Consider the following 144,179-nt stretch of genomic DNA (forward strand, 5'->3'; position numbering starts at 1 on the left):
TCTTTGTGCGTCTGATGTCAGCGGCTAAACCGATCACGCGCAGAAAAAGTGCACGATGAAAAAGTGGACATAAGCGTGTGTGGTTTAGTCCAACATTACTAAAACACTCAGTTGGGAAAGTCACCCTCGAAACCCGAACCGCTCACGTCCACAGAGACCAAACTAAATACGAAAACAGCGCCACCCTTTAGCGACGAGTCAAAACATGAAAATTTATTTATATAGCTACTGCTAAATTTCACTGCGAGATGGCGCCACCGGCCCTTCCGAGACCTGCGCAACTTGACCTGCAACCCTGCGGTTCCGGGGTTGGCCGCTGCGGGAGAAATGGTGGCGTTGCGATCGCCTTTAGTTCCGTTCTCGAGCACTGATCGGAGACACTTTTTTAAAGCAGGCTCTATGGCAGGTTCCCATGTGAGTTGTTCTAGTAACGTTGTTTTAGTCGGTGATCATTTTTGCCTCGTGGAATGACCAGTTTCTCCTCGACCTCTCAGTTCTCGATGAGCCGATCTAACTTCCCCGGTGACGGGTAGCTTTTGGAAAGACGTTTCTTAAATACCGAGATTTTTGTTATCAACGCACCGACGAAACGAGCGCTCATCGTCGCACCGACCTCACGCGTTTCCGGTGCTTGGCGGCATTGGGAAATAATTTACCTATCTCGAGATACGCATGAATGACAAAACTGTTGTAAACTATTTGTAGAGATAAGCGTGAATGATAAGTTGGTTGCAAGCACGGCGCCCAATAGATTTATATATTGGTGGGGGAACGGTTTCAGCGCGATGATACGCCATGGCGATCCTGGCGCGACTATTTCGGAATGACCCTTTCGTAGTTTCAAAGATTTTATTGTACCGAAATGGCGATCGTCGTGGCAACTAAGGCACATGAGCCTAGAGCCTTGCAAGATTTTGGTCGTCTGTATGTTAGTATCTTTTTGTGTCCGGCTAGCAGGAGAGGAAATCAATGGCTCTACTTTCCCCGGAGCCAGTGATTTTAGTCGGACTTAAAGGGAAACGAAGTAGGATGTCGTGAACTTATCGCGGCACGAGGTCGACCTGGTTCGACTTCTGCCAACTCCTAGCACAAAGCTTGCAAAAAATTCGCAAAACTAGTTCGCAACAAAATCGACTGTTATGCGCATGAGCAAAAATCTTAAACGAACCGACGCCACCTGACGGAGGAAAGATGCGAAGTTTATCCGGTGTATGGTTTCATTGTTTCGCATAATATAATTATTTTTTGTTTTTACCCTAAGACGAAGATTTCGTGGAGAAGTAGAGCAACACTATTTGTAAGTCGAACTTTGTCAAATTTTACTAAAAGGTGGAAAATTCGCCGACCGAGTCGAACCTCCGTTTCGATAAATATTTCCGACATCCCTAATGAGCACAGTCCGCTGTTCGCGCGTAAGATGGCAAGCTGCAATAAACGCCGGATCGAAGAGAAAACATGTCTATAAAGAGAAGGTTGCCACTAACGAGATTTACTACGACCGCCAAAAAGCAAAGTAAAAACAAAAAAAAAAAAAAACGTAAAGCGCGCACTTCCAATTGACAACAATTTTCTAGAAAATTATTCAACTTAAGACTTTTCACTTTTTTTTTATTTTTTAACGATTTTTTTTTTGCGAGTGTATACACCATTGGGTCTTCTCGAGCGCGTGTGTCTTGAGTCCACGATGAGAGTACTTGACCAGCTACTTTTGTTGCTACAACCCAAGAAAAAGTTCACTTTTTTTTTCTTTTTCTTTTTTTTTTTTTGGGGGGGGGGGGGGGGTGAAGTACCTTTGGCTGATACCACAACCAAAAAAAAAAAAAAAACACGTTTTTGCGTCAATATTACCAATGCATCGTTTTATGTCTGCCGTGAACTAGCTGGTCACGTGGCATAACAAAGTGCTCAATTGCGTTAGTTGCTTCATGACTGTATATAGACGCGCCAAAGGACAGGGACAAAGTGAAGAAGCTAACAACACGGAGCGCCTCCGTGTTGTCGTTACCTTCTTCACCTAGTCCCTGTACTTCGGCGCTTCTATCTTGACACGTACTATAAATCGCCGAGGATGGGAGATCACCTAAAGCTTGCCTGTGTTCAGCAACCATGACAGTAAGCACGCAACCCAAGGGGAGTAAGCGTGGCCAAGATAACGTTTGTCGAATGCGTTGATCAAGCGGTCGAATTCAAAGGTTTCCTATTTTACCAGGGCTCTGAGAGATGGCGCCACCTTCTTTTCAAGGGGTGTGCAAAAATACTTGAAAGCGCCTAGATCGAGCTGTACCTATAATAATGCTACAAAAACCACAAAATGTTCAAATGTATTATATATTCCGTTGTTTTTTTATTTTTTTATTTATGTTTTAACCTGCTTGTCTACAACCGCGTTCCCGTAGACAGACCTTCGAGAAGAAAAATAAATACACGAAAAAAGCCTTCGAGACCGCGACGTGCCCTTACCTTACAATAGAGTGATCCACGTATTCGAGAGATTCTATGGAACTCGGCAGGATCCGAATTAATTTCACGCAAGCGGGATTTCAAATAAAGACATACCACTGGGAGAAAGGAAACGCAGCCGAGCTCTGCCTGTCGGGACAAGGCTACACGAGTCGTTGAAAGGAGCGTAATGAAAAAGTAAGAATTCGGAATTTCAATAAAGCTACGTTTTGTTGTTGCTGATCCTTTTGTGTGTGTGTCTGTGTGTGTGTGCGGATTGTTGTCAGCGGATAGCAATCTAAGCTGGTTTTTCAACCTGCTTAGATTACTACTTTAGAAATATAAAAGCAAGGTATCTTAAAAGCATAAAGTACTTTTCGACAGAACCCCCTGATCCTAAAACTGTGTTCGTTCGCTCGTCCATGCATTTCCCCGCTAAATTTAGAGGAGAATTTGACGTCACGTGACATTATGATAGCACATGACGCCGCGATGTGACAACATTATGTCAATTTTGGCGCTCACGTTACCATACCCTGACGATTCTTCAAAGGTGAAAAAGTACAGCATGTCTGCTTGCACTCCAGAAGCAAACACCGTGTCAAGGGTCAGGGGATGGTTGCGGAACAGAGTCTGTAGCATGTGGCAGGGCTCGGTATAAATAAAGACTGTGCCAACGAAAGACAACAAATCAAGCAAATATATCTTGACGCCGTTTATTCACAGTGCGGGCGTTTTCTGGTCGTGGAGCTGGGTTTCAAACTCAGTAGCACTTCTATGCTTCAACGCATAGAATCTGGCAACGCTGTACAGTGTTTATTCACAACGCCTACGGGCTTGTTTTGGCTCAAATGATAGGAGTGGGCGGCACCAATATGTCTGCCCTGGCAGTCGCTTCCGATACAATAAATAAATTATTCCCCTGCTACATAGTAAACATTCGGACGACAAAAATGTACTCTCTTGCGGAAACTCTGATACGTATTCCGCCGACCCGCACACGTGATGGTCCTTTCAGAAAGTTCATGGAGCCATCTGTTGTGGATATCTTCTGTCTGCAGCTGACCGTTGCAACATCTTCGTAACCATTCGGTACATTTCCACACTGGCTTCAGTGCCTGTTCTCTTGAGCTCTTTGGAGACTCGTACTTGCGTCGGCGTTTTATCCGAGTTTCTTGGTTTGTATCTGGCGGTATGCCTGCTTGGTTTCGATACAAAGTCTCATCCCTAAGCCGGGGATATCCATTGTCCCTGTCACAGGACAAGATCACGAGCGGAGAGCTCGAAAGTGAATAATAAAACAAAGTCCTTCGCAATTAGATGAAGAGTATCATCACTCTCCCTTGAAGTACGCGGACTGCCAAATATCCGCAAGGCAAACAGCGGAATGAAACCTGTAAAAGAGCATGACTGGAATAGTGGCATGCCCAATGAAGGCCCACAGGTCACCGTAGACGACCTTGGCAGCGATAAGATCGTCAATGTGTTTTTGCTGAACCGTGAAGACAACCCACTGAGTTACGTTCAAGATGAGCAGGAAAGTGATGATTTCGCGACCAGGCTTCTGGTACCGGAGTACGTGGCTGTTGCTGCAACGCCGCAGTCCGTCAACAAGCAGGGGCGTCTGGATGATGATCTGGAGGAGCGAAGCCACCCGAAGAACAATCCTGGTGGTTTCGAACATGTCGAGCTCCGCCATGATGCAGAGGATGGCGTTGATGAAGTAGAAAGGGAGAGGGATGAAGAGCAAGAAGTTGTCTAGGAAAGTTACAGGATGGGCGTTCTGGTCGAGCTGAACGACCTTGAAGTAAGCCACGATGCTCGCGGCCAGTCCGAGGGCGGTCAGGATGCCCTCTTGGCAGTTGTAGATGGTGCTCCCTACTACTAGGAAACTGCTGCTGTGGAGGACCACGAAGAAGATGATGACCGTTATGATTGACGTCAGAAGAACCAAAATTCCCGCAAACAGGCCCTTGTTCGCGGCGTGGCAGTCGGCGCTGATGACCAGGTTGCTTTCGTAGGTGATTTCGTGGCTGCCCTCAGGCCCATCGATCTTTTGCTCCAGATGGTGGGACTTGGAGTGGAGGTGGATGTTCCCGATGTTCTGCCAAACGACGAACCACACACCGGCCAGGATAATGTTGAATTCGATGGTGCATGGATAGAGGTATGCTGCTGAGCTGAACATTGGGCTTTGTTGTCCGACGCACCCCGTCTCCATGGTGTCTGCGTAGAAGAGCATCGGCAGCGTTAGGTATTCTTAAATTTGAAAAAAAGTATTAATTGTGTTTTCAACAGCATAAAAATACTCATCTATTAAAAAGAAACAGTGATATTGTTATCAGCAATATTTACGTTTAAAAAATAGATCCATTACAATATGTAATTAAGAATGAAGGTTATACCCGTTCTACCTTGGATGTTTACACCTCGATCTAGATTTCAATTGTCATGTCAGGGTTCACGGAACAGACCTGTAGTGCGCAGCTGCTTAGTCTTAGCTTACTTAGCGATTTTACAAATATGTACTGCGGCATGGTTTTAAATTACGATTTTGCTAAAGGCTCCTTATTTTTAATACATAATATAAAGAAAAAAAGAGGGTATTGGCTAGTAGTTTCATTCTAAAGGAGTAAAACAAAATAATATATACATTTTTTAGCTCGCGGCTGATATTTTTTTAGTTTTTATTTCATTTGTTAAAGATTAATCAATATAACTGGACAATCTAAACGTCGACAACAATAATCGGGAATATAACTCACGGTTTGAGAGATTGCTTGAGTGGTGGTTATCATGGTCCGAGTGATGACCGTGGCCGCTCACTGCGTCGTCTACAATTGTGCTGAACCAGGCATGGAGAGACGTCGCTATAAGGTGCATCACTCCGAACCTGGCCACTTCTTTGAACCGGTTTATCACGATCTGCGAGGCACAAGAAAATTTTTGCGTCAAAACTCAGAGTAATCAGCACAATGACTTTATAAAATCATGTGTGTATTTGTAAGAGAGAATCAAACTAAAACATAACAAAAAAGGTGCAGCGGCTGCATAGAAGGATTTGCAATAAATTAGCGTGTAGCGCGATACCCGCAACGTCGCCTTTCTAGAGCGCAGCTCTTAGGTGCCCGTTTCCGTGTTTTGCAGCGTCGGCGTAACCGCGCTAAATTTAGCGGAAAAATTGACGTCACGTGACATCAGCAGCAATTCAGTTCTCCGCAAAATTTAGCGGGGAAACTAAATTGGTGTTGAGGTCACGTGACGTCACTTTTTCAGCTAAATTTAGCGGGGAGACAGTGGGAGGAGGGGAGGGTATAGAGGAGGAGGAGGGGAGGATACGGAGGAGGACAATTGGAGGGTAGGCAGGAGGAGGAGGGGAAGAGGAGGAGGGGAGAATGAGGAGGAAGAAGGCAGAGGAGGGTAGAAGGAGAGAGTATGGAAAAGGAGCATACCCGCCCCTCCGTATCTTCCCCTCCTCCTCCTCCTCCTCAAGAAGTGCGCTCTAATTTCGCGTTACAGAGATTTGTAAACGTCTTTCTTTTTTTTATTTAGATAAACGTGGATGTAGTGAAAACGATTGTAGGGGGGGGGGGGGGGGGGCGGAGAGTGCTCCCCCGTGATCGGTCGGTTTATTAGAGCAGCGGCGGCCTACGGGGGGAAAAGGGGGGAGAGGAGCGAGAGAGAGCCTTGTCGTAGGTTGGCCGTAGTTGGCGTGTACGTGTGAAGAACGACAGGGGGAGGGAGATCAGTGCCCTTTGCTATGGAGTAGGGTTGTGCGTTCGTACATGGGATTTTTTTTTTCGGGAAAGGGCATTAACAATATCCGCTGTGGAAAAGAATAATAGAGCAAGGGGAATCGACACTTCTGCAAAATAGTGAACACATCAGAGCAGCGTATCAGTATTAAGATGGCACCGGCCAAAATATTTGTCTGAATTTGCCCAGTTTTTGCGGAGTTTGGTGAGCTACCTACACTTTATCGACCTTTCCAGCGGCAGTCTCGAACGAAGCGAGCGGGCAAAAAAATGCTGAGTCACTGAGCTGTGGACGCATGCGCAGCGTCCGATATACCGCACAGCAGATCAACAGCGCATGCTTGGAAGGCGTTCCACAGCCCAGTAGACAAAGATGGCAGCGCGCAGGAGGCGATTTCTGCAAAGGTCTTATAGACCTTTGCAGAAATCGCCTCCTGCGGACTAGTATAAGTAGACAGCTAGATGCCTTTGTAGTTTTCACGTTACTGGTGCTTTTTTTTGCGACCTTGTTTAACACTTCCTCTTTCCCTTTTCCCTCTCTTTTTCTTTTTTTAATTCTGATGCGAAATACAGGGCAATAAATAGTTGTATCCAGACACTATGAGTGGCAGTATTTACTGTTGCTATACTTTTCAAAGCTTCAATTTTCTACTATTTTTCGATCGAAAGTTGTCCTTTGGTCAATACTGTCATATAATAGCTCTGAGGTTTACGTTTAAAATGCTTCAGGTGCGTCAATAGATGTGTACGGAAATATCATGAAGTATTACGTCAACGGGAGTTTGTCAGCGTAAGCCACCGGCTCGCGTCTCTCAATTCTTGCTTTGCATTCTATGTGGCGCACTTACGTTAGAGTACTTGAAAACAATGAAGAGCTGGTAGAAGGAAAAGACGGGCCTCAAGGTGTGAAGAAGGACGTTGGTTACGTCTCTGCAGTTTTCCGGGTCGTTATTCCAGTCGATGATTCCCTTGGACAGCATCAGGCCTTCGTGGATGATGTGTCCAGAGCAGAACACTGGCGAACAAGCGAACAAAAAATTCAAATTAGAGCGTGCAAGCAAGGCTTATCTACAAAAATTGACTGTCTTTAACTAGCCGAGAACCTTTTGATCTTAGAAAAGTCTTCGGCCACTCTACCACCTAGAAGACAAAACCTGCAAATGATCAGTCATCGTTAGCGGATCCTTGACCGGCCCCAATAGGCAGGAACGCTGAAGGCCGACGAGAGCTCGCCGGAAAGCTAAAGTTTGCCGCGTGCTAGACGCGGCAATCTTCAGCAATCTAGTATAGTAAGACGTGGCAATCTTCAGCAATCTAGTCAGCGATCTAGTGAGACATGGGGGTTGCAGTGACGTCAGAACACCGTGCTCTGATTGGCTCCGATTGGAAGGATAGCGGGTCGATCACGAGGCAGTTATAGCATTGAGGTCTACCCACTTTTTTGGCAAGAGAACTAATCAGAGCTCGGCGTTCTGACGTCACATGTAACCCGTGTTCAAGGAGCAGACGAACTTGCGCTCCGCGTAGGCGGCACTGCGTGGAACCCCTTGCGATGACGTTTGGGGAAAAAAGCGCAGGCCTTAATGGTCTCCAGGGTGGTATTGCTTCGGCAAGATTTTTAAAGGCTGCTTCACACGCTTGCGCTTGGCTACAAACCGAGTGCGTTGTGCAGCCTTGGGCTCCCCTTGTAGAGGCTTACACGACGAGAAAGCACACTGGCGCCATCTATCGGGCAGCCCCGGAACACTTGCAATTTGCGTATTATGCCCTTCCATTTCTGCGCATCGTTCTTTTAATCTGGACATGGAAAAAAAACTATTGACAACGTTTCAAACGACTGTCCATCATCAATAGCACGTATATTCGATCGCGCAAGTACCGCAAAACCTTCAATCTACTAATCAAAGGGAAGCTGAAGAGGTCCACGAGTTCGAACAAACAGTAAAAGTTGTAATCTAGACACTTTAAAAATTATGTATCTTAAGTTTTATCTTGATCTTTTTTTATAGGAGCGTCGTAATAACCACTTAAAAGTTCGACGTAGAACGCCCGTTACGGCGCGCTGACGGTAGGAAAGTGCGAGCGCGAAAAGAAAAACTAGATAAAGTGACGTCATCAGGGGGGGTCAGAGGACACTTGCTCGCCACTAAGCTGCCTCGGGGATGCCGTCAATGACGTCACGACGCTCTGGACAGCTAACAGGCGGCAGAGGGGATCGCCGCATGCCCAGACGTCATCGCTGCACCAACGTTTTTTTTTTTTTTTTTTTTTTTTTTTTTTTTTTTTTTTTTTAAATGCGGTTTACGTTTATTTTTGCTCAAGAAAAGTGCGATAACCGAATTCACGGGACAAAAAAGTCATAGAAGTATATTCCTAACTCGGATCTCTCGGAAAGTACTTCAGCTTCTGTTCAAAAGTAGTTCCAGGGCTTACTCATAGATGGCGTCAGCGTGCCAGTGTGTTCTCTCGTCGTAAGCGCAAACCAGAGAGCACAAGGCTGTACGACGCAATCGGTTGCTACCAAACGAAAATGTGTGAATCAGCACTGAGCCGTGAATGGTCACGCTGCTAATGCATCGTACACAAGACAACCTGAATACACTGCCTGAGGCGCGTTTTTTCCTTGTATGACGGTCATTTTCGGCATACAAAAACTGTCTGCAGACACGTACGAAGCAAACAAGCTTCCAAGATGCTTGGGGCGTGTCCGCAGATACTTCTGTCCTCATGTTTACGGTGAAACACCCTGTCTTTTGAACGATGTACGAGGTAATGTGACAGCGGCTTTAAGAGGGCATTCCCATGCACTCGTGTCGTGTGTTATGAATTTAACTTCGACGAATGACCTGGAAGTTCTTACCCGCCATGCCGGTCTTGAGGAAGAAGCTTCCGCTGTGTCGTCCCTTGAGGAATCTGTAGTGGGGCACGAGGTCCTCGGTGTTTTCGTCCTCGGGCGCTTTGGGGGACCAGGCGTACTGGCCGTTGATGACGCACTCGGTGGTCAGGGAGATCCTGTCGGCCAGGTCCTCGTACTCCTTGAGCGTCTTTTTGATGCGCTCCAGGATGAGCAGCTTGTACCGGGTCAGATCGACGTGAAGGAACACCAGCCAGGCGACGCCGATCACGCACACCACGCAGCCGAAGATCTGTTCAGAATGCAAAATAACGTTCATAAAGCCGGGTGGATTCATGATCAAAAACGTCCACTCTGGCTTAACACAACGATGGCAACAAAAATGTTTAGGTGTTTCGCCGACTATACAGGTAAGCATCCCATATGTTCGGGACGTGTCGGACGCAGTAAGAAAAGCCCTACGTCTGTTGTATATACAAACTGTGTTTAAACCTCATTACACTCCGGCGAACATGTTCCCGAAGCCAAATGACCGCACCCCTGCGGACGTCCAGAGTAGGGTAGTATACAAAGTGCAGTGCGGTGATCGTGATGCTACGTACATTGGCGAGACAGGAGTGAACAGTGCACCGATACGGAAGGAACACAAAAGAGACGTGGTCAAGGCCTCAACGTGATTCATCGCGTTGAGGCCTTGACCACGCGACAAGATTAAAGACGGAACTTGTCGATCGCTGCTGGACGACAGGGCACAAGCTTGACCTAGACACAATAAACAGCAACAACAACAATGCAGCGACGCTGGGACGAGAACAGCTGTGGGGCCCTAGGAACCTGCATGAGTCGTGGTTCATTCGTCGTGACTCATTCGTGTGCAGCACTAACCGTGGTCCCCTGCCGGACATTTACGAGAACGTTTGTGATAAACATAATAACTGGTTGACCCCTCGCCTTAGTTGTGTCAGTATGTAATGAAGATGTCACCTGTGAAGGCTGCGAAACGTCTGAACATTTTCGTTACCACTCTTGTGTTAAACCAGAGTAAACGGTCTTAATTATCTGTTCAAAAGAAAAGAGACTGCCTTAACTCGGTCTGTCGCTGATGGGCTTTCTGTTCATAGGTGTCAGAAAAAGGTGCAATGCAAAAAGGGGGGGGGGGGGGGGGGGAGGGGGGCGGAGGACTTGCACCCGTGGTTGGGACACTAGGGTCTTGGGCAGAAGATCCAACCGTCGCCCCCTTAAGTTAAAAACTAAAGCCATGGGCACAACGACAACATAAACGACAGCGCTCGGCTGACGTAGCCGAACGCTCAGTCAGTGTTTGACTGGTGCCTGTGTTCATTCGGTGAACCACCAGTTAAACATGACCCTCAGACAAACGCTAGCGCAGCACTCTATTCTAATCTTTAACCACAATCGATCGAGGAAAATGACGTCAAGAATCGGGTCCACAGGTCTTATGTAAACATCGAGCTTTGTGGAAAACAAGTTGGACAAGAAGCGCTCCCTGTAATTCGATCTTCTCGTCAGTAGGGTCCAGCCCTATGCTCCGCAATCTTAAAGCATCCCGCCCCCGCCCCCGCATCCCTTCGGTAGCCCACGTTCATGTCTGCTAACAGGGTGCATTCCGAGCGACCATTTCTGATAAGGTCTAAACAGGGTCAAGTGACAAAACCAGTGAAGTTTCAGTTGATAGAGACAGAAGTACCTCATTGTATTCCTTCATGTTGAACAGCTTCCCGTGGTATGTCGAGGTAAAGATGCATCCCAGTGTGACGAGAAAGATGGCGTAGATGAGACTCAGCAGCGTTGTCAAATTTCTCCTGCGTTCACGAAAAAACCGGTAACGCTGTCATACTTCTATGTTCCATCGTATAGTTGTAGGGCAGGGCAGGGCAGGCTTAAAGCAAATTTGCCTATGCTTACTGGCTTGTCAATTCTTTTCAGGCTTAATGCTCTCTTGTGCAAGAAACTTTAAGTTAAGCTCAATTTTTCTGAGATTTTCACTGCATACTTATTTATAGCTACATCGCTATTTTTCAAGTTGTATAAAAAACGCCAACTAAGTTGGAAGGCCATGACAGACACAAAATGTCAAGCAACGATGCCATTTATCTTAATACCCTCAGAAACAATCGTCTCTGTTTTCTCGGTGCATATAACATCAATATACATAGAGGTTTTCTAGTTTTACATAGCTATCGAAAACTTTAAAAAATCTGCTGTAAATGTTATTTGACGAAAGTGGGTTGCGTTGCACCCTTTTGAAATCTTTGCGTGTTTGTTTTATATGATCTTTACTGCAAGATTCATTCATTCATTCATTTATTTGTTTATTTTCTGTGCTCATGAACAGCTTGACGCCTTGGTAATGATACAAAACAAAAAGTTCACAGATTAGTAACAAAAGTATTAAAAGCTACAAAATTTGGGTTAAAATCATCAATATCTGCTCCCCTGAGGGAGCAGATATTGATGTTTTACTAATATCTGCTCCCTCAGGAGATATATACTTATATATACTGATATCGATATATACTGATATATACTGATGTCGAAAAGATATATACTGATGTCGCGCTGAGAATAAAAAATTAGAAATCGATAATTACCAACTACGTCCTGTTCCAATAAATGCCGCTATATTACGGTCAGTCCTGTCCATAATGAACCCCAAAAACAAAAACAAAAAACGCTTTTCCCATCATCTATACGAAGGGGGACCCAAAAGAAGCTGGCCTTAATATTTACAAGACCGTGTATTCTCTTAACGTTCAAATATTAACAAAGTGGAGCTGGGCTACTTGGTGAAACTTAAACGTGGTGTAGGACTAGCAGCACGTAACAACGAGGACTAAGAAAAGAAACACAACACAGGACGAGCGCTCGTCCTGTGTTGTGTTTCTTTTCTTAGTCCTCGTTGTTACGCACTGGTACAACTACACCATGTTCAAATTTAAGTTACTTTCAAAACAATCTCCGCCCAGTCTAATGCACTTGTTGATACGTTTCTTCCAAGGCTCAAAATTTAAACTCGTCAATTCGGATGTCTTTCAGTGCTTCCTCCGTTCTTTGTTTCACTTCTTCTACGCCGGCAAACCATTTTCCTTTAATAACTTTCTTCATCCGGTGAAACAAAAAAAGTCACGGGGCGGGGTTGAGTGAATAGAGAGGGAGCGGTACGAGGGTCGTGCCGTTTTTGGTTAAAAACTGCTCAACACTCCGCGCAGTGTAAGCAGAATGACAACCCGAGTTGTGGCGAGACTGGTACGTCCACAATAACCACGCGCCTGCCAACACCACGCTGAATGTTCAGTAGTTCTTGACCAAAAACGCCATGACCTCCCGTATCCCAACCTTCCTATTCACCCGACCTCGCACCATGTGACTTCTCTTTTTGTTTCCCCGGATGAAAAAAAAAAAAGATGTTGTCAAAGAGAAAAAGTTTGCCGATGAAAAAATGAAAAACAAAAATTTTAAAAAGGCAGAAGCATTGAAGGGCCTTCAAATCGGCCAGTTTAAAGGTTGTCTTGATCTTTTAAAGGAACATCTCGACAAGTGTACTTACTGCACCAGGCAGAGAGTACTTTGAAGGTGATTACAATTTGAAAATGTAAAGCCCTATACACCCGATTTTGTAAAAATAAATTCCGTTCCCTTTTGCCCCCTCCCCCCCCCCCCTCCCCCCCCGCCCCCCGAAATCTAGCCAACCAGAAACATACACGTGCATTTGACACCCATCCCCTCCCCGCACCTTAAGGAAACCCCAGGCAACAACACCCCCCCCCCCCCCCCCGCCCCCGCCCCCCCCCCCCCCCCCCCCCATAGAAGGTTCCTGAATACGCCACTAGTTTCCCCTCCTAAAAATAAACGTTGCACGGCTAGTTTTCAACTTCTTCGCTGTTCTAAAACGCACTTATTACTATAAGTAAAGTCGCAAAAGCTGAAAATCACTCGGCGTACCACCCAAGACAAAAACAGCTTACCGTACGGCGGCTCCGTTGGACTCTAAGCTCTCTTCCGACGATCCTGGCCTTACATTGTCCCTGGATATGCTGTCTGGCTGGAGGTTCTTCATTCGGAAACTCATGTTGGTCGGAGAGTTCCTACCGCTGGATACCGGTTGAGTGATGGTAAACACGTTTCCGTTGGGCCTATCGTCAGACGTCAGGTTCTCTGTACCGACGCGTATGTCCGGCAGCGAGTTGAGGTTTTCGTCCATCGTCGTAGTCGGCGAAGCTGGAGGCTTTGCCTGCACACGCCGAAAAAGCGCACCGTGAAACATTCGGGATGAACTTAGCAAACATTTACAGCAGACCACGGAAGAAAGCAATCTCAGCACGGCTTCTTCGTCAAGGACGAGCAATCCACACGAAAAGCCTGGCTGTCCAATAGCGCTTCCTTACCAATATAATTTCTATGGTGGGACTCTAGACTGTGTACATATTTTCCTGCCATCACTTTTTCTGACCAGAACACCCCACATACGCCGAGCCGCAAGAGTGTTCAACATTCGACGAAGCAGATGAAATAGTTAAAAGCGTGAAATAGTCTCAAACCCTAACAAATGGATGAACACGAAAGAACACGTGATCTGTGCAGGTTAAACAGCACCGAAAGTTACACGGACGCCAAATACGATGCGAAAAAGAAAAAAGTCGTGACCTCCTCCAGGTATCGCTCTAGCAGATGCATGAATCTCGTTCGAAAAGTCGAGAGTAGACGCATTGAGCCAAACGCGCAACGAAACAGCAACACTCCAGAGAAACGAGGGCAGTAGCTATAAACGAGGCACACTAGCGTACCATCAGCTTACCTAACCCGGGTGGGGGCGGGGGAGGGAGGGAGGAGGGTAACTGCCGGAGGCGTGGACGTGGTAAACATCGGGGGTAACAACGCGTCGCCCTCTACATCGACCTTGTCAGGACCTCCCAGAAGACAATCCCCCACGTGCGGACGTGACTTTGAGCGAGCGCACTTGCGACGAGTGCAGCGGTATACAGGCCGTGGCAGTCAGCCTTTCCGGTTTGCGGAGTTGACAGCTAGCGCAGGACGTGCTCTGTCCAAAAGATCGCGCGGAATTCTTCTTTCCTTTTTTTTTTTTTTTTCGGCAGAGAGTTTCCGTTCTGGTATACGGGACAGCGAACTACCGCGCACTCAATCCTCGGCAAGAGCAATGGCTAACGGTTACCTGTCCCAGAAACTGACGGTGTACAAGAGGAGAAAGCTTAACACAGGATTCCTCACTTCCCTTAATTCTACTTGAAATCCCTCCATTGTAACTTTTTTTAACATTTTTAACATCTGTAATTTGATGATTTTTACCGCACACTGCGTACAAATGGAATGATATTTATTATGGTCTCTACCTAGCTGGATTCCAGTTATCTTCAAGATGCCATCGTGTATATATAAACTTAGCTAAACTTGCTAGGACTTTGTCCCTTCCTCTTGGTGACTGAACATCTTTACACAAACATCCCGCTCATTCTGAGAACAAATCGAGCACTGTTCGTTTTGTAAGCTAAGTAACTTCTCAGGCTCGAATGAAAAGATAATTATCGGCATCAACATCGACCCTGCGGAGAAAAAAGAACTTGTTCATTCGACCATGTCTTGTGAAAGATTAAGCTACATACGTTTTTTTAATAGAGCAACAAAAAAAATTGTCACCTGGGATGGATAGTTGCATTGTACGTAATCCACCTTTCTGGAAAATTCTGCAATATGTCTCATTGAAACCACCTGCAGCGCACTGAGCGAGGAATTTTGGGGCCGCTCCTATATATGTACGCTCGTGTCGGTTCGTATGCTCCATGCATTCTAGAAAATCCGCATTCCCTTCTTGTAGCCACAGAGCGAACACATCACAAATTCGATAAATACCCTGTTTTGTTATTGACCTGCTTTCTTTGCGTTCTGAATTCACAAAGTGCTAAACCAACATGAGCCGCTTCTTCTATTCGTAAATGTGCGCCGTACATCGGATTGCCGTAGTAAGTCGAAAAGGTGATAGGATGCACTGCGTGTATTTAGAATTGTCCGTTTGTCTTCTGCAAGAGAACAAATTAAAGATAACGTACCGATGATAACCTATCTCGACACCCCTTATGGCCTAGTGAAGATTAATCACGTGTGATATAATCAGAAGTAGCACCACATTGGGAAAACCTGAATGGTGGACATTGAGGTCGATTAATATCTTGTTCCTGGTTCAGCGCTCTCTAAAAAGCGATTTACTGTTTATTGGTCGTTATCTTTCTCGTAAGATTAATTCTTGGACTAGCAATCTTTATTTGAATGGACGTTGCACTCGATTCTTTCTATCAAACCACTTCTCGTATATTGAAACAACTGAGCATGTGGCTTGGCTAATCGCACCAAACTAGCCAAGCTGAAGGCTTCGGTAGCCTGTCGAAGACATCGTAGGAACTGTAATAGTGGGCGTACATGGCCACATTAGTCCTGATAGCAAAACGGTAAAAAAGATATCATCAGATAAAAAACGTTTAGGGCTCGCCGATTTTGAAGCCTGCTGTCCACATACAGGATCGCTTTCCCTGGCTTCCAGTATGTCACATTTCTGTGCTTCAGCATGGTTCTTATATGTAAGCTCAGAAGTCACAGCCTGGTCACCAATGGGAGAAGAGAACGCAGATTGCAAATTTTCCGTCAATGACCACTGGTAAGACTAGCTGATTCAACAAAAGGTTTACTGCTTTATGTATAATTGTACATAGAGTACGGCTCCGCGTCTCAAGAGAAACTGACGTAGTTTTCAGGATATATCTACTTCATATTTCAATTTTGAAGCATGTGTGAAATTACAAGTGAAATTATATGCCTCTGTCTTTCATTTGGTCTGGGGTACTTTGACGTCTGCTCTCTCATGAGCCGGGCGACAATGCTTCTGACTCTCCGCAAAAAAAAAGGAAAAAACCTATGGCAGCGACTTTTACTTTTAATGTCCTATAATGGACGAAATGCAAAACTTAAGAAGTGATCATTTTAATTTGTTCAGTAGACTTTATACAGTCTTGTATCGTATCGGTCATGTGGCACCAATATATACATATATATATATATATACAAGTAAAGGTAAAGTGACGTGGGGTCACGTGACGTCAATTTTCCCGCTAAATGTAGTCGGGAAATTACAATGGCGTATAGTTCATTCACGCGTCGTCAGGTTACATGACATCGAATTCCTCGCCACATTCAGCTGGGAAACTAAATCGGTGTATATGTCATATCATGTTAAATTTCCCGCTAAATTTAACGGGGAACTCGATTCGTGTATAGGTCACGTGACATCGATTTTCCCGCTAAATTTAGCGGGAAATGCAAGGACAGACGGACGGATGGACGTACAGACGAACGGACAAAATTTGAAGAATGGGCGAATCGTTAAAAAGCATCTCTTGCTTTACAAATAAGTTTCAAAAGGGCCCGGTGTTACAAGGGTCCTTCAAGGTTCAAGGCGAGAAATCGCCGGGCAAGTATAGCCTGTTGAAACTTGCGAAGAACGCTGACTTAATCCTTACATACCCTGCGCCCGAAATGACGTATTTCTCGAATGCGCAGCGGTTCCAGCTATTATGGCGGCGAGCAATGCGTTCCCAGCTTTGGAGCAGAGTTCAAAAGCAAAATTTTTGGTGAAAGATAAAATGAAATTAGCTGAAAGTTTGAAAATACAAGCACAAGCGTACATCAATGGTCTCAACTGTTTGGCGAAGAGCGACAGCTCGTGACAAATGAACCGCACGAATACGTTCGTTCGACGGCAAACACAGCCCAATTTATATATACATATATTGGGCTGTGTGTTTGCTGTTGTCCGCGGACAGTTTGTGTTTAACCAATGACCGTCATACAAAAAAAAAAAGTACGTCTCAGACAGTGTCTGTATTTTGTATGATGTATTAGCAGTGTGGTGGTGAGTCAGGCCAGTTGGTATAGTCGTCGTTCATGATGGGGATACTTCCCTATCATATACAACATGATGAAAAATCACGTGTAAAGTCGATGCACATAATGGGCGCATACATTATGGCGAACACTGAAACACTCTGGACAAACTCACAGGATCGCACAGTGGTGATCGTACCCTCGGGCAACGTCGTTCGGGCGTCCTCCGACTTTTGTCCTGAGCGAGAGCAAAGAGCAGTGCGGGTAGCGTCCACTCGGCGCCGCAGCGAGGACACGCGAGGGGCATCGCCTTGCGCCACGGTCCTCACCCATGTCACCGATGGGTTCTTCTAAGAAGCGGTCTCAAGACACGAGTCGCGGCAGCGGAAAAGCATCCGGGCGAAAAGCCTTACAATTCAGACAAGGTCGCACACTCCCCGCAAGACCATTGGCGTGGGCTGTGATGCGAACCTATAGAGAGGCATCGTTGGCTCTTTTTTGTCTTTCCTTTTTTCTGTTTACAAACAAGTTGGAAGTCACGAGCCATCTCACGCACACCGCCATCATCCTTTGCACTAAACTAAAGTCACTAGGCGGTGTCACGCATGCGCCGAACGCTTAGTGAAATTCGTTTATTGTGTAATTCACGTGTTCGTAAAGAACGCTACCTCTTTGCCCCCCGACCGTAATTGAGACCTCTTTGCAAAGCGCAGACGTCAATTATCGAGACAATGGCTCAGATGATTACGTCTTCGGTTTCAGCTTGCCGCACTTCCGGCGAAAGCAACTCCCGTATTCGGTCCGGTTGGATAGCCCGGACAAGATTACACCGCTGGCGATATCTAAAGTCGCTAGAAAACAATGGTAAGGGGAGCGCTTGATAGAGAGATTGCAAAGTGAAGTGGTTAATTGTTGTGTTCGCAAGAGTGCGGAGTGTGGCGCGTCTCAACTACCGCTGAACTGAAAACTGACGTAAACAACGATAGCGGGTCCCTTATGCTGGTCGATTGGGGACCAACATTTTTGGAATTTCTGGCTGCCCGTCTTGACCGATAAAAGCGGAGCTATCTCTGTCGAGGCATCATGCTCCTTGTCTACACCCGCCACTAAAGTTTCGTATTCTAGTCATCCTCCTGCTCATTTTCTTCACAAATAAGTACTAGAAAACAAACGTTCACCGAGCGTCACAATTGCAACTCAAGTATCGCAAGAAGACCTACGTTTTTTTTTTAACTTACTAGAGGATATAGCCTCGGCTAAGGCGCGTACTAATGCGCTGTGCAAGTGATGACGGGAATTTTTTTTTTTTATTTTATTTTGCATTAGGTTTTTCCGCTAAGGGCTCTAGCTTCAGCTGAGGAACTTTGAGCGAACATGATTTTTTGCAGAAGGCCCAAATACAACTTGTTGTCTAAATTTCTTACAATTGATCATCGTCAACCTAGAACAACTGCTGGTATACAGGAACTGCACTACTGCTTGTTCACAAACATGTAGCGACCCAATTGTTGACAAACGATTCGTGTGTCATCAATCGGGTCGCTTCATGTTTGTGAACGAAAACGAATGTTTGTGAACAAAAGGGTAGCGAAAAAGTCGAGTTTGTTCTCTCTGTGGGAAAGCTGTGCTGGACAGCCGTTCAGCCTGTAAGACTAGAACGCAGAGTGAAACCTTTAATCACTGCCATGATTCATATTTCATAATTCCGTTAGTTCAGTGAACCGCATAAATTGGTTTTCATGACACCAAAAGTCAACATTCTATGCAAAAAAAGAAAAAAAAAGGCTTGTTATACAATTTGCTAAATACAAATTGATCTTGTTTTTGCTTTTCTAACTTGAGCTAAGGCCAGCAAGGCGCTTGTCTATTACTAGTTGAAAAAGCAGCTTCAAGTATATCCATAAAAAACCAAAAAAAAAAACACCGTTTACAATCAAACCCGTGTCTGCCCAAACCGAGAGATTCGCGTGAAGCGAAGCGTCCCTTTACAGAAAGAAAGCACTCATGATTTTCAACTGAGCTTCTAATGAATTCCTATAGAGTACATTAAAAACTCTATTGAAACTCGCTGATAATTTGTGTAAGAGTCTGCGCATGCGCAGTGCCGATAGCAGTGCCACCGCAGTGGTGTGACGTCAGAAAGCCCAGTCGGTCTATATCGGTGCTTCAGCGAAGAACATGCCGAATTTTCCCCGCGAAAAGTACACATCGCAGATAAGCAACAATGTGTGCCGCATTTAAGCCTGAGTCTCAGCGTTCGTGCACCATACACACAAAAAAACACGGAGTTTTGCCGCAGACATGATAAGAGAACGTATCTGCGGACGCGACTTAAGCGTGTTCGTCGAAACATCTTTGCTACGTACGTGCGCAGGCTTCAAAAAGTGTATGCTGATGGCGTCTGCAAAGTATTTGTGTTTTTTTTTTTTTTTTTTTTTTTTGTATGACGTATTAGCAGTGCGACTCCGGCGACACCTATAGAGTCTGCCAAGAGGGGCCATCCTGCGGAGGTTTACTGTGTGTATGATAATTAAGTCTTCAATTAAAGTTTGCATACTTAACTTTCGGATTAGTAAAAATAAACGTGTGATTCCGGCTAGGAACTTGTTGACGTAGTTAGCATCTACTAGAGCGGGGAAATATTTTTTTTTAATTGGAGCGTGTACGAATCGAGCGGTGGTACGCGCATGTTACCGCTTGCGATACAGGAATGAGGCTGTCGGAGCCAGAATGCGGATGATAAGTTACGGAAAAATCTGCGTCGAAGCTGAATGCGTTTTCGAAACCCCGAAAACCATAATGTACTCCTTCCAAATATATATATATATATATATATATATATATATATATATATATATATATATATATATATATATAACCTAAAACAAAGCATCGTATTTATAACTAACTAAAGGGCAAAATAAACAGAACTAGGCTAATATCTCAAATATTTTAAATGGACGTTAGGCCAGTGCTCTATTAAAGACCCTGCTTAATCATTGACATCCGCATAACCACAATCGACTACATATTGCAGGCTCACCCAGGGCCAAGGTTCAGAACCGCAACATTCCAAGAAAAGCTCGTATCATAGCACCGTATTTGTGTGCCAGACGACGTTGATTTCCCCTTGTATAGTTACAAAAATATTCGTTTAGTTAACAGCTATCCCTGACACTTAATGTCCAAGTCAAGGTACTGGGCATAGCCTATTAGGCGAGCAACTGTTCTAAAATGCGTATTTGACGCATCGGAACGCATGGAGTGGCACGCCAATCAAAAGGCAACGTAGTGAACGTGCGATGACGAGGCGGCCAAGCTTGTGCCATCATTGGTAAAGGTTGGGGGTCAACATACGCATGGGGGCGCATTTGAGAGGGAAAAAACGTTCGAGGTGTGCAAGAAGCAGACGAACTTGCACGCTGTATAGTCGTTTGCAAGCACTCACGCTCTTAGACCAATAGTTTGGCCACCATGGATAGAAACCGCTTTGTTTAGGTGCCAGTCTGGAAACCGTGAGTACGCCTCATCAATGCTTGACTATAAGACGATCTACCCACAGCAGCAGCAAGATGGTCGCGCCCAGACGCCGTACTTGCAAACGTCGATAGTCGCCGACAGTTTCACAAACGCAGGGCGTGCCGAGTTCCGTGCATCTCATTATCGCTCCAGAGCCAATCAGAATCAGGCATTCTTCGACCGCCGAAGGACGAATCACAAAGCAAGGACCGTGAACGTAATAGGAGGCCCCCTCCATTTCTTAGGCTGGCGGAGACCATGGATGCAACTGGCGTGCACGTCTTTATGCGAAGCGAAAGTTCGTCTGCTTCTTGCCCAAGGGTTCCAGTGACGTCAGAACGCCGAGCTCTGATTGGATCTGATTGAAGGATAGTGGGTAGACCTCAATGCTAGCTGCCTTGAGGTCTGCCCGCTCTCCTTTCAATCGGAGCCAATCAGAGCACTGCGTCCTGACGTCACCGCCACCCCTGTGCAAGAAGCAGACGAACTTGCTTGAACTTGAACAGAATCTTGCTGAAACTTGGCCTTCGGTACGTGCACGCTGCCCTCAAACGTGCGTTGACTGCGCGTGCCAGGGAGAGCCATCAAAGCTAGAAAGCTGGCGTTCGAGGTTGAGTATCTGCCGGGTCCTTCCCCGTCACCGAGCATAGGCATTTTCGATAGATTAGATCATCTTAACGCAAAGGTTTGCACCAAAGTCTATCGACGTTCTCAGTTGTGTCATTGTGTTGATGCGCCTCGCGAGCTCGAACCAGATTCGTCGGTTCACTTAAAAATTCCGAATGAACCGTACACCGGAGATACAGGGATATGCGTTTCCATGTAGTGTTGGGGACGATACAGGTTTTTGTTTTCTTTTTGATTGCTTCCGCGCATTTTTTATTTATTTATTTATTCTTTTTTTTTTTTTAAGAGGTATATTTTGGGGATGCCGCTTTTTTTTTTTTTTTTTTTTTTGCCCGATTCCCGAGAGCACTGCACTGTTGTAACATTCTGCGCACTACTACAGTAGAGCTAGTGTTCATAGTTAATGTCAAGCGTTTTTTTTTTTCTTTTTTTTTTTTTTGTCTTTGGCATTTGGTGCGGTTGTGCGCAACGGAAAGTTTCGCATTCCACGTATCGCGGCTCGCGTGTCAACGCCACACAGACACGAGCGATAGCTCAAGGCTGTGTATCTCTGTGAATGGTTTCGAACAAAGAAATGGGACATTATATTTTTTGAAGGCACACGAACTTTTCGCTTCAACAATAGTTTCTGCTTAGGTCACGTTGACGAGAGCGCTGGAAAGCGGTTGGGTTTAATATTGCTTAACTACGATTTTGTTTGCCCTATTTGCATGCTGTAAACGCATGAAAGTTATATTTTAGTCCCGTTATCCTCCCATCTCGGTGTTAACTTTCGCCTGGGTCATAATTTTGATGGTATTCAGAACAGACTCAAACACTGTAAAGCAACTTTGGTGTAATCAATGTTTACCGAGTGTGGGGTCCCTCGGTGGTATAACTGTTATTTCCGACTTACAGAACTCTGGAACGTGCTTTACTTTGTCGAGAAGTACAACATTCAACGTGCTAAATACAACATTTTGTTCAAAATACAACATCCAACCACTTTTATAATAACAAATGCATCAGGGAGAGACGAACCGAACCCTTTAGCGGTTCGGTCTCCACTCTCCACCAGAGGCTGCACCACAGTTAACTTATGCGATAGTGCGAACTATTCAATACAAAGTTCGCTGCTCTGATGTCATAAGATGTCCCACTTTCTGGTTCTTGTTATATATGATCGGTTTTATGCAAGCCGTTCTAAGATCTGAGAGATTGCAAAATACTATAAACCAATTTACGGTTATCACGGATTGTATCGACCAACTCGTTAATTATACACAATAGAACATTTTTTTTAAAGAAAGCGATGTCCACTACCTAGGTGTAGGAACCCGTTCCTCAGAGGGCGCCACCAACTTCACGTGACGTCAAACACATGACGTGATTGTAACAAAACAGCAGTCACACGTAGTTTACACCTCCGCCTTGTTACAGAGTTACCGCGTCCCTGTTCAAACTCACAATACAAGGCCCATGTCTAAACTCGCGAATCTCGAGCACTGTCGTGGACACAGCTGGCTATTCTGTATACTCTCAGGGCCACGTATGCGTCGCACTGGGAATGCACAATGCATGCGCGGGGTGGCGTTCTCGCTCTTCCAGTCTGCGCCTAGCAGACGACCTTCACTTGGTTGTCTGCTAGGCACGAAGCAGACGACGTCACTGTGCTTGTCGTGTAATAAGTTATAACACGACAAACACGGCGTCGTCTGTTATAACTTATAACCAGTTGTGTCCGCATCAGAGGCTCATCTGGCCGACGGTTCCCTCTCAAGATTCCCGTACCTGTCCAACTGCAGAAAGGCTTCCCGAACGCTTGCTTCCCAGCAGGTTTTTCCTGGGTCGGTCTGCTTCTCCGAGCCTCCCTGAACAACTGGAGCTGTGTGGTCGGAACTCCGTGTTCCTGGTCGGGCTCTTGTCCAGGTCGGTCATGGGGATAGAGCACGCGCTGAAGGTGATGGTCTTGTTCACCCCCGCCTTGGACATGGCGTTGCTGAGGCTTGGTTTTCGTCTTGTCAAGGGGTTTCACTTCTGCGACACAACCGATGTCAATATTAGGTCATTCGAAGCATATTTCAATGGTTCATACAGAGATTCTGTCTGCTTTTAGTTGCTGAGAGTAACACATCATGAGCACTTATTCGTAGGCGCTTAGGACCACCGTGACCAAGTTCAGCTTAAAAGGTACAGTCTAGAAGCCTCAGAGTTGCAGCAGAGGTTTCTTTAAGTGACTTTTTGCCGAAACGTCTACAAGGCTTTCAAAAGGTTCCTTAAAGTATTCATACCAGATTCGTCAACCTTCGTTTTTTGTTTTTGTTTTTTGGACTTGACCAAGTTAAACACGATCTAATACCCCTGTTACACGGGCACACTTAACCGCGGTTAACTCAGCTTTAACTGCGGTTACGTGACAGCACAGATGCCGCACTATACCCTCGGACAGCTATTTCAAAAGAAGTGAAGAGAGCGCGTGCACTGCTTTGATGGGTGCTCAAGATGCTCAAGCGCACGTTCGCCCATAGCTCTGACTGCATCGCCGCAGAATGTTGTCGGCAAGTATTGTGCGCTAATTGTCGTTTAGCGTAACTGCAGTTAAGTGTGCCCGTGTAACAAGGGTATAAGTGTCCACAATACGTAAAGACGAGAGATTGACGACATGCCATCACAGGTGATGGTAACTGGCAGCATAGCGTCGATTCTGACGAGTTTTCAGTTTTCCGTTTATCCTGTGTCAAACAAAAGCGCCCCCTTCCCCTCCCCCGCAAACCAGACGATGTGACGTTCATTAAAACGCACTAATCAGCTTGCCGGCATCGATTGTGTGGTCTTACTCCACAAGCATTTCCGAATACACTACCCGGTTGTGCCAGGGCCGGTTTGCTGGTTTTGCTGGTGACTGCGGTTCTCTCTCCCGGCGGTTAATGTAGCCGCGAGACGGATTTTCAAGTCACGTTGCCGGCTCCGTAAAAAGAAAGTACCTAGCGTTTCAGCCGATTCTGCTCAGCAGACATACAACCCTTACCTGTCGTTTTCTTTAACTCTCGCTTAACACGACCTTTCCCAGAAATACGTTTGCAAGTTTTCTTGTCCCCTTGGAACCGGTCACGTGATATCAAAACTGCTCTTGCAGCTATCTTAACCACCAGGGAGAGACAGCCGCTTTCATCAGCAAACCGGCCCAGGCACTTGAGCTGTATGGACGCAACGCCTTCCCCTGCTCGGCTACACATCCAGCGGCACCGAGATCTAGGAGGTGCTATAAATGCTATGAATTTCACTACCGCTTTGTAATATGACTTTCCGAAGTTGCACGACAGGGAAAAAAAGTAAAACATACTAAATGGTTGTGTAGCATGATTTTCTTAAGATACGGGCTAATCTTCAGGAAGAATATTAGGAGACAAGCTAGTACGAAAAAAAAAACTTCGATAAAACGAATAAATTAGTTATATGTAAGCGGACACAAAATTCGCAATACACGAACCAAACCAAAGCTCCACAGAAACGATTGCAAAAGCCTCGCTCTTGAAAATTGTGTGTACTACATAAAGAAGCTTATTCTACACTTAATCCTCTAGCCATGAGGCTGACTTGTTTGATTTTTAGTTTGTGTTGTTTTCTAGCGCTCACGAAGACATATTATTATCATTATCTAATTTCTTTTTTTTGGTCAATATTGTAATTATCTAATTTATCAGTACCTAATCTTTTCATTATTTATTCATCATTATCTAAACAACTATTGCCGAACATCAACTAATATAGTTACCAAAGGCGTACTTGATGTATCAATCGCAGAAGGCATATTGGCCATGCACTAGTTGTCTGCGATCTCTTTGCTCCGCGGTACGTGTATCTAGAAACCGAACGGAAGCGTTATCGTAATTTCACTCGGACAAATGATATCGATATTCTTGATTTCTTGGAAATGGCCTTTGAGATATTTCTTGGGTTTTTCCTAGAAGAATGGGGCGTCGGTAGATATTCTTTTTTCAAAGAAGTTTCTTTATATGTGTCGACTAGTTCGTTCATGCGAGATCAATCAAAAGAAAGAAAGAGTCCATCGGTGAAGCGTGAACTTTTACTTTTAAAATGAAATATAAATCGAGTAGAAAGATACCAAACAAGTTCAAATGTTTTGCTTTCTTCTCTCTGACAATAATTATGCGCCCTAGTGCGCATATCCAAATACAATTACTGCAATATCAAAAGGCACAACTTCCTCAAAGAAAATCCAAGAATGATTTGGGCGCTTTTGACAATCAAAAAAAGTGTAGCAATTGAGTAGTTTACTCATAACGGGCAGACACTTGCCAATGAGCAGTGCATCACTAGATCATTTAATCAATTGTTTTCTTCATTAGTGTACACTATGGAGAACAGTGTTGCCATCATTTTCTTATGACAATCATGGCATCAGTGACTTGGCAGTCTCGACAAAAAGGATCCTTGACAGCCTTGAATCGACATTAGAAACTCGTCCGGCCAGGATGGAAAATCCTAACGCTTTCCTACAAAAGTATGCCGAAGTGTGTTCAAAGTTTTTTGTTTTTTTTCACGTGGTTTACTCTTTCAGTTTAAAAACGGGCAAGGCGCCACAAGATTGTAAAGTGGCCAAAGTAGTCACTTTATAAACGAGTGGACAGAAAAACAAAATGTCTGCAATTGTAGACCAGTGTTCCTGTTGAGTACATGTAGTAAGGCCCTTGAATATTTCATTTTCAAGCACATCATACCTTTTCTAGAATCTCCAACGTTTCGAATAGATTAACGACATGGGTTCCGTACATGGGGCTCGATAATAGATAGTTTTAAGGGAATCGTTTTTACACATCTGATATGGTACGATGGGCCCTCCGATTTAAACTGCGCATGTGCGATTCTTCTGTGCTAGCGCATGCGCAGTTGGTACCGGAGGGCCCATATCGTTCCACATGGGATGTGCAAACACGATCCCCTAAAACTCTGTAACGACACAACCTCTTCACACGGTCGATAATTTTGCAACAGTAATAGATAATGATGGTCAAGTCTATGCTGTTTTTTTAGATTTCGCAAAGGCGTTCGAAAGAGTTTCGCATCGCTAGTTATTGCACAAATTGAATCATCAACTAGATAATGATTGCCCCTTTAAATGGTTCTCTTCCCTTACGAACCGTGAACGGTTTGTGTTTGTGAGCAAAGCAGAATCCATTGATTTACCCGTTCTATATGGAGTGCACCAGGGCTTAACACTCGGATTGCTTTTTTTTAAAGTTTTTTTATCAATGATTTGATGGTAGATAACCTCTCGATACAGTGTAGATTTTTCGCAGATGACATTATACTGCTTTCCAAAATAGCTTGCGTTTCTTATAAGAAATGTTTAGATGATAACTTAGAATATGCTGAAATCTTATGGGACCCTCATTCACAATCGTATGTAAACCAGTTGAAAAGAGTTCAAAAATAGTTCTTAACTTCATTTATAATTCATATGGCTAAGAATCACATATTTCATCGTTGTAGGGTGCGTTCGGACTGCCTGAGTTGTGATGTCCAAAGCAAGTAAGCGCTTAAATTTTTCACCATAGTTTAATACCTAACAAAACTTGTTTTAAAGTCTGATGACAATCTTAATACTCTGTTTCACCTCATGATGTACCGCAGAGAAGGCTACAAGCGCGAGCTCCTTGCTGTGGGGCACATCTCGGCGGTACGAGCTCTCGTGACTTAACAGCGGCTGCCAACGTTATGAGCTCGCGCTTCTAGCCTTTGCTGCGGTACAACATAAGGTGAAACGAAGTATAGTATAAAGTGAGCAGCGACACAAGACAGAAGCATAAGAAACTGATTCGTGAATTTTGTTGCAGTAAAAAACGTAAAATATTTTTTCCGCGTACCGTTTGCGAATAGAACGAGTAGCCCCACTGCATGACGGGTATTGTCTTTTGTGCTGCATTTTCGAGCGCAATTGATTCACTCTCCTTCGTTAGAGTGGACTGAACTACTTACTCGTTTTACTGATTGTTCGTGTATAACTATCTGCCTTACTGACCTTTTGTTTTCTTTAATTTTTCTTTCTACATCGTTTTTTGGCCTTCAAAAGTTGGCTGGTAGCATCTCCTAAATAAATAAATATTTTACACTGCGTTTTGTTCTGCTTTAACATTTTTATTATACAAAATTCTCTATCAAAAAGCGTGAGTACCTGTAAATAAATAAATAGTGTACGAGCTAATTTTTACGATGACCCAAGTTATCTTGAAATATATACTTTAAAGATATAGAAAGTTAATCCCGCGATTACAACATTCCTGCGGATAAAATGAATATATCACTTCCAGTTGCTACGCTTTCAGTACGCGAAATAGTTTCCAAACCCACACCTCGCAAAAATAAGAGAGCTATCCCACAAGAATACAGTTTTTTTTTTTCAAGTAAACAAATAATTGTATTGTATAACAAACTGCCATCGGTTCCTCGAGATAAATATTACTTCAACGAAGTTTTTTTTAAGCTTTATAATATCTTTTTTTAATATTACGTAACCCAACCAGCCCAACCTAACAAAAAAAAAACATTAACCATCACCGCGGTACAGGATAGTTTGACGGTGTCAAACAGGCCAATTATAATGCTTTTTTTTTCTATACATTGATAAAATAATTTTATTCAGGGACAACCTATAAAATACCAAACGTGTTAGGGTCGCGCCATGAATGTACTGCTGAAGCGAGCGCTGCAACCACACCCGAAACAACCGTTACTCAAACCCTACATTTCTAAACTTCCGTAGTCGCTCCATCATCCTTTCCACACAGAGCATGGCAGTCAGAAAGCACAACACTTGTACTCTACAAATGCCTTCGCGATTGCTTCCTTTCACCAAGAATAATTCGTTAGCATTTTGATTGGTAAAAGCAAAACGCTCGCGAAGGCATTTTATCTAATAATGTTACCAAATGCTGAACAAAAAACACTGTAAACTGCACCAAAGCGCGGAATCCATGTATGAATTAACAGAGTTGACGCTTCTTAACTTGTGCATCTATTCTACCATTCCATCCCGTTCAGTCGCCGGTGGAACGGGAGAATAGGAGTGGTAGAAAACGAGCTCTCCAGATATTACGTCGGAAATTTCGGGGATTAAAATATCGACGTTTATTAAGGACACACTAGCTTGCAAGTTTTGTAATGTTACAGTTAGTATTGCAAAGTGCAAGGGCGCAAATTCCCAAGCCAGCTGAAGAAATATCATTCGACACAGGTGAGTTGTTATGAATTTAGAAAAGCTTTGTTACCGGATAATATTTGTTTCTATATTTAATTTTGAAAAAAATTGGGCACGCAAGAAGAAGATTAAGCTTTCAATTTTGGAAAACTTGGAATCTATCATAAATAAACTCCGATAAATATTAAATTTTTGGCAAAGAATGAACTCTTAAAACCCTTTGAATTTAACGAGAAAACAATCTTCGAAAACACGGGACCTGCAGGTAACGTATTTATACATTTGCCTTACCAATCTAAAATTTGTGCTCCATAATTGAAAAAAATGACCGCATCTCCACGTGGTGAATGATGTTGATTGGGGCGAAGCTCTGGTGGCGCTGATGATGATGATTTTGTTCAAAGGTAGTGCTATAGACGTTGAGCGGCTACATGCAACGTTTCATCCATGACATCCCCAGCTCTTCAGTTACAACCACATCTCAGAGCCCCCTAATCGACCCGCAACCGTGGCCGAGTGGTTAAGGCGATGGACGGGGAGACCCCAATGGGGAATCCCATTGGGGTCTCCCCGCGCAGGTTCAAATCCTGTCGACTGCGCGAACATTTTTTTTTTCTTTTTTTAAGCAGACAAGCGGGATGGCAATCGATGTGAGCACGGACGCCGGACGGACAAGGCTAGACCCTAAGGAGCTTTGCCCCTAAAACATAACGAAAAAACAAATAGCTATATTTCGCCCATTTTGAACTCCGTCGTGCAATATCCTGCACCGCTCAATGTTTGGACGCAAAAAGGTCGCGTCGCGTTATTCCCGCCGTTCTCTAAGTGTCCCCCGATCCCCTAGGTGATCTAGCGTGTCGCGGTTTATCGATGTGTTTCGATGGCTGCCTGTGAACTTCAACACGAATCGTTCGAAATCGCACCCGTGGTACAGCGGATCAGTAACAACAGGCCGCGGTCCTCATACCACACGGGACACGAAGGCCGAGTATGCAAAAACGGTACATGCAGCCAGGCAGACACAACTTTCACTCCACGAGACCGCCGCGATTTCCGAACTTAATCAGCATACAGATAAAGCGGGGACACGCTTGAGTGCCGCCTCAGATACAAAGCGACAATAATGAAGCGAAAGACAACAAACGCTACTCTCAATATCCAAGACATGGCTATAGCATTGACGTCGCAACAGATACCATTGTGGCGGCCTTGTTGCTGTGGGCGTATTCACTCCACCAAATTTGTGTTTTCTCGGCAACAACAAGTGGGAAGGACCACCGGCAATGACGTTATCTGAAAGCAGACTTGTGCTTTTCTCATTACAAGTAATCAAATTATTTGTAATCGATTACTTTTCGGCGTAATTTAGTATTCATTTGATTACATTTATTAGGAAGTATTCACGATAGTAATCTTATTACTTTTGGTACGAGTAACATTGCTTGCAGCCGTAACTATGTTTTTCTCCCTTTGCCCTTTGTTTGTACAAATTCCCCACCAAGGAATCCTATAATCACATCCCCGACAGGAAGGTGCCGTTAAACAAAATCGTGGATTGAGATGATAAGTAGTTTATAATTCGGTAATTTTAACTCAGTCATGGACTGAACGAAAGACCCCATTGTTTGCAAACCTGCGGAAAAACAAAAATTGTTTTGAAAATCTGAAGGAATCGAAAACTGATCAGTGCAGATTGTTGGGCGAGTTGGTATACTAGGTGTTCAAAAACATGAGAGCGCTTGAGACGTTGGTACAAACGAGGATACTGGACCACACAGAGAGCTGACCTCAGCCGTTTAATCTTCGTGAATTGGGAAGAATGTACACTGCGATATCTTTCAGGCCTCAACTAATCCCAGGCCTCAACCAATCCCGGGCCTCGCCGCCGCTGGCAAGAATGCTACCTCCCCAGTGACAAATGCGCATTGTGCGCGTACACGAATGGCTTTAACTTTTTTTTCCCTGCTCTCTTACAACGCCTAAACACACGCGCGCACACACACGCGCGCGCGTGCGCACGCGCGCGCACACGCACACGCACACGCACAAGCACACGCACGCACGCACGCACACACGCGCACACACACACATATCAATGAGGTCAATGTAGGATCAGGCCTGCATCGATTATCTATCGTCTTATCCTTCTGTTTGGCAAGAACAGGGCAGTTGTTGAACAGAGGCCTGCAGCCGCGGTCTTGACAGTGAAGTGAGAGATGGCCATCTCGATAGCTCTTTATGTTAAGGCTCTGTCAGTTCAGTGTCAAGACTGCGGCTGTAGGACTCTGTTCGCCACGTGCACTGTTCTTGCCAAATACTAGGTTAAGACCATAAGAGAGATAACCGAAGCAGATGGGATTATAGGTTCCGGTGAAGGTTGTGTCAGCCTTGTCTCCATTGACCTGAGAGATAGGGAAGTAGCGTTCTTGAGAGCAGCTTCGAGGCCTGGGATTGGTTGAAAGGAAAACGAGCGCAGTCTATACAGTTCCCAATTCACGACGATTAAACGGTTGAAGTCAGCGCTCTGTGTTGTCCAGTGTCCTTCTTTGTCTTCGTCTAAAGCGCTACCATGTTTTCAATCGGAAAGGTGAGGGTTACCTTTTCTCAAGTAATCAAGTAACCTAATTGAATGCTTTTTAACTAATGGTACTTGTAATTGTTATCTATCACTTGTTTTCGAGCAACGTGTGCAAGACTGCGCGAAAGCCACGCATAAAACCTGTTATCAGGCTTTTGTTTACACTTGGGCGTCACAATAGACCAGTGTTGTGTAAAGGGCATCTAAAAAGTACTTGAAGTAAAGTAAAAAGTAAATGAGAGGTTATGTACTTCGAGTAAAGCTTTAAGTACTCTAGGCACGATGTACTTCAAGTAAATGATTATAAATGCAATGCACATCCGAAATAAGCTACAAGTGCTTTATAACACAATCTTTCATGATACCCTCTCATTCCCCTATGCAATTTCTTTTTTTTTTTTTTTTTTTTTTTTTTTTTTTTACCGGTATGCATTGCCCGAGAGGTGATCGGGGTGCATTGCAGTTATTTCTGAAAATGGCGGCGAATAAAATCAACTGGCCACGGAGTAGTCCGTTTCACTCTCACAGACGAACTATTTCGGCTAACGCAATCAACTTGTAAGGCACCTATTCGTATCGGTCTTAGAGCCGCCATTACTTCACTCCGAGAAATGGCCGGATGACCTCTCGAAAGACGAGAGCGTGTTTTCACTTAACAATGCTCTTCTTTTTTTTTTTTTTTTTTTTTGTTAGAGCTTTTATACTTGTCCTCTAATACTGCTTATAGTACTGGGAAAGTCGAGGACGCGAACGTGTGGTCCTCGAAATAGCTTAATTTCACAGAGACCAAATTTGGGGAATGTACTTTCAAGTCGGGAGGGGTACTTTCCTCGGAAAGCATCTGAAAGAATGCTTGAAGTGATGTACAAGTGTACATACCCATGAAATGTACACCAAGTAAAGTCATTTTTTTTCTAAATCTACTCGATGCAGTACTCCATGTACAATTTACTTGAAGTACTTGTCAACACTGCTCGTAAGACTGACAGAATAAAAACAGCAGGGAGGTTTTTTTCAGTCATCCCGCCTTTTGCGCGTACTCCTGCCATCGATAACACACTGGCGCCTCGTGAGCGCTGCCAAAGCACGGCGGAAGGCGGCAATCGCGTGCTCAAGTCTCAACATCTAAAACAGGCGTGCTGCCGCTCTCATCTTTTCAGATGAAAGAGAGACACACGTTGCTTCCGTTTCTTCGAAAAAAAAAAAAAAAAAAGATTGCCGCATGCTTAACACTGTGTGTCTCAAAAGAAATAAAAAAAAATCTAATTCTACAGAGTGTTCCAAAAAAAGAATCAACGTTTTCTTTTTTCTTTTTCTTTTAAGTTTAGAATGAACAACGTATTGCCGAACACTCATTTTCCGGCCAAATGTAGCCCCGAATCAGATGCCGAAGTTTCAGAACTATTCGAAAATGAAACAAATCTCGACTGCTCACGTTTAAAACGGGGAACTCCACTCGGAACACTGTCTCTCCCAGTTCAGTTCGCCGAAGTATAGAAGAACAGCGAACACTTCCCGGGGAAAGTAGTTATACTACGACGCGCGCACACGCGACACGGGGCAAGGATGCAAGCGATGGTCTCGAGGTCTCGCGGAGACAAACCCGGGATGTGCGAAACTCACCTCGCGTTCACAGTCACAGAAAGACAGTGAGAGAGAGAGCGAGAGAGCGCCTCACCTGTATCTGCCAGCTTTCGCAGCTCAGTCCGTTTTGACGCCCCGTCTGCTCAACTGAGTGACGCGCTGCCTGCGAGTGACGTTTATCGCGGAGGCCCTCCCTTTTGTTTCTTTGAGCCCAGTTATCGATAGCGGAGTCCCTTTTTACCTGTCTTGTACGAGCAAAGAGAAAAACACAGCGGGTCGCTTATCGTCGACGGCCCTTGCCTGTTGTTGTATCATTTGCCTGTGACGCTACCCAGAGACGCCGAGTCGGCATTGTCTTCGACGGCGGAATTTCCAGACGACCTGGTTGGTATAATCTACGATTCAGCGATTTGTTTTCGAAGGGGGTGGGGAGTGCTATAAATGGCATTACTAGTGTTCTTGTTTGCAAATGTGAGTGTTACGTGGGTAGAATGGACAAGGTGCTTCGTGGAAAACACCATCGTTCGACTTTCGTTTTCCGATTTCTTTTGAGAAGGTGAGAGGACTATATGGTCTTTAATGTTGTACAGGGAGTATTGTGCTGTGCGCGCTGCTGCTGACGAACTGGCTGCCTTTCCTTCGTAATAGGTCCGATCAACCGCTAATAAACTGCAAATCTATTTCCGTTTTGTTTTTTTGTTTTTTCTAAAAGGGAGGGGGTCTAGTTTTGATAACAGAAATTGCAATAGACCCCTTTCGAAAACCTGATTGGGTAACACTGGCGATCTCCATTTTTTGGGTCAAAAGTCATCCTGGTGATATCCCACAACGCCTAATGATAGTTACAAAATTGTAACTATCACCAGGCGAAGCGAGATATTATACTTTTAGTTTTCAATTGCTAGGCTAGGTGGCGCAAGCTACCGTCAATTAAAAATGGTACAGCCGTTAGCATTCATCCGTCCATCTTTGGGCACGAAGTGTGTGGTTGGGTCCGAGTCCGGCAACCAACGCTAACGAGGCACTCGCTCTCGATACGAGCTGAGCCGAGTTCACGCCGAACGCTGACGGAACCCTCGTGTTCGATACACGCTCAGAGTACATGCCCAATCATGCAAGAGGCACTGCTATGTTCGCTGCAGACATGAGGACAGTAGACGCCTCGAGCGTAGACACGTTTGCTTCATTTATATATATACTCATGCTTAGAACACGTCTGCCGACAGTCTGTGCACATGATCAATGTGACGGGACCGCCGTATAAAGATGAAGCAACCTTCAGACAGTGTCAGCGGACTGTCCTTTGTACGATGTATAATAGCAGTGTGGTGATGAATAGACCGATCTCACTAAGCGTTGGGCGCACGCTTGAAGCCGCCATAACTTTAGTTCACAGGAGGCAGGCGAAAGTACCCGAGACGACTCGTGCCGTCTCGGGCTCTGTACGCGGAGAGCTCCAGTAAGGTTGTCGCACGTGAAGAAGTTCTCTCGATGCAAAGCAGCAGCGGTGGCGTAGCAAAACCGGCTGCTGAGATCGGTCTAACCGCTTATTCACACTGGAAGCGGATCGGCGTTCGCAAAGCGGTTGCGAACGCGGTTGTATAAAGATGCCGTGCAATGGACCTTTTCCAAATACCGACGGCACCAGGTGGTGGCTGCACGAACTAAAAATTGAGGAAGTGACCTACCTGCGCTACCAATCGATATCGGGAGCTACGCTATCGGTTGCTTCGCTCTCTGAGCTGCGTCGCGTGCCCAACGCGACTTTAAAGAGGGAAATCCGTAGCGTCTACCCAAACGTCGTGTTTTTCTTTCCGTCCACTTTCTTTTTTTGTGTAACACAATTATATATATGCTGCAATTACGTGTTCTACTCGCTGATCCACAGCCTCCTTCCGAATTTCCACGATTTCTCGTGCCGACTTCCGCCGCTTGGCATCGGGCGCTCGCGCGTGCGCAGAACGCTTCTCGGAAAAGGTCCATTGCACGCGCACTCGATGACATCAAGTGCGCGTGTAATTGTACTGGATCTTTATACAACCGCGTTCGCAACCGCTTTGCGAACGCGGATCCGCTTCCAGTGTGAATGAGCGGTAATGGGCCAGTTTTGGTGGTCGCTGACTTGTTGTACACGGTGGGGATATACAGTTCAAAACACGCGGAGAGCGATAAACGCACACGACAGGACAAGGCTCCGCCGTGTCGTGTGCGTTTCTTTATCGCTATCCGCGCGTTTTAGGCTGCTTATCCCCATCACGTATAAAAGCGCTGTGACCGCGACTTAAAGGGGCTTCAAACGATTGTTCTGCTTCCAATGAATATTACTTAGAATCGCTCCCTAACGTTGATAACCGAATAAACTTTCCTTGGCTTTTCTTTCTAATCAATGGCAAGGGCCAAAAAAAAAAAAAAATCAGGCGGCCACGTGGTTTGGTGTTCATCCTATGCCGTCAACGTTAATCCTGTAGCCACAAGCAGGGGTTGGCGAAGTAGAAAGCGCGCGCTGAGCTCCAGACATTGCTAGAGCTCGGCTATTCTCACCGCAGCAGTGGTTGGACATGAGCCACTACCCGAGTGTCCCTCGAGGCATTGATTGGGCCCGTTAAGTCCGCGCTCCTTTACTCCTGCTCCGACGCTCCGAGTGTCACACTCCGAGCGCAGCAACTAAACCGAGCATAGCGTATACAGGAGCGGGACATACCGGAACTATCGACGAACCGCGTGAGCCACTTCCGACCGCACTTATTGTGACGAACCCGCCATCTCGTGGATACGGGTCGCAGAAGCCGAAATTATTTCGAATATAAATTAGGGACTTTTTTGAATTGTAGAGTGTAAGTTAAAAAAAAAAAAAAAGACGGTGATGTTACACTGTGAAAGCTTTTCCGTCAAATTGACGGGAAATGCCTTGGAAGCTCTATTTTCCAAGTTTTTGGCCGTCAGAATGACGGTGTTTTGTGTCATTTTGGCACCCCATTTGTCAACCGGAAAAACAGTTAAGCCGTCAATTCTACATTCTATCGTCGTCTCATCATACGGTCCGACGTCATTTTGACGTCCTAATCGTCAGCCTGAAATACAATTGAGCCGTCATTTCAACATTTTAACGTCATTTCATTATACAGTCAGGCGTCATTTTGACGTTTCTTTGTCAATCCGAAATACAATCCGTTCGTCAATTTCACTACACTCCTTTCCTTCATAAGCTGAGACTGCGGTGGGAACTACGTGCCGGTGGGATGAGTCATCCGCGTCCCTTTCACCACCTGACCCTGCTCTCTGCGCCTGGGTGTGGGCGAGAGGATGATCACGTGGCGAAAGGGAGGCGTATGATTGGTCCGAGGACACATAGCTTCCACTGCAGTCTCAGATTATGGATGAATGGAGTATATGCGACGACATTGCTTTATAGGATTAGGTGTCATTTAACTGTATTCGTGAATCACTTGACAGTACTAGTACCGTACCGTATTATGATGTGTACTAGTAATCTTGTTTAGTCTAATACCCAATCAGCGCGCGACACTCCGAGCGTAGCGCATTCCACGCGCGACAGATTGCGAGCTGATTCGCCGGTCACCTAAATGTCATTCGTTGTAAATGGCATTCGAGTTGCCCGTGTGGCACGGGTATAAGTTTGTGTCGTAGTAGGCTTGTTTCACCATCATCCCGGTGAGTCTTTCAATGTTAAAAATCGAACGGTGATAGTCAAAATTAGTGTAGACTCTATAGAGGCCAAGCGACGTCAAGGCGAAGTTCAAAACGGTAGAAACCCGAGATCATGGAAAAAAAAAAAAAGTGACACAATCGACAATCTAAATTGTTGTTTGTGTCCTCCTTTCCTTTCTTGTTCCTTGATGACGGGTTTGCACGATATTGTAAGTCCAACAGCTTGCCTGTATCTTTTGTGTCATTCCTGCCCATATAACGTTCTCAGGATCATGCAATGTTTGATAAAACCTTTTCCGCGACTTTAACTGATGTTTCGGCTTTCCAATCTAAGTATCTTTATTATCTGGGCTAAACATTCTAAAAAAGGGCAGCGATCTGACTGTCTTTTCATATCGAGATCTTTTCTGTCACTGAACTATCTACACGCTACCGTTCGATAGATGAATTCTTTTTCAGGCAAGGCGCACGAACAAACCTTTTCCGCAACGCTAACTGTTGTTTCGGCTTTCCAATCGAAGTATCTTTGGTTGCTGAGCAAGGCATTCTGAAAAGGGCAGCGGTCCGAATGTCTCCTCATCTCGACAGACTTTCGGTCGCTGAGCTATCTGCACGCTACCGTTCGATAGATGAATTAGTTTTCAGTCGAGATGCACGAACAAACGTTTTCCGGAACGCTAATTGCTGTCTTGGCTTTCAAAAGGAAATAATGGGGCAGCGGTCGGGGAAGCGCCATTCGTCTCGACAACGTTCCGGTCAGCGCAGCCATCTTGTTTGTGGGCGTGACGTCACGGAGCGCGAAGAAGTCACTCGCGTTCCGAGGAATACTCGGTGCACGAAGAGCGCGCTGGAGTGTCAGTCGGCGCTCCTGTCTGTTTGGTGCAGGGGCTTCCAAACTTTATAGCTAGAAAGCCGGATTAGGTGTCTCTCACAATCTCGAGGGCAAGAAAATAAACAACCAAATATGAATGAAAAAAAAAAACTAAATAAATAGACCTATAATACCGATTTAAATACAAAAAAATTAAAATAGAAACAAATTAAAGGTAATGAATCCAAGGCGTATCAATAGAAAACCTACACGAGAATAGCAAACTTGCGAGTAAGGAAGTTCGATATATAGAATATTTTTATTTAGCTAATTATGGCATTATGCAGCAGTGGAAACTTCTCGAAATGATGCGTAGATTATGTGCGGCCGCCATTGGTTGGTCATGCACTCTAAACAAGCATTGAACACGAGCGCTTCGTCAACATTCCAAGTATACTCGGGTCTAGTTTTTGTTTTATAAAAATGCGAAATTAGCAGACTATTTTAGCATTGCTATTTTTATCAAGGGCAAGGTAACCTCGTGCGACAAAAAACTAGCCGATCATTATTATTTATGAAGCGAACCTTTAAGCTGCCCCTCGCCAGCAGTGAAAAAAACCTTGGATTTTTCGCGTGCGCGACCTATACTTGAATATGCGAGTGGAATTTCAAGCTCCTTCAAACAAAACCTGAATGATCGAATTAAAAAAAAAAAAATACAAAATCGCCCCGCCAGATTTATTACAAAAAAAAGAAAAAGATAACTTCAGTCAGTATAACTGAAGATCATCCAGTCATCACTATACTGGGAAACCCTTGTATCGGAGACATCAGTGCATCCGTCTCAAGCCTTTTTCATAGTTCTTTTTATATTTATGGTGATATTTCTAAATACAAATATATTTTCCGGCCTACCTATGAACGATACAGGAGAAATAACTATATATTGAAAAACAAAAGTTAAGTTTAAATGCAGAAGTCACCTGTTTCAATGTTTTATTCTTGCGGTCAATTCAAGACTGGAGTAAGCTGCCCAGTCATGTATTGAAAATAGGATTGACAAAATTAGTTTTCGACCAAGTACTAATGGACGTGTCAGCTTTGTTTTTATTTTTATGACTGCTGAAATATTTATACTTTTAGAACTGTTATGCTTTATCTATAACTATTTAGGCGTCCTGTTGCAATGTGCAGTTATCTTGTTTTGTGTACGTTCCGTCTCTATTACAATGCCTTTTAAAGCGGCCTAAGTATCCTAATCAATCAGTAAATAAATATGCAATCACCGCATTGCTCCTGTTTATGAAATCAGACTGCGAGAATAGATTCTCTGACTCTGTAACGCTACTTGTTGGTAAGCGTGCGTTACAATTGTGTTGAGGCGCGTGAATTGCTCGCGACTTTAAGATTGACGAGGGTCTACTACAGTCACTGCCAGTTTCAAGAGCCCCGGGCTTGGCAAGTTCAGGGCATCTAATTTTTGCTGCAGGGCCACTCAGATTGTAGCATTAGTCAATATAATAAAAACGTCGTCATTTTGTATTTGCACGATTTTTTTTTTAAAGAACTTCACTCGCCGTATATAAAGTACACGAATGCGATTAATTTCACTTACATTTCAAGCCTCCTCACACTTTTCTGCGCGCGGAGTCAGACTTTAATATTCGAAGCGAGGACGAAACTGCGGCAGCCATTTGCTCGCGACGCTATGGGTACCTCAAAAGTCGGTGTCGCACTGCTTCATACAAAACACAGTCTGCATACAGATTCAAACGCGGTCGCCGGAAGATCCGTGCTTCGGATGCAGCACATGGCAATGAGTTCAAGGTGAAAACTTGGCACGCGGCATTCGAAGCCGTGGTCATATTGCATGCTTATACATCGTACAAAAAGACACTTCTGCAAACACGATTTACAGCAACATGCGTGGTTCGAATGACGCGAGCCCGATTTTCGACCTCGAACTCATTGACATGCGGCATTCGAAGCACCAATCTCGTGGTGACTCGCGTCCAAATCTCTATGCAGACTGTCTTTTTTGTGACGCAGTGTGACTCCGGCTTCGAATGCCACGGGCACGCCGCTAATTCGTCGTACAAAAGACAGTCTGCATACAGATTCAAGCGGGAGTCGCCGAAAGATTCGTGCTTCGGATGCAGCATATGGCAGTAAGTTCAAGGTGAAAACTTGGCACGAGGCATTTGAAGCCGGGGTCACACTGCCCATAATACATCGTACAAAAAAAACATTTCTGCAAACACGATTCACAGCAATATGCGCGGTTCGAATGCCGATAGCCCAAGTTTTCCTCGAATTGATTTTCACGCGGCATTCTAAGCACGGATCTCGCGGTGACTAGCTTTCCAATATGTATGCAGACTCTCTTTTGTATGGCGCAGTGTGACTCCGACTTCGAATTCCGCGGTCATTTTTGAAGCATGCATATATGCACGAAGCAAACAGCATTCGAACATGCTTGGGGGCGTGTACGCAGATGATTCTGTCATCATGTTTGCAGAAAACACCGTGTCTTTTTTACGAGTTATGGGCAATGTGAACAGCACTCAAGTGGCACCGACACTGGACGTCGGCCACGCGGTGGGACGATGCCCGTCCCACCGCGCGGCCGGCGGCTACCAGCGAGGGCGGTCGTCGCGCCGGGTTCGCCGACGTCATGCCAACAACAATGGGTCCCCAATAAGACAGTGCGGTCGTGTGAGCCGTAGACTCCGGGTGCCCACAGCGCTCGCCGACCTGGGAGCCAAAGGGGATCCCAAGTTGAGTCATCGCCGGTCGGACGACCTCACACCACTACCCGTTGTCGCAGGACACCGATCCATAACTCTCCGCAGCCGGACGTCCACTCGAAGGAGGGAACGCCGACTGCCAGAGTCAAGGGAATCGCGAGAGTTGTGTCATCGCCGGTCGGACGACCTCACACCACTACCCGTTGTCGCAGGAGGTTGATCCGCAGCCGGACGTCCACTCGGAGGAGGGAACGCCGACTGCCAGAGCCATGGGAATCGCGAGAGTTGTGTCATCGCCGGTCGGACGACCTCACACCGCTACCCGTTGTCGCAGGAGGTTGATCCGCAGCCGGACGTCCACTCGAAGGAGGGAACGCCGACTGCCAGAGTCAAGGGAATCGCGAGAGTTGTGTCATCGCCGGTCGGACGACCTCACACCACTACCCGTTGTCGCAGGAGGTTGATCCGCAGCCGGACGTCCACTCGAAGGAGGGAACGCCGACTGCCAGAGTCAAGGGAATCGCGAGAGTTGTGTCATCGCCGGTCGGACGACCTCACACCACTACCCGTTGTCGCAGGAGGTTGATCCGCAGCCGGACGTCCACTCGGAGGAGGGAACGCCGACTGCCAGAGCCATGGGAATCGCGAGAGTTGTGTCATCGCCGGTCGGACGACCTCACACCACTACCCGTTGTCGCAGGAGGTTGATCCGCAGCCGGACGTCCACTCGGAGGAGGGAACGCCGACTGCCAGAGCCATGGGAATCGCGAGAGTTGTGTCATCGCCGGTCGGACGACCTCACACCGCTACCCGTTGTCGCAGGAGGTTGATCCGCAGCCGGACGTCCACTCGAAGGAGGGAACGCCGACTGCCAGAGTCAAGGGAATCGCGAGAGTTGTGTCATCGCCGGTCGGACGACCTCACACCGCTACCCGTTGTCGCAGGAGGTTGATCCGCAGCCGGACGTCCACTCGAAGGAGGGAACGCCGACTGCCAGAGTCAAGGGAATCGCGAGAGTTGTGTCATCGCCGGTCGGACGACCTCACACCACTACCCGTTGTCGCAGGAGGTTGATCCGCAGCCGGACGTCCACTCGGAGGAGGGAACGCCGACTGCCAGAGCCATGGGAATCGCTAGAGTTGAGTCATCGCCTGTCGGAGAAGCTCACGCCGCGACTCGACACGTCGCCCGAAGTCCAGTCCAGGACTCCCCCTACTGTCTCGCGCGATCTGTCGCGGCTCTTCCGAAAACGGGAGACACGCGAAGGAGTGCGAGAGGCTTGTATCACTTGTGGCGAACTTTCCCAACACTGTACGGAGCGAGCAGGATCGAAACCAGGCGACCCTGGTTTCGATCCTGCTCTGGAAAGCCTGGGGTCCTGTTTGTTTGGGGGAGAGCGGTGTTGTTTTGCTGTGCGCGATTCCGAGAACAGATTCACTTTGCTACGCCGCCGCTCAAGAGTTAAGCGTGCATTACTGGAATCGCGCGGCATCCTATCGCCGACCGCTTGTTTTCCTTTCCGTAAGCGCTCGCAAATCGCCTGACCGCCGCTCTTTAGAGGTTATCGCAGGCAGCCGCAAATGCCGCAGAGCGTCCACTCAGCGACCTCGGCAAACACGCACGGTATGCTCATACCAAAGGGGGAAAAAGAAATAAAGCTTTTGTATGTTGTTTTACGGGTGATTCGTAACATCATTATCTTGATACGTAACTTTTTTCTTCCTTAGTTTAGGTTGCTTCGAGGGCAGTATGTCTAGCTTATGATGTTAACCACAACAGCGCAAAAATCTAAAGCTGACGCAAATTACAACCCAGACGTGCCTTATTAGATTATTTTTTAACTAAATAATTTCTTCATCTTTTTTTTTAACACCGGTCAATGCGTTGCACGCCTGTACTCGTTTTTACTTCAAGAAAAATGAAAGTTTTGTGCACTGTTCATACGCCGCTAAGTACGGCTCTTACAAGATTTGGTTGTCGGAAGAAGAAGCGATGCTTTCCGCGTTCGACTTGATAAGATATCAAATGTCTAATCTAAAGTTCGCCTACATATATCTTAATTCTCCCCGTAAGAAGAAAAAAAAGTAACGCTCCGCGAACAGCCGGACTTTTTTTTAACTACGGTTCTTGAGGGCGTGGCTTCTTATCGCCAGGCATCTCGGTTCGTGATTGGCTATTCGGCTTTGTTGTCATCGGATAACGCCGCAACCTCATTGGTTGGGGAGCGATAATACGATGATTGACACTCGTGTTCTGAAGGAATAGATAAAAAAATTCATTCGTGAACTTATCTTATGTATAATGGTATTACCAATTATGAGAAAGGGAGAGAAAGAGATGGCTTGGCAAAAACTATTGTCAGTTATAAGTGTACGCCAGTTACATGCTTTTATGATTTCCCTTTTGAGTGTCTAAGACAGTTGTTTTGTCGGTTACCTGGGGGTCATATAATCGTTACGCCAGGGAAAAAAATTAAGCTGCATATTGCAAAATTAAAAAAATGAAAAAGAAACTACGATTATGTTTGTTATATCCGCGCTGAGAGGATGGAGCGAAGTACGAGAAGTGAGGGTGGTCTGCATTGTGTCGAAACAATTTTCAACCAACGCTCAGATGCCCAGAAATCCCGGATTTCACGGAAAGAGATAAAGTTGGCTACAACTTTGGCATTGCGGTTCTATATGATGCAACTCCAATTCACAGATAGATAAGCAAGAGCAGCTCGCGGAAGCGGTAAAAACTGTCTAGATAAAACATATTAAAAGTGGATCTATGCACGGCGCAATCCGGGGCCCCCTTTTGCAACGTTGAATCGAAACGCACACGCCTGTACAAAGAGATAATCGTGGCAGAGTACAGTGACTAAGATAACGTCGCAACTCGAACGACTCCTAAAGTATTGCCGACTTATGTCTTATCGGCGGCGTATAATGGCCAAACCAGGAAGCCATTGAAACAGGCTTGATCTCGGGTAAGTATACTCTCAAAAATCTGGAGCGCTTGCTTTTTTGCAAAGCACTCGCCAGAGCCAATCGCTGCGATAATAAAGGGACACTAAACAGATTTTTGTGATCGTCGATTTATTGTCATAAATCGATCTAGGGGTTCTAAGCATCATAACCTACCAAACATATCCTTCACGCATGGCCGATTTCGCTATTAAAATCGGTATCAAAGGTCGATTACCTCGGAACTGTCGCTGGCACCAGGTGGCGCCATCGGATGAAGAGAAGTAGAGTACCTGTATATGCTCCGCTTGCGGAGCAGAGTACCGCAATGGTGCCGTTCTGGAGCCAAGCACTGCGGGAAGCCACGGTCGGTTTCTGCAAGGGACGCGAAGGCGCAGACGCGAGGCGGCGTGCTACGGCGTGCTGCGGCGCGCTGCGTAAGGAAAATAGTGCGGCGACGAGCCACGCAGGCGCCGTCATCGTTGTCCCGTCGTTTCCTGTTTCCCTCTCGATTGCAAAAATCGCACCCGCGCATCCTGCGGGTCGCGTGTGAAGTGAAGTCGTCAATTCATTGCGGTAAACGACGCAGCGGCTGACGAAAACGCCGTCCCCTCGCTTTCGCACGAGAGCTCGCTGACTCGCCAAGACGGCCGGATGTGCCGGTCGCGTATCGCGTATTACTTCGCGAGAGCCGCAGACGCGAGCAAAGCGATCGTCGTCCGTGTCGTCTGCTTCCCATACCTTGGAAACGGATGCCTTAAAACATCGCTCTCGTTATAAAAAAACAGGATTGCATTGTACCCAGTTTACGCACATAATGTTCAATGACTTAGGAAGCTTTCGGTTCGTTCGATTTTAGTCTAGGATCTATATTTGGCGAACTCAAAGCGAAAAATATGTTCCCCCGAAACTCGGCGCTCTGGAAGGCCGCTTTCCCGCACGAAGGTCGGATCCAGTTCTGCCCACGTGACCGCTCCTCCGCCAATACGGAGATGGCGGCAAAAGGAAAAGGAACGCGATACTCTGGCTCTGAGCCTATACAGTTACTCTAAAGAGAAGCAGGAGCACTGGTTTCTATGACAATTTGATGAATCGCGCATGCCCGCTTGGTCGCTGCAGCGCAAGTGAGGCCACCGGACCGCCATCTTGCATGTACCAAAGTCTACCTTTTGGAGTTTTGCAAAGGCTGGGCGGCAGCGTGTTAAAGGCACGTTTTTTCGCTCGTTCACCGTCATTCGCCGAAGAAGTTTTTTTGTTTTTTTTTATGTTAAATACCTTGTGTAAACGGTCGCAGGAAAAAGGCGCAACTCGTCGCACGCAAGTCTTGCTGGTCTTGCGTCGTGATCAAAGCTTCCTCGGCACGCCGAAGTGTTCGTCTCTGTGCCTTCGCACGTTTCCGATACCCTTTGGTCCCATCTAAATGCCTCAGAAACAACAAAAAACATATACATTATTAGCAAACGAGACTTGCGCTCTTATATCTTCGTTGTTCCCTAACTTAGTGTTATAATGTTTAAGTCCTAATTTTTAACCGTTTTTTTTTTCTGTATCGTTAAATGTTACGTTAGTAGAGTGTTGCACTACCAAGCCGCTGTCAATGTAATAAAGATTCCAGACCCAGTCAAGCTGTCTCAAAAGATTTTTGTCTGGGACTCCTTCCAGTGTTTCTGCAAAATAAAAGCTTTGATTTGATTTGATTTGGTTTGATCAAGAACCAACGTTGATGTGTTTCGCGAGAGAAACCGACGTAAAGTCCAATGTGCCTCTGGAGCCGCGTTTTCTTTGCTCTGATGACTGGTTTTGTAACTTGCGGCATTCCCGATACAGAAAGGAGCTTGATTCACACTCTAAAAAAAAGGGTCTCACCTTACACTCTTTTGTCTCATATGATGCTCCCCAAAACTTTAATTCGACGTACAGCGCCCTACAATCGAACAGACGGCCCCAAATTTTACAAAAGACTTGATAACGGCGTGATATAACTTATTAAATAGCTAAAATACGTATCGAAGACCACAGAAAGAGAACACCAAGGTTTTGCAGTAAAGCCAAAAAGATGAATCTATTTTTTTTTACTTAGTAATAGGCACATTAGCTATTTTAATATGTTCTACGCCACGGCTATCAAGCCTCTCGTGAAAGTTGGAACCGTCAGATCGACGTCAGTGCGCTGGACGTCGAACTGAAGTTTTGGGGTGTCTTATATCTTATATGGGACAAAGGGGTGTAAGAATACATATGTTCTTTTGAGAGTGCTGCAGTGGCGGTGGAAGAGGGGGAGCCGGGTAGGGCGGCGGGGACAGCATCATATTCCACCAGTCTTGGGTGAGTTACCTTTAAAATGTAATTAGTTACAGTTACAAAGAGTTTGTCAAAATTGTATTAAAGTTACAGTCACAGTTACTTAAAAGTAAGAGTAACATGTTACAGTTGCAGTTACTTCGTCATAATAACTTAGTTACTTTCAAAATTCTTCCGTTTATTTTTTAACATTTAACACAATGACTACGATTTATATTTATCTGGAACTCTCAGACGACTATCATTTCCCTTTCTGAGCCCCTGCGGACGTCAATGCTTAGCGGTAGTGTCCTGAAATGAAAGTCGAAACTCAACCCGAGGTGCTTGCTTAGGTTGGAGGAAAAGTAACTCCCGGCTGTGTATACTTTTTCCCAGTATTTGCAGCGAGCAGTGAGGTTATCGCCACTATATTCGACAAGGTCAAAGTGCAGTTCATTGCCGGGCCAAGGTAGCACCTGCCGTTCGTCACTCACCACTGCCTCTCGTTTGAGCGATATGGGTTAATTACCATCCGACTATTTTTCTTCTTTCTTGTGACGTGCTCTCTCCCTTCATCTTTCTCTTAGGAGCTCTCTTATCCGCCTTTCTGAACTTAGAAGAAAGGGAGGTACCGATGAACACACTGGTGCGTTACAATTGTAGGCAGGGGAGCAGAAGGCTAAATTATTTGGAACTGAACAAAGTAGTAAAGACCGTTAGTATTAAACAAGGTAAAGAAAGGAGTGAACAAAGACAACACAAAGGTGTCTTGGAATGCGTTCCGCTTTTGTATAATTTTTTTCTATGCAACGCAGAACAAAGGACTCGAGCGTGGATCACGAAATCATCTGGGAACGGACAAGTCGACCAGCAGTAACAACGTTTGTGGCCCCGGTCAGACAGCTTCTACTGGCGGCGACAACTTTCGCAAAGAAAGCTGTCGCAGTGACTACTGCGGCACCGACGACAGCTAAAGGCTCTCGTTCGGCGTTAAATATTTATTTCAAAAGATATCTATCTAGTTACAGTTAAAAGTTATAAAAAGAGTAACAAGTTACAGTATCACAATACAAGTATCGCGACACTACCCAACACTGGATTCCATACGACCATGTGGTCTGCGTTTCAAAAAATTGTGATATCGCCGTTTTATACTTTTGCGTTCTGAAAGCTACCTTTTTCCGCAGCGTTGTTTTATTTGTGCTGCCATGTAATCCATTTTAGTAGATCTGAAACATAGCCAAGGTTAATAGCCAAGGCGATATATGACGCAAAGACATCTGCGCGCGACACACCTTCAAAAGTTTGCCACGGTGTCGATTCTTGACGAGTATCCAAGTGCGCGAAGGCACAAAACCGCAGCACTTGAGAGCGCCAAGGAAGCTTTGATCACGCCGGAAAACTGGCAAGGCTCGCGTTCGACGAATGGTGAATTTTTTCTGCGGTGCTGAGTTTTTGTAAAAATTTACTCGTGTACTCAAATGAAACTGCAACAGTTTACATAAGGTCTTAAAAAAACTACTTGAGCGAATGATGGTGAACGACCAAAAAACGTTTCTTCAGCTCGTTGCCGCCCAACCTCTGCAGCTTTCCAAAGGATTTACTTTGGTGCATGCAAGATGGCCGTCCGGTGGCCGTATTCGCAGTGCTATAGTAGCTGCGCTCGATTTACCTGCACCTTTCTGCGCCGGCGTAGACTGCCCTACCCAGAAAGGGTAGGGCAGTCTACTTCCAGTATGTGTATGGAGATACGGCCGCAAGTACACCGCCCTGCACTTTTCTGCGCCGGCGTAGGAGGTTCAGGTAAATCGAATGCAGCTAATGTACTAGAATACCGTGTAGTGTTTGAACCGGCGCGACGTGGCTTCTAATTCAAATAGACCGATCTCACCCGCCTGTTCGAGTACGCCACCGCTGCCACAATGCATCTAGAGAACTTTACTGCACGTCCAATAACCTTTCTGGGGCTCTGCGTTTGTGGAGCACGAGACGGCACGAGCCCTCGCACGTACGACCGTCTGCCTGCCGTGAACTGAAGTTATGGCGGCGTCACGCATGCGCCAAACGCCTACCTAATCTCCGATTAAATGCGTAATCAATGGAGAGGAGGAAGAAAATCTCATATCGCTTCTAGGCACAAGCCTTTATCTACCGTACTACACGAAGCTTCATCGTCTCCTCGACTTACGCCACCACTCCGATAACTTGTGCTTGGTGATCGCTTTCTCGGCGTCCATTTTTCCATCGCTGTCTTTAAAGTCCAACGCATTCACTAAATCAGCATAGATTTAAACAACTGCCTTTTCCAGTAAAGTATTAAGTGTTGAGCTGTCCTCTCTTCCTCCCCTTTATTTATTTATTTATTACATACTGCAGGCCTTTTGATAGGCCCTTGCAGGTGTGGGGTACAAAAGACTTGTAAACCATCATTACACATGGCTTTCATAATGTTTAGTAACTAACACTCTCATAACTAACAATCAACGGGGAAAAAAGTTTGTACAACATATGTTCAAAAATTCCTAATACACCGCATCTATGTCCTGATATTTCGCTCTACACACCCTAGTTCGTAGCGTCCCTGTCTTGTCCTCAAACAGCGAGCTTCACCTTGAATTGTCATAGATTCTTCTTTTTTTCTTTTTATAGCAATATTCATCTTACATTTTCGTCTCCAGAGTCGATAGTCTGCACCTCGCTTCCCTTATTTCCCTCTCGGCTGCTTTAACCTACTTCTTAACTTTATTTTTGTGATCTGCGCGAGCTTATATTGCCCAAAAACGTTGACCTGAGTTTTCTTGTTCGCTTTCTCCGCTTTGCATTGACGCTTTTTATGCACAAATAGCCAAAACCTCTCCGTGCCCATCGTTCCTCCTTCATGTCCCTTAGTCTCTCTTCAAATCTTATGTTACTACTAGCTTCCCTGCCCTCAAACTATGACCATCCCATATCGCTTTGTACCCCCTGATTCGGTGTTTCACCATGCGCTCCCGACGCCAGTCTACCCGCACCGCGTTGCTTAAATTCTAACCTTGCTTAAATGTTGGCTCATACGCAGGTGGCTTGTGTTCGATTCCATGGGTAGTGCGTGTCGTTTTATCTTTCTTTATGAAAATAGAAGGTCCGAGAAAATCGGAGAACCGTCTAGACGATTCATGTTTCGAATGTGTAGTTCGAGGAGGATCGAGGCAGAATATTCTATAGGCTCCCAGAGAAGGCTTAAAAGAAGTTGCGCCGCGCCGTACAGGTCAGTCTCGCCCCAGCGCTCGATCGTGCTGTTACGCCGCCATCGGCGCTTGTGACGCTCGATTTTTTTGTCTTGTTTTGGGCACAAGTTTTGGACAGAACCCCGCCTACCACCGTCGACGGTTTCGTCGTTGAGGCCAGAAACATCGAACGTACCCTTCGAGCACGGGCCTCCCACTACCAGCGACTTCCCGTCGTCGCTTTCCTCTCGCCGTACAGCTGCAACACCCCGGACATATGCGAGATTAACTGGGACGTTGTCTGGGAGGAACTGAAGGAACTCCTACCTGCTGCCGCAACCCCAGCTTCTCCCTCAATCGCCGGAGTCGTCAGGGAAGACGTTCAGCAAGCGCTCCAGCCGGAAGTTCTCGTCAACGCCGCACCACCGGCCCTGAGCTACGCCGCTGTAACTCATCACCCGCCTTCCCGGCAGTACTCGGTGGCACCTCGACGAGAGGTTCCTCGAGGTGCCACCGAGTACTCTGCTTTAGCTCGTCACCCGCCTTCCCCCTCACGCCGACACACGCCGCGTACTTGCCCGACTTCCCAATAAGACCAACCCCGTCACTCGCTAGGGCTGCGGAGATAGCGCTTACACACATGCCCGCGGCATAGCTATCAATAAAAAAACCTCGTCATTTTCCCTGGCAGACTTGCTACTGTGTCGCGCTCAAATCTTAATATTATCAAATAGTGGAGAACGTGTGCATCTATCACAGTGGACCTCGAGGTGGCCAGACGGGGAGGGGGGCAAGGGAAGAGAGTGTTCCCTCACACGGACATTAACGCACCTCCCCGTCTGTCCAACGTACACTGTGCCACAGGACAAGGGGATCAGGTATACCACTCCACAGACGCAGGCAACATACCGGTTGCGGTGGTTGTCCTTACATTGTGCTCCCGGGCGTCCACCTCGATTACAGCTGCACACAGTCGCGACAGCTTGAATGGTGCCGAAAACACTACTGGTACGTCGTACCTACTGGCAACTTTATTAATACCGTGGGACACCTTGTGAACATACGGCAAAACCACAGGTCCTGAAGTTGGTCTTTGTTTTGCCTCAGAACAAAACGGCCCTCTAAACACCTTGACCAATGATTCAACACCCACCACAATTCCCAAAGGGAAACCAGCAGTGGACAACCTTTTGATCTGCATAAAAATGCTGTCGCCACACGTATGATGGCACGACTTCAACAAGGCGGCGCAGACACAAGACACTGCAATGACTCTCTTTACAAGCTTGGAGTGTGCAAAGTCCCACATAAGGAGCCCCTTCTTAGACCTAGGTTCATAGGACCAATACAAATGGGAGGGCTCACATTGAAGATTGAGATCCAAAAACTGTAGGGCACCCTTAGTCAGGGTTTCACACTTAAACTTTAGGCCCAGAGAACATTCCGTGAACATACGCAACATCGAGAAAATCACATTTTTACCCTCTGAGTTTTAATTGGACTACAGCACAATCAAGTAGTCATTTGACCACCCATGCAAAAAACCTCTCAGCAATTTTCTTATCGCACTTCGATAAATAAATGTCACTGAGGACAGGCACAACATTCGACACCAATACATTTACCGCTCTCCTGAAAAAACATCTCGCTTTCGAATGTACCAAAGGTGGACACGGGGTAAAAACGCAGTAACTCAAATAAGAGGTCACTCGCAAGCACAGGGGAACTCGAGAAGGCCACCGACCCGCAGTGTCAATGCGCTCTCCCATGGCACGCATGAGCTTGTAATGGGGAATGAAATAAAACGTACCCTTCACATCAAACGACACCAGGTCACACGATGCAGGGTCATCTGCATCGTGTGACCTGGTGTCACACGATGCAGATGACCCTGCATCGTGTGACACCCGGAGGCATTCAACTAAGGCCTCTGAGTTGCGCACAACAAAATGCGTCGAGCCTAAATGACGACAGGTGGCACATCAGAAAAAATGACACATGCACCTGCCAGGAACCTTTCTGGGTGACGATGCCTGTCAATGGTATCAACTCCTTGTGAGTCTTTACCGTGTAGAACACCTCCACACTAAGACGTTTTGCCGCCGACGCAGACTTAACAAATCTAGGCCCATGTCACCACAGAGCTGCACAGCACGCGGCTTAACCTTTTTTTATTTTTTAATTAAACCCCAACAGGGGACGGAAATTCTTCGCCGTCGCCTCTCTGGCCTTCTCAAGGAACAACCCCTGAGGCACCACGACAAAATCCCCTACTTTATCAGACACCGGCAACTTTACCCGCTATAACGTAGAAGTTTGGGCAAGTTTTTGCACTATTGCGCCGTAGTGTGCGTCTATCCGTAGGTCATTAAAAAAAGGCACAATCCCCCCTTAACAAACACACACACACACTTCCTTTGCACGGTTCTCCCAACCCTCTTCAATGGCCCTTTCACACAATTCATGCCCTTTAAAATTCTTTTTTTTTAAGAAATCTTCACTTCAAGGACATTTCAACAGGCAATGTATGCCCTTTGAAACGTTTAAAAAACGTTAACGATCAATAATTGCTCAATAGGTTGTGACCATATTTTTTTATTGGTATAGACGATGTGTATGTGCCGTTTGGGAGCACCATAAATATATCTAAATATATCTAAATAAAAAACAAAGTCGTCCAGATTTCAGTTTCGGCTTATTCATAGGAACACAGGCCTGCTGCGATGAAGGGACAGTCCACTGAGTTTAGACCACTTACGGATCTGGAGGAGGCCAGACATCAGAACCTCTTAGTCCTTGGCGGAGTGAATGATTCTGTAGAATACATGATCGTCAGCATAACAAAGGTATTAGATTCAATGCCGGACCTAAGATAGTTGATATAGAGGTTTAAAAAAAGAGGCTTTATCACAGAACCTTGTGGCACTCCCGCTTTGGCCTTGTGCTACTAGGCAAACAAACTTTGGTAGCTGAGTCGCTGATGGCGATCAGTAAGGAAGTTAAAGATCCGATTTAAATCTTATCCGGAGCTACCGAAGCTTGGGAGCTTGGCACGGATAAGATTGCGAATCACACTGTCGAAGGCACTAAGAACATCTGTAGAGGGTATGTCGGCTTCTTTGTACCTGTCAAGAGCACTACTCAGATCGTGGTGCAAAAGAAAGAACATGGTCTCACAACTCCGTACTTTTCTGAAACTATGTTGAATATTAGAGATGATAATGTTAATTTTAAGGTGCTCGGAGATTTTACTACAAATTAGGATTTCAAATATTTTGCGGAGAATACGGCAAGTCTAATTGAACGGTAACTTTCATGAGTGCTCAGCGGTTTTCCCAATCCTTTATGGACGGGAAACACGTGCGCTTGTTTACAAACATCAGGGATGAATGCCCTTTAAAATGAGTAGTTGTAGAAGTCTGCCAGTGGGGACGAGAGGGCTCTATTACAGGCTTTCTGCAGGGGTAGGGAATGTCATTAGGACCAGGTGAGGCACCAGACTTTAGCTTGGGGATGGCAGAAACAACGTGCACACGCTTATGGGTAGGGGAATAAGCACAAGAGAAGTCTCTGCGCAAGTTTGCTGCTCAGAGGCAGGACTGTCAACGAAAGGAGAAGGAGAGGATCGAGTTGCTAACCGTGTAAACCATATCATTGAAGTGCTCACCAAATGAGTTTGGCAGGCCCTAAACTTTGTCAATGTAGGTACCTTCTTTCTGGAATTGGGTTGCTACACCGTTTCTTCGCAAGGCACCGTAGAACTGCCAAAAAGAATCCAGGGCACGTTCTTGCTATATATACTTGCTATGCCGCAAAAGTATTTCGGATAGAAAATTTGTATTTTTTTTAGTGGCATATGGAAATATTTTTAAGCTCTTCAATGTGCAGCCTCATGTGTCTTCAAAGCACTTTTTGAAGAAACGCCTGGTCGTGCTCGATAATTGTTTAATTGACCCAGATATCCATGGTTTGTACTTCTTGTTTTTCAAGGTGATCTTGGTGTGGGCCGAGCTTCTGCACGCATCCCAAAATAAATCGTAGAACAAGTCCTATGGGTCCGTCAGAAAATCCGTGCAGAGAAACCAAGGGGCAAGACCGACAGAGCGCTTGGGTGTTTCCCGTCCGTCGTTGCTAAGACGAATGATTCGCATAGAGATAAAACGTTTTCCTGAGCAGCCAAAGTTTCACGTGGGCAAGATTCCGATGTGATCAGAGTTCGAAAGCGCAGGACTGTCCGACACTGATAGAATTTGGGGCAGGTTCCGGCAGAGATCTAGGTCTAGGATACGGCCCAGATCGTTACCGCGCATGTGAGTGGGATAACGAACGACCTGGGTTAGGTTTGCATACTGCATCCAGTCCAGAAGTCGGACCTCAGTCACGTTGGAAGGCGTCGGGTCCGTGGAGTTACAATTGATGAGGAGGTTATAATCACCAGTTTAGAGAATGTGATAAAGCATCTCCCACGGTAATTAATTGGATGGAATACTGTACACAGCTGAAAAAAAATATTGTAGCCACCATTTGGCGACCTGTATAGAGAACCTTGGAGAAGCTTTCCGCCTCGGCAGTTTAGTTCCATCCAAACCAGCGCGGAACTGTCAGTTTCGAAGTCCGCACGTTGTGCAGGAGAAAAATCACGCTTTACAGCGACCAGAACACCACCACTCGGACCTTTTCGATCCTTTCGAAACTCGGGGCTACATATTTCATGGTCCGGAACATAGTCGCGCCAAGTTTCGCATATGCTCACGGCATCAACTGGATTGCAGGCAAGATATGCTTAGACTTCAGGCACTTTCTTCAGGAGGCCTCTTGCGTTGTAACACTGCACGCGGAATGGCCCAGGGTTGCAGCGGATGTTACCGGACGGCAGTGTAAAAGAGAGCACGGAAACTTGCATCGCCTGCAGGACTGTTAGACATATTGGGCCTATATAGTTGGCCGATGAAGCAAACCTTCGTCATTATGGGCCCGGACGGTTGCCCCGGACGCACTTCGCAGCTCCGTGGCTATCGTCACGGAGACAGTCATTCTCTGTCTAAGGTAGAGCAGGACAAAAACAACACACAGCATTAAAATAATCATGAAAGACCGGCGCAGCTGCCTCAGCCAGTGACTACCCACCGCCATATCGCCGGGAGTTCTGCCTCCCGGATCAACGACGTTGTGAACTGACCTCCCTGCTGCTTTTTAGTAGATCCCTGGAGCCAGAATAGGGAATATTGGGCCTCGAATTTGGAGCTCGATGGGGATCTGCCGAATCCAGATCATTTCGTCGTCGTCCGATCCCGATTTTATTGGAAAAAATCGGCCACGCATGAACATTAATGTTGGGCTTCTCCGGATGCTTAGAGCCCATAGATGGATTTATGAGCATAAATGAATATTACAGAGCGTGGTTTAGTGCCCCTATAAGGAGGGAGCCCGGCGATTGACGAGGCTGAAATAACGTTTAGACCTCGAAATGCAGCTTGCGCTGTGGCACTGAGAATAATGAACGTCATGTTCAGTGCCACAAACTAGACTTTTTTCTTAGATCAAGGCACACTTTCTGCCTCGTCATTGGCTGAGCTCCCTCCTTATATTGCAGCAATTGGCTCTCCAAAGAGTGTTGCAAGAAAACAGACGCTCCAGATTTGTTTCGTGTGAGAAAGCGCACCAAATGTTATGCACCAAAAACAGTGTTAACAAACATGCCCGCGTCTGCCCAAACCAGGCAGTATTCAACCAATATTTTTTTTTTTTTCGGTTTTAGCCGATTTTGTATTTCAATCACCGGCCGATGTTTGTCGGTGTTTTTCGGGTAAAACAGGAAAGGGCACAGTCTACTTATAACATCGTCAAAATGGTTTTGAGTTCGCGGTGAAAGAACGATGGCGTAAGAAGGTTATAAAAAATGTATAGACCAAGTCAACTCACTGACGTCACGCAGCAGCGGTGGCGCTGCTGTCGGTACTGCGCATGCGCAGACGCTTCGCTCATCCCGAATTTGGCTTCTGCGCAGGCATAGTGCGCACCTTTGGTGTGCGCAAAGCGGGCTTGTTTGGGAACAGTGTGTTGGTGTATACCTTAATCAAAAGGGTCCCCCCCCCCCCCCCCCCCCATGGCTTCCCAATAGAATGCAAATGTCTGAACCAGCCGTAAAGCGAGGGTCACACTGCTAACTCATTATAAAAGAGACGGTCTGCAGTCACAGGGAGTTTTAGGGAACCGTTCTTGCTCATCCGATACGGTAGGACGGGCCCTCTGGTACGCACTGCGCATGCTCTAGAGAGAGAGAGAGAACAAGAAACGGACTTCCGGTGAACGTAACTTCGAATTCTCGGAGTAAAGTTCCCGTGCACCGAATCCGCACACTGTCCACGGGCAAAAAAAAGAAAGCAAAAAAAAATAAATAACGGGAGTAGTTGCGTTGGCTGCGGTGGGGGTCTGCGATTTGTTCGCTTTTGTTCATGAAAGGTGCTCAAGGTAAGACTAGTAACGCGTTCGGGTTTCGTTACCAGTTCAGGCTCTTTTCAAAAAATGATTTAGCGTTTTTATTTAATATATTTTTAGCGCAGCTTTTAGGCGCCTGTTTCCGGCTTTCGCGGCGTTGGCGTCGGCATAACCGCCCCGCTAAATTTTGCGGGGCGGTTATGTGACGTCATGTGACGTCAATTTTCCCGCTAAAGTTTGCGGGGAAAATGACGTCAAAGGTTCTTGTCACGTCACCCATTAACAGATTCAGTTTCTCCGCTAGATTTAGCGGTGAAACTGAATAGGTCTTGAGGTCACGTGACGTCAATTTTCCCGCTAAATTTAGCGAGGCAAATGGCATCACATGATTGTGTCACGTCACTCCATGAACCAATTCAGTTTCTTTGCTAGATACAGCGGGAAAATGGGCGCCAAGTGACCTCAACACCAATCCAGTTTTTCTGCTCAATTTAGCAGTGAAAACGACGTTACATGACTCCGTGTCACGTCACCCATGAACACGTTCAGTTTCTCCGCTAGATTTAGCGGGAAAACTGACGTCACGTGAACTCAACACCACTGAATTGTACGGAGGAGAGGGGGCATACCCTCCCATCCACACCCTTCTCTTCTCCTCCTCAAGAGCTGCGCTCTAATTTCGCGTTACAGAGATTTGTAAACGTCTTTCATTTTTTGGATATGCTAACAAACTACGTAAACGTTTATTTGGCGCCGTGTTTCGATCGCCGCTGCATGGGAACTCGGTGATTATCAACGATAGTCCTGTTCGTGCTCAACAGAGCAGAGCAGGATATACATGGATGTAACCCTGGTGCGCGGTTGGACACTCGCGCAGAACATGATCCCGAACAATGTTTAGTTTTGCGTAGCTACATCGGGATGTATGCGAGTATGAAGGGTCGACTGACGCTCGCTTCAGCCGACAAAGCCTTGATCGCCAAGCGCGACCCAATTCCTTCGTGTATACAAATACATTTTCTCAAAAGTTCCTAAAGATGTGCAGAACAAACGTATGATCGTACACGGCGGCGTAGGTACAGCGGGCTCCATATTTTGCGGTTGTTGACGACGTTTTTGTCGGCTTTCGTAACAGGATGCGGACTTTGCGCAGCCCTGCGAAGGACTCGATCGCTTTTGATAGCTTCGAACAGCAGCGCTGATGTCTACAGTCACCCGCTTTTTTCTCTAACGACCTTGTCGAGACTTCTTCAACCTGCGGCGTCAAATAAAAGCGATCGTGCTCGGCGTCGCCTGCTTCCATTTTATACGGAAACCGTCTGCCACAGGCAAGGATGCGGATACTGCTTATTGAAGCATCTGAAGAGCCGCGCGTATTTGCCGTTCAGTAGCGTCTCCGAAAACTCCGAGTCGAGTTACTCCGTTCGGAGCTGAGGGACCCGCTACTCTAAGCGCTTGTATATATATTATGTGACAAAACATGCATCAAAAATGCATGATGCGTGTCCATACTATAATTTTGTCACCATGTCTCCAGCGAACACTGTCTTTTGAACGATGTACGCAAGAATCGTGATGGTGGCTCAAGACCGCGTCCTCAAGGTCGCGGTTCAAGAGGAAACGGGTCGACATTCACGGTGACACACTGAGACGGACGCAGCAGCATGCAGCAGCCGCGACGGACGACACAGAATCCGTGCAGGTGTCCTTGGCGCAGAAGCACGAAGCCCCGACGAAGCCCAGGTCGCTTGTTTCCCATCTGCGGCTTCCTCTAATTCCATTTCCCGAGCCCCCCGCGGCCTCAACCCTATCAGTGCGGAACTGGGTGCACACTCGAGGCGTAGTACTCCCGTACCTGTGGTTGGCTCAACGTCCGCAGGTCAAGGTATGGACGACGGATCTTTGATACGCGACGCTTCACACCGTATAGCGCTCATGGCTGTGTTGCGTCTCGAGCCACACGGAACGCTTTTACCCGATATTCACGTGGGCGCCGCCATTTTGGCGCTTTGTGTTGAGCCGGTGCGTTTGACGAACTTATCGTTGCGAAATTGCCCCTCTCTGAGCTCTATATAATGATAGGGTGTCAGAAAGCTCGAGCAATAGAGAGTTTTAGGTTAACCGTTTTTGCACACATCCGGTACGGTATGGTGGGGCCTCCGGTACGAACTGCGCATGCGTTGTCACAGAAGACGACATATGCGCAGTTCGTGTACCGGAGGGCCCACCATACCGTAACGGATGTACAAAAACGGTTCTCTAAAACTCTCTAATATCGTTCTGCCCCGTCGCGGCCTCTTTTAACATTTGCGGGGGACGGCAAACCGTCTCCTGCGAATTCAGACGAAGTTCAAGATGACTGGGAACGCTGCTTTTAGGCACCAAAATAGCTGAAGGTTCGTTCCTCGGAAGCGTAGATCATCCTGGGGGCCCCAGTGACGTCGAGGCGCGACGGCGACTTACCGCGGGACATTGTGCCTTATATAAGCCGTGTGTGGGGGAGGAAGAGGGGGGCACGCTGTATAGATCAAGCTATAAGGAACGCTTTGCCCAGTTTGTCTTCTACAGAGCTGGGTGTTTTCCCAACAGAAAACCTGTGGACCGGATTCTTCATATGTCCTCTCCCTCGACCGGGCACAAAGAATAGACACGAGTAGACTGCGGCAGCGTTCAGATGGAACTCGTGCTGAACCGGTGCTTCAGTGAATGAACACGAGCCTCAGCCGATACTAGTCAGCCGAGTGCTGCATCAAAATACACGAAACAAGTAATAATTCCTGTTCTTGTCCCCATGGATTTAGTTCTCAACTTAGCCGCGGGGGGCGCTGCGGTTGAAATACCGCAGTGTATACTGAGAGTTAGCGTTTCAAAACGCGTTTCTGGCGCATCGCAACGCCAATTAACGGGCAACATGTAACGGGAACACCAATCAACGGGCAACATAAAGAGGGCGCAATGGACGCGCGCTGACGAGGCAGTCGTGCTCGCGCAGTGTGATACACGTTCCTCAAAAAGAGGAACAGAAACTCGTTCCACGTTCCTTCTGATTTTCGAAACGTGTTCTCGTTACAAGTTCCATCTGTGAGAAAGGAACTCGTTCCCATTACAATTTAAAAAAAAATGGAACGCATCGTTACATATACCTTACTTTTGTATTTTGCTACTTCCCAAATTTAGTAAGATCAAAAAAATTTATATATATATATATAATACACTCTTTTTATACGTAGTAGAGTTTCCCCCTTAGAAATAGAATAAACTTTACCTCACTGGACGAAAAAAAGAAACGCGCTTCCTTTTTCCGTTTCCGTGAAAACCCGAGTTCCCTTTCCAGCTTAAAGACCGACAACCAGTTTGCGCCTTCCACTTTTCCCTCGCTTCCTCCTCTCCCCCCTTCTACCCTGTCTACCGTTGCCCGTCTCCTCCTCCCCCGTGGTGAGGAAGATATTCTGCCTTGCAGAATCTCGAGTCTGGTCGTGGGCCTTTAACCGATGCAAGATAAACGGCGGCGGTCTTTCTTTTCTCCTAAAAAGAGCGCGTTCCAGCAACGCCGTTCCATACTCTGCGCGCTCTCATTGGTCGAGATCGGAGGGAAACAAAAGCACGTGGGAATATTCGGGGGAGGGGTGGTGTAAACAAGCGCACAAGGTGTACAGAGAGCGGACAAACTTGCACACCGTATTGTCAAATGTGGGAGTTGTGAATCTGGGGAAAGTTCGCTCTACCCTCGAGAAACGTATTTGCAACTAGTCAATTTTTACTAACGCCTCCCAATTTTGCCGTTACTTCGGAGGAAAATATGATTACACTATACACTATGTGTACGGAACCAGGTGTCTGGTTTTTTGTTTGTTTTGTTTTTTTTAATTTTGAGGTTTTTTCGGGGGCTCTATTTGTTTTCACCGATTTGGTGTTTTTCGAATTCTGTTCTTGATGTCGTATAAAATAATCGGCGTTTATCGGTGATTATGCTAAGAAAGAAGCACACGGCCGTGGGATGCCCCAACCTCTAGGGAACTTGCGCCTGCGTCGGATACTTGCACAACGTCTTGGTGCCGATAAGAAGAGAAAACGATGTGTGTTTCCCGACTAAAACGGCAACCTCGCGGACACTTCGGCGCGAGTCATGTCCCTTGTCAACACAAGATAAGCCTGAGGATAAAAATATCTTTCAATGAAACTTGGGCTTCTCCCATTCAAAGACAACTTTAATTCGGGGTTTCGGGGTTTTACCATATCTTGATAAAACCGGCTCGAGTGGTTGATTCTTTGGGCTTATCCGTATCGACGCGTTTGTTATTACGCGTAGATTTACGCGTTTCTTAAGTGCTATGTTTGTATTATGCGTGTAATTCATTTTCTGCTTGTCAATTTAATGTGAGGGAAACATTGCACTGATTTTTTAATGTATATATATATATATACATATATATATATATTTTTTTTTTTTTTCTTTTTTTTTTTGTAAGCGGCTATAGCAAGTTGCTGGTCAGGAATATTTTGTGGGCGTTTAGGCTTTTTTTCATCATCGGCTATTTCAAGGGATCGGGAAGTGTCCAAGAGATAGTCGAAAACAAACTGGAACAAATGCGATCAAGACGATTCGACGCGTAGATTGATGGGCACATTTTCACTTGCTCGCTTTATTTTATTAAAGTACGCACGTGTAACTTTAACGCAACGACACGTTCCACTCTTAGAAATATAAGGGGAACGCGTTCCTTTCAAATCCCTAGAACTTGTAGTGGGAACTCGTTTCATTATTAAGGAGAAAAAAAAAGAAACGAGTCTTTTGTTCCTGTTTTGGAGGAACTTGCGCAACACTGGTTTTCACACTATTTATTTCACGTCATCAAACTTCTTGTCACATGTCGGGAACAAGTTGCGCTATCCATATACTCCATTTTCGCTTACTCTCGCCCCCAGCCACCTGGTAGGCATCTATCTTTAGTATGGGCGACCAAAAAATATTAAAGCATGTCAACCTGCAAGTAATAAAAAATAAAGGGGAGACAAAACGAGAATGGGTGACGGTTACGCTTATATCCTAAATGTATTCTATTGGCGTGGCGACGGTAAAACGATGTTTTCGCCCATGCTGGAAGTGACGATATTTTAAGATGGCGGCGCCTTGTAAAATATGTCTACATTGAATAGGGGTGTCGCGAACTTTTGTCGAACCGAATTTTTAGGTCGCACTTTCGGGTACGAACCGGTTCGTCGAACCTTCGAAGTTTTAACCAGATTCGACCGGTTCGAATTTGTGGACAGTGTGGCCAGACCTTGATACAAGCTTGTCTAGGTTTAGAGATTTTTTTTTTATGCAAATGGTTATTATAATTTTATGAACAGTTGCAATTAAAATAAACTAGTTCTGATCACTGAAGAAGTTACTAACTTAATTTTTTGTACTGTATTAACTGACATAACCAATCATTGCTGCCCTTAATTCATCCCTTAGCCATCACCATCCAATCCGAAGCCAACTGGCCAGCCTGTCGCGCATGCGCATAGCAGTCGAACCTTATTCGAACTTTGTCGAACTTTTCACAAGAAGTTTGGAAAAGTCGAACCTGGTCGAATTCGAACCTCGACCGGTTCGCGACACCCCAAACATTGAATCATCTGTCATTACGTTTTCAGTGTGGCCCAGTAGGGCCTGCAGTCTCAAAAACGATGAGGATCAAAATAAAAAAAATACCGTTCAGCCGGTGTCTTGTAATGTGTTTAACCTATGTTGAGGCAAATCAGCGATCATAAAAATTTGGCCGGAGATCCCTTTTAACGTTGGTCGCTCTTGGGGAGTACCGGTGTAGGTGTCGTAATGGCGATTTCTTTCATCACGTGTTTTAACTTACTTTCAAGGCTTCGTTTCTGATAGCCCGGCGCGCTCTAAATAGAGAGTGTTAGGGAACCGGAATAAAGCGCCGTCGATAAACCAAACGATCGGTACCTCGAATCGGGAGCACGGAACGCGAAGGGAACGTCGCGTGGGCCTCGCCGGCAGAGATGCTTGACGTGGAGATGTAGCGTCACTGGAGTGTCACGTGACCCCAAGGTTGATGATGTGCAGATAGCAAATCCCTCTCTTTGTTGTTGTTTCTTGGAGCGAGGGGGGGGGGGGGGGGGGGGGCGCGGAGCGTTTGGTAATTTCACAGAACTAAAGGAAAAACATTTCCCTTTTCAGAAATAGCCTGAGGCCGAATTTCTGGACCTAACCATATTTTGTCTCGCTTTTCTAGAATGGGAGCGCTAAATGTGGCGGCGGCGTCCCAACCGTGACAGAACAGTTCGTCCGCTAAAGGAGCAGACCATCTTCGCAACAATCATGACACTACAACTTTTGGACGATGAGTTCGAGTTGGCATTATTCAGGGCGAAAAACTTAAAAAAGTACTTTTCTTTGAGTTTTCTACCCCAAAAAGGATGAGATCGTTGACGTCGAGACTAGGGAGGTTCGACCTCGCGTCGATGGATGAAGTGAATGTGCTACGCCAACTTCGTTTCCACAAAGCCGACGTAACTCATCTTCGCTCCTCGCTGCAAATTCCGGACACCCTAACCACGAACGGCTGGGTCATCGGATAGGGTATGAACCCGTGTCGTCGGCACCTACATCGAAATAGGAGAGCGACGCTTCAACCAACTGAGCCCATCCCCGCAAACCGAGGCAAACGAACAATATGACTCCAAGAAAGCGTTGGGGCCTTGTTCACGTTTCGTGTGTGTGTTTTTTTTTTTTTTTTTTTTTTTTTTTTACTTGTCGTGAATTCAACTTGATCTTCTCCCCGCCACCATGACATTTTTTCCAGGCACAATCACGAATGCATTCATTCACGTTTGGAGCTTCAGCATGCCTCTTCCCGCAGCGAAACGGCCGTTGTATAAACAAGCCGAGACGCTTCTAAAGTCAGTCGCTTTGACCACGCGATCACAGCTTACGACAGGTCAACGGTTAGACAGCAGTGAACCCGCGCATCCGTAGCCCATACGATCGTATCGTGTCGTTTGTGCAAAAACGGTTCCAAAAAACTCTGATATTTGATTCACTCTAAAAGGCTGCAAAGCGCCTTCTAGCTCGCGCCAAAGCTTCCTGTTCTGGCCCCTCGGTGACGTCGATTTCGCTGGAGCCGCCAATACCGCACGTAATAAACGCGAAATCTCATCTACGAGTACGCGGTGATTCATGCAAACTTATCTTCCTGCTTTGTCGGCAGCCATTCGCGTGTCGTCACACGGAAACTTGATATCGCGAGTTGAAATCAGTCAGTGTTTCTGCGCGCTGCGAAAGGAAGACATTTGATGAACTTCGCGTTGGCACGCTTCGATTCCGGATTATCTCCCGGTTCCCGATACGGTTTTGGTGGCGTTTGACGTCTACTGTAGATTTCTGTAGGGTGAATGCACCCTATATGGAAACCCAGTTGATAATGTGGGTGATGCCGCCGAGACAATTCTACGGCCTTCCCGCTAGGTACATACCGCTTTTATTTGGAAAGGTTAGAGCCGCATATAGAAGGAGTTCGGACATCAATTGGCGCGGTCAGCAAAAAAGAGACGAAGCAGGCGTCTTGTGTGTGTATGTGTGTGTGTGTGTGTGTGTGTGTGTGTGTGTGCGTGCGTGCGTGCGTGCGTGTGTGTGTGTGTGTCTGTGTGTGTGTGCGTGTTTTTAAATCGACTGATTTATTATTATTGTCGATAACAACTAAAGAAACCGCGGGCGTAGCCGATTATACTACAGGTTCTTGCTTTCTGATTCGTTCTTCGTGGTTCTTAACCTTGAAAGAAGAGCACGAAAAGCAGTTCTTTATGATCTTGGTTATGCCGGAAAGCCTTTCTATACTAGGTTCACCTAAATGCTGAGACTTGAAGCTCCGCCTTCAGCGCGAGCTCGCTGGCTTCCGCAATGCTTTGGTTGCGCGTGCCTGCGCGTTCACACTTGTGTTAGCAATGGCAGAAAGCTCGCGCTGAGGGCGGAGCTTCTAGTCTCAGTTTAAGGGTGAACAAAATATAGTGTATACTGGTAGAAATTGGGGCGAGTTGTTTATTGGTTAAGAAACTAAAAACACCGCGAAGACGGAAAAAGGACGAGCAGCACAAACGGAGCTCTGACTGACAACTAAACTTTACTAAAAGTAAAAAAAAAAAAAAGCACCGCAAGAATTAAGACGTTTCTATAACGTTTAATCTTCATCGAGACATGTCGAATGTTTTGACATGACACTGACACAAAAGGAGGGTAATCGTATTATCGGATTTTATTATCATTTATTATTTTTCCGCAGCCAGTGGGACCGCTATTTTCTCGACAAGAACTCCAAATAACGAATCGCAAACGCGAGAAGCTGGAACCTGCGCTTATTATGGGCTTTTATAGCGACTATATGGTTGCTTCAACATACGTTCAGTTGGGGGCGGTAGTAAGTGGATCTGATTGCCATTGTCATGTGCCAATACGATCGTAATTAAGACGGATGCGAGTTGCTCATTCCCCATGCTTTATCTTCGATTGTAAATGACTTCGTCAACTTTTCTCTGCAGGCGCACGCGCGTCGAAAAAAAAATGGCTGCCGTCAACGGCCATCACCGGAAGCACGGACAGCCGTGAGTTGTTTCCTTTGTCTACTCAACCAAACAAAAAAAAAAAAAAAAAAAATTGAGACCAGAGTGCCTGATGAGCCATATATCATTCCACAACACCTAGAACATAACACCTGCGCTCATGACGTCGTCTTTAGTGGATCCCCGGCTCACCCCCAAGCGGAAAGTACGCCAAATAGTGGATGATGTCATGAGCGCAGGTCATGACGTCGCCGCTTCGGCTTACTTGCCCGAGCGGCAAGTAGGCCGAATAGTGGATGACGTCATGAGCGCATGTCTTGACGTCGCCGCTTCAGCGTACTTGCCCGAGCGGCAAGTACGCCGAATAGTGGATGACGTCATGAGCGGATGTCTTGACGTCGCCGCTTCGGCGTATTTGCCCAAGCGGCAAGTACGCCGAAACTTGACGAGAGTAGGTCGCAAGGCGCCAGACGCGCCCTCGTTACCAGACGCTACAAGAAACGCTGGCGGCATCTCTGCTTGTTCACTAACATGATCTTTAGAAGCTGCAGGTGTTGAAGCTGAAGTGCTAGCAGCAAGTTTTCTGTAACCAGATGTCCTGAATTGATATATCTGCGAGGAATGTTTGTTTGTTGTCGCCCTGATGAGATAAAGCCTTTAATACAATTAAGCAACAATGAGAACAAGAAATCTACGTAATTCTATATGTATTGGTGTTTACACTTGTCGTGGGACCTTTGACAGTAGGGACGGCAGAACCGTGTCACCTGCTTCGGTATATTCTGCAACGCGTTGTCAATTTGAATCGTATATGCGCAATGTGTCTTTTTTGGGCTTTTTTGGTTAGTTGCGGTTTCGAAGTATTGCAGTAATTAATATGTTTCAACTTTATACGTCTCCTATCAACGTCCCACGTATTAACTTTTAATGCTTGAAATTCGACGTTGACATATTAAGGAAAAATACGCAGAACATTGCAATATGAAGTATATTTTCAAAATGATACTAACTTATTATATAAAGTTAACGCGACCCTCTGGAGTTATTTTCACCATCTAATACAGTAGTAAAAAAAAATACGCTAATCGACCGACACGTAAGTTTATGTAAATCTGTCAAGAAAATCCGGCATTACAATTGTTTTTGATGTTTTACGATTTTCTTTGGGGCGCTGCATTTTATTTGGGGTTTCTCCCTGTTATTTAGGCATCTGAGATGATGGATGGCTATCAGGACGAACTCCTTTAACAAAGCGGCCAATAAACTGGCGATCTCTACCCTTGCACGTGCCAGTAGGCGTGCACCGGTTCACTGATCTTCTAAAGGGGATCGTAAGTTCCAGTAATACTCCCGTTTTTGCGGGCGGAGACTTGCAGAGTCGAGATCGCGAGCTGATATACCGACTCATTGAAGGAGTTCGTTCTGAAGGCCATGTAAGGGCCGGTAAAACGGGGATAGTAAACATAGGTATAATACCCCTGCTTTTGAAGTAGTTAAAAGACTTTCGGCACGATGTCTTTTAAAAAATCCCCCAACCAGCGCACTCCAATGGCCAAGTGCCGAGTTGATATCTCGTGCCCGTAAAACGGCCTTTATATCTTCGTATCGCACAGGTAATTTTATTGCGAATCGATGGATGCCGAAGTTGCGAACGATTGTCCGAGTACCATCGGTGCCAGAAGCTCGGACGAACTTCTCATTGCAGCAAACACAGGGACTCGAACATGTCCATCATCAGCGAAGACGAGAAGGCTCCGACCATGTTCCACTTCACGTCCAAGGTGCGCTCCCTCAAGCACGGACCGGGAGGCAGAAAGCTGCATCCTCTGGAGAAGAAGTACCTTCTCGCCGCTGAACACGGCGACATTCCTACTGTCAAGAGGTACGCCGCATTTTATTCCGTCGGGCATTCCTTTCTACGCGAGTGCCCACTTCCAGACCTCAGACTGCTACGCGAAAATGGGAAGGCCTAAAAGGGTGGCACGCTTACTTGACCTTTCATTGCGCTGTAGAATATCTCGCCTTTGTCTATTTCGTGAGGTTTACCATCCTAATCTGACCCATAGCGCCTCTCTCTCTTTGTGCCAAAATCGTACATTTTATCCCGCAGCGATCACCAGTTTGAAGCCTCAGTTCCACAGCTAATACATCATACAAAAGCCGACTTGTACGTTACTCGTTACAGGTAATAAAATTACTTGTAATCGGTTACCTTTTGAAGTAATTTTGCAATCATTTGAATACACTTGTTAGAAAACAATCACAAGAGTATTCTTTATTACTCGTGACTGTACTAAAGTTACTTGTAGTTACTATTTGTTCCTCCCCTTCCTATAATAACGCCCTTCATTTGTACAAATTTCCAACCACGGAATCTTCGAACCAATTCTCCGACAGGAGTATGGTTTGCCAACATTGGTGAATTAAGAAGATAACTTTGGCTAGGTGGCGCAAGCTACCGCCTGTTAGAAAGGGCATGGCCATTAACATCCATCTAACATCCATCCATCCAAGTTGTTTAGAATTCGGTGATTTTCATCCAATAATAAACAGTACAACAAAGACCCGGTATTTTTTTTTCGACTCGACAGAACAATTGGTCGTTTTGAAAATGTGAAGTAATCGCAAAATTGACGGTTACTTTTTCTTTTTTTTAAGTAGCCGCAAAACACTTCTTTCTCGAGTAATCAAGTAATCTACTTGAATATTTTTAACCAAGAGTAACTGTAGTCGTAATCGGTTACTTTTTATTGACATTCGCATGACGGTTTAAAAGACAGACTGTAGACACTTTCTAAAGCACGTCTCTTCTTTCTATGACGGTCACATTGGTAATACAAAAACTTTCTGCGATCATGTGTCAAGTAAACATGCTTAAGACATGTCCGTCGTCATATCTGCAGCGTCATGTCTGCTTTTGTATGACGTACGAAGACTGGAACTGCGGCATAATGCATTGCCAGTACCATCGTTACTTGTAACGCGTTGCAACCAACACTGCAGTTTGTCCGCGTTCCCTATCCGATTCCTCTGAAAAAAAGAAAAAAACCTATCGCAAACGACGTACCCAGGATCGCGGACATTTCCAAGCTCAAGGGCCACAGCATTGAGCTGGACATGAACTGCGCGGACTCGCTGGGCCGGACGGCGGTCCACATGGCCATCGAGAACGAGAACCTGCCGCTCCTCGAGACGCTGCTCGAGGCCCACGTGGAGGTGCAAGACAGTCTGCTGCACGCCATCAACGCCGAGTACGTCGAAGCCGTAGAACTTCTCCTGGACCACGAGGAGGCCACACACGTTGAAGGGGAACCTTACGTGAGTCGTGCGGGACCCAAGTTGAAACTCGGTTCGAAGAACGTATAGTTTACATAATAACCCTAAGGTAAAGGTCTACCGTCTCAGCTGCTTGAAGAAGTTGAAAGGCATGAGAAGGGATGGTAGACTGATCAGAACTTGCGGGGCATAGACGCGAACATCCGTATTGATGGCGACGCTTTATGGACGCGAAGAAGCGGCAAAAAATTACCTTGCAAAGCCTGTGCCCAGTTGGTTTTTTTTAGCTTTATTTTGCAGAAAATCACGGGCGTCGCGAAATCTATGAAAACAAATAAAGTTTACTACTACTAGAACAACTTCAACTTGTCGCGGCAAAACGAGCACGTTCAAAATATTAGCAGCTTTCTTTTTTTTATTTTTATTTCTTCTCAATTTTGGAGTCGCTTTCTTTCTCGTTCTTTCTGTCGGTACCGCCATTGTCAGGATTTGCTCGCAGACTCACAAAATTTGGATACCATGGATGAGTAACTCGTCCTGGTTTCATGTTCAGACATAAGTCCACCGTTTTTAGGAGTCTTTACTGGCCAGTATTACGTGCTCGAATCTCACGAGACGCCGGAACACACCAAACAATTAAGGTGTTTCCTGTTATTACAATTTTTCATGTGATCCTATAGCATTCACTATTGCCGACAATTAGGCCATCTAAGCAATTAGTTGGCTTTTACTGTAATTATGGCTACCTTAGATGACGCCAAAATGACTTTAACTGGAAGCGACATGGCGTCAGCAAGGTATGGAGTGTGTTCAGCCACGTTTAGCGCAGAGGGTGTATTCTCTTTGTTGCGGTATTTTTTCAGAATTGGGAGAAGGTGAATGCGACCACAACAACGTTTAACCCGGAGATCACTCCGCTCATCTTGGCCGCTCATCGGAACAACTACGAGATCCTCAAACTCTTGCTGGACCGCGGAGCCACGCTTCCCATGCCGCACGACGTCCGCTGTGGCTGTGACCAGTGCGTTCAGGTATTTCATTTCATTTCGCTTCGGAGGATTTCCAGCTTTTCCCCACCGTCAGTTCTTCAGTGACCGCACCCGCTTGGATTGACCATTACAAGGGCTACAAATGCCTAATGTGGTCACGATAAAATTAATGCTTCTACATCGGTAGTAACGTTACTTGATTAGTGAGGTCGCCACAGACGTACCACGCAGACCGAAGATTCGAGATCATGTATTTGTGCCGTGTAAAACGAAGTTTAATCGACCTGACGGACGAAATGCGAAGCTGTAAAAGGGGCTGGTAAAAGCTTCCCCGGTCCCTTGCCGTGTCCTGTAAATGAACTGCTGCGACAATAACCGAAGCGCTGCTCACAGTTCCACTGCCTTGTGTAAATTTAGCGAACGATGCTCATGCGACACTTTGACGTCACCTGACGCCATGAGGTTAAATGACACTGTGGCGCCGTTTTTCTACCATGATGTCGAATGGCACTAAATTTCCGCTGAATATAGCGGAAATATTTTCTGCAAGAGCTAGCGAATACATCTTTTGGCTAAATGTAAAGGGATAAGTTTTGCCGCAAATTTAGCGGGCCACGACGTTCATGAAACGCAGATGGAATTCGATGGGAAAAATCGCGAAAAGCAGCTCTCGCCACCAAGAAGTTGTATTTGGGTCCTCAACGGGATATTTTTTGCTGGTGTGCATGAATGACGCAGGAGGTGCGGGAAGACTGCCTCCGCCACTCTCGGTCACGCATCAACGCCTACCGGGCACTCTCCTCGCCATCGCTCATCTGCCTGTCCAGTGTGGACCCAATCCTCACTGCGTTCGAGCTCAGCCTTGAGCTCAAGCGGCTCAGCTACGTCGAGAACGAATTCAAAGTCGAGTATAAGGTTAGTGAGCAACTGCAACTTGGCATCTTCTGGATGACTACTAAGACGTTGTGCACCACATACACGCTCAAAATGGCATCGTTCTGCTTTTGGAGCAGTAAACTAGCAGATACTATTATCAATCAATGAACGAGCGCTGAACCCAATCGATCAGCAATGGGGTCATTGACTAATTTACTCGATCAACCAAATATTCCTTATTCATCTCATTGGTACGTTGCGCAAAAGGTCTGCCAAAGGGCGGGTTTCTCAAGATGCAGCTGCTTTTCATGCATGCTTTCCTTACAAAGTAAGGCCTTTACGATCTAATTTTTACTAAGCCATTTTAGACATACGACAGTTGGAAGGAAGCAGGTTAAATTATTGGTGGCGGTGCCTTACGAAATGCGCCTTTTGCGAAAGACGCTTTCAAGCACGGCTACTGGGTGCCGCCATCGTACTGCTTTCATGGGTAGATCGTCGAATGGTCAGGTCTGGTTGGATGGAAGGATAAATGGCATTGGCTATGTCCTTTATGTTAGGCGGTAGCTTGCGCCACCTTGCTAGAAACATTCACACCCCTCTCCTTTAAATGTTGAAGCCTCGCTAAAGCGTGCCCGCGGTTGCCAGGCTGGTTTGTACTCTAACAAAGCGATGTTCACCCATGGTGGCCAGACTAGCTTTTAAAGCGTGGCTTCTTGCACTCACTCGCACGGGTAATTGCAGAAGTTGCAACGCCAGTGTCAGGAGTTCGCCACGTCGCTTCTGGACCACATTCGGACGTCCGCGGAACTGGCGTGCATCATGAACCACGACATGAGGATCAGGGATGTCGAAGAAGACGACGTCCTGTCCATGGCCAGGCTGGAACTTGCCATCGAACACCAACAGAAGAAGGTTGGAGTGTTTGGCTTACACGGACACGTGAACCCGTGGGTCATTTAGTCCGCCGGTCTTTTGCTTAACCTGTGGACTCTATGGTGGGATGTAGACGTTATATACCAGAGAAGAATCACTCACCAAGAGAATACCTGTCTGGCGTTAGATTAGCTCTATTACAAGAGTCATCCTCCGAAGCAAGTCGAAACCTGGAATAACGTATACGAAACACGAGTTGTGAGCACGATATTTTAAAAGCAGAGGTTTGCGCCTATCAAGAGCAAATGAACATTCCGTTATAAACTACGGTACAAAGCCAGCTTGCGAATTCTTAATTTAACCATTGGAAGTGAATATCTTCTCCCGTCTCTCACTGTGTCTAGAATTTGTTACTCGTTTTCTTAATAAAATATTCAACAACAAACGCAAAAACAAAATTGTTGGGGAATCCGTTCTGCTTAACTATTTTTGTAGCCACCGAGAGCTTAGCAAACACTAGGCGTGGCTCATTTTGTTCATTCCTTATGCTTCTTGATTCGCTCTTCGACTTTGTTATCGGATAAACCAGTTACTCGTCACAGTTACTAACGCATAACTCGTCACACGTTACTAAAAGTTACTCGTTACAGTTACTAACACGTTACCCCAGAAAAGTAATCGATCACAACGACGACTACCGTCGGTTAAAAAGCATTCTATTAGATTACTTGATTACTGCCGAAGAAAAGTAAATGGCCGTAACCTGAAAAAGTGACCGTTACATTTCCGATTACAGTACTTCAAATTTTAAAAAGCGACAGACTTTTCTCCCAGTTTGAGAACGGTTCTTTCAAACTGTACAACATAGAGTTTTAGGGAACCGTGTTGGCACATCCGATACGGTACAATGGGCCCTCCGGTACGAACTGCACATGCGCTACCAAAGAAGACTCGCATACGGGCAGTGCGTACCGAAGGGCACATCGTACGGTATTGGTCGTGCAAAAAACGGTTCTCTAAAACTCTCTAATATTGGATCAGAATAACCGAATTACAAGCTACTTATCCTTAATCCACCAATTTCGGTACACCGTCCTCCTGTCAGAGTTTTTTCGAGGATTTCCTGGTAGGAAACTTGTACAAACAGAGGGCGCCATTAGAAGAAGGGGAGGGAAAAATAGTAGAGGTCACGAGTAATTTTAGTACTTCCAAAAGTAATTCGATTACTCTTGTGATTATACTTCATAATAAATGTATTGAAATGATTACGAAATTACTAATAAAAGTAATCGGTCACGAGTAATTTGATTACTCGTAGTGAGTACCGTACAAGTCTGCAGCCTAATGCCGCTATTCTCATTGGCTGCGAAACGACAATGCGGAGAGCAAGTCGTCTGCTTCTTGCACGTTAGTTACGGTGACGTCATAACTACGCCGATTTCTTATTGGTTGATCGAAAAAACTAGTGGGCAGACCGCAATGCTAAGTGTCTTAAAGACTACCCAGTATATCTTTTTTTTTTTTTTTTTTCAATCGGCCAATGAGAGCTTGGCGCTCTGACATCATCGCAACCCCTGTGCAAGAAGCAGACGACTTGCTCTCCGCGTATACAAAGAACTCAAGAATCGACGCCGCGCGCCCCGCGTTTCTCACTATTGAAAAAAATTAGAGTGCCTGCTTTCCCCCCAAAGCAGTCGGGAAAGTCAATCGCTGTAATCTACGTAGCGAATGACGATGCTGAAAATATGCTAGACAAAAAATATATGCGGAGTGCAAGTTCGTCTGCTTCTTGCTCAGGGGTTGCACTGACGTCAGAACGCCGAGCACTCATTGGCTCTGATGGAGGGACAGTGGGTAGACCTCAATGCCAGCTGCCCTCAGGTCTATCCACTATTCTTCCAACGGGAACCAATCAAAGCTCGGCGTTCTAACGTCAGTGCAACCCCTGAGCAAGAAGCAGACGAACTTGCGCTCCTGCTCCGTATGGCACTGAGCAGCGTGGTGAAGCGTCATGGTCGGTCTCGGAGTGCAGACTGCGCTCTTAGGTCTAAATATATTTCCAGCGTCGTCATTCGCGGAATTTTCTCTCCAGATTGCAGTGATTGGCTCTCCCGAGCGCCTTGCGGGAGAGCATACGCTCCAGGTTTCTTAAGAGTGTAGCTAACAAAGATAAGGGAAGATCTGAAGACGGGTCAAAGGGCGCCATGCTGGCATTTATTATTATAATGCAATTAAATGCAAAGGTGCAAGCGAGCTGGACAAGAATGATGAAAATAATCCCTGGAGAAGGGGAACCCGGGACCTCTCCACCTGTATTGGAGAGTTCCCGGGTTCGATACCCGGACCAGGCGGATTTTTTCGGTCGCGCACCAGTCACCTAGCTGTGTTTGGAGATTTATGTTTGTCCTTTGTCCCTCTTGTTCCCCTTCTCCAGGGATTATTGGCATTTATTACGTGGCAATGTTGGTCTCTTTTCTTTTTTTCTTCCTGTTTAGTTCGTCGCCCACCCGAACGTGCAGCAACAGATGAGCTCGCTTTGGTACGACGGAGTACCGGGGTTTCGGAGGAAACATATTGTGGGCCAGTGTCTACAGATCATCAAGATCGGCGCCGTGTTTCCCTACTATTCCTTTATGTACATTTTTTTCCCTCGAAGTCGGGCCGGCAAAGCTGCAAAGAGGCCATTCGTCAAGTTCGTCGCCAACGCTTTCTCCTATCTCATCTTCTTACGTGAGTATATATACTGCAATCCCATCGCGAGTGACTAGAAGGAAGACTCCCTCTTCAGAGGGAACGCTTATTCTGGGAGATTGCGGATGAAATTACATTTTCCGTTATCAATACGAAGCTTTATTTTTTTTTTTTTTTCAGCTGATGCTGTGGTGTTCGTTGTGTGTGTAGATAATTAGTATAGCCCTAGTTATATGCATCTAAAGTGTTTCTCCTCCAACTTCCTCTCTCAATTCCCATTGCTAAAATCTAAAAATGTTTTGTCCGTTTCCTAGGGCGCTCAATGTAATGCCTAATATTCCACTTTTCTAAAATTTCATGGAAAATATTAGAGATATGTAGTGGCTCGAATTAAACAGCACTGCGTCATTCGTAACCTTAATTCCCAGTGCAGGGGGAAGCCAAAACGGCTGGTTTTCTTTAAAAATGTTGAAGCTAGGAATGACTAGCGTTATTTGATGCGAACCTCTATTCGCACACGTGCCTCTATCAAAATTATTTTGAAAAAAAAAATAATCCAGCACGCGAAATCTGGCGGAACGCACTAGAACCAAAACTGGCCGCAATAGTCAAAGTAAAATAAGGTTTGACGTCACAGACGTCTTCAGTACCGTTAACTATCAAAAAGAAAACACGAGAATTCAGACACACCTGTGTTCAGTGAATCAAAATAAAGAGATGCATATTTCACATTACTCCAGAGTTTTGAGACAGACTGCATTTACACGCAAGCGCGAGCTACACAACAGGACCTGAAAGTTGTTATTATCATTAATACCGTTATTGTTCGTGTTTCAGTGCTGTTAATACTAGCTTCCCAGCGGGTGAACCTCGGGGGTCTTCACACACATTCTAGCGACGGTGAAGTCAGTCAACACAAGCAAAGAGGCCAGCCGCCTTCGTTCATAGAGGTGGCCATCCTAACCTACGTCATAGGTATTGCTCTTTTTTAATCTTTCCCAAAGTTAGTAAAGTCCTTCATTTGCTAGTCACGCTCTCGCGGTTTTTAGTTAAACCAGAAGGCCATTAACTGAAGAGCGTGTTGAAAGTTGTGTTGAAAATTAGTGATGTTGAAAGCTCAAGTTGAAAGCTAGATGTTGAAAGCTGAAGAAGCTTTCAACAGAAGAAGTTGAAAGATAGTTGTGTTGAAAGCTGAAGAGCGTGTTGAAAGTTTTGTTGAAAGCTAGTTGAAAGAAATGTTCGTCGTTCCTTGTCCCGAGTTTGTTTCATTCTATCTTTGCCTGTCAGAAGGCCATGTTTTACACTTTTAATGCCGAAAACTGAAGGCGCACTTACCTCATATCACGTGAAGGACCATACCAACCATCGTTTTTTCTGATAATTAAACAACATTTCCCATAGTTTTGCGTCCCTCCTGTACACCAAGCATGCGACAAGTCATGTTTCAATTATGCTTTAGTACCGTACACTGTTTTCTGCCATGAATATTGTCGAAGGCCTGTCATTTTATGAACACCGTCAACAGAGTGCTGCACTGATTGAGCTACCAGGCCGTTAGCAATTTCATAGACACGCAAATTATCTTAGAGTAGGTAATAAATTATGTATATACAACTGTACCCAAATGTAAAATAATATAGACTTAGAAATGTTTATTTTGGTGTTTCGGTGGTCTGTTTCCCACAACCCACAGTAGACTAATATGAAGCCAACGTGCAACCGGTTTTCACAGTTCAAATCTTTTGCCCTTGAATTGAAGGGTACACTTTTGATTCCTGACAAAAGCGTTCTTGCTTCTCTTCCTGGGGTGCGACTGTCGGAATTTAGCACAAATCTGGGAAGAGGCCACAGAAATCTGGTCCGGTGGGCTTGCCCGTTACCTCAAGGACAGCTGGAACACCTTGGACTCAATACGAAACTGCCTGTACGTCGCAGCTACCTTACTCCGCATAGTGGCCTACATTCAAGTAAGGGCACTCTTCTGTTTAAAAAAAGAAAAAAAGATGTACTTCAATTTAATTTATGCCTAATTTTTTTCTTCTTTTAGGCGAGACAAGAAATTGATCTTGAGCCTCTCCTTGAATACCTCCCGAGGGAACATTGGGAAGCCTTTGATCCCATGCTCGTCGCAGAAGGTCTCTTCGCGGCTGGAAACGTTTTCTCGTGAGTACGACGGTTGTTGACGCCATTGAAATAATTTAGCCCAAGTTCACGAAACCAAACATAGGCTATCAGAAGGCAACCCAACCTAACCTAAACTCACCTGACCTAACCTAACCTAACCTACCCCAATATAACCTAACTTATAGTTTTACCTAACATAACCTAACCTTAATGTAACACACTATCCCAAAGTTTGGGGGTGTCTTGTCAGAATCGTTTCTTACGTCCATAAACTTTAAGACATTCCCTCTCGTCAACTTATCTGAAAGCACTCAAAGAGCCAATCTCTGTTGTGCTATTGGCGAAGGGAACTCAAAGAGTGACCCGCCGAAGACATGTTTAGACCTTAAAAGACAAGTCTGCGATTCGAAGCTAACACTGAAGGTAACGTTTCATATATTCACGTCACGTTCAGAGTAAAATCGCAGACTCTATATCTAGTTCTACATAATATTTGTTTGGCTACGTCATTGGCCGAGCTTCCCCGTTATACGGTCGTAATGTTGGCCCCCGTGTTCTTCGTGACAGAGCGCACCAGAGGCATTGAATACCAAAACTAAAGAAGAGCGTTGTAGAGGGAAGGGCCCTGAATAAGAAAGGCTACATCTCCTTTCTCCGGCGCACACCTATTTTGTTTTCTTGCACTTACCTGCCACAATGAGTGCTCCAGGATAGTAAGCTTGTTACGTAGTCCCCGACAGCCACAAATCTCTATACTATAGAGGGTACTCACTGGACGCCATATTTGAGGGCGATGTTTAAAGCGCATGCTCAGAACAAGCTCACATCTGCCAGGACTGAAAATCTTAATGGTGCGGAATGCACGTTGCAAAAGAACTGCAGGAGCTCGCCGTCAGCACGCGCTCAGTAGCTCCGCACACAGTTATGGCCGCCAGTGAATACTCCCTATAGGGGGGCTGGACGGTGCGCGCTCAGCACCTAGCGCAAGTGAGGTCACCGGAAGTTCGATGCTCGTCCCAGAAGCCGGGCGTCTACTGGGCTTCCTAGTTCCTACAGTCGATGTTTTGGTTCATGCTTTCTTGTGCATTCGAGTGTTTTCTTAATAATCCCGTTTGGAATTAAATCCGGAAAATAAGGCATTTGAACGTGACAGATATGCACACTTGATCAACTAGCATCTCAAAATGTTCACATCGAATGGCTTCCCAGGAGACTTCTCAGGTCTGCGTGCGCTGTTACTGCGCAACAAACAGGCTTTCTTGAGATGACAAGGAAAAGATCTAGCGCCTTAAGTGGACGCTGCATGAACCAGCCCTCGGAAGAGTTGAAGGGCCTGTCAAGCGCTCACTTCCGGGACAAGCCGCTTACTTCCGGTGGCTTCATACCTGTTTGCTCAATGCACCATCCCAGTCGAGATCAGTGCCGACAGCTACCCGCGTTGTTATGGCTATGGCGGTGCGTTGTTAGAACTTAAGCTGCGGCGCTGTCATGGTGTCTGGCAAAGGTAACGCGTTTCCGATAGCGCGAGTGAGTCCACCGCCTGTCACGTTCCCGCAATAAACGGGCTTTCACAGACCCTCGTGTACTCTTGTGTACAGCCCTCAGGGGAGACCACAAGGCGGACTTTTTACTCTCGGTTTATGCGTTAATCAATGCGCAGTCGAAGAGCTAAAAAGCTCGCAAAAGCATACACACAAACTCAAAGCTCATTGTCACAGTGTATTTTCTGGAGTTGACTGGATTAGCCGCGATTGAAGAACGTACAGCCACAGAAAGATGCTGGGGGCCGTGACCTCCGATGCACGCTTGAGGAATAGGTATTTTCCCCCTTACACTCAGACTTTCTACTCCTATTCCTACTCGTACTCCTACTCCTCCACCGCTCCACGCACTCTTTTATCTTAATTTTTCGCTCTTCCGTAACTACTCGCTATCATGAATGTACCAAGACAGCAAGCGGTGCTCTTCAAATGGTGTTAGTTTACCATTTGGACATGCATCTCTTGGGTGCACGCAGACTTGTACGGAACGACTTACAAGTATCGCGGTATACATGTACACTCTAAAAAAAAGGGTGTATTCTTACACCCTTTTTCCGTATAATACACCGTATAATACTGAAGTGTTAGGGTAATATACCCCAACACTTCAGTTCGACGTACAGCGCACTGACGTCGATCTGACGGTACTACCTTTCACGATAGGCTTAATAGCCGTGTGGTACAACTTATTAAAATAGCTAATGTACGTTTTACTGACTACAACAAAAAAAAATATTAATCGGGGTTTTATTGGCCCTACTACAAAAGCTCGGTGTTTTCTTTCCGAGCTACTTAATAAGTTATGCCTCACCCTTATCAAGCCCCTCGTAGAATTTGGGGGTTCCCGGACATTTCATCGAACGCCGTTTCGTCGAACGCCGTTTCATCGAAGAAATGGACGTTTCATCGAACGCCGTTTCATCGAACACCGTTTCATCGAATCGCTGACGGCCGTTTCATCGAATGTCTTTTATATAAAAAGTGTGAAAGCTGCTCTTTTATGCACGGATCGAGTGCATTTTCGTGTCATTCACCCATTCCATCGTCAGGTTTTTTTATGTCCAAACTTATAGCTGTTACAATTTATTTTCATGCAAGTAACCCATGAGGATATTTGTACCGATTTTTATGTTTGTTTTGCATATTGTGCTTTTCTGTTCACTGCCTCTGTATTAACCGATGGGCCTTGAGGGTATTGTAACAAATAAATAAGAAGTCGCACTCCCGGTAAGAGCGCACTCCAATTCATGGAGGCCAGAAGGCGACTTAGGTTTGGCGCAGGCGCAACAACTTCAGCCATGTGAGCCTCCTAGCCTCTCATGTCTTTCTATTGATACTTTTTGTACTGCTCGAAGCTTGCACTAGCTAAAGCTGAGGTGCTATTTATGAAACTACAACGAAACATTGTCTTTTTAGTTCTAAGACTCAGCAAAGTCAAAAGTAAGTACGTCACTTCAAATTTTATTTGAAAACTTTCGGGGGTTGATATGTTCGTGCGCCAGCCATTCACCGTTTCAAATGATGAACAATTGCTCTCAAAAAGTTCCCCACAGCCATGCTCCGTCGGTTCTCATAAAAAAGGCGGACCTTCTCATTTCTTGCTGCTATGGCCTTCTTCTGGCGAGGAAGCTCTTGGGAACTCAGCATCGCCTCCAGCTTGTCTTCCGTCAGTTGGTGTTCTGCGGCGATGCAAGTCAAAAACTTCCAGAACCCGGGATGGGCACCTCCAACCAGCTTCAAAAAGCGGGAATGCCACCCTGGCGTTCGATAAGACGGCGTTCGATTAGACGGCGTTCGATGAAACGGCTTCGATGAAACGGTATTCGATGAAACGGCATTCGATCAAACGGCTTCGATGAAACGGCGTTCGACGAAACGGCGTTCGATGAAATGTCTGGTCCCAGAACTTGGGGCCGTCTGTTCGACTATAGTGCACTGTACGTCGAACTGAAATTTTGAACTGCATTAGTATATGGGACAAAAGGGTGTAACGTGATACCCTTTTATTTTAGAGTGTATCTATAGTAATTCCTTCTTCGGTAACGAAGTAACGACTTCGTTAATTTTCGGCGGAAAAAAGTGACGTATTTTTGTTACTTTTTGATAGAGTAGCACGTAACGGTATTGATTTACTTATGTAGTTGAACGTGTACAACGCAAGTTATTCAATTTGGTTTTCACTCCAGCACGGACCTGTAACATTTATGACCAGCAAGCGCCAGAGAAGTAGTAAAAAACAAAAAGTACATAGAGCATGACAGCATAGCCACATTCATCGGTACCATCAGTATGCCCATGAATGAGTCTAAGAAATGAGGCATTATTAACGAGAAAAAAACATTCATGGTTGCTACTGTGACAGAGAAACGGCACGTTCCGAATAACGAGAAGGTAATCTTTTACTTTTGGGCTGAAGCAACGATTTCATCTCAGTAACCAATAATGAAATTAGTTACTTTCGGGGCGAGTAGCGAGTAAAACCTTGTAGTTATTTCTTTTTTTCTGACAACGTGTACATGTTTGGGCAGACGTCACTGACAGTAGCGCACCTTTTCTGCTACGTAGGGCACTGCGCCTCGTCCACTTGTTCTCCATGAACCCTCATCTGGGGCCGCTGCAGATATCCCTGGGAAGGATGGTCATCGACATCATAAAGTTCTTCTTCATCTACACCCTGGTCCTCTTTTCGTTCGCCTGCGGTCTAAACCAGCTGCTGTGGTACTACGCCGACCTGGAGAGGAGCAACTGCGATCCGCAGAACAGCCGGGACTCCGCCTGTCTCACCTGGAGGAGATTTTCCAAGTAAGCTTTTTTACCGAACAGACAATGCTTATAAATAAAGGTTTCGTGTTTTCGACTGTTGGCGGAGTCGGGATTTAATCTTTTTCCTCAGGGGAATCGTGAAATCAAGGGAGTCATTAGATTGCATTTTTTCGTTTCAAGTGGCATCGTACACGATTGCCAAAAAGGTCACAATGTATGACTATATTTATTGTTTCAAGAATAGTTCATCGTGAAAATCATTACAATTTGGCTGTAGCGTGTCAATAAACGGTATCTGGGAAAGAGTTTGTGCTCCCGGGGCTACCTCATGTCTACGTTGCCTGGAACGTGCCTCCGACTGGTGTGTTTACCGGCTCAACAAATGTATTCCCTCGATTTCTGCCTGATGACGTCATAAAAGAGCTGCGTTGTTGCCTGTCACAAACCCGGCGGCTGCGAAGCAATGAAGCTGGATGCGGCGGATTCCTGTTCTGCTCTAGATCGCTCTGCGGCTGTACAGTCAACGGGAACCAAGGCAGACACAAGATGAGACACCGCGGTGACAGCGACCCTAGCGTCTGCTCGCGTTCATTCATTCATTTGTCACTTCTTAAGTGCCCCATGAGAGGCATTATATAAGGGGGAGGGGGTGGGGGGCGATACAAGAAAAATATTCATATGGAACGTTGCCCTGCAAGCAGAACATTCCAAGATTCAGAAGAAAAAAATATTTTTAGCCAGCATTTCTATGTTCAACCGCCGGTACGCTGTGCGGTCGGCACAGCGTACCGTTTCAGTTACACAATTTGTTTCCACTTTGTGATCACTTTATGTACAGGCAGAATAGGACGGTAATCACATCGGTCGAACACGCGCTCCAGCAACCGTGTTCATGTCCTCAGCCAGAGTTGTACAGTGAGAGCTAGAACGTAGTTCTTTTGTTCATCTACGTATATTTTCTTTTTTTCTTTTGGGTGAGTAGATCTGGTCTTGATTCTGTCGCAGCCTGTTCGAGTCCTCCCAGTCCCTGTTCTGGGCCAGCTTCGGCCTGGTCGACCTCTCCAACTTCGAACTCGCCGGCATCAAGAGCTACACCAGATTTTGGGGGCTGCTCATGTTCGGCTCGTACAGCGTCATCAACATTGTGGTCCTGCTCAATCTGCTCATCGCCATGATGAGCAACTCCTTCCAGACCATCTCGGTAGGTCAGCGCGCTAGACCGTCTACCACACCCGGGGCGACTGCAGGGGAGCTGTTCTGTGACTTAGCTGACAGCGGGAACCACTAAAGCCGTGGTCAAACTATTAATACTTTATAAATTGAAAAAATTAGTAATCAGACAGTGTTCAATTAAACAAAAGCGTCTCAAAAAAAAAAAAAAACGTGGACAAGGCAAACAGCAGAGGGCGCTACTTAGAACGTCAAGATTCTATTTAAAACACACACTTATTTATAGACACAATCGCCCTTCCTGCATAAGAAGGCGAATCCCTTATCGGTAATGTGCACCGATGGTGTAGTTAGGCAGTTTTCCTCTCTTGCCAGCCTTATATTGAACGCTTCGATTAGCTCTCTCTATCTCTCTTTCTTTCCCTCTCTTCGTTTTGTTTTTAAGTTTCCCTAGAATTCGTGTTCTTTTGCATATGTTGCAGTGAGCAGCAAGATTGCCCGAGAGAGAGTTTCCGATCGATAAAACCTGTTCGCGCGATCGGAAACCTTTCCGCGTTTCATTTGGTATCTCGTACACTAGAGCTTATTTAGTGGCACTATCATACACCACTGACGTGGCACGGTCAACGAACTCTGTGGCGTGTTTCTGTTCACGTGGCGCTTTCGCCGCCTTCTTGTTGTTGATTTTCGAGCACAGCCCCGATTAGCGCTTTCGTCTGAGTAAACATGAACCGACTATAGTAGTCCAATTCGCCGTTTTGCTGCCGACACCGCATGAGGCTCGTTTCTTCCTTGTACGGACAATCCTGTTGCATTAGTCATACAACGACTGTCGGCAGACATGTTCTAAACACACTAATATGTGAAGCAAACATGCTCCGAGCATGCGTGAGGCGCGTCAGCATGTGATTCTTTCATCACGTCCGCGGCGAACGCAATGTCTTTTCGTATGATGTATTTGCAACGAGGCGGTGGAACTGCGGCTTAAAAGAGCGATCTTCGATCGAGATGTGTTTCTCTCCTTCCAGGAACGGGCGGACACGGAGTGGAAATTCGGTCGAGCCAAGCTCATCCTGAAGTATTTCCAACCTGGACAGACGCTCCCACCCCCTTTTAACTTGCTCGAATTCATCCGCCATATCACCAAGCTTCTCAGCTGCAAAAGCGGGAAGACGAGAAAAGACAAGGTAGGAGCATGAAGAATTACGAAATCTACAGTCACGAAATACTAGTAAAAATAGTAATAAGTTTGGTTTTGTAGCCGCAAACGATTTTTAAACTTGTCTTCCGAGTATCGGCACTCCGCTACCCGTACTTGTCTTGTGAGCGCCGCCATTTTGTTGCCAAGTGCAGAACGAACGCAATTGGAGATGTAGTTATATACGCTCCGAAACTGCGAATTCCTAATTTTAGGGTGCCAGAAAGCTCGGGAAATTAGTCGTCTCGCTTTGTCGCGGAGCGTTTTAAACGATGGATGACGAAAACGCTTCAGATAACTGTCTCTTATTCACCTCGAGAACCGTAATAAAATAATATACAAAAGTCCGACTATTTTTCGCGCAACGTTACCAATTTCCCACTTTTCCTGTGTTGGACGCAGATACACGTGGGTGCTCTATGTTGGATGCAGATATATGTAGGTGCATATTAGATTAGGTTTGTGTGATTTTATCGAGACGTGAACGTTTCAAACACCAAAGCAATCGTTTTTTACCTTAACAACAAAATCTCGTAAAAACTATACTTCGAGCAGCGCACGAATAACGCGTGAAATTTCTTCGCAACAACTGAAGCATCGTTATTCTGCATAGCTTATTTAGTGATAGTTGCTGCCCGGATGAGAACGCCAGGGGCCCTAATCAGGCTAATCTACATGGCGGGACCGAGCGAAAGGGAGGGGGGGGGGGGGGGGGGGGACTGATTATGGGACCGGGACAACGCCGTCTGCCGCGATAGGTTAGCGCCGTGCCGCCGACCAATCGCAGCAGACGGCTTTGTCCCGCGGTCTCGTCGTGTAGCATAGGGCCCCAGGCCTCCAGCACTCTTTAGCATTTATCACGCACCCGCACGCATGTAGCTGCTGACGATGTGCTGACATTATATACAGCGCGTCCCTCCCCCCCCCCCCACCCCCCCCCCCCCCCCAAAAAAAAAAATGTTTTTTTGTTTGTTTTTTTTGTATAAACTTAAAGGAAGTATTGCCGAATGCTCATTTTCCAATCAATTGTATAGCTCTAGCAATCAAAAACAAATGTCAACGTTTTTTTTGTTTTGTTTTTTAAACTAACCGTTATCTTATTTAAAAGTTAAAAGTGATTTTCTCAAAATTTCAAGGGGAAAATGGCGGACGACTGAGTCGTCGAATACATGTAAATGAATGACGCCAGTTACTGAGAATATGTCCCATTTTTTCTATTTAAAATTTCAAAATATCACTTTTGGCTTTTTTTTTTTTTTGTAATACGATAACGGCTAGTTCTAAAATGTTGGCATCTGGTTGCTTCGTACCACAAAAGCTACAACTTTGGCAGAAAAAAAGCGTCTGTAGATGCGTTTTTTTTAACGGTAAAACAAAAAGAAACAGAACTGTAAAAAAATGTTTCCTTTCTTTTTAGGGCACGTTGCATTATTTAATTATGAAACAGTCAGATATATACATATACTATATTAGCTTCAGTTGAGTTATATACATTCAACGCAAAAAAAGGTGTTGAAAAGTGAGCAACTTCACGAGGAATCGTTCATCTTTTCAGATCTACCTCGGAGACAAAGGGTTTCCTGCGAAGAAGGAAGAGTTGAAATATCAGGTGATTACTCCCACAGAATCAGTGCAGGGTTAATAAACAGACGATTCGCTTCAGGACGTGATGAAAAGCCTGGTCTGGAGATACGTGACCAGTGAGCAGAGCAAGAACGAGCAGGCACCAGTCACCGAGGACGACGTCAACGAACTCAAGCAGCAGATCACGTCCTTCCGCTACGACCTCCTCGACGTCCTCAAGGACAACGGGATGAAAGTCACAAAGGTGCAGCGGAAGAGAGCCGAAGGTAACCTTCTCTTTCTTTCACTTTGTAGTAACACAAAGGTCCCTCCTGTGCTGCATCATTCACACACTAAGTAAGCTACATCAGGGTAACGAATCTACAGCCATTTTGGTACCTAAAACCATTGTTGCCAGTTTTGTCCACCTTTGACCTGAATTGCGGCTCTTCGTCGTCCAGAAATGTGAAAACAATTGGTAACAGAGCAAAACGACACCGCCCAAGCTTCCTGGCACAGAACTCAGAAAATCGTAGGCCTATTTTTCAAATCGTAGCTATCGCTGATTGCGCCCTTAAAGTATGGAGTGCCCATACTTTAAGCGCAGGTTACTGTCAACGGCCAATAGCGTACAACCGGGATGTAGACAGCGCACAAGCCTTTTTGGTTCACCTGCTAAATTCCAGACACTTATTTCCGATTAAATCCCCCGAGCTCTCTCATGTTATCTCGACCTTCTCCAAAAACATAATCCAACTCAAAACAAGGCCATTATTCTTATCTGGTGTTTTCGATGCAACACGTTTCTGTATATCTACTCTTGAAGGTAATATTGGTCGAAAAACGCTCGTGTATCTTGCAGTCGCTCCCAACAAGAAGGTGCGCGTTCGTGAGCGCCGCCTGCTGAAGGACTTCAGCATTACCCTCATCGACGCCAGCGACCTGGACCAACTGTCCCGTGGTTCGCGCTCGAGCAGCGTGGACCTGAGCAAGTACGAAGACGCCGCAGAGTCTGAATCCAAGCCAAGTTACAGCCGCGTCCTCCAGAGATGGAGAGACCTGGTCAAGGCCCTTCAGCATTCCCCTATCGGCACTAGCAAGAACCTTCCGGCCTCCGTGACGAGGACCTCGGTCCTCAAAGAGAGACTGGAGCACCAGGTCAGCACCGAGATTGAAGAGACTGGCAATGTTTCCGAGAAAAAACTGGAACGAACACCTGAGGAAGGGCCTCAAAGTGACGGCAGTACAGATAAGTGCTTGGAGAACAAAGTGCCACAGCCCGTCGATCAGGGACAAAGAGACAGACCTGCTACCAACACCCAGAGCGAAACGCCTTTGCTCGAAATGGTGGCAGGAAGGAAGGTCACCGACGTGGTTGTCAGCATTGATGCATCCCAGCCGCCCCAGCAGACCAAACTAGAAAATGACGCAGCGCGGGCTGCTGAATCAAGGGCTAATTTTGCGGCAAAACACCCGGCGTTCAGCGGGTCCGTGAAACGCGGATGGTTGTGAGAGTCTCAGTTGGGCTAGAAGCTATAGGCTATGAATCAGGGTGGCAGGACGGTAGTAATTAAGTACGGGTCGGCTCATTAACTAGTGTTTTACAGGTTGGGGAGCATGCGCAATACAGTCTCCGACAATATAAAAAACCCGTTCGCCAAGGCTGTTATTGCTGCGGTGTTCAGCACTCGTTGGCCAAAGGCAATTTATTTTTAATGAGAGACTAGAACAAATGTCAATTTACTCCTCATTCCATGCAATGTAGGCCTGGCCAAAGCAAATCATGCGCGTCCGCCTGAAGATGCCTCTTCGAATGGGTCTTCCATATTGTTTCAGACTGTATTTTGTGGCCGACTCTGAAAGTGTTGCCACGAGAGTGAGCGCATGAACAGAATGTCTCGCGAAAGAGTTATTAGTAGTGCTTCCTTGATCTTTGTGAATGTCCCCGTGGCCTAGAAGATTTGTTTACACCCCCGAGCGCAAAATAAAAGTTTCTAGCACGTGGCCCCGCGCGCGCAACCATCGCTGCACCACGCATGGACTCAGATCACGGTGTAAGATAATACTCTTCAGGTGAGGACAGCGCGCTCCTCGCGCAGTGCAGTTAAAGTTCGCTTTTCAGTCTCCCTCTTTCTCTCTCTCACTATGGTTTCAAGCAGCGCCGGCAGATGAATCGTCGACCCGTGGGCACGGCAAAGACGGCTCGTGCCTTCCATGCTCCTCACGCGCAGAGCTCCAGCGAGGTTGTCGCTCGTGCAGAAAGACCACGGTGTATCGGGGTGTCATGGCAACGAGATAATTTTTTTCGCTATCACACAGTTTCGCCGTTTGGCTGCCGGCAACACTGTCAGCCACGGGCACACTGGCCGCGAAAAAATGCAGCCTTTCGGATGCCCGTCGAACGAACACTATCTGATTCCTCGCGCCGCGCGTTCAGCCCCGCCGTGTCCTCACCTAAAGAGTGTATCTTACACCGTGACTCAGGTACAACGTCCCAATATTGTTCTCTTTTTTCTTTTTTTTTTTCTTTTTTCGGGGCTTGAAATGAACGGCAATTTTCTTGGTGGATTTGGAGCTGTTTTGAAGCACTTGGTGGATTTGGAGCTGTTTTCTTTTTTTGTTGGTGAATCCTTGGGCGTGCGAGCGCGCGATCGCATGTGTACCGCACCAAAGGCGCAGGCGCTTTTGGATCGCTCCCAATCCTCAAAGGGAATGCCACACAACAGCCGTCTGGAGCTGATCCTTTCCCATGAGCACTACTGTGTAACCCAAGTCTACTTGAACGAAATGGCACAGCAGTCGATTTTCCTCATATTTTAGGTATAAATGATATAACCGTACCTCATCGTACCTTTTTTTCTTCTGCAGTAAGTGTCAAAAAAAATCCTTTAATGCCTGCAATGCAATGACAATACTAATTCTTAATGAAGTTTCGGGTGTGCACGTTGACTCTTTGCGTCCCATGGTATAGCCTCTGGTGTCACCGACAGGGTGAGACCGGCAGGGCGTCTCTTTCAGATGATGCCCTTGGCCCCAACAGGCGTTTATGCGGAGCGCAAGCTCGTCTGCCTCTTTTGCAGGGGTTGTCGTGGCGTTAGAACGCCGAGATCTGATTGGCTCTGATTGAAGGATAGCGGGTAGACCTCAAAGCAAGCCGCCTTGAGATCTACCCAGTATTCTTCAATCAGAGCTCGGCTTTTTGACGTCACCACAACCCCTGCAAAAGAAGCAGACGATCTTGCGCTCTGCAATGCCTTCCGTCGTGTGTCGGCTGCGTGTACACGTTCGACGCTCACAAGGCGCCAAAACGTTATCGAAGGCAGGAAGCTCGCGTTGGAGGACGGACTACCGATGAAGGACGTCTCTGCCGTTCTTATTCTTTCAGTGATTCGAAGGCTACTGTTTCGGCGGTGAGAGCCTGCGAAACATCGTGTGTGGGCGCTTAGTCTCGTGGAAATAATTACGGAGGCGCCCGCAAGGTGTCGCTGACGTTGGCGTCACTTAGCGTCATAGATAATTTCGCAGACGGCAGGCAATGGAACAAAATCCCTGAAGTTTCGAATATTACGATAGGAAACACAATCGGTAACTCAAGACCCCGACACAGCATGTGGCTCAGCGAGTCAACGAAGAGAGCCGAGGATTCATCCCGGATTGGAATACCCCAGATGGCACTTCGAGTGTCCGAACGCAGGATGTATTGTATTCTGGCCTGCAATTATCTTGTAAACTTATCTCTACGAACTCTTTTTGTAACTAACTGTACAGGTGTGTACCAGATTGTATAGAAGCATCAATCTACACGTGAACCCTCGTGGTTCGACTAGCCACTCGCGACAGTGTCGAAGGGTGGCTGTGAGGCTGAGGGCCACGGTTCTGAGAACGAGGGAGAGCAGTAGCATTTGGCCAATAAAGAAAATTTAAGCCGAAGTGTGGACTGTACTCTGTCTTGACGAGCTTGGCTGACCACGCTTTCATTTTAATTCGAATAAGTTTTTTCTCAATAACGTTTTCTGATGTATTAGGTCTCTAAAAACAAACGAAAAAAAACTTATTGTGGAAAAGGTAATCACGCAATTAATTTTGATATGTTTGTCCAAACCATAGCGTTACAAATAAAAGATGTAGGCTAGTGTAAAAGAGTAGTTTATATATTCATTTTATTTAGAAAATAATAATACTACGAGACATTTAAGTCACAAACAGGGGGCGGTACAGAAACTAAAGCTGCAGTAGAGACAAAAAAGATGTTTGGAGTTTGATTGTATTATATATATCTTCATTTTCCGTTAATACAGTGGTGGAGGCTAGTGACTGTGATTCGAAAACTTGACCGGGGGGGTATCTCTTTATTCTACCAAAATGTTCTTCAATCGCTGATGAAGAGTAGCTTGTAGGTTTCCCCTTTTGGGGGTACCACGTAGAAACACAGGAGGTCTGTGGGCCCGTAGAATGACGTGTTTATTGGCGTCTCGCCGCCACACTTTGTCCGTTGGCCAAACAAGTGCAAGAAAATACTGAAAAGGTCGGCGCTGTCGTATCAGTGAGATTCACCTGTAGGGGCCCACGCTACCGTTTTAGGCAGATTTGTGGAAAGGGGGAAGCTGCAAAAAGAAAAAGGCTCCGAGGTCCAGCTCCTGCCCCCCCCCCCCCCCCCCCCTTTCTTGGAAGAGAAAAAAAGAAGGCTTGCGAAAGAGGAAGTACTAAACTGTGTGCCATAGCCAGAGGCGAGACGGCCATCAGTTGTTAGGGGGAAGGGGAAAAGGGAAAACAGCTGATTGAATAAAAAATTGTGAAAGTGAAGAGTGGTAGTGTTTCTCCAAAGGCGACATCGCGGCGGCGGCTGATGGAGCCGCAACCTCGAGCGACTGAAGGGAGGTGGTAGGAACCGATGAACCAGGCGGAGATGGAGCCTCTTGGTTGTAGAGTCCAGCGTTGAGAAGCAGGGGGCACAAGCGGTATCCGAAGTTGTCCAAGCTGTCACCACGTACACCAGCGCCAAGTACCATATTATACCGAGCGATTCGGGGACGGCTAGCGTAGCCTGCGGGAAATGGACGCGCCCGGGGAAGGTGTTGTGGCTTAGCCCGCTCAGGGGTCGCGCCCACACTCACTCCCAAGGATGTGCCACGAGCAGATTTACCCAAAAGAGCGAGGGAGGCACCGCCATCTTCGAGGAATGCGACCTCGCCTCGTATCCGGGAAGCCGCCGCCATCGCAGTCCCCACGACCTGCATGTGCTAGGCCTAGATAGGGAGACGGGGAACACTGATAGGGTATTTATAATCGCCAAGGTTTTTATTTGTACGTGACATATGAGAGCTCAACTACCCAGAACACAATTGACGGCTTGAAATTCGTTTTCTTTCCGCCCGAAAACCGACGATCGAGAACTGGCCATTTTGAGTCGCACTCACTCTCTATGGTTTAGACACAACCACCAAAGATAATCAAAGTCGTGGGTCATCGAAGGCACACATTCAATAATAAATATAGACTGAAAATAAAACACCGCGATTTTTGGGGGCTTCTAAAACATTGCCAACATACTTATTGAATGAAACAAAAATAAAAAGGCTGCACAGCCGCGTGACTTTCGCTAACTCTCTCCTCCTCTATATTTCTTCTTCCTCCCAGTTCTGTTTCGGTTTCGTTTTTTTTTTTTTTTTTACTGTATTAAAAATATGCGGGACGCTGTAGCAAGATATTGAGTGGGTAGTCTTCTTACACCATAAAAAATTGCCTGACAAAAAAAATTTTTTTGGGGGGTGTCAGTGTTCTTTTATCCGAGAAAGGTGAGATCGCTGCATGTTCATGATTTACGCCACCGTATGAAGTGGTTCTGTCCGGCTCTCTTTCATGCAATTCTTATTTCTAGTCTAAAATCCAGTTAAAGGGATACTTCAACGAAATTTGAAATATTCCCGTCGTGTTCAAAAATAGGTTGAATATGATCCACAATATCCGTAAATGACAATCGCACGTTTGTATTTTGAGCCTGGTGGCTGTATTTTTCGTTATAAACGGCCCACTCTGGCAAGCGCTCGGAGAAGGCCCAGCGGAGACCACGTGACATCCAACGCAATCGTGACGTGGGTCGTCTCAAGACGAGCAAAGCTACGGCGAGGCTGACGTCGAGAGGATGGCCTAGTCGTTCCAGCCACCGAAGCGGCTGCTTTTTTGTGAATTTTGAGGGACGGGTTAATCTTCTATAATCTTCTAGGGGGACAATAGCGACTTCTGCGACACATAAAAGGCATTCTCGGGAAGAGGGGAGTTCCTCCTGCCCCTCTTCTCTCGTCGTGGCCGGAGACGAGACAACCTCCGTCACTAGCTGTCAAGGTTCCTAGACGGGCATTACAAGCGAGGCGTTAGCGACATCCACCAGGTGCTCTTTGCTAATCGTTTAATTTGTTTCAAAATACCTTTTCGTGACTTTTTTTAACAAGATATTGGTATGTTCGGTGTGATGCTGCTTTTTTGAACACATATAGACCAAAAAATGAGCGCCGAAATTTCGTTGTAGTATCCCTTTAAAGGGTGGGTGCAACTATTTCCGGATTTCGGTCAAACATTTGTGGAAGTTGCCCTCTGACACTTATGAAGTAAAGAATAAAAAAACGATTTCGACTGCGTGTCAATGTTGTTGTGAAAAAAAAAAGAGATAAATATTGTCATTTTTGGCACCCCTCAACTCACTCCCAGTCTTCAGGGTCCCCCCTGGTCGCACTCCTAGTGACGTAATTCGGGGTGCCGTGTAGGTTCCCGCGTGCGCTCTCTCGGAGGACGCCTTCTCTCCCTCTCTCTGCTGAGGTAGGCGTTATGCTGCAGCTTAGAGCCGAGCGATGTCATGTAATCTTCTGATCTAGTTCCTTCGACTGCCACTCGCGGCTGTGCTCTTTTCCAGTGGAATATATAGTCTATATTCTACTGAGTATCTAAGGCTAGGGTGCACGCTCCATAAGTCCATGGGGTATTGAATATTTTGGGGTTGTAATAACCATTCTTCAAATTTACTCGCTTTCCTTTTTTTTTAATACATTAAACATAAAAATTTCTAAATCCAAAGTTATCGTTATTGATTTGATATTACTCAGAACTGGCAGGCTGACATAGAGGTGGTCCGATAAGCTTGGCATATTTTTAGTAGTGGAATATTTTTAACAGAAATTATTTTTCTTTTTAAATGACTGCTATGTTCTTTTTTTCACCGTATTATATAACGTTGTATGGAATGCAAATAATTTTTTTTCTAATTTGATTCCCGCTCAGCACCCCCTGCACAGACGAAAAACGATAACCAGCTCGCCTGCACTCTTTCCCTTATGACTTCCCTTCTATGTTAAATGTCTGTTTAAGTACTTTATTCTTTAGATATGTTACGTGCGGAATAAAAGGTAAGTGGGGGTCAAAAATGATTCCTAAGATTTTCAATCCCTGTTTGTATTTCAACTTTTTGTTGTTAAACTTGATTTACAGAAGATGCTTTTTGTATTTGTTTCCCGGGCCCGTTTGCTCGAAGCGCTAACCGCCGCTAAAGTTAGCCGCAGTACCTAGGAAAGGGATTTTGAAATCACGTGACTGGCTCGGTAGGGCAGTATGTATTATCTCTATGCGGTAGGGATGCGGGGAAACATGGCGGTGCCCCGGTGAGTGAGCGCCTCTCGCTTTGGAGCTAATATGTCATTGTAGCTGCAACATCGGACGCGTTAGTCAGCAACGAATGGAGCAGGAGGCTTTCGCCTTGCCTTACCTCACTTCGATTGTGGCCATTCCTAAGCCTAAATGAACGCGATAATTGTCGGCATGGCAACGCCTTTGGAAAGTGGATTGCCTTGACTCAATCGGCCGGGCATCGATAGCACACAAAATGAGACAGCGTCCTAATGGACCTTTTTTTAAAGCTCATTGAACGATCTTTCAATGTGCACTAGTGGTGCATGTGAAACCAACTGGCCAGCCTGTCGCGCACGCGCATAGCAGTCGAACCTGAGTCGAACCTTTGTCGATTTGTCACAAGAAGTTCGAAAAAGTCGAACCTGGTCAACCTCGAACCTCGACCGGTTCGCGACACCCTAGTTAAAAGTTCGAAAGTTCGTCGAACCGGTATAAAACAGTAGAACCCCTAAAGGCATACCTAAAGGTCGACCTAAAAATCCGGTTCGACAAAAGTTCGCGACCGCTTGGAACGAAAAATATATCCAGTTGTTCAAAATACAAACGTGCGATTATCATTTACGGTTATTATTCTTCATTCTTGAATCATTTCCGAACGAAATTTGTATATTTGAATTTTCGTTTTCTCAAGCGCGCCTTTTTGCTGTGGCCTGGCCGTGTACATAGAGTTATTACAATAAACGCTAGAGGTTCAGGTGGCGCTAGTGTGCTGTTTGTTTCATCTTGAAGCAGACAGCAGCCAGTCAGAAATTGACTTCCGGTAATGCATTTCTACGGGACAAAGGGAGTGCATTTTCTTTCTGCTCTCGATTATAAGAGCAAATATCACGAATAATTTGTACGTACTAGGCACATTGGAACATTTCTCAGTCACGCAGACGAAATAATTGGTCAGCTACGCGGGACGATAAAATGCTGTGCTGTCTGCTGCGCACGTGTATTTATCAACGAGCTGGTATTTATGTGCACTGTCGGTCACTGTTAGTGCGAACACGGCGTCGACGCTTTCCAAACGAACGAAGGACATGTGGAAAACCAAAAGAGACGGCAAGAACTATGCAGTAACACTGGATAAGTAACTCCTTGTGCATGCAGACGATCAAAATAAATTAAAAGCCACGTAATATAGTCAGATTTGCAATAAATAAGTACTGCTTTATTCTTTCTGCTCATGAATATGTGCGAAGATGCTTGTTCTGGGTTCAAATCATCATCCGCACGGTCCAAATCTTTGCAAATGGAGGGAAGCCAGAGAGCAGGTGCCAGATAAAAACTGCCCGACATAGGTAATAATAAAAACACACACCTTTCGTAGCTTACGCACTTTATCTTTTGCATTCGAATGTTTTTGTAACCGATCGTAAAGATGCACGACGGACTCATTTTTATTCAATGACAGGACGGGCATATTAGCTATTTATAAGCACCACCGAAATGCTGGCGAGCCTTGAACACACTCTACATTCCTTTCGATCGTTAGTTTGCTTAGAATCGTCGCTCGCTTTTACATGCCTTCCCTGCAACAGAGGTTTGGGCCTGAAATAGAGCAAAGTTTAACATCGTTCAGTTTTTAAAGAAAAATGCTGTAACTAAAGCAATAAGGTACATACTGTCCGATACAACCGAAATAACAAAAGTTATTCATGTTATTTTCCTGCGAAGAGACCAAATTCACGCGCGTTTTTCCATAGAAATACACAGGGAGGCTGGAAATGTAGACTGCACGCTGTGTGCTTCAATTTGCAACCGTAAGTCCCATAGACACTAGAGCGCTACCCTGCTCCTTCGCAGCAGGGTAGCGCAATCTAGAACGCCGTCTTCCGGCGACTAGCGGCGAACGCCCGGAGGTTCCAACTCCGGTCAGAAATGCATGGGGAACGCGCGCGAGAGAGAGAGAGAAAATGTTTTATTTGTGGAACTGAGGGTGGGGGATGCCTGTCGCCCTTGAAACTAAACATTGGTGACAGGAGGAAGGTGAAGGGAGTTATATACAACGTACAAGCCCTGCCGACTTTATGTAGTCGATCAGGGAATAGCCGACAGGGAGGATCCATTCTTGCCAGGGGGGTAAAGACGTGGGTGAGGAGGAGTGGCAAATCGCGCGCCGACACCCGGGGTCCCGAGTGAAAGATCGCGAAAGAGAGCGACAGAACACCAGAGGAAAGAAAGCAACGTTGCCAGCTCAAGGAGGACAGTCGCAATGGTAATCGCGAAGACTGAAAACTCTCTGCAATATAAACAGTGATAATTTAACGTTGCAAACTAAATTCTGAGCTATTCTAACGCTTATAAAAAGCAGCATACTCATTACGCTGCATTAACTTCTCTTCTGTCGAAATCTCAGAAATCTGGTGGTTGCGCGGTTTCGTATTCCTCAACCGCGCTCGCCGCGCTCACCCGCGCCGCGCCCCACCGGCGAAGCCGGGTATCTGGTTTAGTTTAGCGTCGACGCGAGGCCGTACATCTGCGCGCTATGCAAAAAGAAAGCTTAGAAAGGAACGCGAATATCTTTCCACCGGTAAGTTCGTGGATTGTTGAAGTTCATGAAACTGCTCTGATGATATAATTATATACGTGAAATCGAAGCCAGTTGGTAACCATGTGTGGGACCCCGATGGTCTGCCTGCACGCTCTGCCGCTTGCGGCAGCCAGAATGCATGGGAAAATGGCGGACCTTTTCCTCTAGAGTTAGTATGTATGATTTCTATGCTGGGTCCCGAGTGAAAGATCGCGAAAGAGAGCGACAGAACACCAGAGGAAAGAAAGCAACGTTGCCAGCTGAAGGACGACAGTCGCAATGGTAATCGCGAAGACTGAAAACTCTCAGTAATATAAACAGTGATAATTTAACGTTGTAAACTAAATTCTGAGCTATTCTAACGCTTATAAAAAGCAGCATACTCATTACGCTGCATTAACTTCTCTTCTGTCGAAATCTCAGAAATCTGGTGGTTGCGCGGTTTCGTATTCCTCAACCGCGCTCGCCGCGCTCACCCGCGCCGCGCCCCACCGGCGAAGCCGGGTATCTGGTTTAGTTTAGCGTCGACGCGAGGCCGTACATCTGCGCGCTATGCAAAAAGAAAGCTTAGAAAGGAACGCGAATATCTTTCCACCGGTAAGTTCGTGGATTGTTGAAGTTCATGAAACTGCTCTGATGATATAATTATATACGTGAAATCGAAGCCAGTTGGTAACCATGTGTGGGACCCCGATGGTCTGCCTGCACGCTCTGCCGCTTGCGGCAGCCAGAATGCATGGGAAAATGGCGGACCTTTTCCTCTAGAGTTAGTATGTATGATTTCTATGCTGGGTCCCGAGTGAAAGATCGCGAAAGAGAGCGACAGAACACCAGAGGAAAGAAAGCAACGTTGCCAGCTGAAGGACGACAGTCGCAATGGTAATCGCGAAGACTGAAAACTCTCAGTAATATAAACAGTGATAATTTAACGTTGTAAACTAAATTCTGAGCTATTCTAACGCTTATAAAAAGCAGCATACTCATTACGCTGCATTAACTTCTCTTCTGTCGAAATCTCAGAAATCTGGTGGTTGCGCGGTTTCGTATTCCTCAACCGCGCTCGCCGCGCTCACCCGCGCCGCGCCCCACCGGCGAAGCCGGGTATCTGGTTTAGTTTAGCGTCGACGCGAGGCCGTACATCTGCGCGCTATGCAAAAAGAAAGCTTAGAAAGGAACGCGAATATCTTTCCACCGGTAAGTTCGTGGATTGTTGAAGTTCATGAAACTGCTCTGATGATATAATTATATACGTGAAATCGAAGCCAGTTGGTAACCATGTGTGGGACCCCGATGGTCTGCCTGCACGCTCTGCCGCTTGCGGCAGCCAGAATGCATGGGAAAATGGCGGACCTTTTCCTCTAGAGTTAGTATGTATGATTTCTATGCTGGGTCCCGAGTGAAAGATCGCGAAAGAGAGCGACAGAACACCAGAGGAAAGAAAGCAACGTTGCCAGCTGAAGGACGACAGTCGCAATGGTAATCGCGAAGACTGAAAACTCTCAGTAATATAAACAGTGATAATTTAACGTTGTAAACTAAATTCTGAGCTATTCTAACGCTTATAAAAAGCAGCATACTCATTACGCTGCATTAACTTCTCTTCTGTCGAAATCTCAGAAATCTGGTGGTTGCGCGGTTTCGTATTCCTCAACCGCGCTCGCCGCGCTCACCCGCGCCGCGCCCCACCGGCGAAGCCGGGTATCTGGTTTAGTTTAGCGTCGACGCGAGGCCGTACATCTGCGCGCTATGCAAAAAGAAAGCTTAGAAAGGAACGCGAATATCTTTCCACCGGTAAGTTCGTGGATTGTTGAAGTTCATGAAACTGCTCTGATGATATAATTATATACGTGAAATCGAAGCCAGTTGGTAACCATGTGTGGGACCCCGATGGTCTGCCTGCACGCTCTGCCGCTTGCGGCAGCCAGAATGCATGGGAAAATGGCGGACCTTTTCCTCTAGAGTTAGTATGTATGATTTCTATGCTGGGTCCCGAGTGAAAGATCGCGAAAGAGAGCGACAGAACACCAGAGGAAAGAAAGCAACGTTGCCAGCTGAAGGACGACAGTCGCAATGGTAATCGCGAAGACTGAAAACTCTCAGTAATATAAACAGTGATAATTTAACGTTGTAAACTAAATTCTGAGCTATTCTGACGCTTATAAAAAGCAGCATACTCATTGCGCTGCATTAACTTCCCTTCTGTCGAAATCTCGGAAATCTGGTGGTTGCGCAGTTTCGTATTCCCGGGGCGCGGCCACCCGCGAAGCCGGTTATCTGGTTTAGTTTAGTGTTGACGGGAGGCCGTACATCTGCACGCTATGCAAAAAGAAAGCTTCGAAAGGAACGCGAACATCTTTCCACCGGTAAGTTCGTGGATTGTTGAAGTTCATGAAACTGCTCTGATGATATAATTATATACGTGAAATCGAAGCCAGTTGGTAACCATGTGTGGGACCCCGAGGGTCTGCCTGCATCAGGGGGGTAAAGGTGGGTGAGGAGGAGTGGCAAATCCCGCGCGCCGACATCCTGGGTCCCGAGTGAAAGATCACGAAAGAGAGCGACAGAACACGAGAGAAAGAAACCAGTGTTGCCAGCTGAAGGAGGACAGTCGCAATGGTAATCGAGAAGACTGAAAACTCTCAGCAATATAAACAATCATAATTTAACGTTGCAAACTAAATTCTGAGTTATTCTAAGGTTTATAAAAAGCAGCATACTCATTACGCTGCATTAACTTCCCTTCTGTCAAAATCTTGAAACTCGGGTAGTTGCCCGGTTTCCTATTTCCGAACGCGGACACCCGCGCCCGGAAATACGAAACTAAGCCAGATAACCGAAGCCGGTTATCTGGTTTAGTTTAGTGATGACGGGAGGCCGTACATCTGCGTGTTATGCAAAGAGAAAGCTTCGAAAGGAACGCGAATATCTTTCCACCGGTAAGTTCGTGGATTGTTGAAGTTCATGACACTGCTCTGATGATATATTTGTGAAATCGAAGGCAGTTGGTAACCATGTGGGACCCCGAGGGTCTGCCTGCATGGCCTGCATACTCCGCCGCTTGCGGCCATAGAGATCATACATACTAACTCTAGAGGAAAAGGTCCGCCATTTTCCCATGCATTCTGGCTGCCGCAAGCGGCGGAGCATGCAGGCAGACCCTCGGGGTCCCACATGGTTACCAACTGCCTTCGATTTCACAAATATATCATCAGACCAGTGTCATAGGAAGCGAGCAAGCCGGCCGTGTCGCGGCGGTCGCCTATTGTTCGCCGCAACCTGGCGGTAGCCGCCGCAGGAGCATCGGGCAGCAATGGCGACGAACAGCACGGCGGACAGTGTCCCCGTCGTGATTACGACGGAATTTAAGGCACTTACGAGTTCGGAAAGTTCCTTCGGAAGCCGGTGCCGCCGGCTCAGAATCATCGCGAAGTAATAGCAACGAACAGCACAGAGGACAGTGGGCGACTAAGAATCCGGAAAGCTTCTTCGGTAGCCGGTGCAGAATCATCGGGGGGAAGCAGTGGCGATTAGCAGCACAGCGGACAGTGTTCCCGGGGTTGCCGGGGTGATTACGACGGGGTTTAAGCAGTTTAAGGCGGTTACGAATCCAGAAAGCTTCTTCCGTAATGCCAATATGACGAAGAAAAAGCTGTTTCATGAATCTGGCCGCGTGTACGACGTGAAGGAGGTCCGTTTCGACGGACAAGTGGATATCATGGAGCGCCGTACTCTGCAAACAAAATTAAGCCCGCCCGCAAAAAAATTTAGTTGGCGTTGAGTGGACTGCGGTAATTATGTACGTTTATTTCTGAATCAGCTTGACAATAACTGGGCGATTTTTTTTTCGCGCCGTTCCGCGATTCTCTTTACTATCTTCCTGTAGGCTGATGGAAACATCCAAGGGTAGGCTTAGGAGGGCGACCGCATTCCGCTTCTCGATTCCGGTGAAGTATTTGCTGCATACTTTAGAGTTTGCCGTCGGTGTCCATGCTGTTCTATCGTCGCTAGAAGAGAAAAAAAAAGTTAATTGTATTATTCGTCAGCAGCTTAAACAAAGCGCGAACTGGAAGGTAAGAAACACCACTAACCTGTATGGACGCACAAGTCGAACCCAGGTCGCGCAGTACTCCGCCTCATACGGCTTCGAAGGGACGATGTAGTACTTCGTGCCGTGCGCGATCTTGCCGACCACGCAGCAATTGTTGCGGCTTTCTTGGTGCGGAATAGTCATCTCAGAAATTACAGCGCTAACCCACTACAACCAAGGACTACAACGCACAACCAATGCAGCGACTGGCAGAAGATGCCCGATGCAACGGACCCGTTTGCCGCTAGGGGCGCCCTGGTCGGGGCTTGAATTAGATCCGCACGGTTCCTATGAACTTCAACAATCCACGAACTTACCGGTGGAAAGATATTCGCGTTCCTTTTGAAGCTCTCTTTTAAATAGCGCGCAAACGTACGGCCTCGCGTCAACGCTAAACTAAACCAGATACCCGGCCTCGCCGGTGGGCGCTAGCGGGCGCGGTTGAGGAATACGACACCGCGCAACTGCCAGATTTCCGAGATTTCGACAGAAAGTATGCAGCGTAAAGACTATATTGCTTTTTATAAGCGTTAGAATAGCTCAGAATTTAGTTTACAACGTTAAATTATCACTGTTTATATTACTGAGAGTTTTCAGTCTTCGCGATTACCATTGCGACTGTCGTCCTTCAGCTGGCAACGTTGCTTTCTTTCCTCTGGTGTTCTGTCGCTCTCTTTCGCGATCTTTCACTCGGGATCCCGGGTGTCGGCGCACGGGATTTGCCACTCCTCCTCACCCACCTTTACCCCCCTGGCTTGCGGCAGCACCCAGAATGCATGGGAAAATGGTGGACCTTTTCCTCTAGAGTTAGTATATGCATACTCCGCTAACTCCGCCGCTTGCGCCAGCCAGAATGCATAGGAAAATGGCGGACCTTTTCCTCTAGAGTTAGCATGTATGATCTCTTGGTCTCACAAGCTGGGTGAGCGACTCCAAAGCATTCTTTCTTTCTTCTGGACTACTTGGACAATCCCAGAATATATGCTGGGGAACGTGAGAAAATCGTTGTTTCTTCAATGTTGTGGAGATGTACGGAACGACGATAGTTTTTGACATAATAAAGGAACATTTTAGAATAATTTGCGCTGAGTTGTGCGCCAAGTGAGGACATATTTTTTGTAAAAAAAAAAATTGGATGAGCTGCATCATGCAGCCGACGACGCATCAACGTCACGGCGACGTCACAACGCTCACGTGACCCGCTCCGGCCAACCCAGAAAGTCCATCTCCGCTGCGCACAGAAATCAGAGATACAATACATGGTATTCCTAGGTAAACAATAACAAACATGGCGGAACTTCCGGCGGGCAGTCGTCTCATCCGGTCTGGCGCTCTCGCTGTGTGTTTTGATGGGCGAAAATGAGCAGCGGATATTTTAAGTGCCTTTCAGAAGAAAATAAGAGGCGATATATCGAGAAGCTAACCTACCATGGGTCAGTATGCCTCCCTGACCCCTATGACACCAAGAACGCGACTCTTTTCTCATCCGATTTGGTGCTTTTGCCGAAAGTTACGTGGCCGGGAGGCACTCACTTGATCGAACGACATTTTAGCGAACGCCCACGTTTCATCGAACGACACTTTAGCGAATAGTCGGACGCCGCGAAGCGGCGTTTTCGGGTGGGCCAAATGAGTTCATATTTTTGTAATGAGTTGCCGCAGACTGTCGCCGCGTAAAGCGCAGCGCGACGGATGGGTTGACGCGCGCCCCCGTTATTCGCTAAAACGACCATTCGCTCAAATGTCGCCGTTCGCTAAAATGTCATTCGCTCTTGTGATATCTCTCACCTGATTACAGATGTGATGGGTTATGCCACAAACACTAACATCGGTGGCCAGGTGCCTCCACAAATTTTGTGGGGCATTGAAAAGGAGCCAGTTGCAAGGCAAAGCTTCGTTGCCACAGAGGCACCAAAGCACACTGACTTTAGTGTTGCAAAGGCGGGACTCGTAGTTAATCCACAGTGGCCGTACCTGGGAGCTAGCCCAGATGGGATAGTCAGCTGTGCATGTTGCCCCCAGGCTACGCTCGAGATCAAGTGCTCGTACAAATACAGACACGTGCATCTAAGCACAGTGAAGGACAAAGATTTCTATCTTGACGCAGACATGACACTCAAGGAAAACCATGCACATGATTTCCAGTTACAAGGCCAGATGGCTCTCACTGGGCTTCAGATGGGGTATTTTGTAGTGTGGACGGAGTGCTCTCTGGTGACCATAAGGATACAAAGAGATGAGCAGCTGTAGGAGGAGCTTCTGACAAAGCTGGAATCCTTTTTCTTAAGACACATTCTGCCCGAGCTGGTCACGCGGCGGCTAGATCCAGATGGCGGACGTTCTGCTGTGGCAGTGTACTGCACTTGTAAGAAGCCAGAGAAGGGTCGCATGATAGCATGTGACTCGGACAGATGCACAACTATCTGGTACCATTACACGTGTGTAAATCTGAAAAGAAAACCATCAAAGAAGTGGTATTGCACGAGCTGCAAATAAGTGTACTATGTTGGAAATTGCCAGCAGGGAAATAATGTCCAGTTTTGAAGGACATTTATTAGCTTTTTGTGCTAGGTATCTTTCCCTACTACAGAAGAATTGTCACTGCACCAGTTTTTCAATCTGGAGGCCCCTTTTAGCCACCATTAACTAGCAACTCTCACTTCTCACTGCATGTTATAATTCTTTTGCAATATTCTCTTCTGTCAGTTCCGCATTCTGCTCTTTGTGCGTTCATGTGAATAAAAAAGTTGTTTATTGCTGTTTGCATTTGTAAGATCCTGCATGCTTTTTGAAGAACAGATCAAGAACCACCATCCTTCTTCTTGCCAAAAATTTAACTGCGCATATTTACAAGGGCAGCACATATAACGACGATTTTGTCAATCGTTGCCATGCCCCTGTCCCCCTTTTTTTTCAGAAGTGAGACAGGAATGATGCGCTGCAGGAGGTGGAACTTCTTCAGCTGACCAATGGTTCTCTCGACTTGTATCCGAACACTGGAGATCCTTCGGGACACTTCAACTTCTTGGCGTGTTAGCTGAGTCTTCCCTCGTATATAGGCCGGGACTATCAGGGCAGCCCCACGAATAGCTAGAAGTTCTTCAATGGGAAATCCCCTATCGGCCATCACGAGGTCCCCGCTCTGAATGAAGTCCAAAAACCCACAGTGTCTTGTGAGCTCCAGATCGCTCACCTTCCCACCCCAGCATTTAGAAATGAAACGGATCCCTCCACTTGGACAAATGGCGATTAAGAACTTTACCGTGTTATGATGTTTGTAGGACGAGAACGTTTGCGTCCTTGCCTTAAAGGTGCATGGTCGCTCTATGAAGATTTCCGAGCAATCAATGATGCACCGAAGGTTCCGTAGCATTGATACCTTGCACAGCTTTGGGAGCCGCTGTCTAACTGTGTCCGCTTTAGGCCAGAGAATGCATGGAGACAGCTCAACACTGAGGATGTTAATCCAGGCATGCAACACTTTTGATACAGTTCCAGGAGAAATTCCAAACCTGGACGATAGGTCCTTGTTGAGGAGGCCGAGGCGGAGCTTCATCAACACCATCAGGAGTTGGCTCCAGTGCGGTATCTTGGCACTGAAGTTTGGAGTGTAGAGTGCCAGAATGTAATGGAGCAGAGCCCAGAACATTCCGCTGCTTGGTAATCCTGTAAAGAACTCCACCTCCGAGTCATTCTTGAGGTCGACGTTACCATACACAGTTTTTGTTTCTTCTTTGAGAGCTTGATTTTCCATTTGCAGCCTCCTATTTTCTTCCAGAAGAGTGTCAATGTCAGCGCTAGACAAATATGTTTCGCACGACACACCTGTTATCTCTTCCTCATCCATTGGTGCATCGGGCGCGTCGGGGGCACCGGCCGCGTCAGGCGCGTCGGCCACTTCGGGTCGCATCCGTGACGACGCACGATAATACCGCCGCAGTGCAGCAGGGCTCCGCCGTGATGAAGAAGCCCGATGAGCAAAGATGTGTGGCACCCAGTCTGGGTGATTGGGATCGTCAGATGGTGATCCTAGAGGAAGTTGAAACAAAACGAAACTTATGGCTGCGCTGCTCGGGAAGGCCTGAGGACGTGGCAGCTTCACAAAATAAAGCGGTAATCTTCTCTACAAGTATACATAGCACTCGTACTTACCAGTTGTGAAATGCTTGCTGCAAATCCTTGTATCGTTATTGGGCACAAACCCAACGCGTTTAACAGCGACGGCCCAAGCTTGGCGGCGTCCCTCGTTCCTCGGAAATCTAAATAATTTAACTTTTGACAGTCTGTTGGTCCCGGCCTGCATTGTGCAGCCAACTGCACAACACTGTGGCATCTTCCCTGTGACCTGATGTTCAGAAGACTAAACCGACTAAACTAGTGATGGGACGAATCTTTATCCGAATCGAGATTCGGAGCCGAATCTGATGATTCGGAAAGATTCGGAAAAGTAGCCGAATCTCAAGAGATTCGGAAAAGTTCGGAAAAATTCGGAGCGTTGCCATGGTGTCCTGATCACGTTGATGAGTCAACTTTTCGTGATATTAAATTTACGAAATTCTACAAAGGGCACAAAATATTGTCGTAATATAATATCATAGTAATAAATAAAATGTTCCGCTCTGTTTATATTTCGGATGTTTAACGGGAACGGTAACCAGGCATCGCGGAAAAATTGGTTTCGGCTCCGGATTACGACCAAAATAGGCATGCTTGGTGCACGTGGAAATACAAGCGCATGTTTTCATCGCCCCAGCCCCGGCGGTTCGGCCAGTTCGGTGACAGTCGCTTGTGGGGCAGGCGGGTTGACGAGAGTTTCTTGGGTACCAGGAACCTCCGGCGTTGTTAGCGGGGTCATGGTAGTGACCACCGCGGCTGCCCTTGCGGCGAGGGAGAAACGCAAGCGCGATAAGTTCCTCGTGGATTTCGTCAGGCTTGGCGTGACCGCCCCAGCCCTGCGGGATTCGGCGGACGTGCAGCCGGTGCAGCGGCGGGTGGACGGAGCGAGATGATGTTTACACGAAGATCACGTTAGCCGGACAGCAGTACTCCGGGGTTCCCGGAGACTGAAGACGTCCACCGTGCTCGTCCGAGGTTCGCAGCAGTCCCCCCGCAAGAGATCGATGCCGTATGTGCGTGGTTCAAACCACGACCGGGTTCAAACAGATTTCGTGCCCATAATTACGGTCATAGTAGCACACCTCACACAAGTGAGTATGTTCGATTCGATTATCTTCAACGTGTGTCCACTGCGGTATTGTTATCGGAACACGGGAAACTCCTTGCGCTGTACTATTCTCCTGTACGGCATTTGTACCTTTCTGTTTAATGAGTGTTTCTGAACAATAAAGTGGCGTTGGACACCCCTGTGTTGTTTCTTTTTCATCAAATAAAGTTCACGTACACAAAACTTGTTGCCGAGAACGGAGAAACGACAGTGCGACGTTTTTCTTCGCCAGTGTCGGTACGCGGTCGAAGTTGGGATGAGCAACACTTCTCATCGCTCTCGCGTCTTACGCAGCTCTAGAGGAGACGAATCATTTCCTTGCCTAAATATATTTAATGCGCTTTGCGCCACATTAGGTATAATACACAGCCCCATTTCGCTACATTCTACTTTACCGACCACCGGGAAACCGCGCAGAAACCGAGACCGTGCAGTGATTAGGCCTACGCCAACCACACCGATCAGCTCAGCTGGACCTGGGCGCGTGCCAGGGTTTAGAATGACAGTACAGTGCATACCATACGTTGAAGTAAACAAGATAAATCTGTTTATATGCTGTAACAGTACCTAAAAAAGAACACAACCGACCGCATTCTCGAGGTTTACGAAAGGGTTCACGCTGCCGTCTGCAACCAGCGACGAACCTGACGAATCTCCGCATCTGCCCAATATTCGTCGCGGGAAGTTTGGAAATTTCCGAATCTGTCCGAATCCGAATCTCCGGTGATTCGTCCCATCACTATTTTGGATTAGCTCCCGCTCCAGATCTCAATCTGGATCTGAGAAAAGTCGCTCCGCCGATTTCGGCGGATTCAACCGGAAACCAGCCGGGCCAGCCCTCAGCGCACACACGTGACTTCCTTTCTGGCGGGGCATCTCGCCTGATCTCGCCCATCTCGCCGCCTGTACCGCCCGCCGAATGAGGTGAGAACACTGATCTCTATGACAATTGCTGGATCGCGCTTCCCCGCTTGTTCGCTGCAGCGCAAGTGAAGCCACCGGGCTTCACTCGCTTGGGATACGATTTGCAGTTTTTGCTAGCCTTTGCTGCGGTTTTCCAGCGTGCTGACGACACGTTTTCTACTCGTTCGTCGTCATTCGCCGAAGAAGTTTTTTGAAGACTCTGTGTATTGTTGAGACTTTCCGTTGTGAACACGTGGAAAATTTTACGAAAGTGCAGTGTCGCAGGAAAAAGGCACAACGCGTCGAAAGGAAGGGCTGGCGGTGTGTTCAAAGCATCCTTGGCACGCCGAAGTGCCGTGTCTCTGTGCCTTCGCACGCTTGGATACCGACCAAGAACCGACGCCGTGTGTATGTGTTCAGCGAGTGCAATGTGCGTGAAGCTGTTCGTGCCTCTGGATCAGCGTCCTTTCCCCTCGCGGTTTAGGAACGAGCTTAATCCAGCGTCCACTAGCGACGGAAGATGGGGAGAAGGTACGTCTTTTTTTCGTCCTTAGACGATTTACACAGTACCGTGCACAACAGCTCCTCATCACTGATCAGTGCTGGCTTATTATCAACCTACGCGACTCGCCTAATTGTAATTGGTCAACAGATTGCACACGACCATATCGGCCGCGCTTCAAAGATTTTCATTCTCGCCGTCTTGTACTTTTGCTTTCGAAAACCCCCCTGGCTCCACGTACAACGTTGCCCTATTCGTGCTCCCACGGAATCTATTAGAGTAGATTTGGGACATAGCCATGGTTGATATAGTACATAAGAATACGTACAGATCTCCCCCTTTTATTGATAGCAACTCACCGGAACAGCTGGACGATCCAGAACTCCGTGGCCGATATATATAAATGATCTAAAGGCATCTACGCGCGACACACGTTCAGAACTTTGGCGCGGCGTCAATTCTTGACCGGTATCCAAGCGTGCGAAGGCACAAAGATGCATCACTCGGCGTGCCAAGGAAGCTTTGATCACGCCGCGACACCGGCGACACGTTTTCGACGAGTTGTACCTTTTGATACGGCTTCACGCACATTGCACTCGCTAAACACATTCACACGGCGTCGGTTCTTGGTCGGTATCCAAGCGCGCGAAGGCACAGAGACACGGCACTTCGGCGTGCCAAGGATGCTTTGAACACACCGCCAGCCCTTCCTTTCGACGCGTTGTGCCTTTTTCCTGCGACACTGCACTTTCGTAAAATTTTCCACGTGTTCACAACGGAAAGTCTCAACAATACACAGAGTCTTCAAAAAACTTCTTCGGCGAATGACGACGAACGAGTAGAAAACGTGTCGTCAGCACGCTGGAAAACCGCAGCAAAGGCTAGCAAAAACGGCAAATCGTATCCCAACCGAGTGACGCCCGGTGGCTTCACTTGCGGGAGCGGCAAGCGCGATCATCAGTGGGTGAGAACACTTGGGTGAGAAGTACTAGGAGGAGCACGTTGCAATATTGGTGAAGCCTAGTCATAAAAAGTTTAAACGATGTTGTGGCCAACGTGACCGCAGATCTCTCTGGTAATTGGTGCGCGTGACATGTCACGTGTGAGATGGATGATTGATTGTAGAAGGACTCCTTGCAGGCTTGCGCGCGCTCCGTCCGGTAGGTTTTATCAGATCGAAGGCTAGACTGTGGTGTATTCTAGTACCCCATAGCTGGACAAAGGCTAGCTACGGTCACGTGATGTGGTCGCGTTGGCATGGTAAGTGAGGAGAGTAAGGAGGAAAATGAGAAAGAGCGAGGCGTCAAGCCAGCGTGTCTTATGGAGGCTCCGCGGCTTGTGGAGGCTCCGCGGCTGGCGTCCTGCCGTCTCCTAGCCTTCAATCCTCCTTGCTTGACGACAGTTAGTCAAGCAGCAGCAGGCCTGGTTCACGCTTGCGAATCAGCGGGCGAATCTGCAAGAATTCGGCCGCCGGGTGTAGCGTCCACTGTGCATTGCCGCGGCCGATTCCGCTCGGCGGCAGCGGATTAGCTGTAAGTGTGAACCAGGCCTAGGCGACGACAGTTCGTCGTCAAGTTGCTCGAGCAGCTTCCGGCAATCTTTGCTAGAAGCTCCTGAGCCATTCCTGCCGCTCGTGCGCAGCGGTTTTGGCCAGCGCCGCGATTGCGAAAACGTCTTCGAAACGACCGCGGCGGCCGCGGAAAGGGGATTCCCGGGCAGGTGAATCATCATCATCATCATTTATTATTCCTTGAAGGCCCAGGGGGCATTATACAAGGGAGTGAACACTTAAAAAAAAAAAAAAAAAAAAAAAACAAGTAACAAAATTATTTATCTACGAAAACACGCTGTAATCTAGTTATGGGTTAGAAAAAATAAGCTAATAGCTGCAGAAAATTTCTTAGTATAAGACGCCAGGCAGTGAGTTCCAGTCGTCAATGGCCAATGGTAAAGTAGACATTTGGTGAGTGACGGTTGACGATGAAATCGGACGTAGTTTACAAGAATGGTCGAGACGAGAGAAAATTCGGCAAGGAGGTGATAACAAACTTTGTCTGAGATGACTGTTGTAATAAAAGACGATGAAGAAGAGAAAGACGAGACACCCTGCGGTGGTGAGAAAGAGTGTCAAGGTTAGCTGATTGGCGAAGTCCTGATACGCTTGCGTATGGGGAATAGTCGGAATAAATAAAACGGAGCGCCCTGCTTTGAACGGATTCCAGGTTGTTAGTTAGGTATGCCTGCCACGGTGACCATATGGAAGAAGCGAATTCTAGTTTAGTTCTGACCAAGGTAGTATAAGCTAGTTGTTTTACGGGGGATGTAGCTTGTCTGAGGTTACGGCGAAGAAATCCGAGAGTGCGGTTAGCATCGGCGATGACAATTGTTATATGAGTGGTCCATGACAGGTCAGATGTCAGATGAATTCCTAGATATTTATACGATGAACAAGCAGTTACTGGGATGCCAGAAAGGTGGTAAGAGGAGGATAGAACGTGTGAACTGCGGGAAAAAGATAGCAATTTACATTTATTATAGTTTAAAGCCATTTGCCATTTATGACACCACTGAATTATAAGTTGGAGATCGTTTTGCAAGGTTAGCTGATCGTGGCGTGAATGAATGGGTCTATATATGACACAGTCATCGGCGAACAAACGTACTTCAGAAGTGATGCCATGGTGGAGATCGTTAATGTAGATTAAAAAAAGAAGAGGGCCAAGAACGCTTCCCTGAGGGACGCCAGACGTTGCTGTGCTTGTGGTAGATTTTATATTGTTAATAGAAGTGTACTGTCTGCGATTAGTAAGGAATTCAGAAATCCAATTGACTACTGAGGGGTGAAGAATAATATTTCTTAGTTTCATTAAAAGACGTTGATGAGGGATCCTGTCAAATGCTTTGGAGAAGTCAATGAAGATGGCGTCAGTTTGAACATTGGAATCGAAATTGAAGTAAGCGTCAGTTAGAAATGCTGTTAGCTGAGTTTCGCATGAGTGGGACTTGCGAGATGACGAAAGTGAATGACGGGAAGGCATTCGCCGATCCCGGAGCAGTGGCAGTGGCAGATCCAAGGGGGGGGGGGGGGGGGGGGGGCGGCCACCCCCCCCCCCTCCCTGCCCCCTTCTCGGAGGGCAATTTGACACGGGTGGACCACCCTTGCACAAAAAAGAATGGGAGTATAGTATCCTTAAAGGGGCGGTGCAACGGTTTTATGATTAAAATAATTTGCATCTCGTCATTTTGACGTTGTTTATCGTGTCCCGGAGAATAGAGAAAACACTTCCTTCATTAAAAATGTCGCGATTCCGCTGCTTAATCGCAAAGCAAAGGTCGAGCTTTTTCCCCCGCCTGCAGCCCCAAGTGGCAGCCGAAGGAACTACGGCGGTAAGATTACGTGACCTCGCTCGGCTCTAAGCCGCAGCATAGCGCCCGCTAATGCACGCAGAGAGAGGGAGGGGAAGCGTCCTCCGAGATAGCACAAGGGAAGCTACACGGCACTCCGAATGACGTCACTGGGAGTGCGACCAGGTGTGACCCTGAAGGCTGGGAGTGAGTTGAGGGGTGCCCGAAATACCAATCTTTATCTTTTTTTTACGCAAAAACTAGGACACGCAGGCGAAATCGGTTTTCTGTTCTTTACTTCAGAAGTGTCTGGGGGCAACTTCCAGAAATCTTTGACCGAAGTCCGAAAATCATTGCACCGCCCCTTTAAAGGGCCCCTGAAAAGAAAAAAAAAGTTTTTTTAGAAACAGTCTGGTTGGGACACGCGTGTCAAAAAAAATAATTTTACGCGAAAAAAAATTTTTTTTTTAGAGCAATATTGACCGCGTCAGACGCAATTTAGTCGGCAGTCACCTCCTTGCCACCTTTTTCTCTCTCGGCATCTCGGGAGCGTGGAGGAGAGGTACACCCCGCCTCTTCGTATTGGATCGGCTTGGCTACTTTCCCGGCTTGGCTGCGCCCCGCACGAAAACCATTGCTACTTCCTGGCCGTGTTCCAAAATTTACTCGATCTTACCCCAGGGTTAGAGTTTTGTACCCTTGGCGTTCTAAAACCTACCCGCGTACAGCGTTTTTCAATCTGTGCTGTCACGTGATACGATCCGCCGGAATAACTCGGATCCATTCGGAGATTTGGAACACAGCCCCTGTGTCTGCCGGTCGCACGACGTACCGCGTCGTATCGTGCACGATGGACCCCGACCTGAAGCGTCGGTTGCTTCAACCTTTCAACGCTGCCAGGAACTGGGCCTTCGCCCGTACGAGGACACGCCTCGCCAGCCGGAAGGCGTCCGCTCCGATCGCCGCGAGACAACCGCTCGCGAGGAGGCACCTACTTCGCCGCGGAAGGCGGCGAAGCGGGTGCCTCGACGAGTTCGTCTGAGCCGCACGACCCTTCAAGCCGCCGCGAGGACATGCAGCGGTGACTCATTTTTTTATTAAATGTTAAGTGCGGTGCCGCGTGCCTTCACTAAACTCTTTACGGGAACCGACATCTAAAAAAACAAATTGGCACTGGCGCGCGCCAGAAAACATACAAAAGATGGGGTAAACGGGGCACACGAATCACGCAAAGAAAAGCAGGAAAACAAAAACCTGTCACACCGCGCCAATTCTAAGTACTTACGATGACTAAATAACACAAGCAACAAGCCCTCTGCAGAAGGTTTTCAGATATAAACGCGATAAAACTATAAAACCACCCGAGGTACGCGAGACGCGTTACTACTACGACGGCGACCATGACAGAAAACAAAATGGCGAAGCGTTTGTTTGTTGTTTTGTTGTAGTATCCGAACGGAAGTTACGAATTTGTAAAACGTTTGTAAGCAATTGCGACATTCATTCGATGGATTCTTTCTTAAACCTAAAAATATGTCATTCAAAAGGCGATCTCAAGAGATCACGAAGATTTTATAACCAACATCTAAGCTGTCACTCATTCTATTGGCCAATGAGAAGCCGATTTGAATGACCATGGTTACCAATGAGAAGCCGAGCTGAATGACCTGGAATTTGCGCGCAAAATTTCAAATAAATCTCTCGCCGTCAACATTGCTCTAACATTTTTTTTTTTTTTCGCGTAAAATTTATTTTTTGACACGCGTGTCCCAACCAGACTGTTTTTTAAAAAAAAACTTTTTTTTCTTTTCAGGGGCCCTTTAAACATTTTCCGCCCCCCCCAAACGGAGTTTTGGATCCGCCCCTGAGCAGTGGTCATGCATATTCAAACAGGAGATCCGTAGGCGGCGTTAGAGCCACTAAATAAGCTGCGCTTAGAGTATCGGCACTCCGTTCCCCGACATCGTTGTGGGCGCCGCCATTTTGGCTCGTATGCAGAACAGACGCAACTGCCGATCGTCATGATTCAAAAGTGCGACATCCTCAGCATTAGATTCGGTGTTAGGAAGGTCATGTAATATTGCTTTGCTCCGTCGCGAACGGTTTAAACTAGAGTCACTAAATGAGCTACGCTTAGAGTATCGGCACTCCGTTCCCCGACATTGTTGTGGGCGCCGCCATTTTGGCTCATATGCAGAGCAGACGCAACTGCCGATCGTCATGATTCAAAAGTGCGACTTCCTCCGCATTCGGTTCGGTGTTAGAAAGGTTATGTAACATTGCTTTGCTCTGCCGCGAACTGTTTGAACATTTGTGGAGGGCGGAAAAGCGCTTCCTGTGATTTCAGATAAAGCTTCAGATAACTGGCAACCATGATTTTAAGACACAATATGGCCAAGTGACGTTACTCTGAAGCGTAGCTTATTTAGTGGCACTAGTTTAAACATTTGTGGAGGGCGGAAAAACATTTCCTGTGGTTTCAGATAAAGCTTCAGATAACTGGCAACCATGATTTTAAGACACAATATGGCCAAGTGTCTTTACTCTGTAGCGTAGCTTATTTAGTGGCACTAGGCGGCGTGACCCCGTTCGGATCGTGTGCTCCATTGCGGATCTTATCCCGGCGCCCCCGGCGCGCTCCAAAACGGCCAGCAGAATTCGCCATAAGCTAACCTCCTTGGTTGATGTAGAGCCACTAAATGAGCTGCGCTTAGAGTATCGGCACTCTGTACCCCAACATTGTTGTGGGCGCCGACATTTTGGTGCTTGTGCAGAGTAGACGCAACTGCCGATCGTCATGATTCAAAAGTGTGACTTCCTCAGCATTAGATTCGGTGTTAGAAAGCTCGTGTAATAATGCTTTGCTCTGTCGCGAACTGTTTAAACATTTGTGGAGGACGGAAAAGCGTTTCCTGTGATTTCAGATAAATCTTCAGATAACTGGCAACCATGATTTTAAGCCACAATATGAACAAGTGTCGTTACTCTGAAGCGTAGCTTATTTAGTGGCACTAGGTTGATGTACACCACAGCTGTTGTGACGCCGCCAGGATCGCAACCGGCGAGAGCGTGGCACTTCTATGACGTCATCAGACGGAACTCGAGGGACCACTTTTTTGGACGAAGTAAACCAACAGTAAACACATCAGTCGGAGACGCGTTTTAGCAATGAGGCCGCGCTCCCAGCGGGTGTTGGCACTTGTTATTTTATTTTAAATAAATATGATTCATATATTTAATGAATCGAAATAAAGTTGAAGTTGTTTTGAAGGTGTGAATGGCTTTGAAGCTTCGGTGTTTGTGGAGAGTAACAAAGAGGACGAAAACCGGACGACACGTTTCTCCGCGTGTCGTCCGGTTTTCGTCCTCTATGTTATTCTCCACAAACACCGTAATTTAACCAGCACGCTCCATTTCCTCGAGACTTTGAGGCTTGTTATCGTAACTTTCTCTTGCACTCTTTCAACGTGTCTGGGCGCGCTTTCTCTCTCTCCGAACCCGCGCCTCGCGCCTCGAGATGCGCTGGATTTCCGTCATGGATTTCCGTCATCACCACACCACCTGATGTGCCAAGTGGGGAATGACTGCCGAAAGCCGGGAAATCAATGGTTTCAAAGTTCCAATGGACGTGCGGTACGCTCTTTCGGTCTTCTCTTGCTTAAGTTTCTGATTAGATGTTTGCAACAAAACCTAGCTGTCGCAGTGGTAGTGAGTATTAATTGTTTGATTTTGGCAATGGCTACGATGGTTTCCAATCACAAAACCAAATCCTATCATTGTTCAGGATTGCTCTTCACTCGCCGCGAGAAATATGTCACTTTCAAATTACTGGAGACTTCTGTGTCATATCAAGATCGAGCACATATGTTCACTTTAAAAGATGGGAAACTTTTTGCTGTGAGCTGTTTTTTTTTTTTTTTTTTTTTTTTTTTTTGGCATTGTTGTCAGCGATTCACGTGTCTGTTTGCGAGGAGTGAAAATCAGCCTAAATATTTTTCGATTAACTGAGGATGAGCGATGGAGCGATTCGCTCCGGTTTCCCGTTTCGTTTAGCAGTGACGCACTCCTAAATTTAAGTGATAATATTAAAAACGAATGCAGGTTCTTGATGAAGACTCAATACCAAAGAGCTCACCTATTTTTCTTGACCTCATTGCCTAGTTTCCTTTAGTTGCAAGACACCGTCGTCGCTCTTTACTTATATGCTTACTAATATAATCAAATTCGAAATGATTGTCAATTTAGCGTGGAGGCATTTAAGTCAAGGAGAAGAAAAATAGAGGAGACACGAGTTTTTAGTGTCACAGTGTTGAACTCCAAGTACCGTTTTTTGAAAGGAGGCGCAGAAACTTCTCGCTGTTTTCATATGACCCTATCAAGCACGTAATGGCCAATCAAGCAATTCAACCTTTTTTTGTAGGCTCCACGCCTGTGGCTGGGCGGTGTAAGGCTTGTGAGTATACGCCAAGAAGCTCGAAAAGGATCACGAACCTAGAGATTTTATGCAAATTTAGCGAAGTGTTTTTGCAATGACGCATATCATCACCTCGACGCACGTAACCTTAACGTTTTATCCTGTTTTGTTGTTCATTTCTTTGATTCTTGTGTGCAAAATAGTGAAAAATTTCGTCTGTATTTTCTACTGTCTTTTGAATAAAAATGAACGCAAAAGGACAAGCATTGCATATTTTTTGTGTGTGTGTCACTTTCGTTGCTTTGCTAGGTTTCTGCTGCTTTGCTGCTGGTCTCGCTTTTCAGTGCTGGCTTGTGTGCGTTTCAACGCACATTAACCAGCATTGAAATGCGAAAACAAGCCGCAAAGCAGCAGAAGCCTAGCAAAGCAACGCGCAAACCGGGCAAAAAATAAAAAAAAGCTACAACATCAGTCAGTCAGATGGACCAAAACCCTTTTAAAACAGGGCGGGCGCACCTAGGAGGAGTGCCTCTGTTACCGTAAATAAAATAAAAAAATAGTCACTTCTGATGTGCACTGTTGAGGTTGTTCAGGCGTTCCATTCTAGGCAGGGTGTTTCGCGGTGCGGCAAAGTCGCTTCCACGTCACCAGGTGGCGTTTTGTTGCGTCCGTCGAATGCGTGCGGTTGTTACTGGTTGTTGCGGTCACCGTCGTCACCGCTGCCCTCCTCGGCCTCTTCTCCGTAGCCAAAGGCCTGTTCTACACCGCACTGCAACGCGCTTTGCCCTTTCTGGTCGATGCTACTGCATTGTCCCAAGATGTGTTCGACAGTCTCCTCGTCGCCGCCACAGAGCCCGTAGTTTGGGTCATCTCCATAGAGCTCAAATCTGCGTCTCTGGGTCAGTAGGGAGCCTGGAACAGCAGCGCGCTGGCTCGGTCTCCCCGGTAGTGTGGATAGGGTGCTGGTTCTTTCCGGAGTCATGCGGTTTAGAGAAGCTCGTTTTAGCGAACGCCGTTTTACCGACCCCAGTTTATCGAATCCCTTTGTAGAGAACCCAGTTTGGAGAAAATGGCGATGAGCTTCCTTTTAGCGAATTCGGCCGCCGCGAAGCGGCGTGTACGGGTAAATCAGGCGAGTTAACAATTTTGTAATGAGCCGCCGTAGACTGCCGCCGCGAAGCGGCGGGAGCGCAGCAGGGGGCTTGGGTTAACACGCGCACCAGTGATGCACGCGCGAAGTAGGAAAGCCGTTTTTAAATATTGTTCCCTTTTCGATAAACGGCGTTTCTCTAAACTCAGTCTCTTCTTTCTCTAAACCGTGCTTCGATAAAACGAGCCCGTTCTCTAAAACGTGCTTCGATGAAATGGCATTCGATCAACTGTAGTAAACCCGGTTCTTTCTTGTGTTTCCTGTACAGTTGGAGGCTCTGTTTCTTCTGCATTGTCCTTCTCCAGTCCTCTATTCCGGCCCGTGTCACCTCTGTCCGTATTGTCCTCGCCCACTCCCGTTCCGTCGTCGCCAGATGCCTTATTGTGCCCCCACCGTACTTAGAATCTATGGCCTTTATTCTCTTCATCCAGCCTGTCTTGAACCCCTGATATCGGATGTGGTAGTACTTTGGTAGTACATCCTTCTGGCGTAGCTCTCCTTGGGAAGGAACTTTAGTCTGCCTTATATATATATTTTTTTTTAAATCTAGGTGGCGCAAGCACCGTCCATCCATCCAAACACAATGGCGCTGCCGTGCAGTTTCGGTTTTGGTTTCGCTGTGCCGCCATATTTATTTTAGTACAGCCACCAGATACCAGGGGATTCAAATGGCGCTGCGGCCTCCAGGGTTTTCCAATTTGCGTTCCATGGGCGGTATAGAAAGTTGCACTCCCCTGTTTTGACAACTAGACACGTGACCTTACCAAATCCTGAGGCTTTTACTCAAAACTAAGACAACATTTGTACTTTGATCGCTGTAGAAAACATGATAATCTGGTGAAAAGTTCAAAGGTTCGTCGAACCGGTTCGACCCAGTTGAACCCCGAAAGTTAGACCAAAAAATCTGGTTCGACAAAAGTTCGCGACACCCGTAGGTACAACACAAAGTGAAACGGAGTATAGACAGGGTTTCCGATTGGGCTTGGTGTTTTGTATGCAAAATGCATAACAGCAACAATCAAGTTGGTGATGACTAGGGGTGTTGCGAACCGGCCGAGGTTCGAGTTCGACCAGGTTCGACTTTTGCTAACCTCTTGTGAAAATTTCGACGAACCTTGTATTGAGGTTTGACACGTGTGCGCATGCGCGACAGGCTGGCAATTTGGATTCGAATTGGATGGTAATGGCTAAAGGATGAATTAAGGGCACCGCTGATTTGTTATTTCTGTTAATACAGTACAAAAAAATTATGTTATTAATGTCTTCAGTGATTAGAATTGGTTTCTTTTAATTGCAAGTGCTCATAAAATAAAATAACCCTTTGCATAAAAATAAATTCTCCAAAGGTCTGGCCACACTGTCCGCAAAGTCGAACCAGTCGAATCTGCATGGTGAAAAGTTTCGAAGGTTCGTCGAGCCCCGAAAGTTCGACCTAAAAATCCGGTTCGACAAAAGTTCGCGACACCCCTAGTGATGACGTGTGGTTACTGAATTCGTATGTGAAGCTAATAAAAAGATTATTTTAAAAAAAAATGTGGACTTTTGGAGCACGAAAAAATGTACGAAGTGTGTAGCGTTACGTCAGACGTAACCGAAGTTACGTCCAAATCTCCGCCTTCCCTAGGTTCACGGGCGAGAGAGAGGAGGGCGGGGGGGGGGGGGGGGGTTGGGCGTTTCAGTGCTCCGTCCGGACGTAGCACTAGCCACAGCGAAAAACGTAATGTGTTGAAATGTATTTCTTACCAGAAGTAAACTAATGATAATAAAAACAAAACTGCAGGTGAACTGGGGAACGTTTTTCATAAAGTAATTAATCTGAAACGGAGACACGAAGACGAGAAATTAAATGCAGAAAAGACTAAAAGAGGCGAAGACGCCGCCTAGACCGAAGCGCACAAGTTTTGATTTAACCGAGTGCAGGCAAACTTAGCAAACTTAAAGCATAATTTTCAGTAAGGGACACATGCAGCTGTGAAAGCTTCATGCACACATATACTTGCATTCATTCACACTACGAATAGAAGCTTCAAATTGTATATTCTCAGGTCGGCCCACTCGTCGTGAATCTGTGAAGTCGCAACTCACAGCGCTGCAGCCTTTGCTCTAAGTGGTGTTGACAAAGCCCTTTCTGGTGGGGGCGTCGTCTGCTAGGCTATTCCGTTGACCACACACAGCCCTTGCTTTGTAGCAAAGGAGGGCAGGGCGCTTGCGATGTCGAAGTGCATGGGCGATACGCCCCTCCTCTTGAAATGCGTTCAAAATCCTATTGACATTAGCCTGTGTAACCCCGACTTTTTTCTATATCCCTTTGCGTCATGCCGCCCATCGACATTCTCACAATGCGTTCCCGTGTTTTTATGGGCCCTCGAGGAGGCATAAAAATGTGCGCACGCCCACTGGTCAAAGAAAACCAACCTCGTTGAAGAAAACTGTGACTACTTGGCTACATGATGACAGCAACAATGCAGTTGATAATACAAAACACCAAGCCAAATCGAAAACCCCGTCTATACTCCGTTTCACTTTGTGTTGTACCGCAGCCGACGCTACGAGTGTTATCTTGGCCAGTTCATCGCTAAAAGTGTGTCACGTGGCCTTCCCATTGGGTACAACTGCACGGGAAAGTACAATGTCACGTGTCAGGGTGAAAGCAATGGATTGGTTTTGATGCCTCGCAGCATTGTCTGCGGTATGTAGTTTAATTTATCGTTGCATTCAGTTTGTCGTGTCACTGTATTTTTCATTTTTGTTGGTGTTCACAAAAGTAAACACAAACATGAAATGAACAAAAAAAGTAAATTAAACTCAAGATGACACACGATTTATGCCACGCCTAAGCAGTATCACACAAGCAAGCGCTGTTCAGATCTTTGCTTAAAGACTGTTAGCTATGCCAGCAGATAATGAACAGGGGCTGTGTGCGGTCCACGGAATAGCCTAGCAGACGATGCTCGCAACAGAAAGAGCTTTACGAGAAAGCGCTTAATCTCTCCCGTGACGCCGCATTTCTTCGCGGCACAGCGCTGGTTGTCCCGGCAGTCGACGCTGGCTTGAAATTATTAAAAATTTGGGCCATTGCACATGTCCATTTCAAGACGCGCTGCACGCCAGTAGCCGAGTTAAGTTGAAGGGAAAAATATACAGTGGAATAGAAATAATATGTATGAACTGGATGTATCAAATAATGTCTATAATATTTGATATAATCAACGCGAGAAGAAAAATGTGCCATATACATGCCACAACATATATTTGATGTTTGTGTTTATAGTGCAAGGTCAGCCTACCTTTGAGGAGCGGCGACACTGGTTTGTTCTGTAGTGGAGAAAGTTTGGCAGTGCTGTACCCACTTGCTAGCCTGGGGTCTTTAATGTGCATTACACAGGAGCAGGATGTATGTTAAAGTAGTGCTGAAGACAAAACATACTAATTGCATTAACGTTTTTGCGTGGTATTACCGACTCGTCCAATTAATCGCAGTGCAAGTGCATTGCGACCTTGCGCTTTTAGTGTATGCATATGTATTGTGTAGACTTCCAAGCTCCATGCTTTGCACAATGCTAAGGCTTGTTCAAATAGGTGCTATAGAGCCGTGAGGAATAATACAACTTAAATTAACTTCTTTAGCTGTTTCCTAAAATATGAAACAAAAATGTTGAATGAAGCTCCAGAGTAGCAATTCACTAAAACTTCAGAGAGCACCCAAGTCAACAAATCACTTGGGACCATTTTGTCCAGCTTTACGCTTGGTACCATACTGTCCAAAACCACTTTGTCCTACACCCGACGCCGGCATCTTGGTGCTTAGTACAGAGCAGATGCAACTGCCGATCGTCAAGATTCGAAAGTGCGACTTCCTCAGCATTAGATTCGGTGTTAGGAAACTCGTGTAATATTACTTTGCTCAGTCATGAACTGTTAAAACATTTGTAGAGGACGAAAAAGCATTCTTTTGAGACTTCAGATAAAGCTTCAGGTAGCAACTAAGATTTTTGAGCCCCAAGATGGGCAAGCATTACTCTGAAGCATAGCTTTTGGTGGCTCTAGTCTAGAGGATGCCATCCTTTGTTGTACCCCATGCTGACAGCACATGCTAAAAAAAATTCAAAGAAATCTCCGTAAAAAAAATGTCGCCATACCACAGTCAGAGCGAAGAGTGCGTGCAGGGACAGATTTTCACAAGCTTCAAAACAGAGGAAGGAAAATAAGCGATCAGAACATTAACGACCAGATGTCATCACCCTAAGCAAAGCGCACATAAAGGCACCCCAGTTTGATGGACTTTTCACATTCGTGCCAGACTGGCGATGAACAAGTATTCAAATATATATATTACTTATTCCAAATTACGAGTTTACCTTCTAAAACGAGCATGGGTGTTCTGGGCTGTAGACTTGCAGGTTTCGAAACCATGTACACGAACAGAACGAAGTGGTACCATGTTTTCTTATACTTTTTATTCTGCACGTTTAAAAATTCACATATATAATCTAAAAATAAAATGACAGTAAAAATCCTGGTATAATAAATACCAGTCCAATTGGCTTGAAGGCTGCATGCTTACAATAGGAGCAGCGACAGGTGTATGCGAAATCGGATCAGTGCGCAGTTCACGGAAACAGGTTTTCCTTATGAGAAGCAAGAGGGGGCTTGAGAGAGCAACGTTTGACTTCAAGCTCCAGCTTTTGGATCAGCTTCATCTGCTTGAGGTTTTGCTCCTGCAGTTTGAGGACCCCCTGCAAGAGCAAGAATATGGGCACGTGAGATGGCGTTTCAAACCAAAATAGTCAAGGCACGAGACACACAACACCTCTGAAATTCAAAGCAGATTATGATTACCAAATCCAGACTTTCTTCTTGTTTTAAGTGTATTTACAAAACCTTACAACCTTTTGCCCAACCATGTTGCCACCTGGTGGAAGACTGGATTCCAGGATTTTGAGGACGAAACAATGTGCGCATTAGGAAGAAGAGGGCAGGAAAGTTTTTTACCCATTTCACACGGCAGCTTCAAGGTACTTTTAACTAAGGATCTTTTAGTAAAGAGAGCTGGAGGCCGTCGCACGGCACATAAAGGTCCCTTTAACTAAGGGAGGGCTTATGTTGAAGGGAGCTCTCGCCAACTCGCCTCATCGCTTCACCCATGAACTCGAAATAAAAAAATGACTGATATATGCTGTTGAGTGCTTTATAACAAATTGAATATTTCCAAGTAGCAGTTATTGGATTAAGCCTGAACACAAGCACGGAGCAATATGCTAGTGAGAAACACTCATGCTAGCAGATTCAGCCACCATGTATTCTGTTGAACGTGTCCGTTTCAATATTACAGCCAATTATACAACACAACGGCGTACGCAAATCCAAGCATTGGCATGTGCCTCTCATTTTTAAACGTCTTGAAAGGAGGCATTTTATATTAGAGTGAATCTGTACAATGCCTGCTGCCAGTGGCTTCTTGTATAGCAAAGCAAAACGGTAACTAGAACAAACTAGGTAACGATTTTCGAAGCAGTATTTTACCAGTTCTTTGAGTTTCAAAACACCGTCTGAAACCTTGGGCCCACCATGCAGCTGCAATGCACTGCCGGTCTGAGGAGGCCAAATGCATAAGATTGCGAACCTTTTACAGGACAGCATACGCAAATCGTTCGTGGACAAACCTTTCACTTCAAAACAATACCTCAGCTTCTTCATTGGACCGCCTCAAGGTGCGCTTTGCACCACTCGCTCCAAGCTCATCCGCCATGTAGAAAAAGGCTTTTCTTCCTCGTTTATGCTAGTTCACGAGCTACAAATCGTTACGACAAGGCCGATACAAAAAGTATGGCCAGTACTACCTATTCACACATTCATCCTCCGTTTATTCACCGTGTGATACTGAATGCCATTTACTAAAGTACCTTTAGCTAAGGGACCTTAGCTAAAGGTAGATACTTGCTGCCGTGTGAATGGGGTATTAGAATTAACTTGGGGGCAAAAGATAAGCCACAATAGGAACAAAGGGGACTTTGGGGAAGCCCAATCTAGGTCACTGCTGGACAATGGAGCCAGCAGGGTGTAGGTACCTCAGTCGAAGCAGTGCTTGCGCTTGTTTGAGCACATGCTCGCATTTTCATACCAGAACCTCTTAGACTGGCGATTTCCTAAAAAGGTCAATTAATTCTGCATCGGCTAAACCAGTGGTCCTCAAATGGGGGTCCGTAGACCCTTCGGGGTCTTTGAACGCCTTCTTAGGGTACTGAAAGCCCTCAACCAAACAATACTAAAATTATGCTGACCGTCTTGCATGCACAGCAAGTGAGTATGGTTCTGTTCTAGTACTTCAAAGTAAGTTTGCATACATCGAGTTCTTTATTTACACTTTTGTTATCGTAATCGTCCATTATTTCCCCGTCCTCCCCAGTGGATGAGTCCCCCATCACTTCTGCCAGCAAAGAGGTCCTTAAACATGAATGGTTGAGAACCAAACTATAAATATTAATAGCCTAAAAGATACAGAATTTTTCGAATCTGGATTTCAGCATGATATGTTTTGTAAAAACCTCTAGGAATCCGCCATGCATAGGTAGAAGTTACGCAAAGTACAGAAAAAGGCATGGGTGCCTAACCCTGGGGAGTACTCAATTAAGCACGTGATTCATAACTCATTGACAAAAGAGCGGTTATTGCTACAACACTGAAAAGGCTACTTGCCGCCTGGTAATGCTGCCGTTCTTCGGTGACTTTGGTGAGGTAGTGGATCTTCTGCTTGTGGTTCTGGTGACCCATCAGCTCAGAGAACTTGTGGTGCAACTTGGACAGCTCCGATTCGGTAGCCTGGTTTCTCTCTGCCAGGTGGCGCCTCTCAACGTCATAAAGCTCCAGCTGCAACTAGAAAAAACGAAGTGCCACCGCACATCGTCATTGTTCGGAGAAAGAAAATGAGAAAACTGTACCCATCAAAATTTTGGGGTTTTACGGGCTAAACCGACCAAGGGCATCTGGCACACCCCAGCGGAGGGCACAGGATTAATTCCGACCCCCCAGGGGTCTTGATGTGCAACTGAAATCTCAATTACCGGTGCCTTCTCTGCCAACGAGCCTTCATCAAATTGTAAGCACCTCGGCCAGGATTTGAACTCTCCGCCTGGGGATTCGTAGGCCAGCGCTTTTGGAGCCAGGCTCCAAAAGTACTGGTGTGAAGCGAGTTGGCTCAAAATGCCTACCCACAACGGTGGAAGCAATTTTATCTGGTGTTCAATCCTTCAGCTGCAGTAGACCCTCTTTGAGAGTGTGTGCTCTCTGGTAACTGCTCAAGAGTGTTATTTTGGGCATGCATTGGAGACGAGTGCTGTGTCAGCCTCGGTGTGAGCTGAAATCTAACTGCACGCTTCACGCAGGAAACAATGACCAAACCATGGCGGCTGCGGTGTTGCACAATGAACCTTTGGAAAGGGTTTGTTGGTTACTGCCAGAAATTATTTTTTCAATTCAAGGGGAGGGGTGAGAATGCATTCTTTTAGAATTTCAGAAGGTGCTTTTACCCAAGTCAAGCGCTAAATAAGTAACAATCCCAAGGCCCCATTTGGTTCTGAGTCTATTCCTTGCCAAGTCGGAAAACACCATGTTGCGAACCTTCCGATCGTTATTCTGGCAAAACGCTACAGTCCTTTCCCACTAACCTGGAAGGGTGCGACCCTGGCCTGCAGCAATTCATAGTCGTTCTTCCACCTGCATACAAAATACAAAATGGAAGGAGTGAGCATATCAGCTAGCGGCACAGAATTCATTACAACGAAAGTGCCGTATCCAGTGCATCACATAATGTGTGTTAAATTCTTGTTTATGTATATATATATATATATATTTTTTTTTGCAATGTGTATCCCTCTACAATAGTACCCCGAAAAGGTGTTGTAGGTATCGAATAAACAAATGTCGGCAAATACAAGGGGAAACCCTTGTATTTGCCGGGGAAACCGGGAGAAAAGTGGTGTAGAATTCAGCCTACAGTTCCGCTCGCAGAGGTAAACGTTTTTATGGCTTTAACCAAGTGCCGAGTTGCACGCTAAAATATAGCGCATTGCGCTTGCCACATAGCATTTATCCAAGTTAAAGGCCATTTCAGAAAGTGTGCCTCTCTTTAAAATCCATGTATAGTGCTTTAAGGCAGAGACATATTCACCTTTGGGCTTCTGCACAAGAGTCCTCGAGTCGTTTCTGGAGTATGCTTACCTCCCTGAAAACAATATAAAAGTTAAAGGGGTCTGAAAAATTTTACCACAATTCTGAGCGATTTGTCTATCTGGAATCCTTGTCCTTTATGATACAACCCACATTCATTCTTTTGGTTGTCTAAGTTCATTTACTAGCATAAAAGCGAAAATTTTGGCCTCCCAGAGAACTTCCCTCTCGGTCCTAAAAAGACATCCAACACAATGCTCAGATACTCTTAAGATAGTTGTCTGACTGAGCTCTAGCATCGCCTATTACACCGCGGTCAACTTTTAGGTGTCGAGCCGTACGCCTATACAGTATGGCGCTTCAGCTACGTGACGTGCTACAGAGGAGTTTAGGAAATTGCTCGCAACATCAATTGGTCGAGCTGCAACCCGATACGATCGTCAAAGGACGAGTTGTGAATATGCTCTCACTTTGACTAGTCAACTGCCGATCTGCCTTCAGGAAAAGGAAAATAAAAATGGAAATATGAAACAATCGCCTTTGCGTACAGGTTATCACTAAGAAGGTTGCGGTAAAGAAAAATTAATGGAAAACTCTCAACCATAAAGACGGCCGTGGGGGAATTAAGACGTCCTACGACTACATCCATGGTAAATAAATGGCACAAAACGTATGTGCCAATACAGTGCAACCCACTTATAACGATGCAGTGTATAATAATGAACAGCTTATTACGATCAGTTTCCAGAGTTTCTAGACTGGAAATGATAAGTTTCTAGTCCAGATACAACGATAATCGGTTCTATAGATTGAAATTTCGGGTTGTCATTATCGTCATAAGTGGGTTGCACTGTAGTTGAGAGGACACCTGTGCACGTCCCTCCTTGCTATTCATTTTGCAAAGTCCTGGGTTTGAATCCTCTTGGGGTTTATTTTAGTGCTATGTTTTGTTGTTATTCTAATCCACCATGACATTGTGGAACCGCATTCCACAACAAATGTGAGCCGCGGTGGGACAAGTAGCATGGCTAAAACTGTTACCAAACAACAAAAACCCCCGACACGTCTGAAACTGGAACTGTATTCCAATCAAGTGATGTAGTGGCATCCAACTATTACAAGAACGCCAATAAACAACTGACAGTTTTTATCACTCTCAATTTATTATTTAAAGGGTAATTAAAGTTGAATACCTGTTCTTTTACACAGCTACCACAATGTTTTGTTGCTCGTGCTGCTCTAGGGCGTCGCATGGTTGTTACAGACAGTCCCAAAAATGTGATGTTTAAGCATGGTTAATAAAATGCAGACAATAGTTTGCTGCAATACTTCGAGGCCTAATGAATATTTAAAAAAATAAAATCGGGCAGGTGCATTTTATTTTGAAGACCCCTTTAAAGCAGTGAAGACAAAAATGCCCTTGGCAATGAAGTTTACAAATACAGTGGTGGAACTGACAAGCGGTGATTAGGAGCAGCTCTTGTAGCAGGGTTAAACGGGTTTTGGAGCAGAGATTCCCACTTTTAGAGCAGACAATTTTGAGCTTTCATGTCAAAAAATTTTATACAATCTCTTTGAAAGTTAGCCTGTGGAAAAAACTGCAGTTATTGGAATGTTGGAAGACTAAATAGTAATACCTACCAAGGACCTGGCCTCTGCAATTATTTATTTACTGAACAATCCTATGCCGGCAATTTTGTAGATGTTTCAATTAACCTATTAGGAGTACCGATGGTGCTTCTGTCTGGGTTTGATGTAAAAAGATGTTTTTGCCTACTGTATAGGGTATACATCACAGTGACACAATTGTTGAGAGTTCGACATCAAACAAACACTTTTGTGTTGAATGTGTCTCGCACTGCCCTCGCTCGCATTCAACTTGCTGCTGCTCATAGAGCAGCTAAGCAGAGCACAACGCTAATCTCACCAATCGCAACGAGTAGTGCTAGCTATTCATTGTGATCGATGTGAGCACCGTTTGCACAAGAACCGATAATTAACTCTTCATTAGGCATGTGCAAATAATGGATTTTGTGTTCGAAGCAAATTAAAAGTGAACTATGGTTTGAGGGAATATTTTTTAATTGAATATTGGAAAGTTGTGGCACATTGTTCCACGCATTTTACTACTGTTACACCATGCTTAAATGAAAATTCAGCTGAACTCACGAGGGTTGTTCCTAAGCTCCTAATTGCCCACTCGTGAACTCTGTTAAATTTAATCTAGCTATATTTGTAGACTGTAGCCTCAGAATGCCCAGTACCTACATTGGGATGGCAAGGAAACAACAAATGACATAAAATTAAGCATATAAAGGAGCCCAGCCATACCTAAATGAGGGAATTTATAAATCCTACAAGAAAATATTTTCTTTAATTTCGAGTTAAAAAAAAATAAAAAAAATAATGAACACAGGTTTTTAGAACATCGCTGCCTAACATATGCCTTTGCATAATAACCACAGTTAAATGCCGATATTACTGCAATGTAATATCAACAATCGCAGTTTTCTATTTTTTGTTTTAATACACCAGGTGCGTGCATGCACCATACTAGTTTGAAGGTGCGTTTTTCTCCTAAGTGTGTGGCTGCGCTGCAGCGAAGCGAGTCGCGAGATAGCTGTGTCTGCTCTGCGGGTATTGCTTCTCCGCAGTGCACCAGTGCTTGAGAAGCTTACTCAAGGGGGCTAACTCGCTGCAATCAACACTTCGAAAAGTATTAATATCGTAGTAATGTGGAAGCGAATATCGGATAACATATTATTTGAAATTACTATTAGAAAATTAGAATATTCATGCAGCCCTACTCTTTGCACATAATACATAGGCATAAAAAAACTGTACTTTCTTCATTTTCAGTGGCATTGCTAAAAATGCCACGTGCAAGACACTTTCAGTTTCCTTTTCGAGAACAGCTTCCTTTTGGCACAGACACTGCGCAAATTGTGCACAAAGGCAGTCTTTGGAGCAGCATGTAGCAGGTAATTCGTTCTGGCAGTTTGGCGCAATTGGCACAGCAGTTCCACCACTGCAAATAGAACCTCAGCTATATCATAGGCAGTCAGACAACACCCAAGAGTGCACAGTTTCATAGCAAACATTTCGAGAACTGCACGACAGGCGCAAATTGTCACAATACCGACCACCAGACTAATGAGCATACAATAGTATCCACACACTTAAGAACAGAGGAAAATAAAAGTGGGTAGTGTACTCACGTGCGATCCTTTTTGGAGTAGTCCTGGAGGTCCTTGCAAAGCTGGCGATTCTCTTGTTCCAGCTCCCGGCTAACGACCACATACCTCTTGGCCTTCCTTTCCAAGGTGGCGATTTGTTCCGCCTTCAAATCGGACGCTTTGCGCAAGTCGTCGCACGCCTTGGCCAAGTCTGTGCGTTCGGCAGCTGCGGCACGCAGCTCTGCCAGCGCGCACTCCAGCTTCCCTGCAGTCCTCGCCTCCCTGTGCTCGGTTTCTTGCACCTGACCCAGCAGCTGCTCTTGTGACGACTGCAGCTCAGTCAGAGCTCGGACCCCCATAGCGATTTGAGTGTGCAGAGTTGCACTGCAAGTGCGTTCCTCTTCAAGCTCCAGAGCCACGTTATGAAGTTGCTCCCTGGTCTCTCGTTCCCTGTTGTAGGAAGCAGAGAGGTCGCTCAGCGCCTTGCCGAGCTCCTGCTGCAGGCCCCGGGATGCACCCTTCAGCCGCTCCACTTCTGCTTGGAGGAACACCACCTGCTCTTGCATCACCTTCTCTCGGGCTTGGAAGTTCTCCTCTAGCAGCCGCTGTTCTTCCTTTAGAATCCTCAAATTTGTATTGAGCTTCTCTCCTTCTGTCGAGGCGACGTCGGCTCGATCCCTTTGAATCGACACTTCCTTCTGCAACTCCTCCTTCTCAGCAACAAGTTTGGTCACCTGGCCTTCTAACGAAGACTTGTCGCTGCGGAGCGTGCAAAGTTCAATCCCCAACTTGCTGGTCTCGGCAGACATAGTGTCGGCGTCCTTGAGAACTGAAGCGAGATCTTCCTTGATTTCTTGCTTTTCTGTCTCCACCACTGTGAGGTAAGCCTTGAGGGCGATCAATTCCGCTACCAAGCAGTCTTCTTTATCTGAAGCGCACGAAAGTTGCTCCTTCAGTTCAGTGATGGTGTCCTTTGCCTGCAGGAAGACGTTTTCGGCGGCTTCACGATCCACAACAATTTCCTCGCATTGTGCCTTTACCGTGGCTAGTTCCGATTCCAGGGAAACCTTCAGTGACATCAGCTTTTCGATATCTTCGCCCAGCTGAAGGTTGACTGCTGTAGCTTGAGCCTGCTCGGTCCTTTCGTGCTCCAGCGTCTTGCTAACCTCGGCAATTTCATCAGTTTTCAAGCGAAGCATTTCCTCGAGGCACAAAATCGAGGCGTTGGCATTATCGACGTCTTGTTGGAGTTTTTGAGCAAGCTCGGTTTGTTGTTGGGCTGCTGCAGTCTGCTCGATTTGCCATGTAGTCATCCGATTCTGAAGCTGTTCTTGTTGCTTCTGGATCTCTTCCTTCTCTTGTCGAAGAAGCGAAATTTCAGCCATGAAGTTGCTCACTTGCTGCAGCAGTTCATCGTGCGCCTGCTCCTGATAGATCCTCTCAGCAGACACCATCTCATCTGCAAAAAAATATTTTGCTCACTGCGTCAAAAAAAAAAATCCAACGAACAAAAATTGTTTTTTAGCTATCGGCAAGGTGGGAAGCATAAAGACACCTCTAATGAGTAAAGAGCAGGAGTAAGCAACATTATTTTCAAGCTTTCAGGAGAAGACGAAATTCAGGTTACCTGAAGACGCTAGTAAACGCTAAGCAATGTTCGACCGAATGGGCCAGTTTTCATACACATGTAGCAGAAATTGGGTTAACAGGCTAAAATGATTAGTGTTGGTATTAGTCGACAGGCAGAATGCATGCTCTGTTTGCAGATGAGGTCCTCAGGGTCAGCACTGGCACCATTTCCGTCGTTTCACCAGCATTTCCCACAAACTAGCCAAAATTGGAGACTCAAAAATAGTAAAACGACTGCTCCAATGCGAATGCGTATTCCAGCACGGAATATGCTTTCCACCACGACGCCAGATCTCGCTTATTTTACGAAGAGTGCACGGCCCGAGCCATGTAGCACAGGTCGTTTCCGGACCCGGGCCGAGCCCAGGCAAAGTAGTATGTATTGTTTCTGGGCCCGGGCCTGGCTGAGGCCCGGAAATACGCAAATGCTGAAAATTTCTAATTTATTGTGACTTTAGTTCATACTGGATTGCATAAAAACTGACTTGTACATGTCCCACAATATCTCGAAACTTTTCTTCGTCTTTTGAAGGAGTGCTATGAAGATCCCCATCTTGACATTCACATTTTTATGCCGACACAATGCCTTGACACCATCTTTCATGCCAATTAGGCTAAACGAATCAAATGCACCTACACCTCCCAAAGGTAGCTTTGAATTTAAGAGATGAGGCATGCCTTGGCCTCTCACCGGGCCGGGCCTGATCAGGTAGGCATCTCATCGGGCCTGGTACGGACCAGGGCCGATACCAATGACAGCATCAACATTGCATCGCACAGTGCAGCGCTGCCCGCTCGGACTTCCACTATGCGCGCGCAGTCTTGACCGCACCTGCACCTTTTCGCAGCCGCGTTTCTCGGTCTCGTGCCCGACTCTGTTCGGCTTCTTGTCAATTGAAAACTTGTTCGTGTCCAGAGTCACTATACACAAACTCATCTCTGTTACGTCACGGCGCGGTGGTGGCGCGTCGGTCGCACTTCCGGTCTGGGGCTGTGGGCAGAAGTCCCCATGCGAGACGTGTATTCCTGCGTTGTTTTGAAAGGAACCAGACAAAAACCAGCCTTTTCGTCAAAACGCCGCGACTGGGGCTGTACCAAAAGTGTCTAGAAAGGTTTGAAGGTCAGTTTTTACGTGCTCGGTTCGTCCAAGAATCTGGATATGTGCCGTAAAAAGGGAAAAGCAGATGCCGTCGGACAACGATTGCTTGTGCGGGAAGCACTTTGGGTTGAATTCACGGATACTTGTGGTCATTAGATTTATTTGTTTTGCTGCAACATGAACGCTGGAAAACCGTCAAATCGTGCGGACCACCTGCGGACTACGTTCAGTGCGTCTTCAAGTTCAAACGGCCGCCCGATCGTTTAAACTGTCGTCTGCTCTTTCAAACGTTTCTGCTTGTCGTCTGCTCTCTTAGACGACGCCGGCCCGTAGACCAAATGATGGCCCGGTACTTGCGATAAGAAGCAAGTGCAGGCCTCAAAAGACTTAAATTTGAAGGTTGGTAAGCAGGCTCAATGTAAACAGTAGATACAAGGAGATGTTGATCATTGTTACCAGTGACCATCACCGATGGTTATGCCTAATTCACTTGGTCCGATTCTGCTTGCGATTTTCAGTATTGACATCGACCATCTCGGCTATGGTTCACGCTTTTGCAGCCCGAGCGACGTCGCGACTGAAAATTGCGAGCGAAATCTCATCATGCGAATCAGGCTTTAGCGTTCGTACTGCGGCGTCCACGCGGAAGGAATCGCCACATGTCACATTATTCACGCGAAGTTTTGTGGTGTAACGAGCCTCGGTAATTTCGCTGACGCCGCTCGAGATAGTCATCGCCAGAAAGACATAGAATCAACAATTCGAACGCGAAAAAGGGCAGGGGGACTCACACCGACGCCGACAACATCGCGTTTCCATGGTTTGTTTATGGGCGACGGCGAGCTTCTTGCCCACACCCCCATCGCGCATGCGCGGCGCCGGTGGCGTCCGCTGGGGTCGCTCCCGTTTGTTTGTAAACATGAGTTGGTGTATAAGTTCTTACGTCGTATGACCCACAGAAGTTGCTCCGAGCTGGGAGGGTCAATCGTGCCCCCAGAGTTGTAGGCGGACAAAACGGCAACACACCGCCACATTTTTCGTATTTCTGTGCTAGAATATGGCCCTACAAAGTGCTTGTATTCTCGACTGTCCCGAAAGAACCACGAGACAACGTTCACTATACTCTGTTCCACGATAACTGTGGAGCCTACAGCCCCCGCAACCCAAAAAGAGTGTCTGAGCGAGGCACGTGACATCACGTCGTGGGAGCGTGTGGGTCGCTTCGTTGAGGAACCAGCTGTCGTCTGCTGGCCAAGAGTCGTCTGCTGCAAAACTAAGAACTTTGGGTTAATGTCCGCCGTCTCAACGTTGCCGTCCGCTAGAGTAGCAAGCTCTTTGGGAACAGTTCATGAGACAATTGTATGCTCAATTCACCAGCAAATTTATGGCGGGTACTAATTCCAGGGCAACATTTTAAAGGGACATTGAACCGAAATTCGGAGCTTACAAAACAAGACCGGAGCGATAGGCGGGACGCTGCAAAACCCAGAAACATCACTCGCACAGCGATCTCTAACAGATGGCCATATTTTTGGAAAAGCGCACGATCAAACACAACCGATAAGGCCAAAGAGACATCCGACGTCACGATTTTCATTCCCTCTACTCTTTGCCTCGTCCCCTCAAGCTGGTGAACCGAAATGAAGAGGAGAAAAGCAAGGCTACTTCCCCTCGTTCTCAACTGTTCCAGGAGGATTGAGACTTCATAGTCATTGTTTGATCGTGCCCTTTTTGGAAAATATGGCTATCCATTTGAGATATTGATGTACCAGTGATGTTTAGGAGTTCATAGAGTCCCGTTCAACGCTTCCGAGGCCTCATTTTCCAAAATCCCTTTCAAGCGGAAGTGGTCGATTACACGGCTACAATCGCCACCAACCACAAAACTACATTAAAAGAAAAGAAATCAAAATTTGTTAATATTTATTGCTTATTTTCTTTTATATAGTGCGACCCACTTATCATGATGCAACACTTATTAACGATCAGTTTCTAAAGTTTCTAGACTGGAAATGATCAGTTTCTAGTCCAGATACAACAATAAATTTGGTTATAACGATTGAAATTTCGGGTTTTCTCATTATCGTTATAAGCGAGTTGTACTGTATATCCATAATTAGATGGAATTGCTAGAGTTCAATTGTAGTTAAAAGAAGAAAGAAGCCTGGAACTACTTTCAGTCGTAGGCAGCGCTGTTGCTGTGGCGGTAACGGTGCCTCTGTGGCCTAGAGTGTAGACTGTCACCATAAGACTTGCTCTGACGCTCTTATTGGGTTGCGGGGGCAGCAGCCTCCACAGTTCACCAAGTTACCACGGGACGAAGTATACTGCCAGCAATAGGTAAAGCCTACATGAAAAGTATTTTTTGCTCCTACTATTATACAAGATTGCTCTTCGCTTGCCTGCAGATCGTTAGTCTTGGGATCGAGATTATCACTGCCGTTTTTGCCAGCGCATGGAGGGGATCCGTGTTAGCGCCGACGGTGGCCCCAAACATTTTCAACGGCACTGTGCTCAAAGTAAGTTGACATAGATTAGCAACTGCTACATGGGATATCTACGCGAAATGCCGCTGCCAAGAGCCTCGCTGTGGCGCCACTTCTTGTCGCACACTTCCAATAGTCAACGACAAGGTGAGAATGTCAGGGTGTCTTTCAAACACCCAACCTCTAGCGCAGGCTTGCTGCCTTCTGGCTTGCTTCGGCTGCACGAGCGAGACGACAAAGCGTTATCGTAGGTAGGGAACTCGTGCTGCAGGTGGGACAACTGCCGTTCACCCTCTGTCTGCGACTTTAGAAGTGGTTAGAGCAGGCAGCACTTCCTCACGAGACGTGATACAGACGCCGTCGGTGGTGGCACCTGCAACCAACTGCCAAGGTGCACTCCCTTTTAGGTGCACCTTGGCAGTATACGCGTTGTTTAATCAAATATAAGAGCCGACATTCGCCAACCGCCAAACGGAGTGGACGGAGCTTCGTTTGTCAAAACCCTGCCTCTACGAGCGAGACAATAAACCTGCGTACAAAGCAACGCGATCAATTATTGTGCCGGGACCTCACATTTGTATTCATCCGCATTTCAATGCGAAGAACGGTGCCAAAGAATGAGACCTCCAAAAGCGAGAATCGAATCGAGCTTTCACTTTCCACACGGGCGAGTCTACCATCTTAAGCTTTTACTCTGTCCCCACGCATGCATAACAAAATGAGGCTGCCGCCTTCTTTGCCGACAAACAAAAACCGTGGAGCTCCGCGAAAACGCAGCCTACCGACCTTGGTCATCCTGGTCCCGGTCTGCCGCATCTGCGTAGCCGGTCTCGTCTTCCAGCGACTCCACAAAGACCCCGAGCTCTTTCCTCAGCTCCTGCGTGTCCTTGGTCAGCCTGAGCTCCGTGGTGCACTCCACAGCATCTCTCGAAAGCACGTCGGCCTCTGCAAAGCTCTCGGCAGCGCCGTCGTCCGGTCCGGGCTGTCTTGAGAGGGCCGCGTTTGTGGTGTTCTTCACGCTCCTCCCCATCTTCTTCTTCATGTTGCGCAGGAGTCCCTCGAGCTGGCCGACGTGCGCGGACAGCTTGTTCTTGGAGACCCGCAGCTGGGAGATGAGCCGGTCTCTGTCCTCGAGTTGCTGTAGCAGCTCCGCCATCTTGCGGCGCAGCTTCTCCTTGGGCAGCTGAGCAAGGGCATGAAAAACGGCAGAAAATCGCTTCAATGTCTGACAATATATATTTTCTTTTGAGTGTCTAAATTGGATGCGTGCCAGAAAACAAAAAAAAAAAACATTTTCCTAGGAAAATATTTTTGACACAATATTTAGCTCATGAAACCTGCTTCGAATTAGGAGCGATCCAGAAAACATGCTTCCATTTCAAGATGTCGACGGTGAAATAGACTACTGGTAGACTTTTTGGAATCGATAAGACAAGTTTTGCAACATACATAATGCATTAACTTATTCTTTTTATTTTTGTTGGGAGAGTATTTTGTGGCAGGTGTGTTTATCCGGACACTTAGAGAAAAAAAAAAGTGCTTTAAATTTTATTTGAGAGCAAATGATATAGAAAGAGGCTGCAAGTTCTGCACAAGAGCTTTGAGTGACCAACAAGCAAAAGGACGAAAATGTGCTTTTCCTTGGGCAAAACCAATTACACTGCACGCAAGGATTTATGAGCAAAGCAAAGCGATGCAACAAACATGTTGCTGCCCAGTATACCCATTTCATTCTCTCAATAACCGTAACACCCATATCTAAAGTAACCTCCGACCGTAACTGGCTTCGGGATATCAAATTTAGAACTCCAGAAAAGTACTTTAGATATGAATTTTGGCAAAAAAGGCCAGTTCCAAGCCTTTTTCCCAAAGTTTGGGTGGGTATAAGTCCTGCGAATCTTCATGGTGCAATCAATGTGGAAGTGTTTGGAGTTCCTGCAGCTGGCATTTTCGTAGCTTCATTGATGGGAGACTGATCGTCAGGGATGCTTGCAGCATTTTGGAGTGAACATCTACAGCCACCATTCGTTAAAGCAACAAACTGTGCTCCCTGCCATCAAACTACTTGGCAAGGTATACTGGCTTAGGTCATGCTTCTGCTGCGCACAAGCTCCCACTGCAGAAGTTGAAGCTCGCATGCGCCAAATCACCGTCTGGGCCTACAGTGCAACGTGGGTCATTGGTCACCATAGTCAGTAACAAGGTGAGGTCACCCTAACAATATCCCACACTGCCTGGTGATACTTACAAAAATACAAAGGGGAAGGACATTGGCTCAGAATGGCGAGGGGAGGAATCCTACTCTTGGCTTCCACTTTAGGTGGTGCAAGCCAGAGCCATATATCTAGAGAGTATGGCCATTCGTTGGGAAGTATAGGAGACAAATGAGGAGACACCATTGGCCGAAAGCAGGCTGGGTGTGCTCCAAGGAGTCTTCACAAATTTGAATGTGCCCAACCAGAAGCCGAATATAATACCCTGGCGGTGGTCGCAAGAAACAAACTTGACAAGTGCGTCGGAGTAACTCTCGGCGACTGAAAATATGGTGCACGTAATGTTTCAATCATGGTTATCCAAAATCATGGTGGAAGACCACGACTAGCGGAACAATTGACATAACATGTACACCAAGCGCTAAGGGCCGGGAATCTGCCGTCAGAGCAAAACAAAATTGAGCGACACATTCGTTTCTCTTTCTGCATGATCATGATCAACACATCACGTGCACCCTATTTTCAACCATAAAGGGTTACTTAATTTAACTCTTATGCTCTTATTAAAACTATTAAAGCTGTTTTTCGCTACCACCGCTAGGGGATTCTTTTTGGCTTCTGGTTGGCCAAGAGAGCATGCAGGGGTGGAACTCATGAAATGTACTTGGGAGCAGCCACGGGAGCAGCTGAAACAGCTGTTTTGGAGCAGGTTGGGAGCAGCTAAAGCTAAATTCTAGAGCAGGCAAGGTGCAGCTCAGATCAGTCTTTATTGCACTTCAGCTTGTGTCTTAGACAACCACGGGATCAATTTCAGTTGTGCTTAGCAGCAGATATGAACATGGGTGGTCAGGAACTTAGGTTGTTCAAATAACAGTGTAACAGATGCAAAAACTTGAAAGTTTTTGAGCCTTGATGAGAACCAAACAGTAAGTACCATAGGTTTCTGAAGATAGTGTCATTGATATTTTCTGAGTGGCTTTCAGCTGCTCAAAATGCTAACCAGCACTGCTTATCGCACAACCCACAAAGCTCGACATAGTAATTATATGTGCGAACCACGTGACGTGCGTAAGCAAAGGGCGTGCGGTTGCGTGGAGGAACAGAAAAATAAATTTCGAGTTTATTCTATTGTGCAACTCAATATCGAAGCAGTAGACTACGATTAACGGAGCTACCATATTTGAAGCGATAAGCAGGAGCGAGGTTAAAGTATGCCGAGCAGATTTACCGCTCGCGTGAGAGCTGCTGGCCAACAAGGTTTCGGATCGGACCGCGTTTCGGTTCTATCAAATCACGATTTATCTTGCGGGAATGCGGTTCCAACTTCCAACGATGAAGTACTAAAAGGAATCTTTTGCTCATTTGTTTCCAACTGGGTGACGTCCGGATCCCGGGCAACAGAGCCTCAGGCAATCTGACCATTAACGACTCGACCTCACCTCGGCCGACTTGCTTAACCACTCATGGTTGAAGAAGAACAATCAAGTCGCAGCTGTTGCAGGGCTTGGAATCCGCCCCCGAGTTTTTTCGCATGCTTCCGACTCGGGATACACAGGGAGAATAAACAGAACAAAGGATTGCAATGTCGACCAAGCTAAACACGCTCATTGTTGGCAATCGAGTCGATGGAAACCGAAACCAAGGCAAGATACAATTTTTTTTTGGCGCACGCTTTGCGATGTGATGCGTAATGGCGCAAGGTATTGGCTGTGGCGCAGTTTCTGCAACATGGCGCAGGATGGCGCAGACAAATGAGTCTGGTGCAAAATGGCGCAAATGGCGCAGCCGTTCCACCCCTGGAGCATGTCAAGCCCTCTTTCTGCATCTGGTGCACACCCTGGCTCCGCCCGTGCCTCCGATTGACCAAACTCTCTCTACAGACGGCTCTGGTGCAAGCTACCTCCCATTATAAAGGGTACAACTGTTAGCATCGATCCATTCATTCAGAACGGCAGGGAAGAGGTTTAGTTGTCCTGCCTCCAGCGCGAGCTTTCTACCTTTGACAACACTTCGGCGTCTAGTGCACCTCTAGCGCACACGTGCAGTCAAGGCCCATAGCAAGGCATGGAGAGTGCTGGAGGCCGTATATTCAAGAGACATGCCCTGCAGTTCTTGTCTTGTCAGGGACTATATACAAGACATTAACCTCGCACAAACATTGACACGTGGGAGCTTCCAACGGCTGGACCACGCATTGTAAAAACATCCAAGAAGGCATGCGGTCAGTATTAAAGCATACTAACATGCATGGGTGTTGCGGGAGCCTTGAATGGGGTTCCACATGCTGTTGCAGTTCCAGCAGATCCTGAAATGCAACATGAAACATATACACTGGTGCTTCTCCACCACAACAATTGTATATTTTCTCTTTCACGCTGAACCCATGTAAACCAAAATATTCAAGAATTTAATTCTTTGAGTCAGAGACATATGCAACACTTGCTTCTAATGTAATAAAATGGAGTAACCAGCATGGAAGAATCGCTTCTAATCTAATCTATTGGTGGGAAAAGAACGATTTTCATGGAGTAGCACTAAAAACAATAAAAAGCTGGCTAAAAAAAACAGATAGCACAATGACAACTGCTCCAAGATCAATCGTGGCCGATAAATACTGTACTGACTATATTTAAATTTATTACAGGCCCATGTATCCACCTTTGCTGAATCTTCACAAACTACTTCCATGCCAAGCCCAAGCTTTCATTAAAGGGAATTTCCAAACCCGCGAGTGAGGCATACCAACAACGTTCGATCGGTTCAGGTCAGCTGCATTATCGGGTTGCATCTCCATGCAGGCGCCACTGAACATCGATAGGAGCTTGTCTTACCCGAGTCATGTCTGAAGCGTTCTGCTGCGAGAAATTTCGCACACAGCGCATTGTGCTTCTCCTTGGGTGCGTAGTCTCCCACACCCGGGCCGCACACTGCAAATGGTTACGGGTATTATGTATGAACTCCCAAAATACGAAATTGTACAACTTCAGATGTCTATGAAGGGAGGGGGTATATTGCAACCACCATCCATCTGGGAAAGAAAGACAAGGCAATTAAAGCAGCCAAGAAGCGCGATTCCGAAGGAGGGTTACCCAAAAGCCAGTGGCATCTGAACAAGGGGTAGGGGTAGTGGCATAGCCATGGGGGGGGGGGGGGGGGGGGGGGGAGGAGATTATGGAGTCAGCCCTACACACAGTGCCGCATTATGGCATTTTTGGGCCCTCGGCCAACGATGTTACAAGTTCTCTGCTGATAATGATGACCATGGCAATGATGGGGATGAAGGAAACAATTACGCCTCCATTATGTACATTTCACCATCTTGCAAAATTTAAACTCTTTTCATTGTAAGATTTTTTTTCGTCTTCTAGATTTATGAATCTAATGTAATTCAAGCTTCCCTTGCTGGCAATGAGGCGGAGTTTGATTGCTAATCAGAATTTGCTTTGCAAATAACCAACTGCTCCGGCACATTGTAGTATAGCTTTTATGTATAAAACTCAAATCAATAAAAATGGGGGAACATATTCAGATGTTGAAAACTAAAGAGCTTCCATTTTACGAACAATAAGTTGTCGAACCACCCCTTTGTTCAGGGGTTACTGACATGAACAGTAAAAGGAGCAACACAAGCAAAGAAAATTTCGCTGGTTGGGGAAGTCTTGTTGTTTCCGATAGCCACCTCATCCAAGCTCTTGATAACTGAACCCTTGTGTGTCAAACGTACTTCTACATCTAATCCACAAGAGAAACTGCATACCATTCTGACACAATAAACCCTGCTGTTCGAGCACATTGACATTAAAAGAATATGTGACGAAAATTGAGATTCAACATTTTACAGAGTGTACACATGCTGTAAAATGTGTCAATCAGTTCTAGTAGTCATCTCATTACTTCCAAATATAGTAATTTAGTGGTCATTTGGATGTAGTTAAAGAATAAGGTCATACCTCAGAGGTTGGTGAAGGCATTGTAGTACTCATATCAGTCTGAAGAAAAAGTATGCACTCGCACTGGCAAATCCAACACCAACTCCAGAGCAATTGCTTGCAGCCAATGGTTATCGAAAACTGTTGCGGGGTGTCATCTCAAGAGCAGGATTTTTTTTATAGGCGTCTGTCGGTGGTTATGCAGTCCGGGTCCAAAACGTGTACCATTATCTCTTTGCTTGTTATAAACTTTGCGTTGTGGCGTAAACTGCACATAAACTTTAATCAAATAAAAGGTTGGAAAAAAAGTCTACCATATATGCTGCTCAAGCAGTCTTTTCGCGACTCCAACTATAGGTGGCGCCACTTATTTTCCAAGATGGCCGGTTTAGTGAGGGTCAGAGATGCGTGCCGCTGTTGAGCCTGTCTAGTGTGCTGGCTTCACTGAGCGACATAAAACATTTCTGGTAATACGAGAAAGCTAATATTTTATGAGCGCAGGTCACCTCTTTAACCTGAAAACAAGAACGGTGTTCAGCGTATTAATTACGGAAGGATGCGCGTTTTAATTATGGAGCGAAACCGAAACTTACCTCTCTTTTGGATTTAATTTATCGACAGAGGTCTTAACTTAGGATTCTTTCATGACTCAAGATGTGTCTCACATCGTAATTATTTACTTAGAAAAGTTGTTCGCGGAAACTTTTATTTTGTGACATACTGTTCGATCCAGGCTGATATTCGTAGTTGATGAAAAAATCAGTGCTGATATCTGTTCGTTGTCGCTGCCTCTTTCTCGCTCAGATAATAGCCATGGGAGATAATGACAATTATCCCAGCACAAGAATAAGAGAATAATTCCAATTTTTACAATATGTCCACGAAACGCATAAACTAATAAACGCTGCTCTCACTGCAACAACCCAAGACGGAATCCAAGTCAGACAGCTGAAGTGTGTGTGTGTTTTTATAGCACCGCGTGATGCGTAGGATTTCATATTACATCCAGTGTTTAGCTGTTTGTCTATCTTGATAACTATGTCAGAGTTTTTTATGCTAAAAGAAATCAGAATTATACCTTTCAGGAAAGACTATCATGGTTAAATAGAGTATTCTCGTGATCTTGGCGTTAATTAGAGGCATACATTGCCGCGATTTCTATTAATAATAATAATATTAAAATTCACATATTTGAATAAGTAATTCTTCAAGCTCTAATATAATTTGTTGCTTATGATCTAATTTTAAACGCGCGAAGAAATATGACAATGAAAATGACAATGACAATGACCGCTGAACAGGAGAATCGGGGGACCCTCACTAGAGCGCTTCCAGTTTCCGCCGCGGGAGGGCGAGCGTCGAGCTGGAGACGCGAATATTGAGCGGCACTTGCTTAAAGGGGCACTGACACCCCAAAGGTCGTATTCTTTTTTATTGTCTAAAACGATGCAAGTTGTAGTCATAGACATGCAAAAAAAACCGCATCGCGAAAAAAAAATTTCTTCGCGCGCGCGCCTTTTTATTTTTGGCGTTTATTAGCCCCGAGAGGTTCGCCTGGCGCCCCCTTACGGCGAACCGGGGTGACGTCACGGCGAGGAGAGAATTTTTCCCCGACTCGCCCCGCTCGCCCTGTGGAGGCTGTGACGACGCTAGCTGTCGGCGCGCTCGTTTCTATTTAATTTTTTTTTTGGCGTGTTTTTCGTAGGAAGTGTAAATTTTTATATATGCCTTTATTGAGGTATGGCCTGTAGCTACAGGCGAAACTTCAACGAACATTTTAAGCATGGCTGACCGGCCAGGCAACGCATGAACCACAGCTGGTATGTGAAAATAAAGAAATATGGCCACAATTGCAGGGGCATCAATACAAATTTACATCTTGCACAATAAACGCTGCTGATAGTCCGAATGAATTGGCAAATTATGTATACTATTTTTTTTTTGTATCTCTGTCTTTAAACAAAATCGCCGAAGCAGAAAAGCTGCATGCTGCTCGAGCAACGTGCTAAATACAGTCTCGGCCATGGGGAGAGAATCACAAGTAAGACAGCCCAAGTGCAGGGGCAAAGTAAAAAAAACAAACAAGGAACATTTATTATATACATTGCTCGCACCTGACCTTTGCTGGATTCGGATAGTATTTCAATGGACTACACGGGTGGTATCTGTGGACTTGTTTATATCAATCCTCAAGTAATATATAACAAACGTAAGTTATGGTGTCTAGCCCGTTATTAGTCCATTAAGCCCTAAAATTGAGATTTTACTTCAATCGAATTGTCCTGAAGCTAAAGTACCAGAAGCTTTTCTCACACAGACTGTCGCCCTTCACAGGTTCCACATTTTCTGCTACCAGTGATGCATCTACCACTGGACAGACGTTCGAATGCTTGCTTTTACTCCTGTTTTCCTCTGTTGTCAGAGAGTCCAGTTGCAGGGAGTTTGGAGGCTGAGGAAGCTTTTGGGGACCTGCGGCAGTGACTCTTAAATGGAAATGACAATTCAGACTAAATGGTGTATTTTCTGAATACCAAAGGGTGGAATAAATAATGTCAGGAAGAAGTATAAACATTCCAAATTACGGTACTATTGCTGTGCATATTTTGGGCAGTTTACTACATATCATAGAGGCAACTGGGGGAAATTCGGCCGTTTTTGCTGCTACCATACAAACTAATTTCCAGTAATTGTGAATCCTCTAAGAAATATGCCTGCATACGCGTATAAACTATATAATTGATTCAGGAAGAAGCTACATTTATGTAAAACAACCCTGTTCTATGAGCACTTTAAAGATCATCAGACGCAGGGCCTTTAAAACATCTGCGAACAAGCGCATGCAGAGTGGCAGCGCAGAGTCGGGGTCGCGAGCTAATTTGCCGACCACCGAAAGGCCCATGATACAAAGGCCGCTTCGGATGCCTTGAAAGCGGGATGTAATATCGTCCTAAATTATGAACATGCAAGGAACAGAATTCCAGCGTCTGAAACACTTGCGACACCGCTTCACCGACCCCTCTCAAGATTGCCTTGCGTCGTGTGGACGGACGGGGAGGTTCATCGGCGTAATTGCCTCCGCCGATAGTTTTCGGGATTTGTAACCCAATTTTAAAGGTAAAAGGGACAAGCAGGCTCTTAAAATGTACGGAAGCACGTTAATATCAACCTAACTCAACGTCTTGTACACCGGGTAAACGAAGTCCGGCTCCTCGAAGAGCTTGCGGCACACAACGCCAAACCAGGAAACCGGTGCTGGGAAGCAACCCGATGCGAGATCGCGGAGCGGGGTACTCGCGCTGACGTCACGGTACACCTCACCCAATAAGGGGGCGGCGACCGCAGCGACGCTTGTGTTCGCTCTCGGGGCTAATAGACCAGTGTCCGCGCCAATTCCGGGGCGCCGCCATGTTTATCTACGCTCGCGCCACCACGCGGAAAGAACTGGCAGGCAGGAGGGGGGGGGGGCTGCGTTGGCGGCGTTGCTTTGGGGAGCTGGATGCGGCAGGCTGTCCGAATGCACCGGCACATCGTGAACGATGTCTTCACCAGAAGCCTCCGCGACCCGTTCTTCAACAGATAAGATGTCGTGAACATTCGAGAACCCATCTCGATCAAGAAAACAAGAGAAAACCTTTCTGTTCTTAAATGTTCTCGGTGTCTGCTGACCCTTGACATCCGCGTTTCAGTCCGGGTTCATTGCGTAGTAAATATTTCGCTACCGCTTTCTCGTAGCTTTCAAATGCTTGATTGTTGGCTTCTTGTATACGACATTACATTCGTGGCACGTTTGAGACCCATTTTCGCGATCTGCTTGCCTTTCTGCGGCAGCGCGGCTCTCCCGAGCCGAAATAAGTGGGAGGCGTTCAATTGATCGAACGCCGTTTTAGCGAATGAAAACGAGACCACGACGTTTCATCGAATGACTAGCGAATGGGTCTAGTCACATAGACAGCTCGGATTAGCTTCCTTTTGTAATGTGGCGCCTTGTCTGCCGCTGCGAAGCGGCGTAAACGAGGTCTCCGAGTATGTTCACACGCGTCCCCCCCACACACACACTGCGAGCGTCTGGGTTCGAAACTATTAATTGCCAGTTATAAAGGATGGTACTTACTTGAAGTGGGAGCTGGAATTCTACGAGGTACCAGGAAACACTTACTATCGGGCAACGAAGCACGGTGCCTGTGGGGGCGGAGTCTAGGAACGCTACTGATTAATATTGTGACAGGCGATCAGTTATCACGAAACTTCGACTCGTTAATTCAGAAGTTCGCGGTGATATTTTATTAGCCCTCGTTACAGCACACCAAGGATCTTAGGCAGTGAAATTCACATCACGCAGGCTCGTCCGTCGTAGTCAAATGAGCGCAGTCGACGATGAGGTGTAATGAGCTACTAAGCTTCACAAGGAAAATGCGCGTGAGAAAGAGTTTTGAGGAAGTCCAAAACACCGATCCAGCAGACGCACGTACGTACGTTTACTCCGGACTTCATGAACCGGACGGCGCAAGATCAAAGAGCACCGCCGCCATCGCCACCCGGTTTTCTCCGCACTTTGCGCGACGACGGCACTGCAACGGAGGACACTCGCCTCGGCGTTAACAATCCGCGAAATAGATTAATTTCCCACTCTTGAAGCCATTCCCAATGATAAATGAAAATACCTCGGCGTTGTTGAACATCTGACGACACAACCAACACAACTGTGCCGCTGGCTGCGTGAGCCTGACGCAACTGTGCCGAGCGCCTGCTCGGCACCGTTGTTGCTCGTGAAGGCCTGCTTATTTGTAGTTGAGACGATGATTCCACATCTTTCGTGGTGCTTGCAATAACTTCGAAGGGCAGGGGAACCTTCTCACGAGGACGTTGAAGACACTCAACACCGGAGCCACCAAAGCAATCGCACAAACCGTCGCCATGTTGGCTTCTTCGTCACTCGCGGCGCGGTCAACTCGTCGCGAGATGTTTTCTGGCTCGGCTAGATGGAAACCAACAGCGGCAAAGTGGCGTATGGACACACGGCTCTCACATTACGGGCACTATACTCACATACCGCGGTAAACAGGACCGATGCCGGCGAAATGGCAGTCGGCACGCCAGCGAAGAAACCTTCAACGAGAAGCGGCGGCGCAAGCCGACGCAGCCCCCCCTCCCCGTGAGCGTCTGGGTTCGAGGCTATTGTTCGCTTTTGCTCCTTGCGGTCGAGGCTAAAAAGAGCACTTCCGGACAAAGGTCGCCTCCTTGCTTCTTTTGATCGGTGACGTCAAAAATCAGGAAATTTAGAAGCTTTGTAGGCGACCTTTCTATAACATTTAAAGGGACCATGAAATGATTTTAAAATCGAATTTCATCCACCGCACGTCGTAAAAGGTGTGAAAAGGAACACAAAAACACAAGACTAGGGAGCCAAAAAAAAATTATTTGCTATAGAACTTTTAAAAGAAAACTGGACTCTTTTGCGACTTCTTTCCTTCGAAAGCTCTGCCTTTTCACTACGATGCATACGCAGAAACGGTGCACGTCAGCCGAATCCACATCGCCTATTGGGTAAGAGCCTACCTCACCAGCACCGCGATCGTAAACAATAAATAGCCGGCGAATGTTTCCTAAAAGTTTTGTTAAATAATATTCAGATCCACATTTTGTAGCATAATTAGAGATGTGTGGCGAAAATTGCCAAATTTGATAATGCTGAGAGCCAAGCGCCATCTATCGTGTGGTAAACGAAGCAACTACTGCGCGTGCGCAGTAGGGCAGGGCCAAGTTCAGAACGGTTATTTGCTTTGGTTTCCTTCCTCTCAAAACTCTGACTGACTGAACGTTTATTTTTCTACGTGTTCATCTCGCGCGTGCCGACTTCAAGCAGCAAGAAAGAAATGTACTTAAAACAAACCACGACGAACAAGAACGCTGGATCCACAAACACCCGAGAAGAGCGACAACAGCCGCGAATCCCGCTCCGACGAAGCTCTCCGAATATAGGCCTAGCAGACACTCGACTCGGCGCAGCGTTGCTTCGTCGCAAGACCGTCTGCCTACGACCGGCTGGCGTACTGAATGGAATATGCCCGCGCTACCCTTGTGGACCCTTCCGTATTATAGTTTGATCGCTGACCTCAATTTTAGGTTAAGAGGTGAGGTCAATCTCTTCCCCTTGTTTTCCCAGGCAGTGTTGACGAACCAGCGTTCGTTGCCAACGAACGCTGCCAACGCACGCATCCCTGCCCTGCCCCCCCCCGCCCCCTCCTGCCTTTTGTAATGTGGCGCCTTGTCTGCCGCTGCGAAGCGGCGTAAACGAGGTCTCCGAGTATGTTCACACGCGTCCCCCCCACACACACACTGCGAGCGTCTGGGTTCGAAACTATTAATTGCCAGTTATAAAGGATGGTACTTACTTGAAGTGGGAGCTGGAATTCTACGAGGTACCAGGAAACACTTACTATCGGGCAACGAAGCACGGTGCCTGTGGGGGCGGAGTCTAGGAACGCTACTGATTAATATTGTGACAGGCGATCAGTTATCACGAAACTTCGACTCGTTAATTCAGAAGTTCGCGGTGATATTTTATTAGCCCTCGTTACAGCACACCAAGGATCTTAGGCAGTGAAATTCACATCACGCAGGCTCGTCCGTCGTAGTCAAATGAGCGCAGTCGACGATGAGGTGTAATGAGCTACTAAGCTTCACAAGGAAAATGCGCGTGAGAAAGAGTTTTGAGGAAGTCCAAAACACCGATCCAGCAGACGCACGTACGTACGTTTACTCCGGACTTCATGAACCGGACGGCGCAAGATCAAAGAGCACCGCCGCCATCGCCACCCGGTTTTCTCCGCACTTTGCGCGACGACGGCACTGCAACGGAGGACACTCGCCTCGGCGTTAACAATCCGCGAAATAGATTAATTTCCCACTCTTGAAGCCATTCCCAATGATAAATGAAAATACCTCGGCGTTGTTGAACATCTGACGACACAACCAACACAACTGTGCCGCTGGCTGCGTGAGCCTGACGCAACTGTGCCGAGCGCCTGCTCGGCACCGTTGTTGCTCGTGAAGGCCTGCTTATTTGTAGTTGAGACGATGATTCCACATCTTTCGTGGTGCTTGCAATAACTTCGAAGGGCAGGGGAACCTTCTCACGAGGACGTTGAAGACACTCAACACCGGAGCCACCAAAGCAATCGCACAAACCGTCGCCATGTTGGCTTCTTCGTCACTCGCGGCGCGGTCAACTCGTCGCGAGATGTTTTCTGGCTCGGCTAGATGGAAACCAACAGCGGCAAAGTGGCGTATGGACACACGGCTCTCACATTACGGGCACTATACTCACATACCGCGGTAAACAGGACCGATGCCGGCGAAATGGCAGTCGGCACGCCAGCGAAGAAACCTTCAACGAGAAGCGGCGGCGCAAGCCGACGCAGCCCCCCCTCCCCGTGAGCGTCTGGGTTCGAGGCTATTGTTCGCTTTTGCTCCTTGCGGTCGAGGCTAAAAAGAGCACTTCCGGACAAAGGTCGCCTCCTTGCTTCTTTTGATCGGTGACGTCAAAAATCAGGAAATTTAGAAGCTTTGTAGGCGACCTTTCTATAACATTTAAAGGGACCATGAAATGATTTTAAAATCGAATTTCATCCACCGCACGTCGTAAAAGGTGTGAAAAGGAACACAAAAACACAAGACTAGGGAGCCAAAAAAAAATTATTTGCTATAGAACTTTTAAAAGAAAACTGGACTCTTTTGCGACTTCTTTCCTTCGAAAGCTCTGCCTTTTCACTACGATGCATACGCAGAAACGGTGCACGTCAGCCGAATCCACATCGCCTATTGGGTAAGAGCCTACCTCACCAGCACCGCGATCGTAAACAATAAATAGCCGGCGAATGTTTCCTAAAAGTTTTGTTAAATAATATTCAGATCCACATTTTGTAGCATAATTAGAGATGTGTGGCGAAAATTGCCAAATTTGATAATGCTGAGAGCCAAGCGCCATCTATCGTGTGGTAAACGAAGCAACTACTGCGCGTGCGCAGTAGGGCAGGGCCAAGTTCAGAACGGTTATTTGCTTTGGTTTCCTTCCTCTCAAAACTCTGACTGACTGAACGTTTATTTTTCTACGTGTTCATCTCGCGCGTGCCGACTTCAAGCAGCAAGAAAGAAATGTACTTAAAACAAACCACGACGAACAAGAACGCTGGATCCACAAACACCCGAGAAGAGCGACAACAGCCGCGAATCCCGCTCCGACGAAGCTCTCCGAATATAGGCCTAGCAGACACTCGACTCGGCGCAGCGTTGCTTCGTCGCAAGACCGTCTGCCTACGACCGGCTGGCGTACTGAATGGAATATGCCCGCGCTACCCTTGTGGACCCTTCCGTATTATAGTTTGATCGCTGACCTCAATTTTAGGTTAAGAGGTGAGGTCAATCTCTTCCCCTTGTTTTCCCAGGCAGTGTTGACGAACCAGCGTTCGTTGCCAACGAACGCTGCCAACGCACGCATCCCTGCCCTGCCCCCCCCCGCCCCCTCCTGCCTTTTGTAATGTGGCGCCTTGTCTGCCGCTGCGAAGCGGCGTAAACGAGGTCTCCGAGTATGTTCACACGCGTCCCCCCCACACACACACTGCGAGCGTCTGGGTTCGAAACTATTAATTGCCAGTTATAAAGGATGGTACTTACTTGAAGTGGGAGCTGGAATTCTACGAGGTACCAGGAAACACTTACTATCGGGCAACGAAGCACGGTGCCTGTGGGGGCGGAGTCTAGGAACGCTACTGATTAATATTGTGACAGGCGATCAGTTATCACGAAACTTCGACTCGTTAATTCAGAAGTTCGCGGTGATATTTTATTAGCCCTCGTTACAGCACACCAAGGATCTTAGGCAGTGAAATTCACATCACGCAGGCTCGTCCGTCGTAGTCAAATGAGCGCAGTCGACGATGAGGTGTAATGAGCTACTAAGCTTCACAAGGAAAATGCGCGTGAGAAAGAGTTTTGAGGAAGTCCAAAACACCGATCCAGCAGACGCACGTACGTACGTTTACTCCGGACTTCATGAACCGGACGGCGCAAGATCAAAGAGCACCGCCGCCATCGCCACCCGGTTTTCTCCGCACTTTGCGCGACGACGGCACTGCAACGGAGGACACTCGCCTCGGCGTTAACAATCCGCGAAATAGATTAATTTCCCACTCTTGAAGCCATTCCCAATGATAAATGAAAATACCTCGGCGTTGTTGAACATCTGACGACACAACCAACACAACTGTGCCGCTGGCTGCGTGAGCCTGACGCAACTGTGCCGAGCGCCTGCTCGGCACCGTTGTTGCTCGTGAAGGCCTGCTTATTTGTAGTTGAGACGATGATTCCACATCTTTCGTGGTGCTTGCAATAACTTCGAAGGGCAGGGGAACCTTCTCACGAGGACGTTGAAGACACTCAACACCGGAGCCACCAAAGCAATCGCACAAACCG

At 46.4% G+C, this 144,179-nt stretch overlaps 4 protein-coding genes across 8 annotated transcripts; 1 reads left to right on the plus strand and 3 right to left on the minus strand.

The window, feature by feature from the left end:
* Positions 1-3,132: 3,132 nt before the first annotated feature.
* LOC8036064 (proton channel OtopLc) lies at positions 3,133-32,660 on the minus strand. 4 transcript variants are annotated; one of them, XM_029988464.3, is made up of 8 exons: positions 32,557-32,660; positions 22,873-23,118; positions 13,035-13,300; positions 10,757-10,871; positions 9,055-9,340; positions 7,043-7,209; positions 5,205-5,364; positions 3,133-4,665 (listed from the first exon to the last, which is right to left on the minus strand). In XM_029988464.3, exons 2-8 carry the CDS (start codon positions 23,071-23,073, stop codon positions 3,773-3,775), a joined length of 2,088 nt encoding a protein of 695 aa, XP_029844324.2. In that variant the 5' UTR covers positions 23,074-23,118; positions 32,557-32,660; the 3' UTR covers positions 3,133-3,772. The 4 variants fall into 4 exon arrangements, with proteins under 4 accessions (XP_029844324.2, XP_040069291.1, XP_040069290.1 ...); XM_040213357.3 differs by having other exon boundaries at positions 22,873-23,115; positions 32,314-32,564; XM_040213356.3 differs by having other exon boundaries at positions 32,314-32,564.
* Positions 32,661-32,986: 326 nt separating this feature from the next.
* On the plus strand, positions 32,987-84,152 carry LOC8036065 (transient-receptor-potential-like protein). Of its 2 annotated transcripts, XM_040213386.3 has the most exons (17): positions 32,991-33,018; positions 63,103-63,165; positions 64,829-65,005; positions 66,195-66,441; positions 67,263-67,430; positions 68,127-68,303; positions 69,009-69,179; positions 71,636-71,870; positions 72,669-72,806; positions 73,659-73,798; positions 73,879-73,994; positions 78,062-78,298; positions 79,265-79,460; positions 80,458-80,616; positions 82,183-82,236; positions 82,291-82,477; positions 83,053-84,152. In XM_040213386.3, exons 2-17 carry the CDS (start codon positions 63,125-63,127, stop codon positions 83,700-83,702), a joined length of 3,093 nt encoding a protein of 1,030 aa, XP_040069320.1. In that variant the 5' UTR covers positions 32,991-33,018; positions 63,103-63,124; the 3' UTR covers positions 83,703-84,152. The 2 variants fall into 2 exon arrangements, with proteins under 2 accessions (XP_042145822.1, XP_040069320.1); XM_042289888.1 differs by lacking the exon at positions 63,103-63,165 and having other exon boundaries at positions 32,987-33,018.
* Positions 84,153-99,305: 15,153 nt separating this feature from the next.
* LOC120842326 lies at positions 99,306-100,382 on the minus strand. The gene has a single exon (XM_040213392.1). It carries the CDS (start codon positions 100,380-100,382, stop codon positions 99,306-99,308), a length of 1,077 nt encoding a protein of 358 aa, XP_040069326.1.
* Positions 100,383-116,445: 16,063 nt separating this feature from the next.
* LOC115324699 (hyaluronan-mediated motility receptor) lies at positions 116,446-133,706 on the minus strand. Its single transcript, XM_040213359.1, has 8 exons — positions 133,611-133,706; positions 133,023-133,084; positions 129,353-129,749; positions 123,395-124,811; positions 120,178-120,231; positions 119,675-119,723; positions 118,707-118,883; positions 116,446-116,746 (listed from the first exon to the last, which is right to left on the minus strand). The coding sequence occupies exons 2-8, from the start codon at positions 133,026-133,028 to the stop codon at positions 116,621-116,623; spliced, it is 2,226 nt and encodes a 741-aa protein (XP_040069293.1). The 5' UTR covers positions 133,029-133,084; positions 133,611-133,706; the 3' UTR covers positions 116,446-116,620.
* Positions 133,707-144,179: the final 10,473 nt, after the last annotated feature.

The sequence above is a fragment of the Ixodes scapularis genome, unplaced genomic scaffold (genome assembly GCF_016920785.2).
Source record: "Ixodes scapularis isolate PalLabHiFi unplaced genomic scaffold, ASM1692078v2 PGA_scaffold13__105_contigs__length_92229423, whole genome shotgun sequence".
Lineage (NCBI taxonomy): Eukaryota > Metazoa > Arthropoda > Arachnida > Ixodida > Ixodidae > Ixodes > Ixodes scapularis.

Excerpts from the sequence above, each read along its gene's own strand:
- LOC8036064 (XM_029988464.3), bottom strand. The coding sequence starts at position 23,073 with ATGTCCAAGGCGGGGGTGAACAAGACCATCACCTTCAGCGCGTGCTCT. Across the intron at positions 9,341-10,756 it reads ACATGAAGGAATACAATGAG|ATCTTCGGCTGCGTGGTGTG; the intron begins GTACTTCTGTCT and ends CATTCTGAACAG. Across the intron at positions 7,210-9,054 it reads CCTCAAGACCGGCATGGCGG|TGTTCTGCTCTGGACACATC; the intron begins GTAAGAACTTCC and ends CTTGTTCGCCAG.
- LOC8036065 (XM_040213386.3), top strand. The coding sequence starts at position 63,125 with ATGGCTGCCGTCAACGGCCATCACCGGAAGCACGGACAGCC. Across the intron at positions 67,431-68,126 it reads GCTGTGACCAGTGCGTTCAG|GAGGTGCGGGAAGACTGCCT; the intron begins GTATTTCATTTC and ends TGAATGACGCAG. Across the intron at positions 82,237-82,290 it reads AGGAAGAGTTGAAATATCAG|GACGTGATGAAAAGCCTGGT; the intron begins GTGATTACTCCC and ends GATTCGCTTCAG.
- LOC120842326 (XM_040213392.1), bottom strand. The coding sequence starts at position 100,382 with ATGCGACCCGAAGTGGCCGACGCGCCTGACGCGGCCGGTGCCCCCGAC.
- LOC115324699 (XM_040213359.1), bottom strand. Across the intron at positions 120,232-123,394 it reads TACTCCAAAAAGGATCGCAC|GGAGGTAAGCATACTCCAGA; the intron begins GTGAGTACACTA and ends TATTGTTTTCAG. Across the intron at positions 118,884-119,674 it reads CCAGGGTCGCACCCTTCCAG|TTGCAGCTGGAGCTTTATGA; the intron begins GTTAGTGGGAAA and ends CGTTTTTTCTAG.